The following is a 120,352-nucleotide window of genomic DNA, read 5'->3' on the forward strand; positions in this document are numbered from 1 at the left end:
GAACCATATTGAGAGGAATTGAACTGGAAAATAGGTTATGCGGTGGCAAGTACTACAGAGGGATCTAGAGATGGAGGAGCACCAAGACTTCCTCGTCTAGTTTCCTCGGCCTGAAGTTCCTTGGCTACATTAGAAAGAGATGGAGCAGGATAACGATAGAGAATTTGACTACGAACTCCCTCAAAATCTGGTGAGAGTTGCATCAAGAATTTGTAGAGACGATACTTATTCTGATCTTCAAGCTTTGATGCAACACAAGTAGTGTATCCAGCACACGTGGGACATGCTGGACGAGCCAACACATCAAGTTGAGACCAAAGAGACGTCATATAATTATAAAAATCACGAACATATCGTGTACCCTGGGTGGCATAATGAAGTTCCTACATAAACTGATAAATACGGACAAAACTTGTTTGTGTATACATCTCAGCAATCTGATCCCATAACTGTTTTGCACCAACAATTTGAGAAAATTGGGGGCGAAGATCAGGGCTAATAGAGCCAAATAAAATTGTCCATGCTTTCCGATCAGCAACATGCCAAGACTTAATTTCAGATTGACGTTGATCAATTTGATTAGCACTAGGTCTGGGCTCAGCAGTATCAGACAAAGATGTAGGACAAGGATGAGTACCATCAACATGCTCATATAAATTACGATAAACAAGAGCAGCCATCACAGAGAGTTTCCAAATAATATAATTGTAACAATCCAACTTAACATCAATACGATCATTGCTATCAGCCATGATTCTGAGATTGATAAATCAAAGCGGAAGCAATAAGATATATGAGTGAAGAAGAGAAAACCCGAGGTCGATTGCGAGAACGAGGTGAAAGACAAAGCAGACTAGATCGATCGAGACAAAGTTGAAGGAGAACGGATCACAATGAAGAAGTCGGACGGATCGCGAAGTCAGCACGATGAAGACAACGTCGGACGGCCACAGTGAAGAAAAACCCTAGCTCTGATACCATGTTAGGTTTAGAGAATTGGAATGGATACGTTTTTCATTAGGCACAAGGCCAATATATAGATACAAGGAAGAGTATAAGCGTAAATGCATACAACCCTAAGATATACAATATAATCTAATATATACAACATATCTAACATGGAGAATCCAAAGATTAATTAGCCTACTTTTAAACAGCACTATCATTGATTGAACAGGCATAGAAAGTGACAACAACAAGAACCCCATCTTATGTTCTGCTTCCGCATCCGACCGCCTGTTGAAAGAGCTTTGTGAACATAAATGATGGTAAGAAGGAATGGTATCCTCAATTCGCTTCCGTTCAATCATGTATATGCGCTCTTGTTTTACATGTAAAAACATTTCAAAGCTCGGAGCATATGATTGAGAGTTCGCTAAGACAAAAAGCAAATGCCCTTTGTTTCAATCTAAGGCTGAGTTATGTTTACCTAGACTCATTCTATTGGACCGAAAAGGTACATGCCCCGCTGTATTTCCAACTCCACATTCTTTCTAGCGAAAAAGAAGAAGAGGAAGAAGAAGAAGAATCACATCGTAATTCCACGCATTAACGTATCCCTCAAGGGTAGCTGTGTCTCGATTAGAATAATTCTCTCACGTGGGGCACGCAAGCATCCAGAGTTGTCATCTCTTGTTTAATAGGATATATGCTTAGTCTAGATCACGAGAATTCAGAGCTAATAAAAAGTGCACATGAAGGCCCCTCCCAAATCTTGCCAAACTCCCAGACATGTCCGATTAAACAATGCGGAGTTTTTGAAACCAGGGACAGCAAGAAGTTCTGTGCCATGTGGGGTCGCTCCCACCCAAGCTTAAGGCTCAGCCAAGGTATCATTAAAAGCTTATCGAGCTCCAATAAATCACGCCCTTGTGCATCTTTTCTTGAAATTGATAAAAGAAAGATTTTCTAGACAGAAACTGTTCCATCAATCCCATCCCTTAATTTACTCTCTAGGAGTTTTATGTCGGCAGATTCCTGTTACATTGTTGGAACGAAAAGAATAATAAAAACTTTGGAAATTTGGAATAAGAGCACGAATAGTAATTGGAGGGAGAATTTCTTATTGAGAATGCTTTCTCTTTATGGCTTCGTGTTTTTCTTGATTTACAATTCACGATTTCATCCCTTCACATAGGAATTGAAGTTCACAAATGCCAATGATTATATTTACCAAAGAAAACATAACAACCCATAATTATTAAGAAAAATAATAAAACAGCTTAATCTGTCAAAGAAAATAAAGCCAAGTTGAAGCCTTTATGACTCTTCTTTAATGCTTGCAGCTTAACCGACGTGCACAATCTCACCATAATCAATTTTATGTTATTCCAACGGACATCACCGCCTTCTCCACATGAACTCTCCATCTTGTTCTTTTTAGCTTAGCTAGTTCTGGTTTCAAGGCAACTTAAAAGCCCACCTATAATTAGATGACAAAGCCCCGTTTTTAGTCTCTTTCTGGTCCCGTTTGTTCTCCACATGAAGAGGAGAAGAAGACTTCCTTGCGATTCATCTGTCGCCCTCCATCTCATTCGTGCACCAGTTTAATCAAACCACAAAGCCCTATACACTTTACTTACTTAGCACTACTCGTGTCCCGTTCATGTGTGTACTATCGTTTATCTCCTAAAGAAGGACAGATTCTACTCACAACAACAACTCCCTCGGGGATCACTCACTCACTCCCCTAGCCCACACTGATCTTCAACAACAACAACCACCATGATCACTGGGAGGGACATGTACGACGTGCTTGCGGGGGTGGTGCCGCTCTACGTGGCGATGATCCTGGCCTACGGGTCAGTGCGGTGGTGGAAGATCTTCACCCCGGACCAGTGCTCGGGGATCAACCGGTTCGTGGCGGTGTTCGCCGTGCCGCTTCTCTCCTTCCACTTCATCTCCACCAACAACATATATGCCATGAACTACCACTTCATTGCTGCCGACTCCCTGCAGAAGGTGGTCATTCTCTTCGCGCTCTTCCTCTGGCACGCCTTCACCAAGCACAGCAACCTCGAGTGGATGATCACCCTCTTCTCTCTCTCCACCCTGCCCAACACGCTGGTGATGGGTATTCCTCTTCTCAAGGCCATGTATGGCGACTTCTCGGGCTCTCTCATGGTCCAGATCGTGGTGATGCAGAGCGTCATTTGGTACACCCTCATGCTCTTCATGTTCGAGTACCGAGGCGCCAAGCTGCTCATCAACGAGCAATTCCCCGAGACCGCGGGGTCCATCACCTCGTTCCGGGTCGAGTCCGACGTTGTCTCGCTCAATGGTCGTGAGCCGCTGCAGGCCGACGCCGAGATCGGTGAGGACGGGAAGCTCCACGTGGTTGTCCGCAGGTCCAACGCTTCCTCCATGATCTCATCCTTCAAGTCTCATGGCCTCAATTCCATCACGCCGCGTGCCTCCAATCTGACGGGTGTCGAGATCTACTCAGTGCAGTCATCCCGAGAGCCGACTCCGAGGGCTTCGAGCTTCAACCAAACGGACTTCTACGCCATGTTTGCGAGCAAAACGGCAAGCCCCAAGCACGGCAACAACACCAGCAGCTTTCAGGGAGGATGTCCGGACGTTTACTCGTTGCAGTCGTCCAAGGTGGCGACACCGAGGACATCCAACTTCGACGAGGAGATGATGAAGATGAGCAGCAGCAATATCGTGAACGCCAAAAGACGCGGAGGGAGGAGCATGAGTGGAGAGCTGTTCAACGGGGGTCTTGGTAACAACGTCTTCCCTTCGTATCCGCCTCCAAACCCAATGTTTTCAGGGTCGACGAGTGGCAATACGAAGAAGACGAAGGACAGTGGAAACAACAAGGAGCTGCATATGTTCGTGTGGAGCTCGAGCGCGTCGCCAGTGTCCGAAGGTAACATGAGGCACGCTGTGAATAGAGCCACTTCCACTGAACTCGGGCTCGTCGATGCCGCTAAGGCATCTCTTCAACATGCAGAAACCGCTCCTGCTAATTCCAAAGGTACATAACTTATTACCAATTATTGACTCAGTGTGAACTTTTGCATCTGGCAGGTATTTAGGGAAGCTTCAGGATTTGTCTTCTTTTCCATCACCAGTAAGGCCTTCTTATTTTTTTCTGTCCACATGAAGCGGGAATGCAGGATTTGATAGAGAACATGAGTCCACCACCAGGAAAGAGAATAATGGATAACAATAAGGAAGTGGAACAGAATCAGATAGAGGATGGATCAGGTGCATGCAAGTTCCCGGTAAATGGGTCGCCATACACCAACAGCTGCCAGAAGAACGTGGCCGATGAGGAAGAAGGGATTGGAGAGAAGAAGAAGCAACAGATGCCGCCAGCAAGTGTAATGACAAGGCTCATCCTCATCATGGTTTGGAGGAAGCTCATCCGCAACCCGAACACCTACTCTAGTCTTCTCGGTCTCGCTTGGTCCCTCATCTCTTACAGGTAGCATACTCTTACTAGTAAATGCAAAGTCTTTATAATTGGAGTTCTGTAGAACTAGAATGTTTGATTACCTTTTCATTTCTAGGTTACATCACACTGTTTCCATACTGAACTGAGCTCCTATATAAGCTTATGTTCTCTCTCTCTCTCTCTCTCTCTCTCTCTCTCTCTCTGTGTGTGGCAGGTGGAACATTGAAATGCCCTCGATAGTAAAGGGATCCATCTCGATATTATCCGATGCTGGTCTTGGAATGGCTATGTTCAGTCTAGGTATGTAATAAGGACCGCAATTTCGGCTCATCCTTTTAATCCAGAGCGTTAATTATTAGCAATTCCTACTGATAAAGCATAACATAAGGAGTCTTATGCAACCAGGTCTGTTCATGGCATTGCAACCGAAGATCATAGCATGCGGTAAATCAGTGGCCACATTTTCAATGGCGGTGCGGTTCTTGACCGGCCCTGCTGTGATTGCAGCGACCTCCATAGCCATCGGTCTTCGCGGTGTCCTATTGCACGTCGCCATCGTCCAGGTGACAAATCTCAGACTCTCTTCACAACAACTGTTGATGAATTCACAATGACCCCATTAATCATTTAATACGTACCTCCCTTGTTTTGTTGTTGATTCTCAGGCTGCTCTTCCCCAAGGAATTGTGCCATTTGTGTTTGCAAAGGAGTATAACGTTCATCCGGACATACTTAGCACTGCGTGAGTTTCTCCATTAATTCTTCAACATTTGTCTACCCAATTCGAGCTAACCTAATTACCATGTTTGAATGCTAATACACTTCCTTATGCAGGGTCATTTTCGGAATGCTGATAGCCTTGCCCATAACAATACTCTACTACGTACTTCTCGGGGTCTGACTCTCTGCGAGACGAGATGACGCAGAGTGCCAACCCAAAGCTCTCGTTTCAACTCCGATCCGAGTCAGGCCCGAGCTGGATTGATGAACAGCCGCAGTATTTGAAATGGGCATTGCGTTGGAATCAGTGCACAAAAGCATATGATAACATGTCGCATGCAACGAATGGGGTTAGGTTATAAGGCCTTCTTTGTGGCTCGTTTGTTCAATGTAATCAATTTGTTTAGGCTTGTTTTCTCAGCGACAAGTTAGGCGGATAGAGATAGGGGAGACTTAGAAGTTCGTGCTTGATAGGGGTTGAATCTATATGTAATCTTTTATTTTACTCTTTTTTAATGATTTTTGGTAGTGTGCACACTAATATCAATGTAGCTCTTTTCTTCCATTCAACTCATAACCAGCCAGCCAATATAGGTTAAGCCTCAAGCTGTGGACTTTTTTCGGTGGGGCTGTCGCGTTACACTACCTGTTCCGAGTCAAAATATTCCTAATCTCTGCGGAATCTATTGCATGAGCATCGGAGCATCGCTGTGGTAGCGCAGCAGATGACACGAAAATACTTGACTCTGTGCAATCTGAGAGGAAAGAACCACTTCGTGACAAGTTGTCAAAACCGTCCCATAGAACTATCCTAATCTGATTATTTGCATCAGAATGAACTTGGATCATCTGGACGAGGTGTTCTTAAGTGAGACTGGCTCTCAATCTTACAGATTCGCGATACAGGATCGACTTAGTTTAGCATGGAATGCATCGAGTCAATTTGCAACTTTCAAGGGTCACATGAGAAAGTGGGATCGATTCACTTTGTCCATGCGATTTACTCTGTGTCGGCAGAAAGAACCAAGAAGAAAGGAGGGCAGCTTCAATGAGCGCAACGCTAAGTGCCTATATTATTATGGTTCATGTGCGAAATGTGGCTGATAATACTGTACGTTGGAGCATTGTGAACCTCAGAACACGAACTGACACTCTTAAATCTAATAGCACTGCGGGAGGAGCTAATGTACAAGATTTGGTATTGGGGAGAGGCAGATTACTACTAGTGTCCAAACTGACAGCAAGTACATCCTAAAAAAACATAGCTTGGCCTTATCAGAAACAATCGCATCGAATTCAGATCTAAGGTTGGCTTCCGGGAACCAAATGCTGAGATCCCATCAAATTGACCAGCACAAGACAGAAGGGGCCCTCCTTTGAAAAAAGGATTGAAAAACTGGGGACGAGACAAAGCAGACTGGGCCAATACATGTCCACGACAGGAACAAATAAAAACAAACTCCGGTCTATCAATCAATCACGTTGCAGCGTCACTGTTTTTCCTTTTGTCCACATTAATCTCGTAGTTGTCTTGTAGTAAAGTCCAACATCGAAAAATTTAGTGTGGCACGAAATAGTTAATATGTTCTTATTAATCTATATTTTAGTGATTTAAACTGTAAGGGAACGTGGATTTAACTGCATAAGTTAATGGACTCCGATTTTACGAGACTCTCTGGCGGGTTTCACTTATTTGCTCCACCTGTCTAACTAGATTTAATTACACAGAGCACATGCATGTGCTGTATCTTTTTCCTAGCCACTCTGCCAATCGAGGAGACAAGGGTTTGATAAACAACAAGGGCCCGAAGAAATTCTGTAGACCGTAGAGCCGACACCTACCATCCCCAACTGAACGCCAACCTACATTTATATCTCTCTCTCTCTCTCTCTCTCTCTGAGCACGACTCTTTAATGGGTTTTCACTTTAATCTAGGACGGATATGATGGCACTGATAATGGCGTCTTGATGAGTTCCGAGTTCCAAGGTCGTCCCACTGAATTAAATTTCTTGTAGCAGGAATCTGTCAGGTCCCGGCCGGGGCCGGGGGGGAGAGGGGGCGGGGGGGTGTGGGTTTGGGGGGGTTGGGGAGAGGAGAGAAATAGAACAGTTTGGTCCAGCTTTGCTTTGTGTACAGATATTTGTCATGGGATTTATGTAGGGTGCTTGCTCATTTTGGCGTGTTAGATGAAAAAGAAATTTACGGTACCTGGTTTTTCGACGAGATTCAGGAACCTTATACAAAACTTAATGGGTATACACACTATCTGTTAATAACACTGTATACTGATCGAATCGATGGGGAATTGACCCTGATCGGCCATTGCTTTCTCTTGCTAACTCATATGAATTGAACATTCAAGTGGGTGAGAGAATCTTGTGTGCGGTTTCCGAGTTTGCAAGTGATAACATGAGCAACGGGATTTTAAGAGGGGAGTTTGGTTGGGCTGTTTAGTGTAACTTGTAGGTTACTACTTACTTTTAACTAGGGGTGAGTAAGATGAACTACCCAAATCAGGAATCGCCTGAACTGGACCAGACTGACTGAATGGGGCTGGTTTCCAGGAGTATTAGTTTGTTTCCCGATTCCTAAAAGTGAAATCAGTTTCCTGGCAGTCTGATTCCTAGTTCCAGAGTGGGAGTATTAGTTTGGGAACTAGACTAGAACAAATAAATATATTTTTAATTTTTTTTAACTTTTGAAAAAATAGAAACCCTAATCTAATTAATCTACCTTTCTAGTTTCCTTAAGTCCCTGACAAGGTGCTGTATTGCCCTCGGAAGATGGCTTTTATGACTTTTTGCTGATTACCCTCGAGGTTTGTTTTGGGTTATCCTTTTGAACTTATGAAAGATGAGTTTGAGCTGTATCATCTACACCGTGAGAATATGCCGTGTCTTCCAATACATCAGTAGTTTCATAAGTTAGTGCGGGCATTTTTGGAAGTAACTCGTTCTGGCAAATCTTTGCTTGGAGTTCTCGTAGACCGGGATGAATGTGCGGTGAAGCCCACTTCTTGCTTCTCTGCAAGTGAATGTTCTTCTGATATTGTCATTCTCAAAAGGGGCTTTTGTCATTTATGTGTGGACATTTGTACATTTTCACAATTGTACGAAGAAATTGAAACTAATTAAGACCCTCATTGATTTTCAGTTCAGTTCAATAAGTGATAGGTCTCATTAGAACCAGACTGGACCAACGATCCCCAGTCCCTAGACCAAACGATTCAGTCCTCGGTCTCAAAAACTGGGAATCGGTCCTCTTGGTTTGGTTTCCGATTCTTGGGTGCGATCTCATCAGATCGGAAACCGATCACCTTTGCTTTTGACTCGGGTGCTAGTTTTCCTCCACAATTTAAGAAAGGAAGTTGCGAAGGAACTGCCCTTTTGGAGCTCTCATATGAATCTATACATTCATTTTGGGTTCAAACACAAAACCAGTTGAAAGGCCACTGACCAAAACTCTCCTAGGGCCCAAATACACTACCCCCTCCTCTCAACTCTCCCACATGTCCTCTCATGGCTTTTGTTTTTTATGTTTAAGGTTGCTCACTTCTCCCCCTTAGAGCTTTGGTTGCATTTGAGAACACATTGAAGGAAAGTCTTTGGGAAAATGCAAAGGACTTTGAGTTAAAGGAGTTTTTCAAAATGCAAATTGTGTGATAAGTTGTAACTTAAAAGCCCATTGCAAAGCAATGTTGGGTAAAATAGCGTTTGGAAAAATTATTCTTGCAAAATACTTTTTATTTATTTTTTTTAATAGAGAACAGTTCAAACCCTTTGTCGGCTTCAGCAAAGGGCAAGCGGCTCCGGCGAAGTGCAGGCAGCCGCCAACGACCCAAATTTGGTGCCGGCGACGCGAAACCCAAGCGAGGCAACCCTCGTTGGTGGTTGCCGGGGCTGCCTTAGCTCGTTTGGCCTCAGGCAACGGCCTCGTGACACCAGATCTAGGTCGCTGGCGGTCCTCGCTTGGGTTCTATGACCCTCGTCAGGGGTCGCTCGACCCCAAGCAGCCCTTGTCGATGGTCGCCGGGGGCTGCTTGAAGATGTTCAACCTCAGACAACGGTCGCACGGCTCTAGATCTGGATCGCCGGTGGCTCTCAAGGGTCGTCTAGGTAGAACAACCTCAGCCGGCCCTCGCTTGAATCACGCGGCGCCTCTCTCAGGTCATGCGAGTTCTCGGCAAGGCCGTGATTGCGCAACCTCAGGTGGCCCTCGCCTAGGTCGCATGGCCCATCACGGCGGTCATGCGACCCTAGGCGACGGTCGCTGGGTTGAGCGACCACGCCAGCCCCTCTCCGGCCCATCACCATCCCCTCATCGCCATGCCACCAAGCTAAGCAGAAAAGATGATAAATAGTAATCAACGAGGGCAAAATCGGAAAATCAAAAAATAGATGAAGGTAGATTTGGAAGAAATTTTTTGTACTTATCCGGGAGTTTTGCATGCCGAGAAAGCTGAAAGCCCAAGACAGCCTAGGACTTGCCTTGGACTTTCAGCCTTCACAATTCACAAGGTTGACTTTTGTTGAACAGGGTTTCTAAAAAAATTTTCCAAACACCAAATTTTAGTCCAAAGAGCTTTGGATGCCCAAAGTGACTTGGTAAAGCCATTCCCAAACGCACCCGTTTATACCTCACCAATTTGCCCCGCTTCATTCATCTCCACCAGTCAAACTAAACCATAAGACGCCGGCAATTATAGCATGCCAAATATGCACTGTGACAGTCGTCGAAATCTTTCTCTAAATTCCTACATTGCTAAAATATGCACACCTCAGCTCAAAGAGGGCATCACTATGCAACAAGCAAATCCTCTCAGGAACATATCTTGCTACCCATATGGGTTTTACAAATCAACCATGATTTGGAGAGAGCTATCCTGCAACGTCCTATGAAATTAAATAAATGGAACGAAACAATGTGTGGGGGTCAGTGACACAGCAGTTTTCTTGTCTTCTGAGATGTTGAGTATCAATCTTCCTAGTGTGACTGCTGAGCAGCGGTCTAGACAGCTTCAGACCCGAAATTTCCATCCTGAGTATTGCCATTTTCTCTCTTCAGTTTCGACTTTGGTAAAGAGGCTTGACGGGAAGTTGCTTTGCTGGGTTGTTGTTTCTGGTTCTGTATATTCAGATAAGTGTACAAGGACATGCCACCGATCGCTGCAAATGCCCCTGAAATGCTTGTTCTACCAGGATTGGAACTGAAAATGTAGTAATTTCCTAGAAGAATAACGCATGTCTTGAACTGTCCAAGGACTACGTGTGTTATGGCAGATGTAGCCCTGTGAAAGAATGAAAGAGAGATAGGATGAGATATTACGACCTAGTGAACATAATGCAAATAAACACTGCAACTAGCCATACATTGAACAAAAAAAAAAAAAAACTAGCGCTACTGAAGGCATCTGAAGTTCTGAACAGAGTCCTTAGTTTCACGAAGCTTGCCAACAGCCAATCAATGGGTGCCGCAGCCTTTGTACAAGTTTTTGTTTTCATAATCATACTACTAAAGGGAACGTAGGAAGGAAACTGATCTGAGTGTACAAGAAGAAGATGATTTTGAGTTCCTTGTCCCCTATCGAGTCACCAACGAAATATTCAAAAACCATGGTACTTGGCAAAGTACCCCTTACTCTAGCATTTTCATAAGTCCACTCCTGAGATATCTAGAATTTTGTTTCGTCTAATAAGGGAGCCCACTGGAAAACCACGATGCATCACTATTGACAACAACAATTGCAGATGACAAACCACATCATGTATCAGAGCTAGGCAGAGCCAAACAAAACCCAAAATATAACTCGAGACGAGTGCCAGATTTCACGTACCCCAGTGCCAAAGCACCGGACCACTGAAGCAAGAATCCGAGAAAAGCTGACATGAGAATGGCCGCTGTGTTGTTGAAGGTCCAATCAAAAGAGAAGGCGCCGGGGGGATCAAGCCAAGGAATTAAAAGCACAAGGAAAACCAGGGTGATTGGTGTTGTCTTCCACATTAACCTGCTCAAGAATTTCGGAAGATGGTAAGCTTGAACAAGGTGTAAAACAAAGAACAAGTCTTTGCAGAAGCAAATGACGTACGCCAAAGCTGTCCAATTCTCCTGCTGTTGCAACCTGGACCACAGAATTTTGTTAACTGCACTTGGGACTATCCATGCCAATGCTACGCACGCACCAAAAAAGTCGAATTGCAAATCTGTAACGGTAGCCACAGCAACGCCAATGGAAACAACTGTAAGTGCAAGCACCTGAAAAATTTACAGTAAGATACCAAAACAGACAGGGAGAAGGATATGTAACATTCAGTAATGATAAATGAAAAAATACCGCATATTCTAATGCAATCAATAGCATCACGTAACACTGACGGATAAATAATATATACCTAAGGCCTTAAAAGAAATCGAATCATTGCATGGGTTGAACAGAAGATCCTGTAAAGAGATCTATTAATGAGCACCATACAGTTTCAAACTAAGGCAACTGTGTGCAGCAGGTAATTCCAGAGAGGATAGAAGAAACCAGATTAACTGCAAAGCTCGTCTTATGGAGAAAAGATTCATTGAAAGACTTTTGATTCAATTGAGCTGGAAAGCTGAAAATCCAAAGCAGATATCAAGGGTGAAAGTATGCTTAAAAACTGAATGATTATAATGTTTTAGGTCAATTCCATATAGAGATGGAGGATCGATGGAGATGTTAATCATTGCTGCAACAGAGTGGCATCGATGAAGTGGTAAATGCAAATAGAGTATCCTCCAATGCAGAATAGCACCCAAAAATCAATATATATGAAACTGTAGTAACCCCAGCTGTTATGGCACTCTATCGGCCAACTAATATCAGACCAATGGAAATGTGATACCCTGTCGAGGACTCTTTATATAGGAACATGTTAGCTTTGATGGGAACATGCTTCTATGCTCGAAATGATAATACACAAGAACAACCACAGTAGCGAAGTTCTAGTGCATGACTTTAATATGTATACCCAGATGAGGTTGATCCAACACTCATTTCAGTGATGAATAGACTTCACAGCCTCAACCGCATAGAGATGACTTTCTTGAACAACAATAGAGTTGGCAAAAATAAAATGAGCACAAATAAAAGTGAACTTTTCAGTGTTCTATCATATAAATCTTGCACGACCAGAATACAAACTTTCAAAGGAAATATGCCTCGATATCATTTCACGAAGTCAACTATCAATAAAAATTACATTGCAAAATACACATTTGGTAGATTCTCTTTCAAACCATCTATCCCCTTTCAAAGGGAAGATAGGAATTTTATGTGGTCAGAATTCAGATCTGTCAAGCTTGTTATAAGGAGGAATAAATCAATGAAGCAGCAACAGCGAGATTTTGTTACTGCATTTATCATTTATCCAGCAAATTAACATGTCAGTCTTGAAGTGCACATCCACGAGCTGTAAATCACATCAAACTGGGATTTAGACGATCTCTTCCATATCATAATTAGAAATTATATTCAGGCATATAGTTTGCATAGATAAATGGATGAGACGCTTTTTCTCTAGATGAGACGATTATCATATCAAACTGGGACTTAGACGATCTCTTCCATATCATCATTAGAACTTATATTCAGGCATATAGTTTGCATAGATGCATGGATGAGACGCTTTGTCTTTAGATGAGACGATTACCTTCAAGAAAGATACTCTTTTGTCGTAGAAAATGAATTCAGCCAGAACAATTGATGGTGTTACAGCAATCTTGGACATCTGATAAAAACCCACACTGAAGGGTACACATGAATCACACACTGTGCATCACCAACAGAGATTGTAACAATGAGAATAAAGAAACCATTCTCACCTATTGTACTTCAGGCTAACATTAGCAAGGCCAGTTGACAGAGACATCACGACCCCCAGAGTGAATAAGGAAGTTAAACGGCTTGACTTTGAAGGAGGGGATGCAGGAAGGATGGAGAAAACGTTCAGAATAGCCATTAATACCCAGCTTACTACATAGTGAATGAAAGTGAGAAATATAGGGAACTCGAATCCAACATTCTTAAGCACCTGAAAAGCCAGAAAGTCAAAACATTGTTCATGAACCAGGCCAGACAATGGGCTACATTTGACAATGCTTGTCAAGATAGGTATCGCATGAAAACAGAGGCACAAACCAGTTTATTCGTGAATATAATACCGACAGCAACAACAAAATTGAACGAAAGAGCAACAATTGGTCGACATATGCGTTGCTGCTGACGCTTGGCACCCTCAGACGAGCGAAATTCATTAAACAAAGAGGCTCGCAGGTCTTCCAGAGCTCGTCCTGCGTTTAATAGGAAATTTAAGCAAAACTAAAACATTACAGATAATGAAAATCATCTAAGTTTAAAACTTATTCGAGTAGATCAAAAGTAACCAAGACACATTACACAAAAGAAAATGAAATTAAAAATCTTACAATGAAAGAACCTGAGCCCCAAAACTTATGGCTGCTTAAGAAATCGACTCTGAACAATTGATCAGAGGTGAATTAAGAAGCTTAAATTTGTGATTCAAACTGTGTATGACATCTCAAAGTACCTTTACCATGTAAAATGGATAAAAGAAACATAGAACAAGAAAGGCAAAAACATGAATGTAGTTGCACATCTTTTTCCAGTCTTTTGACGTTCTATAAGTAACACCCAGACACGTCCTTGACAAAGACAAAAAATTCCAAGCGTCGCAATTGTATAGAAAGCATTATTATACTGAAGGAGAAAAACTCTTGAAAAGAGAATAACTTGATCAGAAACACTCGAACAGAGGAAAGTAGAGAGCAAATACTCCTAATTAACACGAGGGTAGCTAGTTAGAATCATCAAACTGAAAGAAAAAGGGAGCCCTTTCCATGGATAATGCACAGTTGCGCCTCCTGTGGAAAATTTGAAAATTGAAGAAATTATAGAGCACTTAACCTCACTCAAGACATGCCAATGTGAGCTTGAAAACGAGAAACCTCTTCCACTGTACAATGCCCCCACCCACCGAAAGGAGGAGAAGGAGAGAATTTAACATTTTAACCTTCATTCCGGCCTAAAATCTAGCCAACACGGAAAATAACAACAACGGCAACCGCATTTCGAATTCAAAAAGAATTCCTTATGTGAAGGAGATGTTTTGCTCCTTATTCTTAGCCCAGAAGATTAACACTTGTCGCGTGAAGACTTCTGTTACCATCTATCCGCGAAAGACTATACAACATAAGATAAATGCAAGGCCAGAGAAGCAAAAAAAAAAAAGAAAAGAAAGAAAAACCATGAACTGTGCATCATCTAACACAGACTAATAAATCGAGATTCCATAGAACTGAAAATTGGTTTCAGGCTCCTGCTTCTCAGATCAACGAAATCAAACATACGCTCCACTCCAACTATTGGGAAACAAACTACATTGCAAAAACTAGGCGAGAACTCAAGAATCAAGTATCCAAGAGTTGATGAGCGAGTACCCAAGTGGTAAAGCAGTTACCTTTTTCACCAACATCGCTGTCCTTGCGCTTCAGAATCTTCCTCACATCTTTCTTTAGCAAGAAGCTAAGCATTTTCATAATCAATGAAGGGGGAGCAGCTTTCACTCCTCTTGCTGCGACCGAGACGACATGATCAAACGAGCAGTTCCAACAGAGCCCTAAACGCCACGAAAACAAAAGAATTCAGTGCAAGGGTGCAGTGGGAATCGTCCCGAAGCAGCGGTTGTCGGGCTTACCCAGTATATAAATCTGCAATACCCTTCTGGGAAACAGTTTTCCCGAAGAAGGAAGATGGTGGTCCGTACTGGGTAGTGGGAGAAGGGAAGAAAGATTGCAGTTTTGAGTTCAAAAGTGCCACCAAAACCGATGACGGGCACAGGGGTCCTGCGAGCAAAACAAAAAGGGGAGGGGGGAGCGGTCGCACGCAAGGATCGAGGACGGACACGTGGGTCATACGCGAGCGTTGATGGCGGAGAACGGGAAGCTGTCGGGGAGGGGTCGCGAGAGAGAGAGAGAGAGCGGAGAAATTGAGGAAATCACGGTCACTCTCTCTCTCGCAATCACAGTCGCAACAGTATCTCCAATTTTCTCTCCCCCTTTTTTTCTTTGGACAGTGACAACGAACAACGAGTCGCCAACAGGCAACAGTGGTCGGGACGACGGCAGTCGGCGATGCAGACCGAAAATTCGGCCGACGTTTCGGTCGAATGTAATGTAATCTAATTGGCGGATTGACCCAATTAATGTCCGGTTTTTGAGGTCCTTATTGTATAATATTTCAAGTGACTAGTGTTCATTATGACACCATGATAATGTTTTCGCCACTAAAATTTAGGAGTGACGTGAGGGTTTTGCAGAAATCATGCGTGAATTAACTTGGAAGAACATCAAGAGGAAAGTTCGTTTTCGCACCGATTTGTGAATCTACTTTTGCCTTCTGCAGCACCCATCCTGTTGCTCGGTGGAGTTAATCATGGATTTAACTATTGAAGGGCATGCCTGGCCCGAAAAGCAAACGGAGGATCTAGACGAGTTACTACGTTTTTTCTTGGGCTCAAGCAATGCAATATCTTACATGTAAATTCAATCGTCAAATAGCCTGCTCAAACCCACCCGATAACGTATGTGTCATCAAACTACGTCTAGTTTCAAAACATCTTGCGAATCCGAAACATTTTAGCCGTTCTAATTATATTCGGCGCATGAAAAAGAACTGCCGCAATTGTATCCATGCTTAATTAACTCTGATTAGTCCTATTCATTTGGAATTGTAGAATTGAAACGCGATCTTCTTTCGCCCTTTAACGTTCTACTACCGAAATCAGATGTCCACCACTCACCATAAGCTTATCGAGTGATGGTGCGAACCCAAGGAAGCATACGTTAACAGGTCTTTTTCGAACTGAAGAAAGTTCGTTTCCGGGTCATATTCGAAGATGGACAGACTAGCCTATGTGAATTGTTCAGATAGCAACAACGACAATTGGCATTTCAAGAACCGACGTGGGCTGCAGGAAAAGAAAAACGCTTATTGAAAACGAAATTTCCCGTTTTTTTTTTTAAATCAATTTTTTTTTCATTTTTCATATATTCTGACAAGCGTGCATCAGAAAATTTGTTGCAACAAACTGTTTAACTTCCACTATAATTCAGTTTATCAGCAGTCCAGTGACTCTGATAACTCGAACCCCAACTTGCTAATTTCTTGGGGCCCATTAAAAGCTTATTCTATAATCAAAGATGGGTCCTCCTGCTTTGTTTCGAATTTCGATACAAAGTATGATAGATTAAGTACCTTCATCATAATAAACAAACAACGTATGTTGAAGATGGTGAAGTTTGTCTGAAATGAACCAATGGAAGATCTACTTCAAGCCTTCGAGGACTCGGGTCAGGTGATGTTCACATGAAGATGAGACCATGGGCAAGGGAAACAGCCATTTTAGTCGATCTCTCGAGATGGTGCTTGAGATTTTTGGATGACAAACAATCCTTGATATCTCAACATAAACTTGAGAAAAAGCTACCTGCTCCACTTTGGCCAAAGTTTTTACAACTTGGTATGGTATGGGTTTGGTGCTCAAACAAAACACCCCGATGTTAGCTTCGCTTTTGTTTGGGAAAATTCCATATAGCCTCCTGCCAATTCTCGAAGCACCCCTTTATTCGAGGATGAAAAAAAGGGGACCGCCGTGTAAATATTCTAGGATCTTCAAGAGAGATGGAGAGAGTATCAATAAATGTTACATTTTTACTTAATTGGCTACCTTTTATATTTTACTGAAGAAGGATATTTATACCCGAACAATATGCATATGACAGGAAATAATCTAACAATGAAATTAACTATCTTAGAAAACGACAAAATATCAAATATATATATATCTCTAATATATAATGATATATCTAATAATATTTTATAATAGGAAATTCTCTAATATCCATACATATACTACAACAAGCCAAGCCGGGGGTGCATGTGTAAATCACATGCACGGCTTAAGGGCATTTGTGTCCGGAAATTTCATTTGCCTCGGGCAGAATTTTGTAAGGAAAAGAAAATCAGAATTAATTAGAGATTGGAAAAGAGAAGAGAGAAGCAGACGGAAGGGGAGGAGGGTGGTGGCAACTCTCAAGCCATAGCTATGTCAACCGTGTCATATTCGGCACGTCGATCTCGACCACCCAACACAATTTGTCGCTAGATTCAATAGCCCCACGCGGGGGGACTTGCAAACAGTGAAGTGGACGGACCTATAAACAGATTGGATGGCCGGTAGAAGATAATTTATGAACAATTTTCTTGATTAGATAGCACCGAGAAATCATCAAATTATCACATGTTTGTCGCGAAATCAAACCAACAAAGACGGCAAATGATAAAAGTTACAGAGGTCCTAGAAAAAATAATAATCCCGAGTTAATTTTAATCTCAACAATTGAAAATAACAACCGGATGGAAAACAAAACATGACAGATTTTTCTTAACTTCGATTTTAAGAAATAGAACTATGTGGGTACTAATCAATATGTCATCAACATTGAAAGAAACCTTATTTATATTTTCAAAATTAGTCAAAGATATGAAATATTTCTAAGCTTATTATTATTCAAAGCAGATTTTATATTTTTCCTTTGCGCAACACGCGGGACAAATTCCAAGTATATGCTCATCTTCCAGCCGCCCCCTTTGGTCGAAAGACAGGCACGATGGATGAATATGTATATCTGCCATGAACTTGGGAGCTGACCAACTCGTTCTTTATTGTGTTTTTTTCCAAAAGACATCGATGTATTCGGTCGTTAAAGCCAACGAAGTCGGAAACACACATGCATTTCAAATGGCGACCATCAAGATCTTTGCACACCAAGCGATTCCGTGGTTTAATCGCTTGAAGTAAATTCGACCTTAAGAAAACAAACTTTGGTTTTGTGATATCCTTGGATTAACTCACGGAGATATTATTCGCTTTGGCCCGATTCATACCGAATCTTATAGTTTTGTCCTTTGTCGTACATGCGGACGTCCATCCCGGTAGTGCTTCCGCTTGAGAACGCTTAACTTTGGAGTTCCAAATTAGTCTACCATTGTTATTATGTTAAAAGGCGTTTTCGTGAGTTAATTCCAGTTTGACACGCACATATATATTTCAGAATCGCTCTTCTCCCTATTCGGTGTACATTCCAGCTCATCGCCTTCCCTTGCCATCCTAGAAGCCTGCCGAGAGCTGCTCCTTCAGGCCGTCTAGCCCCGATGACCACTTTCCGCCCTTATCGGACCAGATTGTTACGGGGTTGGTATCGACTTAGTTCAGTTGGAGACTTGATTATCCGTTGGTTTGTCTTTGCCCCTTAACGTATCAAGGCACACGTTAACGTACGTATTGATCATGAGCAAGTTTCGAAACAGTTAACGTAAGCGTACCTCTCCTAACCGTTACCTAAACCAACAAGCCAGGTGCGAGTTCTAAGTTAATTAAGGGGGCTTTGGACCTGCATACTCCACCTCCATCGTTCTGTTTCCAAGCAACATCAGCTTGTCAATGAAGATACACACATGTACTTTGATCCAAGAAGCCATAAGCTTATAGCTAGCTACCGCGAAGCAGATGATCATTCATTCATTCATTCGACGTTCCGAACGTAGTCGGTGATATGTCCTCGTATTTCCAGATGAATTCGCGCACCATGATGCGCTTGGCCATCTCGCTCGTATGCTTCTTCGTCATCGCCGCCACCTCGACAACCACCGTTGAAGCCTCGGCAGACAAAGCGGAGATGATACGGCAGTTCCTGGACGGCCACAACACAGCGAGGAAGGCGGTGGGAGTGCCGCCACTCGTGTGGGACACGTCGCTCTCCACCTACGCGCGAGTGTACGCGAACAAGAGGCGGGCGGACTGCAAGCTGGTGCACTCGCCGGGGTACGCGTTCGGGGAGAACTTGTTCTGGGGGCAGGGGCGGCAGTGGAGCGCCGCGGACGCCACGGCGGCGTGGGTGGCAGAGAAGCGGTGGTACAACTACGCCAGCAACGCGTGCTCCGGCCAGGAGTGCACGCATTACACGCAGGTGGTGTGGCGGACGACGACCCGCGTGGGCTGCGCCAAGATCATATGCAACTCCGGCGACACTTTCATAGCGTGCGAGTATTATCCTCCGGGCAACTACATCGGCCAGAGGCCTTACATCAATTAAGCATCAGCATGCATAACTTATAAATCCCTTCTTCTTGGTATATATATATATATACACCCACAATAACAGACTGTTGGATTCGCATGGTTCTTTTTCATGTCGTCCTAATGTCTTATAATTCTTTCAAAGTACACCACTTAATAATATGCAATTAACAGCTCCGTACATGACTCATGCCGTATGCCCCCATCAAAGATTATGTCACTTAGATTAGGCCCATCTTTGGTGCGATTGCTATGGTCCGAGAAATAAAAAATGCAGATTCGGAACGAAGTGGCAACTTTGATTGGCTGAGTCGTTATATTTGGTAAATGGGTTTAGAATTGTAAAGCCAAAAATAATCTGAGTGTTAATATGGGTTCATAAATTACTTACACCCAACCCATCTCTATGACTCATTCTCGCCCTCATTCGGTCTCGCTCGCCCATTTCGCTCTCCCACTTCAGTTGGGGAACGAGGTTTCCTAGGCCGGATCAAATGTAGAAGTATTTCAACGTTACGGGTTCGGTCGGTTATAAATCACTAGATTTGCATCGCATGAAAATGGGTCAAAAGGAATTTTTGTGACCCGATCCATCTTTTTGACGGGGTCTAGTGACGAAGTTGGGCTGCAAATTGTTATCTACAAGGCCCAATCCTCTTTAACCTCAGCCCCACAACCTCAAACAAAAGAATTCCCGTTCACTCAGTTCAGCAGTCAGTGCTGATCAGCACCTCAGATCCACCGTTGCCCCTCCTTCCCCTCCAAAAGATGGCCCCGAAGCCGGAGACGCCGAACCCGCCGCACTCCTCCGCCATCGACCCGCCGTCGTCGGCCGCCGCCGCCTCCATCGACCCCCTCTTCCACGTCCTAAAGGTGCTGCCTTTCTCCTTCCTCCGGCCGCCGCGCCTCCGCCTGAAGCTGCCCACCCTCACCCTCCCCTCCCCCATGACCGTCTACGCCCTCGTCCTCCTCACCTACTTCATGGTCGTCTCCGGGATCGTCTACGACGTCATCGTGGAGCCCCCCGGCATCGGCTCCACCCAGGACCCCTTCACCGGGTCCGTCCGCCCCGTCGTCTTCATGCCCGGCCGGGTCAACGGCCAGTACATCATCGAGGGCCTCTCCTCCGGCTTCATGTTCGTCCTCGGCGGGGTCGGCATCGTGCTCATGGATCTCGCCCTGGACAAGAATCGGGCCAAGAGCGTGAAGGCGTCCTTCGCCACGGCCGGGATCTCGTCGGTGGTGCTCGCTTATGTCATGAGTATGCTCTTTATTCGCATCAAGATCCCCGCTTATCTTAGCTAGTGATCCGACTTTTGAGGTTGGCCTGGGGCTTCCTTTATAATCTTTAGCTTCTCAGCTTTTACTTGTTGCGAGATCTCTCTCTCTCTCTCTCTCTCTACATAAGGTTGTGGATTTTGTGCTGCTACTGTTTACTATCATAGATCACAATGACGCTGGGCAATTTGGCATATCTATCGGCTGTTGTCGGTCATCGGTGGCGTTACATTGATGATCCCTGTTGATTCATCTCATCCCCCACTGTGAATTTCACTGTTGAGGTCCTCAACTTTTGCTGAATAGGTAGTCATAACTTAAGCAGCAATATCCACTCTACTTTTGAATTGAAGAGATGGCCGGGGTAAGGTTTGGACACATTGTACCGAGGGAATGAAAGATTGAGCTGGCCGGCTCAAGGGAAAGGGTAGATGAAAATCGCGCAAGGCCTTTATTTTCACGGTTGGGTGACTCAAATTCTCCTCGAAAGTGATAGTCCTGGTTAATCCTCGATTCATGTTAACACCACCCATTGAACAACTAGCGGACATAGCAAATGAAATCTTGCGAGTGCGGGCGTAGCGAGATAGTTTGTTTATGATTTGCGAATATCTCTGCCATTGTCTCACATGGTTTAATTATCTCTAGCATTTCGTAAATTTCTTTCTCAATGTCTGTTTCGAGTTATCGTCTAGACAATATGCCAATGTCGCTTGACAAATTTGCGTATCCCTAGATCAGTTAGGTCCAGTCTGTTGCTAGCTTGACTCATTATGGAAGCAAGAGATATCGCAACAGGGCATGTAGACACTCTGCGCAATGAAAGAATACTGTATGGGCACATATTACGTAATTGTTACTGTAGGAGTTCTCCATTTACTTGTGACTATAACAGATTGTCTCCTTGTGCACGTGACGGATGATTTGGTCGTCTAAAAAAAGGTGCAAATGCTCGAAATTAGTGTTCCCTTTCTTTGATTCACTAAAGATATCTACTTCTCTTGATCTTGCTGTTTATTAGATGAGATTCGCAAGTAGCCATAACTGCTTAACTTCAAGGATATAGGGATCACCTTCTCAAATTGTCCGAAGCTAATTGCCAATATTTTGCACACCCTTTGCCGAAATGTACATTACGTACTGTGTTTTCATTTAAAAAAGAAAAGATATACTGTTTTTCTACGCTTGGGCATGTGCCTTTAAACAATGGCAAGTAGCTTCTAGTTAGTCACTTTCGCCGTGGTTGATTTGAGTCTCTCTCTTATCATCCTGAGAGCATTTTATTGTGCTCTTTTGATTGCCTGCCTAGTTTATTTTCATCCTTATCCTTTCAATCGAATATCAGTGAATCTCTTTCCAGTCTGTCACTTCTTAGCCTTTTCATTTACCCCCTCCGACTTTGTTCAAGGAAGGTGTTCATCCTACCATACAAAGTCAGAGGTGCCTTCATGTCAACCAAACTCAGCAAATTTTTTGAAAGTTGCTTTCACAGATGAGGTTGTAAAGACCAACCAGATGAACCTCATGCTCCTCTGCTGCCTAGATATCCATTTACTTTGATAGCCGTGTCTTCATGTACTCTAGTTGCATGTTATGTATAGCTTATTGTTTCGGGAATTATCCTTTTTTACCACAACCATTGAAAGGTATAACGGCTACCTAGAACTGATTCCTGAAGCATGTCTAAACCATGGGATGGAGGAAACTTATCTTGTTTAATCTTCCTGCCAGCTCTGTCAGTAAGGTGGATATGACATGGTGGACTTCAATAGATACATAGGCTGATTTGTACTCTTACTTCTCATTCAGAGCGTACTCATGCATAATTTTACTTTGAAATCCGTACAAAATGAGTTCAGAGATCATACTTCTTTGCAAATGCCAACATTCAGTGGGTTTATGCCAAGAATCTGTCGAGAAATCTATATCCAGTTTGAATTATACGAGTAGCTTGGACTGAGATGTGTTATTTACTTCTATGGGGTATGGCATTCCTGTCAGCTACTGTCTTAAAAAAGCCAATCTCTCATGCTTCCATATCAGGGTTTGGGTTGTAACTCGTAAGGACTGGTGCACAAGATTCGCATTGTCATTTTGTGTTGGTTATTTAATAAATTGCTGCCCTCACGAAGGCACAGTATTTTTAACTGGTCTTGTTTTGTTGTTCGGACATAATGCTTGTGCCATATCACAAGTCATTATCTGTTGTCTGTTCTTGATAGACGGTTCTGGCTACGGAACTTGCCCATGTGGTCTTGCGCCTTTACTCTGACTAGCTAGAGAGCCAGGGACCTGAGAGTAATAGCACGAAATGACCATTGTTGTATCTGATTGTCTAGCTAAATGTCAATAAGCAACCGCGACTGTGTGAATCAATCCCTCTTGGTGCTCATACAACTGCATCTCATCGGAGACAAGTGCCCACAGTATCTACTGAGGATAGTGCTGTCGGTATTGTTGGAGGTGCAGCTGTAAACTGGAACGCCACTCAGACCAAAGACAGTGTAAAGTATTGCTGTTTGCATTCCTGACAAGTTCTGAACGATTCTTGTTCTGCATTATGTTGCCATGCTCATTGCCTCAACCAACCATCGAAGTCGGGAATGTGAATCGGCAAGTGCTTTAGGACATGGTTAGTTGTTTCATCAAGTTTGCTTCCACCCAGGACAGCGTCCAGGAAGATGACATTATTATTCACGAAGAAGACAGATTTCTGTCTTGCCTTGAAGAACAGCATGAGCTTATACAAGGAGGGTACAGCTAAATGAACCAAAAACACCATAATGCATTTGTATGTGGACTCATCTACCGTCATATGATTTGGGGGGGCGGGTTTCTGTTTTTCTGGTCTAACGGTAACACATACTGCCCTAGTGCTAAAGGACGACCCTTCATTTTGCAACATTCGCACGAAACAACTACTGTAAAAAAACCTTTACAAAACATTAATAAGCATTAATGACTTCATCTCGGAGAGAAGAGGCGGCGCGGTGAGAACCTCCCCATGTATCTCGGCGAGGCAAGTCCAGCAATTCTTTGATAGTCGGATGCCACAAACCCTTCGCTTTCCTCCTGGTTCATCCTACTAACTCGGCTCCCATTGAATGTGCCATACTTGACCAACTTGCCGATCCATGACTTCTTCTTGGCTGGACTTTGATGGCCCGCGTTCATCTTTTCGCTCAAGTACTCCTTCACGGCGGGTAACCCTTGCTCAACGACTTCCACCGGAGGCGAAGTGAGAGGGTTTCCTTCGACGCAGAGCTTCTGGAGCTTCTTGAGACATCCCACGGAGTCTGGCAAGGCCGGGATCTTGTTATAGCTAACGTCCAGCTCGACGAGGGATAACAGTAGGCCTATGGAGTAGGGGAGGGTCTCGAGGCACTGGAAATTTTGGCTAACGTTGAGAACTTCAAGGTTGATTAAGTTCTCCATGTCTTCAGGCAGTGAGCGAAGGCAGTTGAGCCGAGCGTCGAGGATAAGGAGGGAGGTGAGGTGGGAGATGGAGCGAGGGAGGAACACGAGCTTGTTCGAACTGATTAAGAGCTTCTTAAGGTTCAGGAGCTCAAAGCCAATGGTGTCCGGTAGTCTCGTAAGCTGGTTGAAATTGGCATTCAGTTCCTCAAGTGATCTGCGATTACGAGGGGAACAAGTAGTGTTAATTGTTAGTGACCTTACAAGACGTCGAAACATGCAAGAACCTCTCTCTCCCTCTCCACATTTTCAAATCACATCAGTAGTAAGCACGGCATAGTAAGATACTCCACCGAGCCAACTAACCTACCTAAACTGCTTACGCAGGAGACATCCTTCTTTAGAAAACAGACCAAAACATGGTCCCTCCAAAGACGTCAGCGAACGGAGATTTTTGCGTAAAATAAGGTCATCTCTGGCTTTTGTTGCGTTTGATGTAAGGGACAAAAGATCCCAGTTTCACCAGGAGATAACACGAGATTTGTGGAGGCAGCTGTCACTTACATCATCACTCTTTCCGTCTTGTTCCCTCACTCAAATATGACGATCCCGACATCGTCGGCATTTCCATTTTGTTAAGAAACAAGTATGTGTGTGCATCTCCAAGCCACCTCTTCCTCGTACTAACGTCTTATGGCCAAAAGATTTATGTAAACGTCAATCGATGAACTCAGATTATGAGAGAGCTATAGATGTTTGTACAAATTGACTATACACGTCCGCTGCAGGTATGTACATACTCTTTCGAACTAAAGACTCATATGCGGATGCGGTAGTTTTGTTTAATAATTTTTCTTACGTCGCCCATACATGGGCAGACATGATCTTTCTCCATTTCTTGCCACTGAAAATTACGTTCAAATTCCAGATATCTTTCAGCCGATTATCTTATAGCCCATTGATCATCTTGATGTATACATGATCGGTTAAGAATGATTCTTCCCATGTACATGAATTGATTTTTCCCGTTTAGTCAAGAGTTTTGCTAAAGTAATAGCCGATATAGTTATTATAACTGGTTGCATACCCATTTCTTGCACATGCTTATGTATATATTCATCTATTGCTGATAGATCTAAAATGATATTTATACAGTTATTCGAAAGACGTTACCGGTGGTGTAAAAATACCATTACGCACGAAGTGTCTAGAATCTCGACGTGTATACATTTTTTTAAAATTCTAGTTAAATGAACTCATTTCATTAGTAGATGGGATTTCCGTTTTATGACTCTGTAAAAAGTACTTTAAACTATCGGTACAGCCTCTATAAATCAATATTTGCATACTAATAAATTCATACTACTCTATCACTTACTAAATAAAAAGAAAATGATGTATGCCTTAGAATGGACCGAGACATGCTTCGTTGTGTAGTCTATGCTGGCATTTTGGAATGTCTAAAATTCTAATGTCCAGGACAGGTGAAGGAAATAGTGCATTGAAGGGCATTTTTTAACGATTTGTAATTTTATAAAATAGTGCTCTCCAGAAACACATGTAGAAGACTCTTCCTATAAATGATTCATATTAACGAGGGGACTGAAGATTATGGCGATAGCCACGGTAATAATACATGCGAGAATATACAATTATCGTATCAAATAAGTGAAAACAAGCCGATGAGATCATTAAACGTATAGTATCGTTATAGTAACCCAAATAATGCCATGCTGTTTAGTTATGGGCGATTGTGGTATTAATCAATTCTCATCTCTTCTCTCAAACTATAAGTTAAAACTTCAAATAAGCAAAATGAAAAGTCTTACTCCATAGTTGTAACAAATGACAACAGAACATGCTAGCCTTAGCAACTAATTTTAAAAGGGTCAGCTTATGCAATAGGGAAAATGACTTCAATGATTAGAGAAAGCATCCTGTACTCACGGCTTACTTTTTTTCTTTTTTTATCCCCAATTGTCATTAGGGTTCTTATTTTCATACTCCTAAAGTCAAGGCACTTTTCTTTTGCTATGTAACGAAGATAGCAGCTTTTAGCTTTTAATGGTGCTATGTCAATAATTGCATAGCATCATATTGATGAAATTGGAAATTAAAAAAGGAAGTGGAAGAGAAGGAGAGATTAGGATAATAAACCTGCAATTCTCAATAGTCCTGGGGAGGAACTGAAGATAGTTTCCAGCAACATTCAGAACCTTGAGCTTCGAGAGACACCCGATCGAGTTTGGAAGGACCTTCAACTGGTTGGAGTGGACGTCCAGCACCACCACGTTTAGCAATCTTGCCGTCAGCGACTCCGGTATTGTCTGCCATACATTCATTTCCATTTTTCCAGATTTAAGTCTCATTCACCATCAAAAGGACATGAAAATATTAATATACTGGTAATCTTGAAGCTAGCTTTGTGGCATAATGAGAAGGTGTTCGTTCAATATATGCAAATACTACTATCTCTTAAAATTGAATGCTCCTACTTTGTTTCGTCAACTATTGGTTTTTCGAGTCAAGGTTCAAGAAATGGAAGGTTGTTTTTGGTAAGTCATAAGACAATAACCTAATAGTTCTTGAAGGAACTTTCATCTTTCTTCCCGAACCTCATCACACCTTGAGAATTCAGGATTCGAACCTTCATCCTCTTCTCTGACCAAAAAAAAAATAAAAATAGAAAGAACCTTCATCCTCTTCCGTTACTAGAGGAGATAACGCCGAGGCAATTGCCTTTTGTCTGAAATAAAAGGGTGTTACACAAACAGTCAATGAGAGAGAGAGAGAGAGAGAGAGAGAGAGAGAGAGAGAGAGAGAGTCCAAAAGGAGCTATCCCCTAATAAATCTGATCTGAGCGTTCTTCCCCCTTTATCGACGGATGGAAAGAGATGGAAGGAAAGCAAACAAAAAGAAGAGGGCATAGAGAGAGAGAGAGAGAGAGAGAGAGAGAGAGAGAGATGGAGTTGATAAGCATGGAAGATGATAAGTGACCACCAACTTCCTTATAAGAAAATGTGCTGGTATTTATGAGAAGTTGAAAAGCGTATTGAAACTGATCCGGGGACACCGAATTCACTGTCCTTATCTCGGCCAAGTAAAAAAAACCCATCATCAATACTGCAGAGAGAGTATTGAATTGTCTTTGCAGCCGTGCATTTATCACAGCCTCTCACGTGAAGATATGTTAAACAAGCTAGCTTTTTCATGGTGATTTTGACTTAGCGAGACAAGCATTCGTTCAAACCTTCGCCCATCTTGATCCTTCATGTATGCAGTCAATTTTTTTCAGAAGGGCCTTTTCTGGGTGGGAAAGGTAACGAATTGAAACTACTGACATAAACTCAAGAAGAGATAGCCCAAAAAAAACAAAACAATTTCAAGGTGTCGAGAGAGAGAGAGAGAGAGAGAGAGAGAGAGAGTACCTGAAGGTTGTTGTTGGAGATGTCCAACTTGCAAATGAGGGCTAAAGTAAGGGTAGGGTTAGGGAGAGACTCCATGGACAAGCCACTCAGATCCACGACTTCAAGCTTCTCATCTTCCTCAACAATGGCAGTTCCTCTCTTTCTCCGATCCGCTGTCCCTGCCTTCCTCCTCAAATCCAATCTCACTTGCTGCTGCTGCTGCTCGTACATCATCTTCACACCAACCCCAGAAACCCAAACCTCAAAAAAAGAGGAAAAACAAACGCAAACGAGAAAGAAAGCAGAATATTCGAGTGATACGAGCGAAAGAGGAGAGTGGTGGGCTCTGGCGGGATGAGAGAAACAAGCGAAGCCTCACATCACATATATAATATGCCGAGAGACGTACGGATGACGAAGAAAGAAGAGAAGGTTGCCGCACACGTGTGCATGACGTGGTGCTGCTGGAAAGTACAAGGGCCGTATGCAAGGGAGGGCTTGCGTGGCCACGTGTCTTTCCACCATCGAAAGTCAACCCTCGCTTCAGTTCGATACCTTGGCTGCCCGCCTCTCTCGGGGCAGCTCCCTTCGCCCTTTTCCCTTTCCCTTTCTTCTTTGGACCATTTCCTCCCATTTGGTATTTCTTTTTTCCCCATTTTCTTCCCCGTCAAACAAACGAAAAAAAAAATTGACAGATGTGTACACGTTTAGTTTACTAGTGTACTAAAATTATAATAAAGTAATATTATCTAATAAACATCATTGTGTTTGATATATATACTTCTCTCTAATGAATTTGATATCTTACGATCTCATTAGTTGCGATAGTTTTTTTGATTTACTCTTTCATGAATTGGACAAACTCCCTTTGAAGTCGAAACTAATCCTGTCTAGGTCGAGCTAGCATCCGAGTAATCTAGATATTGAAGTCACTAAAATATGGAGAAAATCTCTGAGTTAGATGTCGATGTTCCTCTTGTGTAGAGAAGATAACTAAGAGATGGAAGCGCGAATAACATAATACAAGAAAGGCCCTGTACTTTTATCTCGGTGATCCAAAATTAACAATGTACCAACTACTCTTAAAGGATATGAATTCGAACATACATCACAGTACTATGTACTAAAGATATCGACTTTATGCCACTTCAATCGTGGCATGCTTCCTCAAGTTGGTGTGACGAGGCTGCCCCGGAGAAATATATATAAAATGGAGAGAAACATATGTTAGGATCACTATACAAGATGGAGTGATTGTTTGGTGGGTGGAAGGGGCATCCAGCGCACATATTCGAACTATATGCCCTCGGCCATTGATAGGCATGATGGAACACATGGAGGGTACAGACGGGTCCTGGGATTGACCCGTTCTCCTGCGTGATGACAAGTTGAGGAGGACATCATTACACCTTCTTTTGAAGTTGAAGCCTCATTTTCGGACTATATTATCGGAACCTTGATAAGAGGGTTCGCTTATTAAAACCATATATAAATTATTCTCTTTTGGGCCGCCCTCATTGTAAGATTCTTCATAAACTAAATATCTAGCCATTTATTTATTGACAGATGAACCAACCGCCCATTCGTGAGTTAGCTGGTTGGTGAGATGTCAAATTTTCAGTTCGCCGGATTGTTCTGGCCGACAGTATTAGCTGCCAACCACGACAAGCATGATGACCAGTAGAATTCCTCTGCCTATGCATGATAGTTGATTGATGATGTTTTGCTGCCCAATTGGTTTGCGATTTTTACAGTTGAAATTTAAGGTAGATCAGGCTATTATTTCTCGTGAATATAGTTGATATGTCACATGTAGATCATCAAGGCATTCGATTAGTATTCTTGCCGTTTCGGATTTTTCATATTTTAGTTAAGATAATTATCTGTATTTTGGAAAGTATCTAGTAAAATTGTACTTTGATATATGTATTTATAGATTTCCTTTGGTCCTTCATTGCGGGACATGGAACCTTGAGTTATTGAGTGAAATCATCTCCTTTGAGAATTTGCTTGTCTAGTTATTTTCCCTCGATTTTCTTCCTAAATCTTTGGTGGATTGATGGGGGTCCGAGAAGGATTCAAAGTTGTGATTGATAAGGTGTGATTTGGTGGAGGAAGACCTAAATTATGTAGTCTCTTCCTTTTTGCCATCTTTGGCTCTTCACTTCTAGGATGGACTTCCTAAAAATTCCCAGCTGTATTGCCCAAAATTTATTGGATCGAGCACACATCGATCGGCCGGCACAAAAAGAAATTAAGACACAATTAACAATAGCAAAACATACTTGAAGTCTGTTTCATAAAGTCAACTAATACATAGTCTTGTGTGCGAAATTGGACTTATTTTTCCGTGAGGTAGGGAAAAAAAAAACCATGCATGCGCTTGAATAAGCCTAAATATTGTACTATGGCAATATCATCTTTGGAAGGACAAATTTTATTAGTTGGTTTTTGACATTAGAAAATTAATAGGTGCGATTAAGGAAAAATGAAATAACTGGTCTACGTGATTGTTTCCAACTAATAATCATTATATTGAATATATGTCGATTAATTGTTGTCATGACGACTGCAACATATATAAACTTCATTTGGAGCTTAATATAACTCAAGTAGGCATACAAAAAAGATAAAGATAGCAATTAGGCATAAAATATGTTAAAAGATTCTTTGGATTGATAAAAGCATTAAAAAACGATATTGTTCAAACAAAAGGAATCGATATAGGCACAAACATAATCAGACTTGTCAATGTCTTCAAGGTTAAGAAACCAACCAAAAATAAAAAAAGAACGTGCATCACAAAGCTCTAATATTGACAAATGTGAACTAACCCTGAATTTTGAGGGTAGTACATGTTCGCCCTATCTGTTGAGCTCGATAGATCTGGTTTAACCTCACATCAGCTTTGCCCATCACCTGATCAGATCTGGTCGAGCTCAATGGCGCCAAGACCTTGGAGGCTTTGTCCGTGGCTAACTTGGCGGAAGACAGAGAAACCAGGCTGAGGGATAGATAGAGAGATGTGGCGGTTGGTTGACATGGAGGCGTCGGCATTGTCGTCAAGGCTGCAGCGGCTTCAATCGGGGCCTGCGGTGGCTTCCATTGGTCAGGGATGGAGGCGATCATGGCGACACTAAATAAATAGTAGAGAGAGTCTCAGACCAGTGGGAAGAAAGAAACGGGGAGGGGAGAGATGACATCAAGGTTCAAGCCTTGGAGAAGTCTACCCAATGAAATTCTAAGTAAATTTCCTATATATCACCCTCACTTAGGCATTGCAGATTTCTCTGTCTCAGTCTCATGCTCTAAGTCTAAGCTAGATGTTTTTGGGTCGGTCACCGACATGTTGTTTAAGAGGGTAATTTACTTGAACCCCGTCACCAAATTTTCTCCTGCCAAGATGCAAAACTGCAGTCTATGACAAGCTGTGTCCAGGTTTCTGAGTGAAACTTACTGAAAGTTATTTAGTAGGGAGTTGACTTTTGAGAAGTAGGAGTGATCGAAGCATCAGTTGAAAGGCAAAGGTGGGGCACATGCATGCCAGTCGATTTGCATGCCTCGACCATCTGATAAATGTCAACATAGTATCTTAAGAAAAAGTTTATGGCGACATGTTGCAGTATCTTAATGGAAATTCTTGTACAATTTGGGTGAAAATCGTGATCATTTGGCGTATACACGAGAGCTTAAGTCGTACAAAAGATTGACATATTTAGCATTAATCAGCCACGCAATGTACTGCAGAGATGAAAGATAAGAACAAGCGGGTACTATGAAAATTGAGCACATTACGCAACCGAAACTGAAAGGAAGCCAAGGAACAACAACCAAATTGATGATGACATTAGCGGCATCTATTGTAAACCGATCTCACGGATTTCGTACAAGGACAAAAAAACCTTATCTGAATTATTAATTAGATGGAGATTTCAAAGCTGTTGACAAATGAACACAAACAAATACAAAGACACACACACACGCACACACACACACACACACACACACACACACACACACACACACACACACACACATATATATATATATATATATATATATATATATATATATATATATATATATGTTACTTGTGTATAGGTTTCCGGGTGTTGTAAGGTCCTCTTGCGTTGCGTATGGTCCAACCGGTGATCATGCACCCTTCATTTAGTCAACTTTAATGGAAAGCGAGATGCTCGGAAACATGATGTCCACCAACTGCTTAAATCTTAATATAGCTTTGCTAGGTGGATGAGTACAATTCCTTGTACGATATATATCCGTCGATGACGATTAATGTCGCCCTTATTCTATTGTAATCGGACTCGATCTGCCCATCGATCTTGAGCAATCGCAGGTGCGTATAACCTAGACGAGCCAACGAGTTTGATTTTGCCAGTCTCTAAGCTTTGAACGGTAGCATGATGCGCCAACTTGTGACACCATTTTTCTTCAAATTAAGGAATGAATAGAGAACGATAAGAGGGACCAGGTCAATCGGATCACGATGAAGCGTCGATAGTTCCTTGGAAATGGGCTTGAATTCTGCAGAACACGTGAAGGAATGAAATCGTCCGAAAGCCACCGCAAGCTTGCGAGGGCTGGAGGAGTACAGCCATGTTGGCGTCTGGCATCATGCATTACGTACAATGTGCACCTAGTTTTGCATTACCTACCATTCCTCGGTAACTTCGGTAACAAGGGGGGTACGAAAAGCATTGGCGCTGATGTCAGCCAATCCATTGGAAGCTGGGATTTATACACGCATTAACAAATGCATTTGAATACAAATTCCTGATTATAACATTTTAATATGCTTAGCAAAATGGCGATTGATGCTCGGTTCTTGTTATATTATTCTCGAGCCGACAGACAAAAAAAAAACCTCCAAATTCAATGAATGTTGATTTGTAAAGATGAGGGGTGTTGAACGAAAGAGACTGACAACATGGGCCAAAACTTTCTTATGCTGATGAATGATGATGGGATCTATTTGAATAATTTGACTATGATTACATTGCGTATTCTCGATATAATACCGAGCCTTTTGCTTAGGGTGCGGTAGGCCCAAACGAGCAATTAAGATGGGGCGAATTGGCTTTTCAAGAAAATACAAACTGATTTTGTATAGCCAACTCCAGTAAATATTCTGCTTCTACCAGTTATATGAACTAACACAAGTGCCAAAAGTTTACGCCGGTGATCACTTAAGTGCCAAATCGGAGAAAAAACGATCACTTAAGTGCCAACGACGAGAAATTTTGACCAAATTTAATACGTGGCTTTTATATTTAAATTTTAATGACACATGACATTTCCACGTGTATAATTCAATTTTTTAAATATTTTTTTCTGATTTTTTCTTTCTTTTCTTTTTTATTTTTTTTTTTCTTTCTTTCTTTTTCATTTCTGTCTTCTTCTTCTTCTACCATGGCCGGTGGCCGGAGGCTAGCCACCGGCCATGGCCGCCTCGCGAGCGTAGCCTTCCTCCGGCGAGGCCCGGCGAGGCGCCTCGCCCGGCGGGCGAGCCCCGCGAGGGCTCGCCTCGCGATCCGGCGAGGCCGGCCCTCGTCGAGGCCACGGCTGCCTCGCCGGGCCTTGCCCGGAGGAAGGTGACGCCCGGCGAGGTAGCCGTGGCCTCGGCGAGGGCCGGCCTTGCCGGATCCGGGCGAGGCGAGCCCTCGCCGGGCTTGCCCCGCCGCGACCTCGACCCTCGCCTGGGCAGGGCGAGCCCCGGAGAGGGCTCGCCTCGCCAGATCCGGCGAGGCCGGGCCTCGCCCGGAGGAAGGCAATGCCCGGCGAGGCCGGCCATGGCCGGTGGCCGGACGCAGGCCATCGGAAATAAGAAGAAAGAAAAGAAAATAAAGGAAAAAAGAAAGAAAAGGAAAAAAAAAGAAAAGAAAGGAAAAAAGAAAGAAAAGGAAAAAAAAAATGCCACATTAGCCTCCGACGAGCCACATCAGCTTGAGAAATTAATAAAAAAATGCCACGTCGGATTTCCGACGAAGTGGCACTTAAGTGATCGTTTTTGACAACTTTTAGCACTTAAGTGATCCGATTGAAACTTTTGGCACCAAAGTGGCCTCCGTACACAAGTTTTGGCACCAATGCTGTTCTTCCCCCGAACTAACACTATAAGTAAAGGAAATCAAAGAGTTTAGGAAAGAGAAATTTCAAATCCGATATACAATGGTTCGGCACTTTGTACCCACATCCTCTTTTCCGGCTCTAGCTGTCTAATTTGGGCTAAGTTCCACTGGTTATACTTAGGCTCCGTTCATTTGGCGGAAAATATTCTCCCGGAAAATATTTTTCGGATTTTCCGGTGTTCGGGGGGCGGAAAACGTTTTCCGTGAGAAAATATTTTCCTTCCCCCCTCACAAAATAGCCTAAGTCTATGGAAAATGACTTCCGCTTCTTCAAAAGCGGAAATCATTTTCCGGAGCTTTTTCTTCTTCTTCTTCTTCACTAAGGTCGCCGGCCGCCGCTGGTCGCCGCCGCCACCGCCGCCGGACGCCGGCCGCCGGCCGCCGGACGCCGGACGCCGCCGCCGGTCGCCGGCGAAAAATATTTTTCGAAAGTTTTTCATATTGGTCGCCGAACACCGGAAAATTATGTTCCGGGAAAACGTTTTCCAGGAAAATGACTTCCGGAAAAATATTTTCCAAAATAAGAATATTTTCCGCCAAACGAACGGAGATTATCTCGTTATTGGTGTAGAAGTTTCTGTCATACAGAAATAAACTCATTTTGCAGTTGCCCCTTTATAGACCCGATCACTAATCTATTGGAACATTCCCTACTCTCACACAGCTGCGCCTCACTGCATGTAGACTCATTCCCATAGCTATAAACGATACCTCTCTAATGTTTACAAAGGCTCATTCACGCTCTTGGGACTCTCACTTAGACAAATGTCTTCTTCCTGAGTACAACAACTCTATCGTGTGTTTAGAGATTGGTTTGTCAGTCTTGATAACATAACACCACTCAAATGAGTATTACAAGTTTTAAAAAAAAAGAAAATAGAGCCGAAAACCTCTCAATAAATTACAATTTCTCTTGTTAACACTATGCCAATTTCATTTGAGCTTTCTCTCGTTTATACAGGGGTGAGCACCCAGTTTGGTTCAAGGCAGGTCCTAGGAAGAATCAGTCCGGTTCGTTCTCGTTCTAAGGCCGGAATCGCCGGTTTTGCTTGAGAAACGGTCTAATTCCTAGGTTAAACTGGGTTGGGACCGGATTGAAAAAAAAAAAATACTTTTGTGCACATGGATAATCAAACCATGGTCTTCATGATGAACAAACATAAATATAACCACTTGACCAATATAAGTCTTCATAGTAAAATAGTGCAAAGTTAATATTTTATTATAAAAAATTGATTTTTTTGGACAAAACAAAATTAAACCTGTTACCGGTTCCAACTTTTTGAAATCACGAGTCACTCATCTAGGCGGGGACGGATCACCCCCACGGTTGTAGGACTTCAAGTTCGAATTTTGCAATCGAATCTTGTAGCCGATAAGTCCATCCATTTCCCCATAAAAAATCTCGACAAGTCACCCTTGTATAACACGTGCAGAATCTTGCTTCATACATGATTGCTACGAGTTGAGTCTTCAGTGTAGGATCTCCAGTGGTCGTCAAATTTGTCTTTGGAAAGTCCATGTTGGCACAGTCTGACCGATTGCAGAAATTACACTAAGATCCACATGCTTACTTCCGTAGGTTTGCAGACTTAGCAAAAGCTTAAACTACTAATACAAGTTTCTGCAACACTTAAACCAACCCATTGAATACAAAGAATTATCTGTTATCATTAACATCATATAGTATATTTTCCAACAAAAAGTTGGTTCGATAATCATCGGATCCCAAGCTTATTAATTTATGCTGATGATGAGATGTGTTTGATGTTTTGACCATCAATTCGGTTGTATACGATGACCCTCACAACATCCCAATTGGTGGTGAATGAAGGACGTCAATTCTTACAAATGGAAGAAACATCAAATACTAATTACAAAGATTAAATTTTCCAAACAGTGTTTCGGTTCAGAAATAATAAAGCGGAAGAGAGAATTCTAAAATTTCTGTATATTTTGATGTGTATATTAATAAAAAAAAAATACATCAGCTTATTTATAGATTTTATTAGATAACTATTCTAAGATAATATCTCAATCAAGTTGTACACAATTAAAGGGAGATATATGTGCACTCTTGACTTGTTAGTGCTATTTGTCAAAACTTGTCAACATCCACCTCTTCTTGATTGACCTCTTTCCTCTCTCTCTAATGCAGCTTTATTTATCTGAATGTAGTAGTGTTTGTGTGATTCCTGTGTATGTGGGTGACTCTGTTGTGTTTGTGTTGAGAGAGGGAGAGAAGGATGAGAGGGAGAGGGAGAGGGAGAGAGAGGGAGAGGGAGAGATCTAAGACAAGTAATGCCCGCATTCCTCACGCTGTCAATGTTTGATATGCTATAATCCAGCATGACCACTTCGACACCCTCCAAGTACTATGCTTGTTCTGTGTTTGTGTTGAGTTCCTAGGACATCAAGATATTGCAGCTAGTCAAATCACCTTCCCCTGTCTCTCCCTCTCTCAATGTCAATAAGTTTATTGTTTTATAAGGTTTCACATTTCAAATGAGTGCCACTATATGTAAGTCTCGGGTGTAAATTGGTGGGTGTAGCCGTAGATAAGAGTAAGCGGTTCTAGGTTCTAACAGGTTCCGTATAGATTCCACTTGGAACCTGAAACCTACTCATAGGAACAGGTTCCATATAGGTTACAGGTTTCAGGGTCTACTCAAGTTTCACGTGTATTATTAATTAAATAATTGCAGTGCATTATTACATTTAATTACCACAACTTGCTGTTGTGATCCACTAACCACAACTTATATTTAGATACACGAAAAATATGAAACATTAACAAGTTATAAAATAAAAGCTTAGATTAGTGGTTCCAGGTTATACAATCATTATCTAACGTCATGGAACACCGCAATATTACGCGAAAATATAGATCAAGAAAAAACACAAAAAACTTGCTTAAGGTTTCAGGTTCTAGGTTTCACTACCTACAATTTGGTCTTGGAACGTACCCGTCGAAATATGTTTCGAATTTTTGGAACCTGGAACCTTCAAATTCTCACCGGTCAATTCTCATGTTCTAGATTCTATCCTGAAACTATGCTCACCCCTAGCCGTAGATGCCCTTTGAACCGGTTCCATCTGAAGCTTCTTGTCAGTGATCAGCATCAACTTAGTATTCTCTTTGCATTATGCCGCTCTTCTTGCACTCCCAGTTTCTCGTTTCGCGAGTGTGCGGGGATTGGACCATAGCATCCGAAGACTAGTTCATCATAGAATCACATTCATTTGACAATCTACAGCAAAGAATCAATTACGGACTAAGCTGGAGGAGTTATCTAAGATGGCCATTCCCCAACCAGTAGCCAACCAATTGCCAGATTTTACATTTGTTAAAGCAATTGGCCATCAAATGTTTTTAAAGTTGGGAACTTAGTGGGGCCATGTGTTTCCATTGAAGTTTTCTTATCTTTTACTTGTTGAACTTGCCACACTCAACTCATCTTCATCTTTCTTTTCCTTTTGTTTGTCCTTCAATTAATCTTATCCCTTATTGTTAAAAAATAAATCTGATATTTAAACATCAAATAGAATACATCTAATTATTCATTTGTTCTCAGAAAATCATTATTTGACTTGTTGGAAAGAAGTAGAAAACTTTATCGTAATTAGGGAAATTAAAGATTGAGAGGTAAATGTGGCATCTATCTATGCCTTCCGGTCTAATTTGCTAGTTTGCTAAGGTCAAGTTAAGATTTGTAACATACAAAATAAACTTTTTAAAGTTTCTTTTTTTATTACTTTTGAAACAAATTCGATCAGTACAAATATCTATTTTTAATCGATTCCATGAATATGCACAAATTAAATTCTCATAGCGTCTGATAGGCCTAAAAGATAAAGATAAGTGGCCATCTATACTTGTATCCGCTCTATCGATTGTACAAGAGACAGAGAGATTATTCATGAAAGAAATTACCGTCATTAATAATATAGAGAGCTCGAATTCGATCCCTAATGCTCTTTTCATCCGTTTGTGAAAAAAGATGTGCACAGACTTTAAGATTCGAGAGAAGACACGGCACACAGCTGGGCCTATCAGGATAGATTTTCATTCACTTATAACTTCTGCCATTGAGTTTTACTTTAAACTTTAAAAATGATAAAGATTATTTTTACTTTGAAAGAATTATGAGATTGCTATATATAATGGTACGTGTTACTTGAATATTTTGAAGATTAATACCACGAAAAATCTCAAACTAGTATACCTATGATAAATTTACTTCAAACTAATTTTTTGACAATGAAAAATCCCAAACTAGTACACCTGTGATAAATTTACTTTGTCACAGGTGTATTAGTTTATGGTTTCTTTTTTGTATTAATTCAATTTAACGGAAATTAACGGAGGGTAAATTTATCACAAATATACCGATTTGAGATTTTTAGTGGTCAAATAATTAGTTTTGGGAAAATTTATTACAGGTGTACTAATTTTGGGTTTTTCGTGGTAAAAAAATTATTTTGAGATAAATTTATCGTAAATGTACCAGTTTTGGATTTTTCGTGGTATTAAAAGTTTTAATTGGCTTTTATATTAAACAGAAATTAAAGCACGAAAGGGGAAACTTCTCGTAGTGCCAGTGTGCCTCACACAAAGGAGATATAGATAGCTCACGAGCGTTGGTTAGAAACTGGGGGAGTCAACGGAGTCCGAATTTCCGGCGACCGCACCGGAAGCAAGCCAGCCAAACCATGTCGATGGCGACGGCGATGTTCGTGATCAAACCCGTCTCTCCGCTCATCCGTCAATGTCGCAAGCCTCGACTCAATCATCATCACGCCGCTCACACGCCTCTCAGTCTCAACCGAGTCGCGACTCACCTCCCCACTTCTCTCCCCTCAGCGGCGGCACCTTCTGCTGCCAAGTCGACCGTGGACGACGAGTTCGATCCGGCGCTGCCGATTGAAGAGGCCTCGACTCCGCCGAGCTCGTGGTACACCGACCCTTCTTTCCTCGACCTCGAACTCGATCGCGTCTTCTATCGAGGCTGGCAGGCCGTTGGTTCGTCCTCAAGCTTATTGCTTTCGACTGAATTTGTTCTAAAGGATGTGAATTGGCTTTGTTCCTTCGGTTTCTGTCCGACCCAGTTCGCGACGATGATTTTCATGACCGACCGGATTGAAGTTCTTCAGTTTCCTGATTAAGGATTTTAAGTGTTTTCCTGAGATATTCTATTTTCACTGGTTCTTGACTGTCAGGATGCACCGATCAGGTTAAATCGCCCCAGGACTTCTTCACTGGCAGGTACTGAGGAGCGTCAGTAAGCAATTACTGATACTCTGTGGCACAGAGTTACAACTTGACTTGATCACAGTCTTTAAAAGTTTTCTTCCTTTTTTCCATGGTTTTCCATTCCCGGGACAGTTCTTTATTAATAGGAGTGAGATACTTAGAATCAGCACCTTTCCTAGTTAAAACTACCGTTTTGTTTCTCTGTTTATGCATGACTTCCAAGATCCCAGTTATGGTTAAATGCTGCAGATTGGGAAATGTAGAATTTGTGGTGTGTCGAGATGATAATGGAAAAATCCGTGCCTTTCACAATGTCTGTCGCCATCATGCTTCTCTTCTTGCATCTGGAAGTGGCAGGAAGTCGTGCTTTGTGTGCCCATATCATGTTAGTTCATTTCCACTCTCATGTTAAAGCTACAAAGTCAAGAGTTATATGGTTGTTCTTCCCTTTTCTTGTAATTTTTGTTCCTTGATGACACTTGGTAAAACGGAAATTGAAGCTGATAGTTTGGCAATCTGATTCACTGCATTTTTAAATGGATAAAGCAGAACGCTCATCTCAAGCAAAGCTTTACTCTATCATGTTTGGAATGCATCTCATTGTGCCGCAACTCATGTGATTAATGCTTACGGAGTAGCATGGTTGAAGATTGCTTCGAATTTTTGACATATTAATAGCACATTGGAATACTAAATTTTCCTATTACGATCTCTATTTTGAGATTTAAAAGCAATGTCAAGTCATTTTTCATCCTGACTTGATTATTGATGAATGCGTCACATAGCAGTTGAGTTTGAGAGAAAACGTGCTGGGTGAAGGCAATAGATTATAAGCAGATTCTTGCCATTATCATACTATTAAAACGATTGGAATGTATTTACAACCCAAAAAAGACCAGGAGTCTACCCATGAAAAAGTACTCAAAGCTTTTGTAGATGGTTTATGCAGATGCACTACGGAAATGCTTCTAAGTCTATGTTGGCACTTGCTATTTCTTGTTGAACTTCTCTTTGAAGTGTGAATACCTTGTGTCATTGAGGAGTCTAACAACTAAATACAATCTTTGTGATGGTAAATCTACTTATACCGTGTGATATGCAGATGAACTTATCTCTCTTTGTTCTGCAGGGGTGGACTTACGCACTGAATGGGGCCCTTCTCAGAGCAACTAGAATCAAAGGAATCCGGAACTTTGATGTAAAGGTAGGCAATTTTTACTTAAATTCTCATTCCTCTTGTTGCGCAGCATTTTAAATGATATAACAATGAGGTTTCTTGCGGCTGTGTGATTCAGGAGTTTGGGCTCATTCTGCTAAAAGTAGCTACTTGGGGCCCATTTGTTCTTCTCAATTTCGAGAAAGATGTTTCACCCGATCAGGAAGTTGAAAGTGACACAGCAGCAATGGAATGGACTGGTAGCTGTGTAGATATTCTGGGCAATAACTGCATTGATCCGTCACTAACCTATCTTTGTAGACGTGAATACACCCTTGAGTGTAACTGGAAGGTCAGTATCCTTGGTTCTGGTCTGTATAGTGTAATTTTTACTGCTGTTTCCTGCTCTGATTGTCAAATGCTTCGACGGAGATCATATTATCAGCTTTCAAAGTCATTTGACCTCCTTTTTAAAATTTTTAATTAGATTCAAATTTCAAATCTTGACAAAGAAATTCCCAATCCCATGTCTCCATGACAATTCTCAGGCAGCTGATTGAAATTGTTCATTCTCGTAGGTTTTCTGTGACAATTATTTAGATGGCGGCTATCATGTACCATATGCGCACAAGGGCCTAGCATCTGGTCTCAAGCTTGACTCTTACTCCACCACAGTATGACTGGCCACAAATTGTACATTTTCATAATGCCTATTCCATATATTTGAGCGTTGTTCCCGCAATTTCCTGGGATCATCCTCAGCATGTTTTGGAGAGTAAATCTTATTATATGATGGTTACTTTATATTTGCAACTGTTTATGGTTTTCATTTTAGTAATTTCTTTGTACTAGATACATGAAAAAGTAAGTCTACAAATATGTGAAGGTGGATCAACTGACAGTGCGGATGATTTTGACCGACTTGGAGCGAAGGCTCTTTATGCTTTCATTTATCCCAATTTCATGATAAACAGGTGATAACTCACTCATCAGATTTTGGTATCGATGAAGCAGTTTATCTGGCTTCTCTTCTCTAGCTGAGGGTTTCCTGTTTTTATAGGTACGGACCATGGATGGACACAAATCTTGTAGTGCCCCTAGGACCAAGGAAATGCCGCGTAATATTTGACTATTTTCTGAAAGATTCTCTCAAGGTGATCTGATATCCAGTTAGTCCTTGTAGTATCAAGAATGACTGCAACCACCAATAACTTATTAGCAACTTGCGAATGTTCTTTTAGAATTTTCCATTATTGATACTGGAGAAAAAAGGGAATGGTGTGCACGTAGTAAACCCAGAATATCTACAAAAAGTAGTAACCTCAAAAAGCAAGAACATTAATCTCGTACATGAACTTATATTGCAAGATGCAGGTGTTAGTTTCACCACGGAAGGTTAGTGGCAATAGAGTATGTCATAGTGGAGCATGCCTTTACAAAGTAGAGCTAAGTAGCTAAAGACACGGATTTGTACATGTTCTAGTCTATTCTACTATCATATCCTGTTAAACAACAAATTATCATTGTCCTCCGGAATTTGTTTTCATATTCTAGTTCATCCCTTGTCACTTTTGACACTACTTGCATCCATTAGTTCACTCGTCCTGTGGGATGTGCTTCAAGTCATTGTCCCACACATTTAATGCTTTATCATGATGCTGAATCCTATAATGGTGTTCTAGTTCATAGGGAGTTAATTATGCAAGCTTTCTCAACACGGTCAATTTAGATTTATATAGCTATTCAGGTTCAAGCTTTTTTCTCCTTCAAATTTCGCATCATTTTGAGCAATTCATCTAATGCGCTTACTTTGGTTACAGGATGACAAGATTTTCGTGGAGAGAAGTCTGCAAGATAGTGAAAGAGTACAGGTATAAGAAAGTAAAACATATACCTAATCTGTAGGGCCAAATCTTGGGCATTACGATCCTAACGTATTTGGGGAATTGCAGATGGAAGATATTGTTTTGTGTGAAGGCGTTCAAAAAGGCCTTGAATCTCCAGCCTATTGCCGTGGAAGATATGCGCCGACAGTCGAAAATGCCATGTACCATTTCCATGGTCTGCTCTATCACAATGTTAAAGGATGAATTACAGGTATATATTGTTCGTTGAGGGTGAAAAACCTAGCGGTCCTTTGCTTTTTAACTTTTCATTTCCAGACTATGAGATATAAACCCCCTCCGAGCTTATCGGATCTATATCGTGATTGCCTAACAAAACCCTCCAGGCTTTAGCAGAAGTAACTCTCAACCCATGGCCTTTCGATTTTCCTCTTATGCTGGAACAAATGTAATTCTAATGTGTCTACAAATTGGTTTAGTTTTGCTTAGGGGATAAAAAGGATGCTTTAGATAGCGAGATATCGTCTGGTCCCAAAATGGAAGAAACGCATAGGTGGGGGGGCCTTAGAGACGAAAACAGTGAAAAGCTTTTTGAAGGAAAAAAACCTTAATCATGAGAAAGCCGAATGCAACTACTATGGCTTGTCTGGAATGAGCCTTCACTGATAATATTCGAGAAAGGCACTCAAGTCCTTCGAATGCAACCTTATTGAACAACCCCTATGAAAAGCATTATAACTCGAGCTTTTTAGTCGACAGGCCTTTGTCAAACTGCAAGCACGTAGCAACCTTCATTCACCACATTCAACTTTTGATCTAAATCTTGCATTTACAGAGAAAGATATCAGCGAAACAGACAGAGAAACAAATTCTGTATGAAAAAGAAGTTCCCCTGAAGTCATGTACAATTCACACGAAATGTGAATAGAAATTTTCACTGGAAGCTACGCAAATGCATAGTGTCAGAACTACGTCAGAAGTGTAATGTCTGCCTATCATGTCGTCCTGTAAACTCGACACACACGGTCCCAAGCTTATTCAAGATTCACTCGGTTCACCTGCACGAGGAAAAGGAAAATTAGCGGCAAGGCACCCGAAAAACTTGGGAACTTAGTGCGCACAGAAATGCAGCAAAGACCTCTCACTTCCACGACTTCGTCGACGTCGACAGAATAACCTTGCAATATACACATGCATCGGAGTTCTGGGGACGGGTATTAGCTTTCCGACAACGGCCAGAGGCCAACTGTTTTCAAAGCCGGGAAAACCATACAGGAAAGATCATTAGTAAAGAGTCAACGAATTCAATAAAAAGCAAGTGGTTACTGGGGCTACTGCTCTTTCCATAATGTTTTCTTATTCAATGCACCAACAAAATTTCAAATAAAATAAAATAAAAGGGTAAGAAGAACTAGAACGTCGTAAGAAACTCTCCACAGTCACCATCAATACCGCGAGAGATGTACAAGCTACAGACCTGATAAAAGCAATGATCATGGATATGATCCACTGCTTCCAATTAAGTCTCACTGTTGAAGTAAACTTCCCCAGAAACTCAATGATAATGACCTGAAGAGAAGGCAAGATAAAGGATCGTGAGATATTTTTACATGATATCTTACCTCAATCAAGAAAAAAGCTGAAAGGTTCTCACCTGAATTACAAGAGTCAGACCTACTATCCCCATGAAGAGATTATTCTTCGTGATTCCCTCGAACACATTAAGCTCATCTGGTTTCCGGGCATTAAATTCATTGAATATCTGAAAATTCAACATTCACATGCTTGTCAAAATAATGGGTTAAAAGAAGAAAATGAGAGAATTCTAAATCTCCATAGTAATAGCATCATGAATACAGACAAAGCCCAGATAGAAATGAAAATCCATTATCAATGTGCTCCTCAAGCTGATGCCAAACTATCTGAATCAAAATAAGCGCAACATTTGCACTAGCCAGTTATAGTAAGGTCATTGCAGATGCACTAAGGTATCAACTATTTAATGGTCAGCAAAACAAAAAAACAAGAGTGAATCCAGGCTCTGACTGATATACGGGCTTTCCAAGTGCTCACCCTCTAGAATTTGGAGCTCTGGAGTGGTTGGCTTCCATATATAGGTAGAAAATGTGCTAGTTCGCATACTGCAGGGATCTCTCTCTCTCTCTCTCTCTCTCTCTCTCTCTCTCACTAAGGAGTAGTTTTCTTCAAACAACAAGAGTGCCACAGAGAAACCCACTTACAAGCAATTAAAAATCAATTTCTTTCCTCGCACAAGAAAATAGATTCAATGTTGAAGTACAGTTCGCGGATCGTTCGATCTTCTCAGCCAATGAAATAATTCTATTGCCAAATTCCTAACTAGAGATCCAACCCATTCAATTCAGATAAAAGTAAGCGCCTGAGTAATCTCAACAATAGCAGCCCAGAACTATCAATTATTCTGTCTTCTTTGACTGTAAGGCACCAAACTTACTTGGCAAAAGACGAAAGCATTGAAGATCAGTGTATTCTTCACTTTGTTAGCATGATCGCGGGTATCATGCTCCAAATTCAGTAAGCTTCTACCTCGGAAATCGAGGACAAGCAGGACACTCACTTGATAGGCAGCCTAAAGATCCAAACTCTACATTGTTAGGAGCAAAAAGCCCACAAAAACTCTTTCATATAGAGTGTTAGTGGCCATACCTGTATCAATAAATTCCTCCACATGATATTGGAAATAAGAGGTTCTCTGCAATTGAGAAAATTACCCAGTAAGTGCATAGTCAGAGAGTAAGGATAAACAACAGGTTCCAGCAAGTGAAAAAACGGCAATACAGATCTATAGAAAGAGGGATAAAAAACATGATCTCCAAGCTTGGTACCAAAATCCTTGAAATATATTGCACCCAATAACAATCACTCCCTCTTACCTCCTACCGACTGGAGACCTATGCATAAGGTGGTCAGTTGGAGGCTCAGTAGCCAGTGCTAATGCTCCAAGGGTGTCCATGATAAGATTAACCCAGAGTAGCTGCAAGCAAAGAGAAAAATTCAGAACTAGAGAAAGCAAATATCATGTGGAGGTCTGGACCGCAGCAAGGGAGGGAGGGAGGGAGCGAGAGAGAGAAAGAGAGGGAGAGAGAGAGAGTACCTGCACTGCATTCAGTGGAACATCACCAGAGGAAACAGCAGCAACAACGTTTATGATGAGAGCTGCAACGTTTACTGTTAGCTGAAACTGGATAAATTTTTGAATATTTGCATACACAGATCTTCCCCACCTGACGACCTACATTCCACAGGTAATTTGAGGTCTGTCAACCATCACTGCACTTTTTAAGGATTAATCAACCCCAGATTCAAAATCAAAAACCACAATAGTCAAAATCATTAAGTTGACAATGCGGAATCAAATATTCAACTAAGCATTAAGTAAGAAAAAATTTGCGAGGACCCAATTCCATTGTAGTTTTACATATCAAAAAAATTTCCAAATGTGCAGGAGAAATTTTAGTAGTGACTCGTTTGAGGAATCTAGACTAGGTACCCAAGTCAAGTAAAGTTGCCCAATACCAATCTAAATCCAGTCCAATTATACAAATCTTTCCAGAGAGAAAACTCTCTAGGTAAATAATGTACACAAGCTCTACTATAACTAACTGCCATCAGTTGACACCTCTCTTAAGAAAAGTTCAATCAAATAACAAACTCTGTCGTAGACATGCAGAATTCCTCTTTCAATTAAATTAAGGCAGAATACCATGGAAGACCATCGTCCATTTACCAACCTTAACAACAGAACCAAAATTATCATCCAAAATTATAATGTCCGATCTCTCTTTCGCAACTTCTGTCCCTTGAATACCCATTGCAAGGCCAATATCTGCCTGAACTCCAAGATCAAAAAGACATCCAAGCAACAAAATTATTAGATGAAAAGAGTTCAAAGTCAAGGCACAACATAAGTGCACTGGTATATGTGGACCAAAGAAATGAATGGTCACAAGCCATTCATGACAACAGTCGTATTTCTAAAAGCATGCCAAACTAAGATCCTGCATTTTTCAACAACTTGCAATCTATCAACCTTATAATAGATTCAAGAACAAGCCAACTCCAGACTCGGAGTGACTTCAAGACTACAACCAAATTTACCAACAGACTGCACAGCAAGATACTATGAGACATCTAGGGACTTGAAGACTATAAACCAGTTATGTAATAAGATTTCAAGGCATCTTGGACTGTTGTATCTGCTGAATCTTTGCGTTGCTAGAATGACAAATGTCCTGAATCAATGAAAAAGGTGATAACATCAGTAGGACATCAAAGGAAGCCCCAGAAAAATGGTGTCAACCTCGTGTAGAGCAGGAGCATCATTAGTGCCATCCCCAGTTACAGCTACAACGTGTCCTCGCTTTCTCAATGTTTGAACAAGCAGAAGCTTGTCATTAGGAGATGATCTTCCCATAACCTGGTGCAAAAACAGAAAAATTATTAGCCTACCTTCAAATAGAAGACATGATTGATTACACAAAAGAGAAGCAATGCCATACCGATAGCTTCTCGGCAGCTGCTTCTCTTTGCGGATCAGTTAAGGAACGAAAAGCTTTTCCTTCAATAAGGTTTGGCGCAGTAGCATCTGCTTCTGGATCTAGTATCCCGCATTCCAAAGCAATTGCTTTGGCAGTTTGGAGATTGTCACCAGTAATCATTCGTACCTATCGCCAAATAAGATGCATTGCATGCTGAGGTCACATCTAGATAAGTACCTATCCTCAATCTGTCAGGCTGCAGAAGATTACTATTCGAAATCCAGCATCAATAATTAGCATCCTAAGAAAGAAATGTTCGAAGCACCCTACACTGAAATGACTAAATGACAATGTACTTTGCAATCGTGATCGATAAACTGAATTCAACATTTTAGCCTTCTTGATAACCTCATTATACAAGGATAAATTATGCTGAATCCATTTTCCAATGAAGAGCATCGAACCATCATAAACATCCAATATTACCAACTAAAAAGATGTAAATGATGATTGAGTTACAGAAATAATAATAAAAAAAAAGAAGCAGAGGGGAGGGAGGATCATATCCCCAAATAATTAATCTAAACTAATAATGAAAAATACAAACGTACCTTAACTCCAGCATTTTGGCATAGTTTCACTGCAGCTTTCACTCCAGGACGACAAGGATCCTGCACGGTATTAATATGTAAGAGAATTTGTCTTTCCTACGATTAAACTGCACTCATATCAAGAGTGAGTATAGCAAATGATTATCAATGCATCCGGCCAAATTTAACAAAATATTTTCTGTCTTCACCTGCCAGCCACTTGTACCAAGACAGAGTTCTATGGGATCCAAAAGAATATCATTTAAAAAAATTGGATCAACAAGGCGGTGTCAATGAAATAACACAAACATTAAACTTCTCCTTAGGTCCACGATAAGAACTCTTCAAAGTCATGGAAAAGCACTGGAGCGTGCAAAGCAGAAGATTTTTCGGAATGTCAGAAAACCTCCAACAATTTAAAACATTTCTCAAGTCACATTATCTGGCTGGGGACCTTTCATGACCAGAAATAAGAACAAATAAAAATCAATGTCCTTTTTACTTAATATTATGTGCACTGCTTGACAAGAATTATACCTTCATGCCTACGATAGCCAGTAAAATAAGCTCCTCCTCCAGTAATGCCCATTTGGTTAACTGTTCTTCATCTAGAGGAACGTCTTTTACGTCATAGGGTCTATATGCAATGGCAACACAGCGTAGACTACCAGCAGCCATATCTTCAATAGTCTTTCTGAAGTACATCTTCTGCAAAACAAGAAAAAACTCATTTATAGATCTTCCATCTGTACTATCAATGACTAGTGACAGGCAAGAAAACATGAAGAAAACAATTTACCACCATACCACCTAAGACTATGAAAAAGCCTAATCTCTGTCTTAGAAGATTTAAGAACTTCAACAATAAATAAAAGCATAAGCATGAATATAAAAGTACCAACATAAAATATACATGCAAACCAAGGTATTCAAGAATGGTTGTGTTGGAAAGAGTAGTTCGGAGGCCTCGAGATCTGCCTCCCATGGAATGTAATGACCAAACTTCCAAAACTAAATGGTCAAAATAAGATGGGGAACATGTCAAGGCATAGTATCACGAAGAACATAAGTGCAATACCGGAGTGTGTGCTATGCCATCACAGAAAGAACATTGCAGCAATAAAAATGAAATTTCGTCAAAAAGTATCGCAAACTACAATAGTACTGTGAAAGATGCTGGCAAGAAAAACCATGGCAGCCATTGAATTGCTAGAGATAACAATCGTCATTTATTTTTCAAACCTTATCTTCACCCATTGCTGCCACTTGATCATTTGCATCCATGTACTTTGTACAAGAAGCCAAAACTATTTCAGCAGCTCCTTTCCAGTGTATGCGAACTTCTGAGTCTGGCTGTGCATGAAAGATAAGAAACAATCATCAATAATGGTTTACATTGCATCACCATACAATCGTAGCATAAATCTGCAGGACATTTGACACTGTCACAACTCAACCCAATGAATGTGCACAATTTGGGTATGCATCATAATCAAGTACTACCCAAGACCAAAAGTTAATTCCAGTAAAACAGCAAATTCTTCTTATCTTTAGACCACCAAAGAGTTAGTTAAGAAAAAGAAACAAACGATTCATGAACCCAACGGTTGATGGACTTTACACAACTATCATATAGAAAGTGCATGGCTTTGCCCCATAGTAATGGCAAGTAAAATCTCAAATCTGATACTAGGATCCATCTACTGTTCGATATTAAACTTAAAGACCAATATCCAGATCTTATCATGTTGGCATCTTAAGGGGATTTGCATCCTACGTGACAAAATCAGATGATCTTAGTATCCAATCTTGTCGACTCTATCATTTAATTTTGTTCTATTTAGTCTAGTATAGCTATAAATATAGACTTGAGATATAATCTTTGGAAATTTAAGCTCGGAGACCTATAGTTATTTACTTTAAAATGATAAGTACTTTAAAGTTTCTAGAACTTACTAATCCAGATTCAACTTCAATACAGTCCTTCAGACACCCCCAACTGGGCCATCCCTAAGTGAAATTGTGATTCGAAGTTTTACAGTGCCTTGGAAGTCTTAACTTCATTGTCCTTCAGACCTACTCTAGATGGTACGCACAGAGAAGAGCTCCGCACTAATACTGCCGTAAAAGTAAAGCTGTTCAAGGGCAAACACAACAATCTGCTCACTGTCTATGAGTTATTTTCACGTACACAAGCAATTTTCCCAAAACATCAGTTACTGTTATATCAACTCGGTACAAACTCAAAAGTTGTTCCAATGACACCGATACTGTCTGCATGACTAGATCTTTTTATTCTGGCCAATCTGCATGACAAGATTCACAAGCCAATACAATAACAATAAGCTAGTGTGTGCATGTACATATTTATGTTTATTGAAGCAAACGTCCTCTTCAGCAGCGCACTCATGATCACTGAAGCGAAAAACTGAAAAGTATACCAGCTTTACAGCAACTCCGCCTCGTTTTTTCTCAGAATTGAAAGGGAAAACATGAATTATAGAGGATCTTGACCTAGTAGCTTCAAAATTCATCCCCAGCTGCAGTGAGGCATCATGATTAGTTTAACATGATATTGCACCTAAATCAAAGATATGAACTAAAGATAGGAAAGCGATAGAAAACTTAAGCATGAACCTTGATTCCCCACTGTAAAATGGCCTTTTCAGTTGGTGAACCGAATACCTCTACATCTCCCCCAGTCTAAAGAAGTTCAAACACAGGAAGTTATTATTGGTCACCGCTATTGAACAGCCATTACTGATGCTGCAACCTCACCTCAGGCACATAAACACTGCCATTTGAATTCTGTGCAATGCCTTCAATCAATAGAGAAATCAGAGAAGTCGATAACTGTGAGTTGCTGTCTGGAGGATCGACTTTTCTTCCACAGGCATAAGCCTCGACCACAGTCATCTGTCACAAAATGGACATATTCTTCATGTTATTGAGGATCTCAAAGGTTCTTTCCAAAATCATTACTCCTATAGGGTCATTCATAACACCATCGTATAATATCTGTGCGCAAGCGTGTTTCACTGCTACAACAGCTGTACAGCTCTTAAATAGTTCGAATCTACTTGCACTCAGATAAACGGCAATTTAGGAGTCCTTGACACCATGGTTAGATCAGCAAAAGCACCTGATTTAAAGTCAAGGTTCCAGTTTTATCACTACAGATAGTTGTGGCAGAGCCCATAGTCTCGCATGCAGAAAGCCTTCGCACCTGAAATTTTTACTATAGGTGATTAGGACTTCCCTTTTACTGCCATAAAACATTCAAATGAAGGTCGCCATAAGGAGGAGAAAATCATCTCCATACCAAAGCTTTGTCCGCCATCATTTTTCTCATTGAGTAAGCAAGTCTGTTCATTGCATCAAAGGTAAAATATGAGAGACAAACGAAGATTGTAATTTTTCACATAAATCCATTCAAAGACCACACAGATGATTATGGAAATGATATACTATCCAGCTAAATCAAGTTCTACAAAATTCAATGCGATGAAAAGCAACAGTAAGATGGAAAGGTCAGCACCAATGTCAATGTTGTATTGAGAAGTCTGTTCATTTCAGGGGACAAACTTACGTCAGTGTAACAGCTAAAGGAAGCCCTTCAGGTACTGCAACTACCACAATGGTAACCTGGAAGGTTTAAAAGTTATTGAAGATCTAACTGATATTAATTTGCAAAAACTATTCCATCAGAAATACTTACTGCTACAGTGATTATTATGACCGCTCCATCTACAGCATCGCTAACACTAGTTTTCCCAGCCTTAAACTGAACGGTGCCATCTGGATTTTTCGTATGGCCAGTAAAAAATCTGCACGAAGCTTGAGTTTGTAAGATCTATTACGGTTTCAATTTGTGGAATTAATCAACTGCAATTGCAGTTTTTTTTTAACAACAGTAGTTACCTTGCCAAAAGAATAACCAAAACAGCAACAGCTACAGACAGTCCAACGACACCAATGAAAGTAGCAACCCCATTCAAGCGAACCTAATATAAGAAAGAAGAAATCAGTATGACTAGCAAAATCCATATCTATCAAAAAAATAAAATGGAAATGACAAAACGAATTTAAAGAAACTAACCTGCAGGGGTGTCTCTTCCCCAGTATCTTCCGAAATACTAGCCATGAGCAAACCCCACTCAGTATTAATCCCAACACTCGTCACCTGAGAGGCAAAAGTTAGAAATGTGAGGCAGAAGACAGCTGGAATCAAGCCTTAATTTGTGATAAAGACGGACTTGGAACAGTGTAACCCCCATCTCAGGCAGCAGCGATATTGACAAACTCACATTCTGAAATCAGAGACAAAAGCATATACAGAACACTGCGGCTTGAAATCCATTGAGAGACATGCAGATAGTCATGACAGGCAGAAAGAAGGGTATAAGTGCATGTTCTAAGGGACGGAGCCATTCATTCAGTTAAAATTTGACCCCCCTCCTCCTAATGTGGCTTCAAGAAGAGAACATACCATGTCTTTCTAAATATTCCAGTACTTTCTTAAAATATTTTCTTTCATCACTAAAGTGAGCCTTCTTTCCACATCAACATTTCCACCTCTCTTTTCCTTCAAGTAACTAAAAGATTACAAACAAATAGGGATTTGCTTATTTAAGAACTAGTATTCCATCATTTTGAAGAGTCCACCCCCTATTTCAAAACAGAGTTGAAATTAAAAGAGTCATGCTCCATTACCAAATTAGCTCAAGAACTCTTGCCTATCAATTTTCCAACCCACATTTAGCGAAGAACGAAGTAGAGTAGCAATGTGTTTAAAAAAAATTGGCTATCTCATGAAGTATGGATCTTCTCTGTGATGCTAAGAGCATTGAGAAGTATGCTGTGGGAAGCAAAGTAGAAGAATGGAAAAAATCTTACAAGCATAGTGCCATGGCCATCTGCAACTTTGCAGCCAGACATTAGAAAGGGATCCCTTACATCCTTGTGAACCTGATCAAAGCGTTAAAATGAAATAAGAAAGACCAGCTTGTTAATAGATTGATTTCCTAGTGAGAGCATAATCTCCACGACACATTACAATTTTGCTCTCTCCAGTCATGCTAGATTCATCAATCGCCAGGGAATGACCAGAAATCAAGACTCCATCTGCGGGGACCTGGAGAGAAAAATAAACATCACGTATAAGAACATATCCAGTGTTTACAAGGGCAGGGTACCAAATCCAGAACTGGTTTACGTTACTTACCTGATCACCAATATTAAGGGGCACAACATCACCAACAACGACATCATATATTGAAACTTCCACTCTTCTGCCACCTCTGACAACCTATAAACATGCAACACCTTCATGCATATCCATACAGGAAAGTAAAGAATGTAAGACATACATCTCACAAAAAGTACCCACCTCTAAGTGTATTTTTCTTTTCTCCTCATTTAAATTTTGAAACCGCAGGGACTGTCTGTAATCACTTATTGCTGCAGACGAGAATCCAACCCCAATTAATAGACTACTTATGATGAACAATTCCAAAGTTATTGCATCTCATAGCAGTCAACAGCATCCATAGTGGAAAAATTGAGTTATAGACTGCAGATCAACACATTGATTGCTTTCTCTTATAGAATTATTCTGCAATCTTATCAGAAGAAACTAAAACATGCGGCAGCACAACATATTTTCTGAGCATATCAGTCATGATCTGATCAATCAGAAGGAAATATACAGCATGATGACATGCTCCTGAGTATACAAGTATCATCTGATCAATGAACAAAAACATTGCCTGCGTCACCATGATGGAATAGCTAAAATTGGCAGAGTAAATAAGTACTAAAGCATGTGTTAACAAAATTCCGATGCAAAAGAGTCTTGTAATCAAACTGAATCCTACCTGTGACTACAATGACGAGAAGAACAGCAAAAGTAATGCTTCCACCATTGTACCATCCTTCCTTAATGCCCTAAATAAGCACACAGAATAGATTACATAATCAATCTTTAAAAAAAAAAGTGATTGAAGACTCATGATATCTTGCAAAAAAAACCACGTGCATAAAAAGAAGAAGGAAATCACATGACAGATAAGGCATAAGCACCGCTTTTCTGATAAGAGATACATGTGTTCACTTGTTTTGACAAATAGAAATTAAATTGTTAGATCTAAAAGTGACAAGTGGTACATCTCGATAGGAACTTATTTTGTCCCTGCGCCAATGCATCTTTGTGCTGGGATACACAGGAAAGTAATCTGTGTAAAGACCAGTATATGCACTAAGCAACGTTCTTCAAAATCTTTCAGCAAAGCAATCATATCCTTCTTTTGATGTTAGTTATCGTTCGCTGTCAGTTTGGGCAAGGAATGAGAACATATGAAAATAGCAATCAAGATAAAGCAACTAGAAAGAAACTAAGAAAAATCAAAATATTGCGTCACCATCACTCATATGTGAGCAGGCCAGTCTCACCTCCGTCTTTATTCCAAGTACCAAAGAAGCCACTGCAGCTATTATCAGTATGATCAAAGTAAGATTTTGCCAGGCTTCCCAGAGGAACATCTACATGGTACAAGGGACAAAAGATGAAGTACTGATGAGAATAGTGACAACTAGATGAAAAAAACAGCTAGTCTACACTCTTAATCAACAAACAAAACCTATGTGTTCAAACCGAAAAAAAGAAAGAGAAGACAAAATGAATAAGGGTACATGTCAAAGAGAGTACCCAAAAACTCCTTCCTTTTTTCCGAGGATATGTATTTGATCCATATGTGTTCTTTCGAGCCAATAAATCAGCATCATCTCCATGAATACCCTTATCCAAATCTGTCTTCAACGACTCCGCTAGTCCTTTAACCTAATCATTAAATTGCAAGATGAAATCCCAGAAAATAAAAAGATCTCCCAAATCATTTTTTTTCCTACTCTTTTTAGAAATTCGAACAATTTTAACAATTCTGAGTAGAACAGTGGAGACAAGTTATTTGTTGATTTTCTAGCACCAACCTTGCTGCAGCGCTGCAAAATACATCAGTTCTCGGAAAAAGCCACATTTTTCTCAATAGAAAGGAGATAGAACAACATATAGCAATTGTTGGGATGCAACTCATATAACTTAAAATTCCAAGGCAAGATGCCACATTTTTTTTTATAGAAAGCAAGAAGCATGCTATTTTGGCAAAATTACCCCTCCATACTCCCCCAGAGTAGAAACATCATGGTCTCTGGTCATCACAGCAAGTTTCTCTTGACGGATCCCAAAATCACCACTTGGAATGGGCGTTTTTGATACTCCTGAAAAACCAAAAGGAAAAAAAGAATTTATTTAGGATTTGCGCACTGCATTGTGTGATTATGTCAAACCACAGAACAAACTACATGCACATGAACATTATCATGCCAAAATTTCACAAAGACATGGTACAACTCAGGAACATAGAACATATAAATTTTTCGACAATGAAAGAACGCATTAAGACATGAGGCAATCAATAGGTTATGAGAAGAGAAATTTATACAAAAGAAATAAACGTTAACAAACTAGCACACCAGCAATACTGAAAGGAAACAGTGGAGGAGCTAGAAACTGCTGCAAGGGACGGAAATATCAATATCCTATTTATGGCTAAATTGTAGGAGAGCTGCAATATGAAATTACTCCCGCGAATTAGTAATGGATTATTTTACTCCCCATTTTGGCATGCTAGCACGAGCATGGTACCAGTTCAAAAACATATTTAGGTCAGCAAAGAGAAAAGACACCCTGAATGTATCAAAGCTTGCCCCTAGTATCAATTAAGCACAAGAAGGGGAATTAAGCACCATTAGCTTCTCGACCAGATGCTTGGAAAAGCTGTGCAGCCTGATGCAATGAAAAGCTCAGTTAGATGTGATAGGAACATATAAGAAGTCGCGCCAAAAGATTAAAACTCTGATATAATTTACTTACGCGTATAGCTTGAGCATGAGTTTTAATTCTCTGCAATATTATCTTCTTCTGTTCTTCCTTCTTCAAGTCAAGGGTGTATCTAAATCGACGAGAGGGGTTCAACACAAGCGAAGCTTGCTACAAAAATACATTATTAGGTAAGTAAGGATTAAAAGAATTCACTACAAACAACATATTTTATCAACCATATAAGCAATTTAAGATCATCCGACTTCTATTTCATGATTCAAAAAATCATAGTTTGTCCAAAATAATATAGAGAGATATCCTTGGGAAAGGAAATAAAGTATGAAAAGCTTGTAAATCAGAACGGTAATGTGGCAATATAAGTTTAATGGAGATCTGTGATATATGAGCCACAACTTTTAATGGTACCCCTTTTTCAAGTATAAGATGTGGAAGAGGACATCATATATCAATTGGAAACTCAATTTGGATACTACAACTTACAAACCAAAAAGAGAAAAAAAAAAGTGGTTATAAACAGCAACTCATGAAGAAGAAATCCCTTGTAACATAAGAGCTTCTAAGTTTGACTTTTGAGGTATCTGGACTGACTTTTACTTTTGTAAAAATTTACACAACTCAGTCTCTACCTTTCATTTAGAATGTAATACTTGAAACTTTCCAAAATATTCAAATGTGATCATGCATAATTTCATATAATATTTCCATAGTTTGAAACTTGAATTGTTTCTTTTTATTCTCAAATTCTGCAGGAAAATTCATAAATAGACATCAGAAGTTGTTGATAAGCGCAAGCAAATAGGCCCGGCATCGCACAACTCACATGCACATAATTTCTAGAAACCAAGTCACTTTCCTGAGCATCTTAATAAGGAGAATCCAAACATATTTCACAGACTCTTCTGGTCAAGAATCTAACTCTAAAATCTAGCTCCAAGTAGAGAAATAAGAAAGTCAAACAGAGTAACTCTCATTGGACCTCTAGTGCTGATAAGAATATTATAATCAACCTTGGGGGAAATATCCTGGAGTAATTGCCATCTTAAAGTCCTGTCGATCACTAATCATGTTCCACGGACTCTTCTAATCTTAATCCTGAATCTTTCTCCAAGTTTACAAATAAGGAAGTCAAACAGACTAAATTGCAATAGACCTCTAATACTCATAACAATATCATAAACCAACTTCGGGAATATATCATGGAGTAGCTATGATCTTGCTATGTCCAACAGGGCCTTGATTTGTGTTATAGACCACCGCAACAAAATATTTTCACCAAATGGAGGAAACTAGACCTCGAACGGTCCAGCATTAAATGATTAGATTCACCTAATTTATCCTCATCATCATTGATCATGCGGAGCTTCAAGAATAACAATGTTTCCTTTATTTGAGGAAACTCTCCCATCAAAGTTTCCAATCTGTTCCTGCAACTTGTCCAATAGCACAGAAACGTTTTTCCTTAAAATGACATACATCTTCCTAGACACACTCATTGGTTCATTCTTTGCCTCCCTGCACTGCAAAACATCCTAATTGAACATTAATTTGCCATGTGACCTTATTTTACATATTGGAAGCACAAGTCAGTCATGCTCTTTGTCAAGCTTGAATAGTCGAGCATCTTGATATTCTCCTCACCACCAAGCACGTCACACGGGCCGAGTCATCTATACTCGAGCATGTCTTTCCCGTTACTTTTTAAACACCTCTACAACTTTGCATCGATAAGGAGTGGACAATGCGTAGAATCAAATTCAATACTTAGTCCGATCTCGGTCTTGAGCGACTAGGAAGTTTTAGGACATCTCAAATGTTAAACTGCCTTAGACACCAAAAAACAAAAAAATTAAACTGCCTTTTTCATCTACTCACGGTCCGCAAACCACAAAATCCCAAATCACTCTTTCCTTTTTTGTGTGCGTGAGTTGAGCATAAGTCTGAAATTTGGGAAAGTAACGAAAAGATCATAAACCTATTATATGGGTACCAATTCAGTTATAAAACTTTTCAATTTGATTAATTTAGTCTTCAACATTTTCACATCTTGCCAATTGAGTACATCCGGCCAAGTTTGGCCGGAAATTATTGACGTGGACGCCAACCATCCTACATGGCACAGCCTGTGCTGACATGGATATTTTTTTAATAATAGTTTAATAAAAAAAATTCTTTTCTTTTTTTAATTATTTTTTTTTGTTTTTTTGTTTTTTTTCCCGTTCATTTTGGACGCTGGCGAGGATTGCAGCCCTCATCCAGATTTGGCGGCCAAAATGAATGGAACACAAAAAGAAAGAAAAAAAGAAAAAAAAATATTTCAAATTTCAAATTTTATTTAAAAAATTGTCCACGGAATTGACCGTATGAACTCAATTGGCAAAATGCAAAAAGTTTTAAAGACTAAATTGGTCCAATTGAAATGTTTCGAACAAAATTGGTATTAATGAAATAGGTTTATGATTTTTTTTTTTGGGTACTTTTTTCCGTCTGAAATTTATACATATATATTTAATGAATGGGCGCAGGTATTACTCACGAAAGGGAGACAGACAGGTAGGGAGAGATGATATGGCAAACGGGACAAGTGGCAACCAATCAACTGTAGCCGAAAAATATGCAAAGATTTACCCTCCATTGCCTGAGACGACGGATGGGGACGTGTTTAGTGCTGGTCATGTCAAAAGGACCACCGGAGGACTCATCCTCCTCGGAGCTTCCACCTCCAGCCTCCAAATCATGCCGGCGCTGGTAGGGCGACGAAATTCTGGGCGGCTCATCCATTCCACCACCGTCACAGGAGGAACGACACCAGCGGTCCACCCACTCGAGTCCCTTCTTCTCTGCAAATCGCCCACCAAGAAAAACACTCTTCAGTCTCACTCAAGCACACTCAGGAGAACAAAAACTCTGCAAGTAAAGTGTCTAAAACAGCTGGATTGGTCACTAATTTAGGTGTTCTTTTATTGTGATTAAACATGCATTTCCAAGAAGGAATGGGAAAAAACAAGTTTATGAAACTTTGTCGACTTATGTTCATGTAGGTTGGATGACTTGGTTATGTAATTTTTTTTATTGACTTAAAGTTTACTCGTGAGGAAAATTGAAAAGAATCTTCTACGTTTTATTTGCTGTGGGGGTTCTTTTCCCTTTCAGAGGATAAAATATTACGTGGCCAGAAAGAAAAGGATAAAGATGATGCTATAAAGAAAGGAATAATGACATGAATGGTCTTTGAACTTTGACCCAATATATAATATGATTCATGAACTTTTAATTTATTCAATATGGTCCATAAACTTTTAATTTGTTCAATATGATTCTAGAACTTTCGGTATTCGTTCAATTTAGTCCCTTCACTCTAATTTTGGTAATATTTAAAAAGAGTTGGTAAATTTCAGGTGTTGTTAAAATAGAAAAATAAAAGTTTGTAAACGACAAGAAAAGTTGGCAACAAGAAAAAAGAGAGTAAATTAGCCAGATTTGGTAACCCAATATTTGTTGGCAGTTTAATGGAAAAGATGGTGATTCATGCTAATTAAGGTTGGTAAACTCTAAAAGAGTTGATGCATTAAGAGGTTGATATATCAAAAGCACACAAAAGTTGATAATTCACTCAAAAAGGTAGTATACTTGAAACCAATTAATTGTTTGTAAGTAACTCATAAACTAATTTATAACTCAATCCGACAAAAGTTGGTAAGTCAATTTAATTTTGGTTCGTAATTGCATATAGGAGTTAGTAAATTCAAAACCTTAGTAGATTATGAATATAAAATGTGGAAAGTTAGTACGAAAATTGATGATTTATAAACTATGAAAAAAGGTTGGTGATTTCATAAAAGTATTGATGCCAACGAGGCACTTGGGAAAAAGGTTGTTGATTATTTTTTAACCAACAATTTACCATGAAGGTTCCACATTTTCTATGGAATATTCTATTTGAGGCATAACGACTCTGCATCACTTGCAATTTGAAGGTATGAGATCGGCAAGCTTGTCATTCGAGCGTCGTCAAAATGCTACAATCGAGACATTTCTGCATACAAGGTATATCGCAAATAGACAACATAGTATGAGTTGTTCAAAGGTTGGCTCACGGCATGAAGCAAACTCGTGACCTTGTAAAAGACAAGTAATCCCTTTTCACTAAACTAACCACTTTAACGTATTGTTGTGACCCTCCCAACAGGACTAGAGACAGACAGGTTTAGAGGTAATGTCGAGTTGGGGACCAAAGGTCCTCAATCGGCACGGGTTCTCCCAATCCCTTATCTCGCGCAACGTTTAGGAATATTCATTTCAATTGATTAACTCAAGAAAATTTCATCATGTTAATGAGTCACCACTAGCATATTGGGGCCGGCTAGGAGTCAAGTGAGATACGAAAGTATATTTCATTCCTACGTAACCAGAGATCTAAGTACGAGGACTTGATAACACTAGTTTATCCAAATAATGTCATTTTGGTACCTATACGTGGTCATTTATACAATTATGAGTTCTAAAGTTCTCGTTCACTAAGTGTCCATGTGATGTTTTTTTTAATGATCCTAAGGTGGGCCATGACCATCCAACTAGGTGAAATGAAGGAATTCGGGAAAATTACCAAATAATGTCATTTCGGTACCTATACGTGGTCATTTATACAATTATGAGTTCTAAAGTTCTCGTTCACTAAGTGTCCATGTGATGTTTTTTTTTTTTAATGATCCTAAGATGGGTCATGACTCATGACCATCCAACTAGGTGAAATGAAGGAATTCACATAAAGGAATCAAAACAAGCATATCAAAGGCAGTGATGAAAGGTAAATAAGAAATAAAGTGCAGAAAGTAACCGGAAACGATGTCGGGCAAAAAATATTATATGGCCTTACCATATAGACTTCGACAGCAACCCCATAAGCTAAAATCAAACCCAATCCTTTCTAAAGAGACTAATCTACTTAAACCTAAACAAAAAACAAAGATTGTCAATTTTATTCAAAATAACTATTCTAAGTCCATTATGAAGCCTAATCTAGATTCTAAATTCTAAAATTGACGTAATCCTAATGGAAGCTAATGAAAGTCTCCAAGCTTCTCCAATTCACATCTATGAACATTATCCAAAAAGTGAGAAGCAGTGCAACATCCTATAATTGAAGCTCGCCGAGCGTCGATGTCGTGAGCTAGGTCTTCAGCGAACGTCGAATCCTGGCATTTGGTGATGGTGAAAAGAGATGCAGTTGTTGTTTTGTCGTCAGACGATGGGGGTGATGAAGGTGAAGGTAAGGGCGTGTAGAGCTTGAATCGGAGCTGTACGAGGCCGACGGTGGAGTCGCTCGTTACTCGGTTGGAGAGCATGGGGCCAACGATGGAGGAGGAAGAGAATGAATTGGAGAACGATGAGAGCAGTAATTTGAGACAGAGGAGCAGCAAAGGAGCTAAAGATAGAAGTGGTGGCGGAGGCGGAGGCAGTGGCGATAGAAGTGGGAGTCGTAAGGAGGCGGTGGCAGAGCACGAGTCCCTGCCGCTGTGAGAAGAGACAGACGAGTCGATTTCGAGTCAACTCGGGAAAGAGAAGAACAATTCGGGATAGTGTTTTCACCATTTTAGAATTAGAAATTCGCTTTCCTGATTTTATGTATAAATATTTTCATCGATCGAAAAATGTTTTCGGTTGACTAGTCATTTTTGGCAAAAAAATCCGGAAAACCAACATATCAATGAATTTCGTTCATAAATCTCAGTCTTATTTTCCTCACTACCAAACCGGTTTTTACATACAAACATAGAATCTCATCAAATCTCAGCAGAACATATCAACTACAAATGCTTCTAGGCCAAATCCAAAGCATACCAGCTTTAACGCCGATCAGGAAGGATCCAATTTCTTTCATATGTTTATCGGCCAAGTTCAGCAATATGCAAATTCAAGCTCGTCTCATATAAACATTGAAAATATGTAATGAACTGAGACCTTCGGAAATAAACTTTGGAGTGAGCAATTACCGGATTTGCTTCTAATGAGGACAAACAGAAATCGACTACAGCTTATGCAATAGAAATAGACAAATGAAGCCAGCGAAGACATTAAACTCAATCAAATCTAGACTCGGGACGTTCATTGATGCAACTTGGGAATTTTGTAGAGTCTCTCAGTTAAACATAAATCTGAACTAAAATTGGGGTAACCAAGGCAAATCCAGGCCATCGATCCAAGCAAATTCAGAGAATCACAAATGCAAACAACATCACAAGGTGAAAAATAAATGCTGGAGCAGGAACACTAAACATCAAACAAGATTGAGAACGAGTATGCGCAATAGGTGCTGTCAAGAGCATCGATCATGACCAAGTCATGATTGCAGACAAATCAAGCACAAAAACGCTGAGAATTTGAGCCAGCGAATGAGAAAGGAACAAGTTGAGAACTTGAGAGCACTTGGAGCAAACTAACCGCACGACAAGGCAGAGAACAGAGGAGGCTTCCAAAGTGGTTGTGGAAACGGCGAGTGACTAGCAGCGAAGGCGGTGGTTGCTGGCGGACTGAAGGCGATCCAGAGGAGTAAAGAAGCCACTGGAAATGCGGGGAAAAAGACTGAGAACAACGGTATTGACTTAATCGAAACTTAGCTTTTAATGCTTTTTGTACGCGATCGAATGATACCAAAGCAGAGAAGAATTCAAAATCCATCGTTCTCATTTGTACGTTAAACGTTGCTCAGCCTCGAAGCGCAAGTCTTCAGTTGGCATTGGCATCTTGGATCCAGAGAGATTGACTGAGAATTCATATTTCATCGTTCTCTAAAAAAGTCATTCATATCCCCTCTTGTTTTTACTCAGGAAAATACCAAATACATCGATACTGTATCTGTATCAGTGGAGAATTTTGAATCACATGTGATCATACAAGTGATTGGAGAGCATTGCAGTCGATCCTTTGGAAGAAAATGTTGCCCCCTCTGATGTCATACCCTATATTATAGGACTGTTGTGCCAGCACTCCTATCACGGATAAGTCACTCATATCGGGTAATGACTTACTAATGGCCATGCACAAGACGTCTGCCGCTAACTGGAAAAACATGCTGTTGGTGTCTAAGCTGAGTTGCGTGCCGCGCCAGAATTGCAAGGTGACGACCGGGAATCTCGTCAAATCTCTCTCTACGCTCCCTGAGTAGCACAAGAACTCCGGATGACTCACCCTGTTAAGCTTTCTAGCCATCAAGCTCTCGACCTTATTTTGCAACGAAACGTACCCCTCTTCCTTTAGGAACGTGAACGTGGTTCTCGAGTCTATGATCACTCCTCCTTGACCCATCAGGCCTCTTTTGAATACCAAGGGGTCGATTTGTAGCTTCTTCTCTCCGACGCTAATACCTTGGAGGTCTAAATAGTAGAAACCCCCGTAAGTCTCCAGGCTCGTAGAATCGCCTTCCATGATCGCCCCGGTTCCCAAGCTGAGTTGATTTTATTGATACTAGGGGTCGTGTATGTTGCCGAAGCAGTAGGAAAATTTGGAGCCTAATTGTTTAACCAGATTTGGCAAATAACCATCCCCAAGGCCTAGTCCTAATATCCCGCTTTCTTGCCCATCCACACCGTATTTATTTGAGTGGCCACATCCGAGCACCTCAATCGGCACCTTTATCGTGCCCTCATCAGATGTCTCAAAGGTCGCTTGTTGAGAGGTGAAGTTACCGGCTATGGTGGATTTATCAATATACTTCCTCACGTAAATGCAATACTCATTATTAGGATCGCACTCGCCACCAGATTGTAAACAAGCAAGGGAATTGCAACGAATATTGGAGTAGGTCGACGATTTGGCAGGATCAAAAAGAGGAGGAGATTGTTTGAAGCAAGTAGTGCAATAGACACCGAAATCAAAGGAGGTCGCTTCCGGTGTCAAGTAGCACAAGTTGCGGGACTGGCGGCATACTGATGGATATATTGCCAACGAAACCGTGTAGGCTAACGGTTGGAATGAGAGTGGCACGAACGTCGTCATCATTTGGAGTAGCGCTTATTTTGCTCAATGAGTGGATGCGGGCAAGCGAACCATTAATGGCACGTTCAGCCTGTTCGGATATGGTGACCTTTGGATTATAATATGAAGATTGAATAGAATCATGGTGGATGAGCTCGATGGCTAATCCCCGAGGTTTAACGAGGGTGGTCTTGGACGAAGCGACACTAGCCGGGTATGACGAAATGATAATGATAATGCAGCTTACAATGAAAAAGAAATAAGATGATGTCATTGTAGTAGCCATTAGCATAATCTAATTTTCTCCGAATGAGTTTTTGGTTATGTTTTGGGTTATGGTTGTTTGTTGTGGTATTGTATAGCCACTATGCCGTTTTTTGTATATTTATCCTGATTTGTATTTTATTTGACTGGTGGTGGTTCTTTTCCATAAATCTTTGTATTTATTTGGGCTTACGTTTGGGATCATTGCGTTATTATTCGGTAGTGTCCTTTTTATTTCTTGTGGTGCTTTTGACTTGTTGCTACAGCGCCTTACGTGTGTTTTGGCCTGGGTGGGTGTGACGCCTGTTACCCGATGCTGGGTACTACCCATCCACTTTTACCGATTATTTTGGTGTTGCCCCCCGGACATGCTTGTTGGCTTACCACCGTTTTTGATGGTTTTGCCTTAATTACTGTGGTGTTCGCTTTCGGTATATATGGTAGTTTTTTGCTTTTCTTGTTAATAAATAGGTGCGGCCCCTTGTATCTCACCCTGATTGGATGAATAATGTTTTGTTCATTTTTTTATTGAAATCAACAATAATGGTCCTATTCATTCATGAAGTTCTATGAACCTTTATTTTTCATCAGAAGAGGTCGACACCTCTAACCACATAAAATGCATCTTCTTAGGATGGTTCTACACTCTCAAGTGAATCAAGGCTATTCAAGCAAAATATTGCAAAGTCCATCGCTATACTCCGCAGGTCAAATGGCAGAGCATATTCCTGAATATGGCACTAGCAGAGTAGTAGTTTATTACCTTGATCTGGAGAGAAACGTGAAGGAGCCGGCCAAGACAGAGGCTCGTTTGGCGCCATGGCCGAAAGTTTGATCCGGAGCTGCCAATTGACCTCGACTCCGCCAAGGTCATGGTACACCGACCCTTCTTTCCTCAGTCAAGAATACATCAGCTTATTTATAGATTTCATTAGATAACTATTCTAAGATAATATCTCAATCAAGATATATACAATCAAAGGGAGATATATGTGCAATACACGTGCAACATACGTCCCATATATGTGCATTTTCATAATGCCCATTTCATATATTTAAGTGTTGTTCCCGCATTTTCCTGGGATCATCCTCATCATGTTAAATCTTATTATATGATGGTTACTTTATATTTGCAACTGTTTATGGTTTTCATTTTTACAATTTCTTCATACCAGATACATGAAAAATTAAGTAAGTCTACAAATATGCGAAGGTGATCAACCGACAGTGCCAATGATTTTGACCAACTTGGAGCGAAAGCTCTTTATGCTTTCATTTATCCCAATTTCATGATAAACAGGTGATGGTTCACTCATCAGATTGTAGTATCGAGAAGCGGTTTATCTGACTTCCCTTCTCTAGCTGAGGTTTACTGTTTTTATAGGTACGGACCATGGATGGACACAAATCTTGTACTGCCCCAGGGACCAATGAAATGCCGCGTAATATTTGACTATTTTCTGAAAGATTCTCTTAAGGTGATCTGAATTCCAGTTAGTCCCTGTAGTATCAAAGAATGACTGCAACCACCAATAACTTATGAGCAACATGTGAATGTTTCAGAATTTCCCAGTATTGATGCAGAAGGAAAAAAGGAGTAGTGTGCACATAGTAAACCCAGAATATCTACGAAAAGTAGTAATTTCATAAAACAAGAACATTAATCTAATACATGAACTTATATTACAAGATGCAGTGTTGAATACATATGCCTCCAGTCCTTCGGGTGATAGTTATTACCACAGAAGGTTAGTGGCAATAGAGAATGTCATAGTGGAGCATGCCTTTACAAAGTAGAGCTAAGTAGCTAAAGATACGGATTTGTACATGTTCTCCACTATTCTACTATCATATCCTGTTAAACAACCAATTATCATTGCCCTCCAGGATTTGTTTTCTTATTATAGGTTCATCCCTTGTCACTTTTGACACTACTCGCATCCATTAATTCACTCGTCCTGTGGGATATGCTTCAGAGTCATTGTTCCACACATTTAACGCTTTATCATGATGCTGAATCTTATGATGGTGTTCTGGTTCATGTGAAATTAATTATGCGAGTTTTCTCAACACAGTCGATTTAGATGGCTATAGCTATTCAGGTTCAAGCTATTTTCTCCTTCAAATTTAGCATCATTTTCAGCAGTTCATCTAATCCGCTTCCTTTGGTTACAGGATGACAAGATTTTCCTGGAGAGAAGTATGCAGGATAGTGAAAGAGCACAGGTATAAGAAAGCAAAACATATATCGAATCCGTAGGGCCAACTCTTGGGCATTACGATCCTCACGTCTTTGGGGAATTGCAGATGGAAGATACTGTTTTGTGTAAAGGCGTTCAAAAAGGCCTCGAATATCCAGCCTATTGCAGTGGAAGATATGCGCCGACAGTTGAAAATGCCACGCACCATTTCCATGGTCTGCTCTATCGCAATCTCAAAGGGTGAATTTACAGGTATATCTAGTTCGGAGAGGGTGAATAACCTGGTAGTCCTTTGCTTTTTTACTTTTCATTTCCAGAATATGAGATATAAAAACCCCCTCCAAGCTTATTGAATCTATATCATGTTTGGCTAACAAAACCCTCCAGGCTTTAGCAGAAGTGACTCCCAACCCATGGCCTTTCGATTTTCCTCTTATGCTGCAACAAATGTAATTCTAATGTGTCTATAAATCGGTTTAGCTTTGCTTAGGGGATAACTTAGAGCTTTCTAGTTGACAGGCCTTCGTCAAACTGCAAGCACGTAGCAACCTTCATTTCACCACATTCAACTTTTAATCCAAATCTTGCATTTACACAGAGAGATATCAGTAGCAACCTTCTTTCACCATATTCAACTTTTAATCCAAATCTTGCATTTACACAGATATCAGTAGCAACCTTCATTTCACCACATTCAACTTCTAATCCAAATCTTGCAATTACAGAGAGATATCAGTAGCAACCTTCATTTCACCACATTGAACTTTTGATCCAAATCTTGCATTTACAGAGAAAGATATCAGCGAAACAGACAGAGAAACAAATTCTGTATGAAAAAGAAGTTCCCCCTAAAGTTATGTACAATTCACACGAAATGTGAATAGAAATTTTCACTGGAAGCTACGCAAATGCATAGTGTCAGAACTACGTCAGAAGTGTACTGTCTACCTATCATGCCGTCCTGTAAACTAGACACACACGGTCCCAAGCTTATTCAAGATTCACTCGGTTCACCTGCACGAGGAAAAGGAAAATTAGCGGCAAGGCAACTGAAAAACTTGGGAACTTAGTGCGCACAGAAAAGCAGCAAAGAACTCACTTCCACGACTTCATCGTCGTCGACAGAATAACCTTGCAATATACACATGAATCGGAGTTCTGGGGACAGGTATTAGCTTTCCGACAACGGCCAGAGGCCAACTGTTTTCAAAGCCGGGAAAACCATAAAGGAAAGATCATTAGTAAAGAGTCAACGAATTTAATAGAAAGCAAGTGATCAGTGTTGTTATTGCTCTTTCCATAATGTTTATTTGTTCAATGCACTAACAAAATCTCAAATAAGATAAAAAGGTAATAAGAATTAGAACGTTATAAGAAACTCCCCATAGCCACCATCAATATTAGGGGTGAGCATCGGTCTAGGGTTGGCCCTGGACCGACCCTGGACTGGCCCAACCCGGCCGGTCCTGGTCCGGTTCCTAGGGGGTCTGGGTCAGTCCTTGGTCTTGGGATCCCTGGACCCTGCACTGCGTGAGTTGGTCCTCGGTCCTAAGAGTTTAGGGTTGGCCTAACCCGGACCAACCCTGTATATAATATATATTATACATTATATGCTTTTATCTACTCTAAACCCTAGTGTCTCCTTCTCTATTTTCTTCTTTCTTATGCAGTTCAGTTTACCACGTAAATAGAAAGTATAAAGAAACCTAGCTCTACTTCGACCAAAAAAATAGAAACCCTCTTCACTCGTCTCTACTCGCTCGCCTACCTCGCTTACACGCCTCACCTTCTCGCCTTGCCTGGCTCGCCTATGTTCACTCGCCTCGCCGCTTGCCTCTCTTTGCTTGCCTCACTCGCCTCGCCGCTCACCTTGCTCGCCTTAGAGCATAGCTCAGTTGGACTAATATACTTTGTTAAGTATTAATTATGTGTGTTGTTTATTTTGTTTTTAGGTGTTTGGAAGTTAAAGCGATCATTTAAGAATGAACATGATATGAAGTTATATAATTCATGGTTTATATTATGTATTTTGAACTTCTTATGGTTTAATTGTATGTCACGTGTTCGTTTTCTTGGTTTGTTGCTTTTATCAAGTGTGAATTTTATGTTGTTACATTATCTTATATTTATGTTTGATATGTACTGGCGTTCATAATTTGATTACTCAATGTTGCATTGTTGATGGATATGTAATTTGAAATAGTATGTTTGTCTTTTCTAGGAATACAAAAAATGAAACAAAAAAGTAATCGATTGGTCCCAAGTTGACCTTGGAACCGGACTAGACCCATAGGGTCAGTCCGGTCCCCGATCCTAGGCTCAACAGGGTTGGTCCTCGGTCCCAAAAATTGGGGACCAATACTGTGCAGGTTGGTCCTTGGGTTAGGTGTTGGACCGGCCCAACCCAGACCATGCTCACCCCTAATCAATATCACGAGAGATACACAAGCACCAGACCTGATAAAAGCAATGATAATGGATATGATCCACTGCTTCCAATTAAGTCTCACTGTTGAAGTAAACTTCCCGAGAAACTCTATGATAATGATCTGAAGAGAAGGCAAGATAAAAAGATCGTCAGAAATTCTTACATGATTTCTTAACTCAAACAAGAAAAAATCTGGAAGGTTCTCACCTGAAGTATAAGAGTCAGTCCTACTATCCCCATGAAGAGACGATTCTTCGTAAGTCCCTTAAACACATTAAACTCATCTGGTTTCCGGGCATTAAATTCGTTGAATATCTGAAGATTCAACATTCACATGCTTGTCAAAATTATGGGCTAAAAGAAGAAAAAGAGAGACTTCTGAATCTACTTGGTAATAGCATCATGAATACAGGCAAGCCTTTCGACCAAAATAATAATAATAATAATAATAATAATAATAATAATAATACAGGCAAGCCTAGACAGAAATGGAAATCCATTATCAATGTGCTCCTCAAGCTGATGCCCAGACTATATGAATCAGAATCAGTGCAACATTTGCATTAACCAGTTATGATAAGGGCACTGCAGATGCAGTCAAGGTATAAACTATATAATTGCCAACAAAACCAGAAACAAAAGCGAATCCATTGGCACACTGCATCTCTCTCTCTCTCTCTCTCTCTCTCTCTCTCTCTCTCTCTCTCTCTCTCTCTCTCTCTCTCTCTCTCTCTCTCTCTCTCTCTCTCTCTCTCTCTCTCTCTAAGGAGTAGTTCTCTTCAAACAACAAGAATGCCACAGAAAAACTCACTTCCAAGCAATTAAAATTCAATTTGTTTCCTTGCACAAGAGAATAGAATCAATGCTGAAGTACAGTTCGAAGATCATTCGATCATCTCAGCTGATAAAATAATTCTATTGCCAAATGTCCTAACTAGAGATCCAACCCATTCAATTCCGATAAAAGTAAATGCATAAGTAATCTCAACAATAGTAGCCCAGAACCATCAATTTTTCTGTCTTCTTTGACCATAAGGCACCAAACTTACTTGGCAAAAGACGAAAGCGTTGAAGATCAGTGTATTCTTCACTTTGTTAGCATGATCGCGGGTATCATTCTCCAAATTCAGTAAGCTTCTACCTTGGAAATTGAGGACAAGCAGGACACTCACTTGATAGGCAGCCTAAAGATCCGAACTCTACATTGTTAGGAGCAAAAAGCCAGCAAAAACTCTTTCGTATAAAGTGTTAGTGGCCATACCTGTATCAATAAATTCCTCCACATGATATTTGTAATAAGAGGTTCTCTGCAATTGAGAAAATCACCCAGTCAGTGCATAGTCAGAGAGTAAGGAAAAACAAAAGGTTCCAGCAAGTGAAGAAATCGCGATACAGATCTAAAGAAAGAGGGATAAAAAACATGATCTCCAAGCTTGGGACCGAAATTCTTGAACTATATTAAACATGATCTCCAAGCTTGGGACCGAAATTCTTGAACTATATTGCAACCAATAACAACCACTCACTCTTACCTCCTACCGACTGGAGACCTATGCATTAGGTGGTCAGTCGGAGGCTCGGTAGCCAGTGCTAATGCTCCAAGGGTGTCCATGATAAGATTAACCCAGAGAAGCTGCACGCAAAGAGAAAAATTCAGAACTAGAGAAAGCAAATATCATGTGGACGTCTGCACCACATGATATTGGGAGGGAGGGAGGGAGGGAGAGAGAGAGAGAGAGAGAGTGCCTGCACTGCATTCAGTGGAACATCACCAGAGGAAACAGCAGCAACAACGTTTATGATAAGAGCTGCAACATTAACTGTGAGCTGAAACTGGATAAATTTTTGAATATTTGCATACACAGATCTTCCCCACCTGACGACCTACATTCCACAAGTAATTTGAGGTTTGTCAACCATCACTGCACTTTGTAAGGATTAATAAACCCCCGATTCAAAATCATAAACCACAATAGTCAACATCATTAAGTCGACAATGTGGAATCAAATGTTCAACTAAGCATTAAGTAAGAAAAAATTTGCGAAGACCCAATTTCGTTGTAGTTTTACATATCAGAAAACTTTCCAAATGTGCAGGCAAAATTTTAGTATTGACTCATTTGAGGTATCTAGACTAGATACCCAAGTCAAGAAAAGTTGCACAATACCAATCTAAATCCAGTCAAATTAGTACAAATCTTTCCAAAGAAAAAACTCTCCAGGTAACTAATGTACTCAAGCTCCACTATAACTAATTGCCGTCAATTGACACCTCTTTTCAGAAAAGTTCAATCAAATAATAAACTCCATCATGAACATGCTAAATTCCTCTTTTAATTAAATTCACGGAAATTACTACGGAAGACCATTGTCGATTTACCAACCTTAACAACAGAAGCAAAATTGTCATCCAAAATTATAATGTCCGAACTCTCTTTCGCAACTTCTGTCCCTTGAATACCCATTGCGAGGCCAATATCTGCCTGAAAAAGAAGATCAAATAGACATCCAAGCAACAAAATTATTAGATGGAAAGAGTTCGAAGTCAAGGCACAACATAAGTGCACTGGTAAATGCGGACCAAAGAAATGAATGCTCAAGAGCCATTCATGACAACAAAATTTTTTCCAAAGGCATGGCAAGCTAAGATCCTGCATTTTTTAACAACTTGCAATCTATCCACCTTTTATAGATACAAGAACAAGGCATCTTCCAGACTAGGAGTGACTTCAAGACCACCCAAATTTACCAACAGACTGTGCAAAGCAAGATACCATGAGACATCTAGGGACTTGAAAACTATAAACCAGTTATGTAGAAAGATTTCAAGGCATCTTGGTCTCGTGTTTCTGCTGAATCTTTGAGATGCTAGAATGACAAATGTCATGAATCAATGAAACAAGTGATAAAATCAGTTAGACATGAAAGGAACCCCCAGAAAATGGTGTCAACCTCGTGTAAGGCAGGAGCATCATTAGTGCCATCCCCAGTTACAGCTACAACATGTCCTCGCTTTCTCAACGCTTGAACAAGCAGAAGTTTGTCATTAGGAGATGATCTTCCCATAACCTGGTGCAAAAACAGAAAGATTATGGGCATACCCTCAAATAGAAGACACGATTGATTACACAAAAGAAAAGCAATGCCATACTGATATCTTCTCGGCAGCTTCTTCTCTTTGCGCATCAGTTAAGGAACGAAAAGCTTTTCCTTCAATAAGGTTTGGCGCAGTAGCATCTGCCTTTGGATCTAGTATCCCGCATTCCAAAGCAATTGCTTTGGCAGTTTGGAGATTGTCGCCAGTAACCATTCGTACCTATCACCAAATAAGATGCATTACATACTGAGATCACATCTAGATAAGTTCCTATCCTCAATCTGTCATGCCGCAGAAAATTACTATTTGAAATCCAGCATCAATGATTAGCATCCTAAGAAAGAAATGTTGGAAGCACCCTACACTGAAATGACTAAATGACAATGTACTTCGCAATTGTGATCGATAGACAGAATCTCAACGTCTTAGCCTTCATAATAACCTCATTATACAAGGATAAATTATGCTCAATCCATTTTCCAATGAAAAGCACCAAACCAACTTAAACATCCAATATAACCACCTAAAAGGATGCAAATGATGAGAAATTCAAATTTTGAGTTACAGAAATAATCATTAAAAAAAAAAGCAGAAGGGAAGAGGGATCATATCCCCAAAGAACCGATCTTAAAAAATACTCAAAAATACAAACGTACCTTAACTCCAGCATTTTGGCATAGTTTCACCGCATCTTTCACTCCAGGACGACAAGGATCCTGCACGGTATGAACATGTAAGAGAATTGTCATTCCTACGATTAAACTGCACACGTATTAACAGTGAGTATAGCAAATGATTAGCAACACATCCCGCCAAATTTAAGAAAATATTTTCAGTCGTCACTTGCCAGCCACATGTACCAAGACACAGTTCTATAGGATACCGAAAGAATATTATTTAAAAAAATTGGATCAACAAGCCGGTTCAAGGAAATAACACAAACATTAACTTCTCCTTAGGTCTACAATAAGAACTCTTCAAATTCATGGAAAAGCACTGGAGTGTCCAAAGCAGAAGTTCTCTAAATGTCAGAAAACCTCCTACGATTTTCAACATTCCCAAAGTCACATCATCTGGCAGGGAACCTTTCATGACCAAAAATAAGAACAAATAAAAATCAATGTCCTTTTTACTTAATATTATGTGCACTGCTTGACAAGAATTATACCTTTATGCCTACAATAGCCAGTAAAATAAGCTCCTCCTCAGGTAATGCCCATTTGGTTAACTGTTCTTCATCTAGAGGAATGTCTTTTATGTCATAGGGTCTATAAGCAATGGCAACACAGCGTAGACTACCAGCAGCCATATCTTCAATAGCCTTTCTAAAGTACATCATCTGCAAAACAAGAAAAAACTCATTTAACGATCTTCCATCAATATTGTCAATGACTAGTGACAGGCAACAAAACATGAAGAAAACAATTTAGCACCATACATCTAAGACTAGGAAATAGCCTAATCTCTTTCTTAGAGATTTAAGAACTTCAACAATAAACAAAAGCACGAACATGAATATAAAATTATCAACATGAAATATACATGCAAACCAAGGTATTCAAGAATGGTTGTGTTGGAAAGAGTAGTTCAGAGGACTCAAGATCTGCCTCCTATGGAATGTAATGAGTAATGCACAAAACTTCCAAAACTAAATGGTCAAAATAAGATCTGGAACATGTCAAGGCATAAAATCACAATGAAAATAAGTGCAATACCAGAGTGTGTGCTATGCCATCACAGAAAGAACATTGCAGCAATGAAATAAAATTTCATCAAAAAGTATAGCACAATACAATAGTACTGTGAAAGATGCTGGCAAGAAAAACCATAGCAGCCATTGAATTGCTATAGATTACAATAATCAATTATTTCCCAAACCTTTTCTTCATCCATTGCTACCACTTGATCATTTGGATCCATGAACTTTGTACAAGAAGCCAAAACTATTTCAGCAGCTCCTTTCCAGTGGATGTGAACTTCTGAGTCTGGCTGTGCATGAAAGATAAAAAACAACCATTAATTATGGTTTACATTACATCACTATACAAACGTAGAGTTAATCTGCAGGACATTTAACACTGTCACAACTCAAACCAATAACTATGCGCAATTTGGGTATGCATCATAACCAAGTACAAGCCAAGACCAAAAGTTAATTCCCTTAAAACAGCAAATTTTTCCTTCTTTCAGACCACCAAAGAGTTTGTTAAAGAAAAAGAAATAAAGGGTTCATGAACCCAACAGTTAATGGCCTTTGGACAACAACCATAAAGAAGGGATGCATGGCTTTGCCCCAAAGTAATGGCTAGTAAAATCTCAAATCTGATACTAGGATCCATCTACTGTTCGATCTAAAACTTAAGGACCGATATCCAGATCTTATCATGTTGGCATCTTAAGGGGATTTGCATCCTACGTGACAAAATCAATAATCGTAGTATCCGATCTTGTCAACTCAATATCATTTAAATTTGTTCAACTAGTCAAGTATAGCTACAAATATAGACTTGAGATATAATATTTGGAAATTTAAGCAGGAGACCTGTAATTATTTACTTTAAAATGATAAGTACTTTAAAAGTTTCTAAAACTTACTAATCCAGGTTCAACTACAATATAGTCCTTCAGACACCTCCAACCGGACCATCCCCAAGTGAAATCATGATTCAGAGTTTTACTGTGCCTTGGAAGTGTTAACTTCATTGTTCTTAAGACCTACTTAATATGGGAAGCACAAAAAAAAAAGCACCGCACTAATACTGCCTTAAGTAAAGCTTTTCAAGGGCAAACACAACTGTCTGAGTTATTTTCACGTACACAGGCAATTTTCCCAAAAACTTCAGTTACTATTATATCAACTCAGTACAAACTCAAAGTTGCTCCAATGATAATGATACTGTCTGCATGCCTAGATCTTTTTATTCTGGCCAATCTGCATGACAAGATTCACAATCCAATATAATAACAATAAGCTAGTGTGTGCATGTACATGTTTATGTTTATTGAAGCAAATGTCCTCTTCGGCAGCGCACTCATGATCACTAAAACCAAAGACTGAGAAGTATACCAGCTTTACAGCAACTCCGCCTCGTTTTTTCTCAGAATTGAAAGGGAAAACTTGAATTATAGAGGATCTTGACCTAATAGCTTCAAAATCCATCCCCAGCTGCAATAGAGGCATCATGATTAGTTTAACATGATATTGCACCTGAATCAAATAGATGAACTAAAGATAGGAAAGCAATAGAAAACTTAAGCATGAACCTTGATCCCCCACTGTAAAATGGCCTTTTCAGTTGGTGAACCGGACACCTCTGCATCTCCCCCAGCCTAAAGAAGTTCAAACACAGGAAGTTAATATTGGTCACCATTATTAAACAGCCATTACTGACGCTGCAACCTCACCTCAGGCACATAAACACTGCCATTTGAATTCTGAGCAATGCCTTCAATCAACAGAGAAATCAGACAAGTAGATAACTGTGAGTTGCTGTCTGGAGGATCAACCTTTCTTCCACGAGCATAAGCCACAACCACAGTCATCTGTCACAAAATGGACATATTCTCTACATTATTAAGGGTCGCAAAGTTTACTTCCAAAAACATAACTCCTTAAGTATCATTCATAGTCAAACTATTAACCTAAGAATGATGTTATCAATAACACCCTCATATGATATTTGTGTGTGCATGTGTTTCACTGCTACAACAGCTGTACAGCTCTTAAATAGCTCAAATCTACTTGCACTCAGATAAACAGCAATTTAGGAGTTCGCGATATCATGCTTAGATCAATAAAAGCAACCTGTAACAAAATATACCTGATTTAAAGTCAAGGTTCCAGTTTTATCACTACATATAGTTGTGGCAGAACCCATAGTCTCACATGCAGAAAGCCTTCGCACCTGAAATTTTAATATCAGTGATTAGAAATTCCTTTTTACTGCCATAGAACAATCAAATGAAGGTTGGCATAAGGAGGAGAAAATCATCTCCATACCAAAGCTTTGTCCGCCATCATTTTTCTCATTGAGTAAGCAAGTCTGTCCATTGCATCAAAGGTGAAAAATGAGAAACAAATGAACATTATATACTTTCACAAAAATCCATTCAAAGACCACAGATGATTATGCAAATGAGATACTATCCAGCTAAATCAAATTCCACAAAATCCAATGTGATAAAACGCAGCAATAACATGGAAAGGACAGCACCAATGTCAATGTTGTATTGAGAAGTCTGTTCATTATAGGGAACAAACTTACGTCAGTGTAACAGCTAAAGGGAGCCCTTCAGGTACTGCAACTACCACAATGGTAACCTGTAAGATTTAAAAGTTATTGAAGAGCTAACTGATATTAATTTGCAAAAAATATTCCATCAGATGTACACTTACTGCTACAGTAATTATTTTGACCGCTCCATCTACAGCATCGCTAACACTAGTCTGACCAGCCTTAAACTGAACAGTGCCATTTGAATTTTTCGTATGGCCAGTAAAAAATCTGCACGAAGCTTGAGTTTGTTAGATCTATTACAGTTTCAATTTGTGGGATTAATCAACTACAATTGCAGTTTTTTGTAACAACAGTTACCTTGCCAAAAGAACCACCAAAACAGCAACAGCTACAGACAGTCCAACTACACCAATGAATGTAGCAACCCCATTCAACCGAACCTAATATTAGAGTGAAGAAATCAGTAAAGCTAGCAAAATCTATATCTATAAAATAAATGGAAATGATATAACAAGTTTAAAGAAACTAACCTGCAGGGGTGTCTCTTCCCCAGTATCTTCCGAAATACTGGCCATGAGCAAACCCCACTCTGTATTAATCCCCACACTCGTCACCTGAGAGGCAAAAATTAGAAATGTGAGGCAGAAAACAGCTGGGATCAAAGCCTTGATTTGTAATAAAGACGGAATTGGAACAGAGAAACCCCCATCTCAGGAAGCAGCAACATTGACAAACTAACATTCTGATATCGGAGACAAAAACATATACAGAACTGTGCGGCTTGAAATCCACGTAGATGGTCATGACAGGCAAAGAGAAGTATATAAGTGCATGTTCAAAGGAACAGAGCCGTTCATTCAATTCAAATTTGACTCACCTACTGCTAATGTGGCTTCAAGAAGAGAACGAACCGTATCTTTCTAAATATCTCCAGTACTTACTTAAAATCTTTTCTTTCATCAGTAAAAGTGAGCCTTCTTCTCCACATCAAAATTTTCACCTCTTTTCCTTCAAGTAACTAAAAGATTACAAACAAATAGGGATTTGCTTATCTAAGAACAAGTGACTCCATCATTTTAAGGGTCCACCCTCTATTTCAAAACAGAGAGTTGAAATTAAAGGAGCCGTGCTCCTTTACCAAATTAGCTCAAGAACTCATGACTATCAATTTTCCAACCCACATTTAGCAAAGAACGAGGTAGAGTAGCAATATGTTGCAAGAAAATTAGCTATCTCAAGAAGTATGGATCTTCTCTGTGATGCGAAATAACAGCATTAAGAAGTATACTGTGGAAAGCAAAGTTGAAGAATTGAAAAAATCTTACAAGCATAGTGCCGTGGCCATCTGCAACTTTGCAGCCAGACATCAGAAAGGGATCCCTTGCATCCTTGTGAACCTGATCAAAACGTTAAAATGAAATAAGAAAGACCCGCTTGTGAATAGATTGATTGCCTAGTGAGAGCATAATCTCCACTACAAATTACAATTTTGCTCTCTCCAGTCATGCTAGATTCATCAATCGCCAGGGAGTGACCAGAAATCAAGACTCCATCTGCAGGAACCTGGAGAGAAAAGTAAACATCACGTATAAAAACATAACCAGTATCCACAACGGCAGGGTACCAAATCCAGAACTGGTTTAAGTTACTTGCCTGATCACCAATATTAAGGGGGACAACATCACCAACAACGACATCATATATTGAAACTTCCACTCTTCTGCCACCTCTGACAACCTATAAACATGCAACACCTTCATACATATGCATATGGGAAAGAGAAGAGCATAAGACATACATCTCATAAACAGTACCCACCTCCAAGTGTATATTTCTTTTCTCCTCATTTAAGTTTTGAAACTGCAGAGACTGTCTGTAATCACTTATTGCTGCAGACGAGAATCCAACCCCAATTAAGAGAGTAACTTATGTCGAACAATTCCAAAGTCATTGCATTTCACAGCAGTCAACAGCATCCATAGTGGAAAAACTAAATTATTTACTGCACATCAACACATTGATTGCTTCCTCTTATCGAATTATTCTGCAACCTTATCAGAAGAAACTAAAAATGCAGCAGTATAACATGTCTCCTGGGCATAAAAGTCACGATCTGATCAATCAGAAGGAAAATATGCAGCATGATAACATGCTCCTGAGTATATAAGTTATCGTCTGATCAATCAGCAAAAACATTTCCTGTGTTACCATGATGGAATAGCTAAAATTGTCAAATTGAAAAAGTACTGAATAAAAGATTTAAAATCCTAAAGCATGTGTCAACAAAATTCCAATGCAAACGGATCTTGTAATCAAACTGATCCTACCTGTGACAACAATGACGAGAATAACAGCAAAAGCAATGCTCCCACCATCATACCATCCTTCCTTAATGCCCTAAAAGAAGCACACGGAATAGATTGCATAATCAATCTTTGAATAAAAAGTGATTGAAGACTCATAGTATCATGCAAAAAAACCAAATGCTTCAAAAAAAAAAAAAGGAATTCATATGACAGATGAGGCATAAGCACCGCTTGTCTGACTGGAGATACATGTGTTCACTTATTTTGATAAAAAATAATTAAATGATTAATTTTAAAAGTGATCAGTAATACATCTCGATAGGAACTTATTTTGTCCCTATGCCAATGAATCTTCGTGCTGGGATACACAGGAAAGTAATCCGGGTAAAGACCATTATATGCACCAAGCAATGTTTCAAAATCTTTCAGCAGAGCTTTCATATCCTTTTTTTGATGTTAATTATGTCGGTTCGAGCAAGGAATGAGAACATATGAAAATGCCAATCAATATAAAGCAACTAAGACAAATCACAATATCGCATCACTGTCACTCATATGTGAGCAGGCCAGTCCCACCTCCGACTTTATTCCAAGTACCAAAGAAGCCACTGCAGCTATTATCAGTATGATCAAAGTAAGATCTTGCCAGGCTTCCCAAAGGAACATCTACATGATACAAAGGACAAAAAATGATGTACTGATGAGAATACTAACAACTAGATGAGAAAAGTAGCTAGTCTACACTCTTAATCAACAAATAAAACGTATGTGGCCAAACCGAAAAGAGAAGAGAAAACAAAATGAATGAGTGTAATGTCAAAGAGATTACCCAAAAACTCCTTCCTTTTTTCCGAGGATATGTATTTGATCCATATGTGTTCTGTCGAGCCAAAAAATCAGCATCATCTCCGTGAATACCCTTCTCCAAATTTGTCTTCAAGAGCTCCACTAGTCCTTTGACCTAATCATTCAATTGCCAGATCAAATCACAAAAAACAAAAAGATCGTGCAAATCACTTTTTTCCCTCCTTTTTTTAGATGTTCAAACAATTTTAACTATTCTGACTAGAAAAAAAGGAGACAAGTTATTTGTTGATTTTCTAGCACCAGCCTTGGCTGTAGTGCTGCAAAATACATTAGTCCTTGGAAAAGCCACAATAGAAAGGGGATAGAAAGACAGTGTTAGAAAGTCCAACCCAAAAGCTTAAGCTATAGGTGGAGGGAGACCACATGAATATAAAGAGCATTTAAGAACCGTTGTCAATCGATGTGGGATAATTCTTCAACACTCTCACTCACGTGCAAGCCGGATTACGAGCAGCACGTGAAATTTTGACATCACACATTCACATGGAATTTTTACCACGCACATTTGCGAACGGGATAGCATTGGCTCTGATACCATGTTAGAAAGTCCAACCCAAAAGCTTGAGCTATTAGATGGAGGGAGACCACATGAATATAAAGAGCATTTAGGACCCGTTGTCAATCGATGTGGGATAATTCTTCAACAGACAAATAGCAGTTGTCGGGATGCAACACATATAACTTAAAAATCCAAGGCAAATTGCCACATTTTCGTCAACAGAAAGCAAGAAGCATGCTCTTTTGGTATAATTACCCCTCCATACTCTCCCAGAGTAGAAACATCACGGTCTCTGGTCATCAAAGCAAGTTGCTCCTGACTGATCCCAAAATCACCACTTGGGATGGGCCTTTTTGAGATTCCTGGAAAAAAAGAAGGATAAGAAGAATTTATTTAAGATTTTCCAGGTGCATTGTGTGATCATGTTGAACCAAAGAAGCGAACTACATGTACACAAACATTTTCATGCCAAAATTTCTTTGGCACAAAGACATGGTACAACTCAGGAAATAGACCCTATAAACTTTTCGACGATGAAAGCACACACTAAGACATGAGGCATCAATAGAAGATGAGAACAGAAATTTATAAAAAACAAAAAGAAACATCAACAAACTAGCGCACCAGCAACACTGAAAGGAAACAGTGAAGGAAGAGCTAGAAACCACTGCAAGGGATGGAAATATCAATGTCCCATATATGGCTAAATTGTAGGAGAGCTGCAATATAAAACTACTCCCGCGCATTAGTAATGGATTATTTTACTCCCCATTTTGTCATGCATAGCATGAGCATAGTGCCCATTCAATAACATATTTACGCCGGCAAAGAGAAAGACACCCTGAATGTATCAAAGCTTGCGCCTAGCGTAAATCAAGCGCAAGAAGGGGAAATGAGCACCATTAGCTTGTTGACTTTGTGCTTGGAAAATCTGTGCAGCCTGATGCAATGAAAAGCTCAGTTAGGTATCACAGGCACATATAAGAAGTTGCTCTCACAGATTGAAACTCTGATATAATCTGCTTACGCGCATGGCCTGAGTGATAGCTCTAATTTTCTGCAATGATATCTTCACCTGTTCTTCCTTCTTCAAGTCAAGGGTGTATCTAAATCGACGAGAGGCGTTCAACACAAGTGCAGCTTGCTACAAGCATACATAATTAGGTAAATAAGGATTAAAAGAATTCACAACAATCCAAATAAATTGTCGACCATATAAGCAATTCGACGTCATCCGACTTCTATTTCATGATTCAAAAAATCATGGTTTGTCCAAAATAATATAGAAAGATATCACTGGGAAAGGAAATGAAGTATGAAAAGCTTGTACATCAGAACGGTATTTTGGCAATAGAAGATTAACGGAGATCTGTTAAATGTGAGCCGTGACATATAATGATACCCTGTTTTCAAGTATATGATGTAGAAAAGGACATCCATATATATATTGGAAACTCAATTTGGATACCATTATTTAAAAACCAAAAAGAGACACAAAAAAAAAGTGGTAATAAACAGCAAGTCGTGAAGAAAAAATTCCCTGTAACATAAAGAGCTTCTAAGTTTGACCTTAGAGGCGTCTGGACTAACTTTTACTTTTGTAAATCTACACAATTCACACTTTGCCTTTTATTTAATCCATAATACTTAAAACCTTTCAAATTATTCAAATGTTATCATGAAAAATCTCATACAATATTTCCATAATTTTGGAAACTTGAACAGTTTTTTTATTCTCAAATTTTGGAGGAAAATTCATAAGTAGACGTCAGAAGTTGTTGATAAGTGCCAGCAAACAGCCCTGCATCACAAAACTCACATGCACACAATCCCTAGAAACTAAGTCACTTTCATGAGCATCTAAATAAGGAAATTCCAAGCGTATTTAACCGAATCTTCTAGTTAAGAATCTATAAGTGAAATCTTGCGCCAAGTAGAGAAATAAGAAAGTCAAACAGAGTAATTCCCCATGGACCTCTAGTGCTGATAAGAATAAATCGAACTTGGGAGAAATATTTTACAGTAATTACCCTCTTGAAGTCCTATAGAACACTAATCATTCTCCATAGACTCTTCTAATCTTAATCTAGAATTATGGTCCAAGTTTACAAATAAGGAAGTCAAACAGACTATATTGCAATAGACCTCTGATACTTATAACAATATCATAATCCAACTTGGGGGATATATCATAAAGTAGCTATGATCTTGCAATGTCCAATAGCACAGAAACGTTCTCCTTAAAACTGCATTCATATTCCTAGACACACTCATTGTTTCATTCTTTGCCTCCCTGCGGTACATCCTAATTGAACATCAATCTGCCACGTGACCTTATTTTACATATCGGAAGCACACACCAGTCATGCTCTTTGTCTAGCTTGAACAGTCAAGCATCTTGAGACTCTGCTTGCCACCAAACACGTCACATGGTCCGAATCATCTATACTCGAGCATATCTTTCTTGTTACTTCTTAAACACCCCTACATCTTTGCGTTGATAAGGAGAGGATTAGCGATGGCATTAGTTGAATGCTGTCTAGGACCTCACCAACTTTTGTTTACAGGTGCAATGAAAATCTATACACGTCCTTCCAAGAACCTTACAAGAAACTTCAAACTTTAGGTCAATTCCTCAATCTTTCTGTGAGAGAGAATGAATGATAGGTTTAATTCATCATTAGTTTCATGGGGGAGAAAAAGAACAGACACACCTAGGATCCTTCTGATCAATGTCCCAGTTACATATCAAAGCAAGAATTATTTTTCGGACTTGGGAAAGTATGCAGAGTTTACAGAATAGGCATTCTTTTGGCTACACAGCCATAGCTTAACCCAAGCCTGGATGGTCCAACTCAAACCAACTATACCAAAAGCAAAATATTGGGTTTGATAAGTAAGTTTCACAATTCTGGGTTGATAATAATTGGAGATATCTAAGACCATAATATTTGGTTTACACGGAGTAACTAGAACCTCAAATTCCACCGACACGATATGGACAATGTATATTATCAGATTAAATACTTGGTCCGATCTCGGCCTTGACCAACTGAGAAGTTTTAAGACATTTAAATGTCAAACTGCCTTTTTCATCTACTCAAGATCCGCAGACCGCAAGGATCACAGATCATTCCCTTTCATTTTTGCGCGTGTTAATCAAGCGAGAACAAGAAGTCAAACATATATATATAAAAAATCAAAGATTCGGTCGCAGGTAGTACTTTGAAAAGTAGACGGACAGGTATGGACAATTAATTAACTGGAGAGATGATATCCCAAAGAGGATAAGTAGGGCCATCCAGATGCCAAACAATCAAAACTGCAGCGGAAAGAAGTACGAAAACGAAAAGAAAGACGGAGGATGCAGAATAGAACAGAATAAGATTACCCTCCATCGCCTGAGACGACCGATGGCGGCGTGTTTAGTGCTGGTGATGTCGAACGGATCATCGGAGGACTCGTTCCCCTCGGGGCGTCCACCTCCGGCCTCCAAATCACGCCGGCGCCTGTACGGCGACGAAATCCTGGCCGGCTCATCCATTCCACCACCGTCGCAGGAGGAACGACGCCGACGGTCCACCCACTCGAGAGTCCCTTCTCCTCTGCAAATCGCCCCACCGGAAAACCAAAACACTCTTCAGTCTCAGTCTCAGCCTCAAGCACACTCGAGAGAACAAATAACTGCAAGCAAGAAAGAGTTGCTTGAGCCGGAAGCCGTTGTTCATTTTGGTTAGGTAGTTTGTCAACCTCCGTCACCAACCTCAGGCTCAGTGAAGGGCCACGTTAGGTGCGGTTTTTCCGACAACCTTCACCGGTGGTGCCCCAAGCGGTGGGGTCTCATCAAACTGGTGCCGTCAAATCCCAAAAAATAGAACCGCAAACATGGAACAGTAAAAGGAACACACAAATACACACACACATTCCTGTTCCTCAGAAACACTCTCGAACTCGTTCGAAAATCCTCCCCTTACCTTATCTTCCCTCTCTCTCTCTCTCTCTCTCTCTCTCGCTCGCTCAAGCTCGAGTTGGTCGGCGTTTCGAGACGATGCAGTGCACAGAGAATGCAGAACGAACGGGAGGAAGGAGACGGTTACCGGAGGGGGGAAGAGCAGACCAAGCGGCATGCAATGCAACAGGGAGCAGGAGGCGTCGTACGATTCAGAAAGGAACCGATGATGATGATTTCTCCTTCATCACCTTCTCCGTACGAAATAAAAATACGATTTAATCGGACTCGGGGCTCCAAAAGTGTCGGTTTGTCTGGTTTGCCCTTACCGGAGGCCCGCATGTCGGTTTAGCGCGCAATTAGATCGTCCCATAAGCGGAACCCTTGCTTTATGGAAAAGATCGCCATCTTCAACGCGCGCTAATCACTAATTATAAAAAACGATTAGATACTGCATCGGAAAACGGCAACCATCCCCTTTTCTTTTTCGAAATTACCTTACATACCCTCATTTATTTTAATTATAGCACCGACCATAAGTCTTACTTAAATCGTGATCCGCACGCAATCGATTCGATTTGAAAAGCTTACGTAAAAAATTAGAACGAAAGGGAATCAAATGCCCCTAACAATAGCCCATAAGGCCATTTAGTGCCATGTTATTCTAAGTCGTTGTACGCCGTTGAGCTGGGCAAAGCATGATGTGATCATATTAAAAGTAAAAATAGAATAAGATCGCGAAAATATCCTCCTCCTCCTTGAATGGGTGTATATAACCCAAACTCCTACTGCCTAAGTTCCAATTTGCATCGAAGAGGATTTAGCTTAAAGAGAATTCACAAAGTGAGATTTGCGCGATTCCAAAACGAGATAAAACGTCACGGAAATGCATGTGCTTTTTAAAGGTGGGAGATGGCTTGGGCCTGCAGCAACTTGCGTTCGAACCCATGTGACCACGGCTCCAAAGCAGGGGAACCACGTGGGCTGCATGACTATTTCTGGGCACTGGATCGAACGTGACGCTGGGCTCAACCGCCACGTGACACGTCGCACTCTACTTTTCGGTGATTTCTGCTCACCGCCAGTCCCCTACCGTGGGGCGCTACGATTGGACCCCGACTCCATCTCTTACCGTCCGATACGACAATGTGATTTCGACAGAAAACGACAAGATTCTCAAATAACAATGCAACTTTTGACAAAAACAATACGCAATAAAAAGTTAAAAAAACAAAAAAGGAAGTAGCTAATTTGACCATTGATTGATTACCACCCCCCGCAAATCCCGACAGACACTCATATTGTCCATATTATCAACTTCTTCCGTAATTTCTAAACCGCAAAACTTTGACATTTTCGAAAAGAAAAAACTTCGAGGCACGTTCCCACAAGCCTGCAATAAATCTACCAGGTCCCAAAACCCGAAAGCTTCTACTGATAAAACATGCTATGGATTCCTGGGTTATTAATCCATCTATCAGAAGTGTCATTCGATCCTAACGTTGTTAGAAATTTAACTATAGCGGAATACTGAACATTCTAATTATTTATCGTTCGCAACAAGAGTAATGGAGATTTAAAGTGATCATAAGACCATCCACGGTCTATATAGACCTAGATAGATCTCATTTAGAACGGTCGTGAAAGCAGTGGTATTGGATTTCAAGTCACTCACGCTTTTTCCTCACTTCTCATAAGTGCGGACAAATCAAGAGAGACACCTCACCGTGTGCCCACATGATTATTCTCAAAAGAATACGAGATTGTTTTGCGGATGCTTACCTTGAACGGATGGAGCCCGGGTGGTATCAGGAACTTCGCAGCGCAGGAGCCACGTCCTCCGAAACAATGCCTGTTGCCGCCGCAGGACGAAGAATTATATGATGAGCAAAAGAAGACGAGGAAGGAGATGAAGAGATCCGCTGGCCCTTGGGGACGCGGGATGAGCGAAACACAAGCACAAAGTGATTGGAAGTCAATCCGGGAACGCATGCGCCAGATGGCGTCACATCATTATGCCCACAACTTTGTCCGGGACAGATCAGATCTACACTTCGTTTGCAGGCCCGCCACGTACAAAATGAGTGGACAGCGCACCGGCTGGGCAGAGCAAGATATCTCCAGAAGTTTCAGAGAAGAAGAGAAAAAGGCTTGTGGGAGTTGGAACACGGTCTGTGTCTAAAATTTTATTTAAAAAGCAAAAGGGTTCCATATGTGGAGGGATCTTGAGAGTAGTGGCGTGGGCGAGTCACCGTGATCGATTAAAGAAGTGTTTTTTTTTTTTCCCATGGGATGCCGGGACACGTTGCTCCTTCCCCATCAGACAGCAAGCCATGCTCGCCCGCCAAGGCTTGTCCTCGTCACATGAAAGCATTCGTTTCTGTTCTCTCTTTTACTTCAGGCGTGCAATCATGGCGCATACTCTAATCAAACTCTTTGCATATGCTGTCCCTTTTTTTTTTGGGTCAACTGGGCTCTCTCCAAGTTCATCAAATATGAATAGAAACACCGTGTGTAAACACTTACCCTTTGGAGACTTTTTAGCTTCAGGGAGATTGGAGAACCTTAGGCGTGCCCACGTCGTGGTGTGAGTGTGATCTTTTGACTCGATCGCATCTAATCACTTCCTGCTTCCGACCTGCTTTATAACAGCAAAGACAAACAGACACGCGCTTCACTAATTGGGGTAGTTCTTCATAAAATATCTATGAGGAAGATATGTAGTTAAGATAAGATGTTTTCCAGAGCGGAGAAGGAGAAAAGAAAGGATCGCGTTACTGCTGCTACGCGCAAACGAATTCAAAAATAATGTCGGTAAATAGATCTACGCGGAAGGTTGACCATGGATGGGGTATATATGCTTAGTTCAAAATTATCAGAAAGCATATCTATCTCTTTTGTATACACAACGGTTTAGCTTTAGCTTTCCGTTTTTGTATCTACAATTCTTCCTCAGAGTCGCCTCTTTCAAAGATTGATATCACCGAAAATATCTTTCAGATCCTTAATTAAATACGCATACCAAAATTATAACTAGAAGATCTTTCCACTTATCATGCGTAAAACTTCAAAGATGTGATGTGCCTCGAACTTGACACGCCTAATTTTTAAAAATCTCTTTCAAATTTCAATTGATGCGTTTCATATGTGGAATAGAGAATCCTAGAATATTGATCCTCGATACATCTTTCCATGCTTGAAGATGCTTTTAATTTTGATAATATAGGAGGATATGTATCTATGAAAAGAATTTCGCTTAACAACTATTTATCACCGGTGGGTGGTTACTCTATTTGGGTCACTTGCACTATGCTTGCTACTATGCTTTTAATTTGCTAAAGTGCATAATTTGCAGAATCCGCAACACCTTGAGTCCAATGATAAATGTAAGAGGTATTGTAAAGTGATTCACATAAGTAGGAACCGCTCTCAAAAGAATCATCACCTTGAATACTTCTTTTGAGAGCTTGACCCACGTAAATCAAGCAAGGTCGTTACAATTCTCCCTCTCTATCTTTTACCATTTAATCTTTAAAGTTTAGCTTGTTGTTTTAGCTCAAATGGTCAAAGTTTTTCCTTTTTGTTTGCTTAGTTTTTCCATCTTATTGCATCGATCATCATACAGAAACCCCTGGCTGGAATTTGAAAAACCTCGTAGAAGGGTGCATGCAACTTGCTCCCCTAATCCCAATATCACAGAACAAATAACTATCTTTAAAGCATATCCCATCCTATCACCTCTTGGCCTCTTTTTCCTGTATATTCCCACAAAAAGAAATGCCTCGGCATCAACTGATTCCAACCACTGGGGGTCAGGAGTACGACACCAACTAGAGAAGAATACATAGACGTCGGCAACGCGTTTGAAACGCTATGAAGCTGCTATCCATGCAAGTGTCATAGAGTACTAACTAAACGCACTGATATGGCCTTCGGTTTTCTGTCGGCAGCTGTGGGCCTGTTTGCTAATTTCTCTATTTTTCTGTTCTTTTGTTCTCTAAAATATAATTAGAATAAAAATCCATTTGGTAACGTTAATTATGGTCGGGAAATAGATTTGGAACAGAAGCAAGAAGTAAAATAAAAAACTTACTTTTTTTTCCGAGAACAATTTCTGAAACAAGTCATTTTCTTTTTTTTTTCTTTTTTTTCCTTCTTTCTTCTTCCTCCTCTAACCGGTCGCCAGGCCTCGGCGATGACCGGCGATTGGCCAAAGACAAGGGCCGGCGAGTTGGCTTCACCCGGCAATGGTAAGGCCGACCTCACGGACCTCGCCCAACCACCGGCAAGGCTCAACCTCACGTTGACCGGGCGAGGCTCAATCTCACTAGATCTAAGCGAGTTTGGCTTCACCTAGCCATAGTGAGGCCGACCTACCGCGAGGTAGAGCCTCACCAGCCCTTGTCTCTGGCCAGTCGCCGGCCTTCACAGAGGCCCGTGCGACCGGCTAGAGGAGGAAGAAGAAGGGAGGAAAAAAATTAGAAAAATCTCAAAATTTTATTAAAAAAATAAAAAAAAATTCACGTCACAAGAAAATTTTAGTGTTGTACCAAATGCTTTTCAATTCTTTTTCTATTCCGAAAATTAAAATTTTGTACAGTTACCAAATGCGTTCTTCTGCTCAGAAACTTGTCCAGGAAATAGACAAAAAAATTTATTTCTGACAAAAAAAATTATTTTCGAAAACAGAAATGTTACCAAACACACCCTATGTGGTTTGGCTTTGGCATATTAACACAGCATATATAATTCCACCTTGTCAAACTATCTAATCTGAGCTTTGAATGCAAGTCGTGAAAGGAGGAGAATAAGGGATCTCATTCGTCATGCGATAAGAGTCTTGACTTTTATTTGATTCCTATCATGGACAATTGTTTAAGTACATAAATAAGAAAAGCAAGTGCGCGAATAAAAAGACAAGGTGAAGGATTAAAGTCGGTTCTAGTTATGTTGATATGCATATTTTGGTTTTTCCTTTTCAAAGATTTGTTTAATATATATGTCTGCACCAAAATAATATATTGCTGAATGTACATGTACACGGTATATGGGTATATTATATGCGTGTGTGACGGTAACAAAGAAACTTCATCTAGGCATACTCTCTCTTTACCCATAAATCAATAAAAGATGAGAAATTTAGAGATGACATTTGTTAAAAGTTTATTGGTCTAACAAAACTATGCCATGTGACGACGACAGAGGCAAAGTGAATTACCGTGGCGAGCACAGAATTGAACATTCTCTCACCACCTGCTTTTACTAAATCGAATACATAAATGTATTCCATATAATGTGATTTACCACAAATCTTTTAAATGTCAATTTTCTATAGGGATAATGATATAAACGGTCACGAACTTTGGCCCAATGTGCAATTTGGTCCGAACTTTTAATTTGTTCAATTTAGTCCCGAACTTTAAGCTAATGTTCAATATGGTCCACGAACTTTTAATTTGTTCGATGTCATCCCTGAACTTTTGGTACATGTTCAATTCGGTCCTGAACTATGTGAAAATGTTCAATGTAGTCCCGAACTTGAATTAATGGAAAGGATTGCATTGAACATTTTTATATAGTTTAGGGACTAAATTGAACATGTACCAAAAGTTCGAGGATAACATCGAACAAATTAAAAGTTCAGTGGACCACATTGTACATTAGATTAAAATTTAGGGACTACATTGAACAAATTAAAAGTTCATGGACCAAAATGCACATTGGCCAAAGTTCGAGGACTATTTGTGTCATTTCCCTTTTCTATATAGATGACACGTGTACAATAAACTCTAGTGGTGCCGTGATTTCTAGCACAAGTCCATATGAAAATACACATTAATCGTGATCAAGAGATAATCGCACAAAGAAAGGACTAATCTGATTGTCTAGACAACAATCCGATTGGTTGATTTCCTTTTGTTCTATTCTTTTGTTCCTACAACAATGATATATTATGAGATTATGATGTTATTTTATTTCCTTATATGTTTGATTTTTGGTGTTAACCTTACTATCTTGTGCTTATAGCGACCAACTCCCAAAAATAAAAGTAATATCTTAGATGATTTGATTTTCCTTTATTATTAATAAAGTTTTGGTTTATTTTATTTACGAGTTTAAACTTAGAACCCATTCGAGGCTTACAAACTATATATTCGGGATATTTGTCCAAAAAGTTCAATACTATGGCAGCCAATTCAGTCCCAAACATTCCAATTTAGCCATTTTATGTGGTACAGCCGGAACGGTCAGTGTCGATATGGATAATTTTCGCAATTTTCTTTTAATTTGTGTACTGTTCATCTTCTCGGAAGGGTTGTTAGGGCCTCAGCAATGGCTAGAGACCCTCATCGGCCATTGGATAAGGCCACGAAGCCCTCCCCAGCCACGGGCGAGGGTGGACAAGGGCCACGAAAGCCTTGCTATGCAACCGACGAGGGCTTGTAGGCCATCGCCGAGGCCTCGACTTCACCGACCCTTCCAAAAAAATGAACAGTGGAAAAGAAAAGATAAGAAAATTTCAAATAATTATAAAAAGAATTGTAAAAATTGTTCACGTCAATATCAGCCGTGCCACTTCGAACAGCTGGTGGCCACATCAGTGATTTCCAGCCTAAATTAGTTGGAAGGACTACATTGAAAAATCATTAAAAGGTTCAGGATTAAATTGGCCAAATTAAAAAGTTTAGGACTAAATTAGCCGCCGTACAATAGATTTAAGATCTTTTAGGACTAATTTCCTCTATCATGATGCGGTATTTGTGCCAACAAGGTCTTGGTCTAGATGGCAAGGTAATTTGTTTCTCTGTTTGTGATCTTACATTTAAGCCTTATTGGGAACACTCCAAAACTAAAATCCTAAATGCACAACACAAAATTTGGGGTGCGCGCCCTTCAGATCAGGTGGATTAGTTAAGATGCTAGGACAACACCACTTGATCCGTTTTACCAAGAAAAATTATGTAATTTGTGTAATGCTGTTTTTTTACTCTTTGGACTATCCATTTAATTAGTTTGTCATATCATGTATGAAATTAACGATATCCACTATCCATTTCCAGTAACTTCGAGCTTAACTTTACCTAAATTCACTTTCCTCTACTATATAGAAAGCAAACTCATCTTTAAGTTCAGTTTCAGACTATTCTTTAGACATTCCATTGAAACTCATATGAAATTGAAACACTATATTTAATTCAGTTAGTAAAAGTATAAATTCACAAGATAAGTGATTCATGAGATATATCCAATAAAAGATGCTCTCCTATTCATAAAATTAGAAAACAAAATCTTCGGCTTTGTCTCCGATATATGCAACTTCCTGTTTATTTCTTCACACACCTAGAGTTTTTGCTTCTTCGGAAAAACTAAACCATAATATCTACATGTCCATACCAGTATAGAACTGGCTTCCAAATTTTGGTGTCGACTTCCTAAATTGATGAACTTTGAATGATAAATTTTATTAGTTTCTTACCAAACACGAGGGCAAATATTATTGAGAAGAGGGAGGTGGAGAGTTCGATTCCGTACCTTCTCAGGGAAGGCTAGGGGGTGAGGACTTGTAATTTCAGATGTTGATTTCGACTTTTACGCCCTGCAAGAGGCAAGACAAAAGTTTGACAGTGAATTGAAAATTAGAGTATGACAGATAAAAAAAAATGCTTCCTTAATGATTTGCAACTTAAAACGATTAATTACGATGTGTTGCTAGAGTTTATCAAACGCACTTAATGACATCAAGTGTTCGAAATTTATGTCTTGGACTATTAATTCTCATTAATTAGAGAATAAACCCGATGTTTCCACTCCCACGACAACGCTAATTATCCATCTTGCACCGCTTGTTTCCTATTTATAATTAGTTCCATTCAAATCCATAATTACTTCAACTTTCTCAAATGACATCACCGCCGTTTGACTTTCTTTTCACACAGGGAAGTTGATATCATATTCTCTCGACGTTATATAACAATTCTAAGTACAATAACTTTACAGACGAGTCTCAGCACATACATAACCCTACCCACTGTCCCCACAATTCTAAGTGAGATGGAAAGTAGATAGTAGGAAGTCAGATCGAGGGCGGCGGCAGCAGTAGTAAGTACAATTTGTCTGTCGGGGCCTTTTCATGCTTTATGGCCTCGTCATAATTCACAAGTGTCGGGCGGAGCGGAAAGACAAATTAGAAAAGAAGAGTAACAGCAGTAGCATCTTCGAGGAGGAAGAGAATGCAGCAAAGGGAAAGCAGATGAAGATGTTGATCCATTCATCTGATGACCTCTGAAGCATTCTTTGCACAAGTAATGGCTGTATATCTGGAAACTAATCTATCGCTCAGAATCTTTGTAACTCAATCGCTCAAGCATGGAAAGTAGAATCAGAAGCTTACCAAGTACAGTACAGTCCCCGTACGCGCCTCTCCAAAAGAAACCGAAGCTTGTTCACCAGTATCCAGAGCTCAATCCCCACCACCACATAGCCCAAATCAATCAGCTGAGCTTAGCCCTCGAAATGGAAAGAAGGTGAGGTGCCTTTTATATAATTTGCTACAGACCTAAGAATCTCTCACTCAAGTCCCACCTCCAACCTTCCAGTCAGTCCCAACACATGTAGCTGACTGTTTTTTTCTAAGTATTCCCTTCACTTTCAGACTCTGTATGACCTTGCTTTTCGGTTTTATCTCCTATTTTTCCCCGAGCCTTGCTTTATCATCAAGAAGGAAGGTATATTCATGCAAGGGGGTGATTAACTTCTTCTGGAAAGTTTGAACTCATTTCTTTTAATTATACCAAAATTTATAATTTTGATTACGCTCGCGCTTTTTTCCATGCGTTATTGACCTTGAATTGACTCGTACTCTTAATTTTAGATTATTTCTTATCTCTTTCTTTCTTCTTTTTCTTTGATTTTAATTTTACTAGAAGACGAGACTACCCATGCTCCTCTCAAAAAATATTTATAAAGGTAAAAAAGTTGAGCCCGCTTTTGATTAAATTATTGATTTTTTTCTTCTTTTCTGGTTTCTTCTTCTTATTTTTTTTCTCCAACTAGGAAGAAATTTGGTGTCCATGTTTTTCAAAAAAAAAAATTAGTAGATAACTAACTAGTTATTGTGGTAATGAGTTGTATATTTTTTTTGTACCAAAAAACCATTATTCTAAATATAACCTAAGCACAAGCAAAAGTGAAAAAAATCATTTACTAGTTTTAGTATGCATTTCGTTCAATTAAAGCTTTGACGTGTGTCGTTATGTTATAGTCTATGTATTTTAACTGCTCAACTTTCATTTTATCCGGTAAATCCATTGTCTAATTTTATTTATTTATCATGCCAACGCTGCATGATTTTTTGGAAAAAAATTAAAAATATCACAAAGTTAAGTACATTAAACATTCTAAACAGCCATCGCCATCAAGCAAATGCTAAAGAAAATGCTCCCTAAAACAGTACTGTTCATGCTTCGTATACATCCATCGTTTGACGGGGTTGAGGGTAGTTTTATCTTTTATTAAAATTGAAGCCAAAGAAAATGAGAAAAAAAAAGTGAGAAATGATATGCGAGGGATAATGTAGTCAATTCAAGGCGGTAGAGAGGTGCCAAGATTCAATATGCGGGTAGAAAAAGCAAAGCGGGAGCCTCTAATTATACTAAGGCTCCGTTCGTTTTGCGGAAAATGTGATGTTTCTGGAAAATATTTCCGGGAAGTCATTTTTCAGGAAAATAACAATATTTTCCGGTCTTGGGCTGAGACCTGAAGATGAGCCGAGAAATATTTTAATTTCTAGGAAAAATTACCAAAAAATTCGAATTTTTTAATTTTTTTTCTTCGTGGCCTGCAATTGGCCGAGGAAGAAGCAAAAAAAAGGGAAAGAAAAGGAAAAAATTAAAAAAAAATTAAAAAATCACTTAAAAAAAGAAAATAAAAAAAGGAAAATATGTTATTTGAAAGAAAGTGAGGTGAAAGTGGGGGCCCTGGCGGTGGGATGTTGGGCTAGTCTCCCCCGAGATATAGGCGCCCCGATTATCTGTGCGGGCTCGTCCCCGGGGAATGGTGACGGATCCTCGGTTACCAAAAAAAAAAAGTGAGATGAAAGAAGATATGAAAAATGTTTTCCGCTTTCTTAAAAGTGGAAAGTATTATTTCCCTTTTTGAAGGTGTTTTTTTTCCATTAGTGGAAACTATTTTTCATGATTAGTTTATTTTCCGTGAAACTAACGCCCGAAAATCCGAAAAACGTTTTTCAGAGGTTATTTTTCGTGAAACGAATGAAACCTAAAAGTTTTGCAAATGGCAAGTCCAGCCGCCCATACCCTTCTGGGATACTACTTTCAACCCTTTATTGATCGACAGGGAAAGATGGTTGCACCCAGATCTCTCTGTACATAATGTTGAAAAATAAGCTATGCGCGTGGAAAAAAGGTCATAAGCTACTTCTCTGTGAAGTCTTGTGACGCAAGTTGCATGATTGACTTAAGCTCGAAGTTTCTGACGTGTCATCTGCAAATCGATCAGAAGCCACGCACAAAGGCTTTGGTATCTATTCCAGCATACGGGGGCATCTATCCAAACTCTTCCGAAACTCTTTAACATCGAATTAAAGTCGTACTCATCGTGCAGTGAACCACTCTCTCTACCTTATAGTAAATTTGTGCAGCATATCATTCTTTATGGTGATGCTTGTGTGTACACTGGAAAAAAACAAAGACATTTGCATAGCAAGTGACGCAATAAACTACTCTTTCTGGTTGTCTTTTATGGTTTTTTATTTGGGATAAGCGCGTTGCCTGGTAGACTTTCGCTGTTCTAAAAAATTTCTCTACAGAGCCGAAAGCTATGTTGTGAAGATTCCCAGGAAAATGACTCACCTTTGCGAAATATACCCTCTCGGTTGTGGCCAAAGCTAGAGCTCTGTCGACCGACCGACCGACCGAACCTGTGAATCAGCGGCAAAGCTCGATGAGGACCTTCGAAAAAGCCCCGAAAACCGGCATATGTCACGGCGCAGCTTTCTCGGAGAAGCATATGTGAGCACACATGTATGGAAGGAATTCAAATGGGTGGAAACAGAATGGAAACGGGGAGGGGTTTGCCTTCAAATGCACAGAAGCAGTGGAGATGGTTCTTCTTTACTTGGGCACAGCTATGGCTTTAATGGGGGAGCTCGCGTCACCAAAAGCACTTAAGCTTGGAAGTGATGAGACAGCCCACTAAACCATCGGCCGAGTTGTTGATATTTCTCTGACAAGCGGTGACCCCCGGTTGTCACAACAAAACCGTCAGCCGCGAAATTTCCTGGAAGTTTACCCTAGACGTCTCCAACACGTTGATTTCTCTTTTATCTTCTCCTGTTTAGTCCTTTTCCCTGGGCTCTCTCGCTACCCGAGTGCATCCATTAACTTACTTCCAAGGCAAAAGTGAGCACGATTATATAATGATTACAAAGATGGGCAGAGCCGTGAAGATATAAGTAAATATTATCAGATACGAAACCAAGCTTTGAAATGGCTGGGATGGAGGTCTGGATAGCTTCTTGTGGGAAGCGCTCCAAGGTTCTACTCCGTTCCTGGCGAGAAGATTCAACAGCTACTTCTTAATTAATACGGGTGGTGGGGCCCTTGTCCACCTTCTTTTCAACCAATGACACGCAGGATGGACCCATCTCGGGGCCCTTGCTGGAAAATATCGCATAATACCTCCAACATCTTCATCAAAGTGATTCGCCAACTTTCACCTCGCGGTTGTACCTAATCAAACTCCTATTTAACTTCCAGACATTTCCACGTAGAACTCTTCTCTCCATTCCCAACTCACACGCTATCTTGAGGAAGAGTTGACCTATCACCTATCTGTTGACCTATCTGTTGGGGGCGTGGTTTATACTCCCCTCCGACAGGAAGGCGCGGGGTTTCGCTATTATAGTTTAGGCCCGTATTTTATTAATAGTTTGGGTTTGAGCTCATGAATAGCTACTAAGTATACATAATTTCTTTCTCGTAAAATTGATAGATGAAACAGAAAGGTGCGATGTGCTACTTTTAGTGGAATCATTTAATAGACGTAGCCCTAATTTAAGGGTGAATCAGGATAAAAACATAGTGCCTTGATTTCTTTTTCTCGCTTTTACTCTCTTTTTCCTTGTGATCGCGGTGAATCCTAACACTATCTATGCAAAATGGTGGTATCAAAAGAAATCTTTAAGACACCGTTTGTTTCGCGGAAAACATTTTTTAAAAAAACTCTTTTCTCATTGTAAGAGGTTTGGTTCGTTTAGGAAAATGATTCAACTGGAAAACCTATGTTTAAATTTAAGAAAATAATTTCCTCTTAAAAAATTAGAAATCATTTTTCAAAATATGATTAGACATCGACGCTTAAACCCAACACTCTATATTTAAGCATAGAAACCCCAACGTTGATTCTCAGGTCCTAGGCATCTAGAACTAGGTCTCTAGTGCCCAAGCCCAGGTCCATTGAGGCCGAGCCTAGGAACTTGATGCCCGTGCTCGGGTCCATTGAGGCCAAGCCAGATGTCCCGACACTCGGGCTCGGGTCCACAAAGGCTAGGCGTGGGATCCTGTTACCTGAGCTCGGATCCTCAACACCCGGGCCCGGATCCTTAAAGGTCGTGCCCGGGTCCATTGAGGCTAGCCCAGACAGTGGTGCCCATGCTCAAATCCATCGAGGCCACACGTGAGACCCCGGTGCATGTGCTCCCATCCTTGGTGATCAAGTCGGGGACCATCAAGGCCGAATCTGGAACTCTAGTGCCAATACGTAGTTCCCCGGATGTCTATGCGCAAGTTATTAGCTCCTGAATAGTGTATATCTATTTTGAAAACTCAAATAAAATTTTTTATATCAAATGACGGAAAATATGTTCTAGTTCAGCCAAATAGCAGAAAATATTGTTTTTATTTTTGTAAAATATTTTTCAGAAATGTCACATTTTTCGCGAAATAAACGGAGCCTAGGCTCCGTTCGTTTAGCGGAAAATGTTTTCCAGGAAAATATTTTCTAGATTTTTCAGTGTTCAGGGGGCGGAAAATAACTTCCCATGGAAAACATTTTCCCTCCTATGAGGAAATCATTTTCCCCCAAAGTGAAGGCAAAATTGCCCATGGGAGGGAAAATGTTTTCCGTGGGAGAGGAAGTTGATCGCCGGTCACCGCCGTTGGCCGCCGGTCGCCGCCGCCGCCGCCGGCGTTCGACAGTCGCCGCCACCGATCGACAGCCGCCGGTCGCTGTCGCCGATCTTCGCCACCGGTCGTCGGTCGCCGGTCACCGTCGATCGTTGGCCGGCTAGCCAGCCGTCGGTCTCCGGCCGCCACCGTGTCGCCGCCGACCGCCGGCCGATCCGTCGTCGGCCGATCGATCACCGGCTGTTGTCGCCGATCACCGCCGCCGATCGCGCCGCCGCCGGTCGTCGGTCGCCGGTCGCCGTTGATCGTCGGCCGCCGTCGGTCGCCGGTCATCGCCGATCGCGCCCGTCGCTGCCCGCCGCCGCCCGGTTGCCGATCGCCGCCGCCGACCGCCGCCGGTTGCCGATCGCTATCGCCGGCCGCCGCCGCGCCGAATCGGCGGTCGCCGAACACCGGAAAATATTTTCTGAAACTTTTTCAGATTTTAGCCGAACACCAGAAAATTGTGTTCCAAGAAAATGACTTTCGGGAAAATATTTTTCAAAAGGAGAATATTTTCTGCCAAACGAACGGAGCCTAAGATAGAAAATAAATTTTTCAATCGCTTATCGTAAGAAGACTTCCTGCCAACATTTTAAGGGAGACTAAGACGTAAATTTAAGACCCTTACAATGAAATAAAAGGTCACAAATTCAAGTTTAACGAAACAAAAAGAACTAACAATTCTAGAAGAATTACCAATGGGGTGATTGGTCGAGTGGTTGAGAGTTCCGAGTCTCAGACAGTTAAACTAACGAGGTCCCAGGTTCAACTCCCGTCGATCACTGTTGGAAAATGTGCTCCTCTAAATTGTAGAAGAAAAGAAACTTTAACTTCAAATGGGATGAACAATGAAGTCAAATTTCCTCCAGGATACAACAAAGTCTCGATTGAGAATACCGAATAGCAATTTCGGTATATCTCCAGGGTCTCTCTAGGAAAACAATTAGAAAAGATGGCTATATATCTCTTGAAAGAAATGGAAAAAAATGGTTGTTCTCTTCTTAATGAACAAAAACGTTGAAATATTTATACGTTGAACAAACACAACCTTTCGAATGTAAAGAAATTATGTCCGAACAGACACAACCTTCCAAAGGTTGTAAGAGAGCCTAATTACCATTAGGTAGAAAATAAAAAATTCGAAATTAAATTATTAGAAAAAATAACCGCTACTTTTTTGCGAACGGTCACATTGTTTCAATATGACAAAATAGTTATTTTATAATAATAAATTCGAAATTTAATAAATAAATAAAAATGATCGTTGATTAGTGCCAAATCTCGTCCACGTGCGCACTCACATCCTTTCGATGTGGGACAAGGCACCTCATTGTTTGTTTTACAAACAAACTACTAACAATCCCCCACCAATCCCCCACTTTGTTTGTAAAACAAAATTGAAATAAAATGTTAAAAATATACAGCCAAAATTTCCGTGAGATTAATATACATACATAAAGGTCTCTTTCGAGTTAAACCTTTACTTAGTGCAAGTATCTCAAAACTCTACCAAAGTGACAAGTAGCTCGGCTTTAAATTTGTACTTTTAAATAATAGAATCGGATATACCACACATATAATAGCCTCTTGTTTCATCGAGAAGTTCTATATTACTCAGCACTATTATGGCCCTGTGCTAGTACCTGTTTCATGAGCTCTCTAGAAAGAAACCCTAACTTTCATAAGAAGCAACACCACTTCTAAGCTCATATAAGTGAAGTATCTTTCATGTGTTTCTATTACTAATAACACATTTGAACCATACTTCATTAAGAATTTAATTCAACCTACAAATGTAACAGACGATATTGACTTCTCATGTCAGGGCTCATGTCAGTATCAAACAATCACTGCAGTAACTTGTTTTTACCCATTAAACCTTATAACTAGTGATGTTCTAGAAAAAAGTCGAGTTACCATTATTGGTGATTTTAATTAGAGGGTTTCAGCCCCGTTTCTTGTAAGGTCATATTTACCATATCTTGGTAAAGCCTTTGTCAAGGAATCAGCTAAATTATTGCTTGACCTCACGTAGACAATTGTTACAGTACCATATTTAATCAATTGTCTCACGTACTCGTGTCTAACTATCACAATGGATAGAAATATGAGGCATAGGACTAGGTTATAATTTGATATCCAACAACAAATTCCTAATCCATTCAGCCTCCTTCTCAGTTGTTGCTAAAGTAATGATTCAAATTCCATAATTGAGTGAGTTATACACATTGGTTTCTTGCTCGTCCAAGAAACAACACGGCCATCAAATGTGAAAATCCATCTAATAATGGATTGTTTATCACCCACACTTGTAATCCAATTAGTATCGGTGTATCCTCCTAATACAACCAAATAATTTTTATAGAACAGTCCCAAATTTTTTGTTCTTTATAATAACAAAAAATTCGGGTAATAGCTTCCCAATGTTCTATACTTATATTTACTCAACTTGCACACGGAATAAGCAATATCAGGTCTAATACAATGCATTGCATACATTAAAAACCCTATAGTACTCACATTAAAGACCCTCTATCAGGAATTAAATAGAGTACTCATTTCTTTGAAACCAAGATGTTCGAATTTATTCAACATTTTTTTTCAATGTAATCACATTGGTTCAAAGAATAACCCCCACTATGTTTTTAACTTTAATACCCAAGATAGTATCCACTTCACCCAAATCTTTCACTTTAAAAATGAAATTCAAATACTTGTTAATCTCAGTGACTCCAGTTATATTGGTTCCAAATATAAGCATATCATTAACGTATAAGCACACTAAAATATCATGAAAAGAAGAAAAGTAACTTGCACATGCATTCCTTCTATTCCAAGGCCCTAGTGTCCTTTGAATTAATAGTGCAAAAACATTTTGAAAATAGTCAGCAGAATAGAATCCGATGTCTTGATGATGAAAGTCATGCATACATGTCTTGGAAGCTCAAGCACAACTATGGTTTGCTTTGCACCGGGAGACATCCAGAGACGAGTAAGCCATCATAAGTACCTGCAATCACCATCGTCTTCCACTCTATTACAGAATGAAGAGTCTCAGATGACTAAGGCTAACATCAAATATAGCCATATGACCACCTGCAGCACAAGCTGGGTAGTCTTAGGCACAAGATCAGCTAGACATCATCATCATGGCCCTCCAAATGACCAAACGGCTCATGTGAATAAATAAGCCAAATGGATTTTCTATCTTTTCATGAAGCATAGTGAAACGAATTTATGGCTTACCTCGTTTCTTTATGATATTAAATTTCTGGAAGCTCTCATATCATCCTTCTCAGGACCCCACTGTCAGTACCATTTTGTTACAAATGCAACTGGAACATTCTGAGTTGAGCACCTTCAAGTGGCTACCGTTGGCTAACAGCCCTGGGATTGACTATGGAAAGATCAAAGCCAAGGCTCTTAGGCTGTCTGTATTCTTGGCAAAGGGCACATTCCTCGCAGCAACAATGGACGCAGCAATTGGTGCACGGCCTCTCTTGCAAGAAGTATTGCCTTCTCAACGGTAGAAGCACAAATACAAGCACGAACACCCCATCAAGCACATTATCAGCGCATACAGTGTGCTGCTCACCCAGCACAAACCCCCGATCGACCATTTCTGCGATTCGCCCAAATGTAATGCAAGGACACCAACATGTTAAGCAACAACTGCTGAAGTCGTCACAACAGTTCCAAAGACCAGTAGACCAGGGGGCTGGAGATGATGAAGGATTAGCCGAAAACCGCCCCCGCCACCGCCGTTCAACAAAATTTGTGGAATCATCAGAACACTTTGTGAAGTAATTGAGTCCATTGATCATTGCCACGTATCCGGGGGTCCATTCTTCTTCTTTTTTCATTGTGAACTTCCAAGCCCACAATTTTCCCTTGTATTGCCTCTGCTCATGAATTGTATTTCTCTTTTCCTTGGGGCCAACTTCTCACGATTTCTCTTCTCTGTCTCCTTCCTCTCTTTCTTGGCCAGATTGCCCTTCCACCACTCCTCATACAAGCCCACAATCTCCGCTGACCAGACCAACGCCGATTCGAAGAGAACCAATTATCCTGCAGTGCCCACACCATCGGCAACAGATCGTCCGCCGACTATGCCCCGTGAGCGACCGAGACGCACAGCCGGACAACATAGGCCAAGAACTGAAGCCTCTCCAGGAACTTCTACTTTTGGCGATCGACTCTGACTCCATTGTTACACAAATAATTCCTTAAAATTGTTGGAAAATGTGCTCCTCTAAATTGTAGAAGAAAAGAAACTTTAACTTCAAATGGGATGAACAATGAAGTCAGGCTTTGAGGCGTGATATCACTTTCTTTAAGGAATTATTTGCCCCACGAAGTTGCTAATAGTAACCGGCAAATTTCCCCCAGGATACAACAAAGTCTCGATTGAGAATACCGAATAGCAATTTCGGTATATCTCTAGGGTCTCTCTAGGAAAATAATTAGAAAAGATGGCTGTATATCTCTTGGAAGAAATGGAAAAAATGGTTGTTCTCTTCTTAATGAACAAAAACGTTGAAATATTTATACGTTGAACAAACACAACCTTTCGAATGTAAAGAAATTATGTCCGAACAGACACAACCTTCCAAAGGTTGTAAGAGAGCCTAATTACCATTAGGTAGAAAATAAAAATTCGAAATTAAATTATTAAAAAAAATAGCCGCCACTCTTTTGCAAACGGTCACATTGTTTCAATATGACAAAATAGTTCTTTTATAATAATAAATTCGAAATTTAATAAATAAATAAAAATGATCGTTGATTAGTGCCAAATCTCGTCCACGTGCGCACTCACACTACAAAAAAATCGGGTTTTTCCGACGAAAATTTCCGACGAAAAAATTTTCGTTGGAAATTTGCAACGAAAATTCCAACGAAAAATAAATTCGTCGGAAATTTCCGACGAAAATTGCTTCGTCGGAAATTTCCGACGAAATTTTCCGACGGAGTACTTTTCGTCGGAAATCTCCGACGAAATTTTCCGACGAAAAAATTTTCGTCAGAAATTTCCGACGATTTTATTTTTCGTGGAACTTTTCGTTGCAAATTTCCAACGAAAATTTTTTCGTCGCAAATTTCCAACGAATTTTTGCGACGAAAAAATTTTCGTCGGAAATTTCCGACGAATTTTATTCGTGGCAAATTTGCAATACGAAATATGATGTATTTGATATCTGTCCCGACCCCTAATTTCTCTCTGTCGACTGATTCCTCTTATCCTCTCGCTGTTCTCTCTCCGTCTCTCTCTTTAATTTCTCTCGAATTACTTATCGGTGCACGCGCAAATCAATCTCGGTAAAGCTTTTTCGCCGGTAAGTGTCGTGGCTAATTTCATGAATAATTGGCGACGAAAACGGTTCGTCGCAAAATTATGCTTCGCTGGATTTGTATTTGTTGGTGTTATTAAAAAAAAAATTTTCCTTTCCTCACTGGTTTGGCCGATCGCCGGCCATGGGGCGAGGTCCGGTGGCCTGGCCATGGCCGTCGGTCAACCTCGCCGACGCACAGGCGGGCTAGCCTCGCCGGCCAAGCTCGCCGAGCCATGGCGAGCTCGGCCCCGGCCAATGGGCGAGGCGGCCCTCGCCGGCCCGGGCGAGCTCGGCCGGCCACGGCGGCGGGCGGCCCTCGCGGTGACCGGCGAGCTCGAGCTCGCCCGGATGTGGGCGAGATCCGGGCCTCGCCCGGCCATGGCGAGCTCGAGCTCGCCGGCGCTAGGCTGGCCTCGCCAGACCGGGCGAGGCCGAGCTAGCGGGCGGCTTGGCGGGCTCCTCGCCAGACCGGCGAGAGGCCGAGCTCGCCATGGCCGGCGAGCTCAAGGTTGCCCGGATCCGGGCGAGATCCGGGCGAGCTCGCCGGCGGCGAGGCGGAGCTCGCCATGGCCGGCGAGCTCCGGCCTGCCGCCCGACACCTCGGCGAGATCCGGGCGAGCTCGAGCTCGCCGGCGGCTTGGCCGGCCATCGCCGCACCGGCGAGGGCCGAGCTTGCCATGGCCGGCGAGCTCCGGCTCGCCTGCACCTCGGCGAGATCCGGGCGACCTCGAGCTCGCCGGCGGCTTGGCCGGCCCTCGCCGGCATCGGCGAGGGCCGAGCTCGCCATGGCCGGCGAGCTCGAGCTCGCCCGCGGCTTGGCTGGCCCTCGCCGGCACTGGCGAGGGCCGAGCTCGCCATGGCCGGCGAGCTCGAGCTCGCCCAGATCTGGGCGAGTTCTGGGCGAGCTCGCCGGCCATGGCGAGCTCGGCCCTCGCCGGTTCCGGCCAGGGCCAGCCTCGCCGCCGGCGAGCTCGATGTCGCCCAGAACTTGCCCAGGCGAGCTCGCCGGTCGCCGGACCGGCGACCGGCCAAGAAGAAAGGACAAAAAAAAAGAAAAAGAAAAAAAAAGAGAAAATATAAAAGATAATTAAAAAATTAATTTTAAGTCATTTGTTTTTATTTCAGGTACGTGTCTATTTGAAGGTCTCGCAATCCAAGTGAACGTTGCAATTCTCATCAAATAGACCACTTTCTACTACAAAAGTTTCAGTCAAATACTTGGTAAGTTTTCTTGACATGGTAATTTTTTCATTTTTTTCAAGTTGAAAGTAATTATTTCGTAAAAAAGAAAATTGTAATTGTTAGAATTTTATGGTTTTAATTAACAATATTAAACAATAGATATGATATTTTTAATATTGTACGAGAATTTTTTTATTTTTATACAGACACAATGCAAAGAGACAGGGGTTGGATGTATAATAAGAACCTACCTGGACGTCAAGGATTGACCGATGAGTTTCGAATCGGGGTGGAACTATTTTTGGACTTTGCTAGTAATAAATATGAGTTCATGGATGGAAATAAGTTAAGGTGTCCATGTAGAAAGTGCAGTAATGGAAAATTTCAAGACATTGACATAGTTAGAGAACATCTTTGTAGATTTGGGTTTACTCCGAACTATTATAATTGGACTTACCACGGTGAACCATTTATATCTGATGACGGATATCGAAGAAGCGACCAAATGTTTGTTAGGGAAGAATGTAGCTATTATGACCAATTGAATCCATATCAGGGGATGGTGTTTGATGAAGCAGGCCATAATTTTTTTCCAGAATCGAATCATGCAAGTACTAGTTTAACTCCTCCACTTGAACAAGTGGGAACTAGTCATGCATCATAATTGGAAGAGGCAGGAGTTACAGGTTTTGATGAGAATGTGTGTGATGAAACTTTTCAATCTAATCGGTTATGGGAAGAGTTGAAAACAGCAGATGAACCTTTATGGGCAAGTTGTGACAACCACACGAAAGTATCGATGATGCAAGAAGATCGTTAAATATCAAGGCGCATCATAATGTGTTCGTGGATTGCTTCAACTCTTTTGTTGAAGTAATGCGGGAAACAATGCCTCGTGATAACATCATGCCAAGTGACTTTTACGATATGAAAAAGCTAGTGGAAAATTTAGGTCTTCCAGTTGTAAGGATTGATGTATGTAGTATGGGTTGTATGTTATATTGGAGAGATGATGAAAATGCAGAATCTTGCAAATTCTGCAGCCAACCTAGGTACAAGATTAACAGGCGGCAAGGTCGTAATCAGAAGCGTAGACCATGTAAACAAATGTTCTACTTGCCCTTAATCCCTAGGTTGCAAAGGCTTTATGCGTCTCAAGCTACTGCTGAACACATGACTTGGCATGCAAATCATGAAACAGAAGAGGATCTAATATGTCATCCTTCAGATGCAGAGGCATGGAAACATTTTGATAGAACATATCCCGAGTTTGCGATAGAGCCTCGAAACATCAGGTTAGGTCTGTGTGCTGATGGTTTTGCCCCATTTGGGAAATCAGGAAAAAGTTATTCATGTTGGCCAGTTATCTTAACTCCGTACAATCTTCCACCCGGTATGTGCATGAAGACACCTTATATGTTTTTGACATTGATCGTGACTGGCCCGCAAAATCCGAAAAAGTTGATAGATGTTTATATGCAACCATTGATTGAAGAGTTACAACGGCTATGGGATGAAGGTGTCCCTACGTATGACGTTTCTACCGATCAAACATTTGTAATGAAGGCTGCTCTTCTTTGGACGATAAATGACTTTCCAACTTATGGAATGTTATCTGGATGGAGTACAGCTGGGATCTTAGGATGTCCGATATGTATGGAGATATCGAAGTCATTCAGATTAAAGCACGGTAAGAAGGCCAGCTATTTTGACTGTCATAGGCAATTTTTGCCGCTAAAGCATACATTCAGAAGGAATAAAAAAGAGTTTATCAAGAATAGGATCGAAAGAACACATCAACCATTGAGGTTGACCGGTGATCAAATTTGGGAGCGAGTGCAGGAGTTTCCAACGGTTGTTGAAAACCCTCACGGCACAACTATTGGGTACAGAAGTACACATAAATGGACTAAGCGCAGTATATTTTGGGATCTACCATATTGGAAGGCCCATCTTATTCATCATAATCTTGACGTCATGCACATAGAGAAGAACGTTTTCGATAATGTCATAAATACGTGATGGATGTCACCTGGAAAAACAAAAGACAACTTGAACGCAAGAAAAGATATGAGGGATATTTGCGATCGGCCAACACTAGATGTGGATGCAAGCAGCAGGGGACCAAAACCAAAAGCAGTTTATACATTGGACAAGGAGCAGAGACGGGTCGTTTGTCAATGGTTGAAATCGGTGCGATTTCCTGATGGATATGCTTCGAATCTAGGGAGATGCGTTGATTTGAATGAATGCAAGTTGATAGGTCTGAAGAGTCATGATTGTCACGTATTTATGGAAAGACTAATTCCAATAACCTTCAAGGAACTTTTACCAAACTTTGTTTGGGGCGCCATTACAGAGTTAAGTAATTTCCTGCACGATATTTGCTCAACAGCGTTGAAAGCATCACATATGGAGAAACTAGAGAGAGATATTCCAATTATTCTTTGCAACTTAGAAAGGATATTTCCTCCATCGTTCTTTGATTCAATGGAGCATCTCTTAGTTCACTTGCCTTATGAGGCCAAAGTTGCAGGTCCCGTCCAATTTCGATGGATGTATCCATTTGAGAGGTAAGTTTTTTGTTAAATAAATTTTAAAGTACTTCATTATATATTATGTTCCGATAAATTTTTTTGTATTGCAACTAGGTTCTTATATCATTTGAAGAAAAAAGTGAAGAATAAGGCATGTGTCGAAGCTTCAATTTGTAATGCATATATTGTGGAAGAAGTGACAACATTTGCATCATACTATTTTGAGCCGCACGTGCAGTGCAAGAGGCGGAGAGCGAGGGAAGAAATGATGAGGGCCCCATTGATCCCAATTGCAAATCATTCTCTATTTTCAATTATTTGGGTCGACCAAGCGGCGCAAGTAAGTTTCGGCACTTAACAGGTGAAGAAAAGCAGGCAGCCCATACATATATTTTACTGAACTGTCCAGAAGTTGAGCCATACTTCAAGTAAGTGTACATTTGTAAGTATATGTATTGTGTGTCAAACATTTGCTAATATATAAATGGTATTTGTTAATAGGATTTTCCAAAATTCAATGTTTGGACTACCACCGAATGAGTTCGACCGTTTGTGCCAGGAATAATTTGCAACATGGTTCACAACATATGTAAGTTGTATGTGGAAGAAATGCAAGTTATTCGAATTTTTTATACATCATATATTAAAATATATATTATTGACATTACGTATGTGACCTTAGATTCACAGTAATCATGATCATGCGACGGAGCAAGGATTGCTATATCATCTGGCGTGGGGTCCAAAGTCCAGAGTACGAACTTGGCCAGCATATTTCATAAACGGGTACAATTTTCACACTCGAACATATGGAATGGGAAAAGCCACAATGAATAGTGGTGTGTGTGTTCAGTCATCCAATGGTGGCAGTTCGAAAGATGATTTTTATGGGTTGTTGGATGAAATCGTAGAGATAGAGTACCATGGACCATTAATTTTGCGGGTTGTGTTATTTAAGTGCATATGGTTCGACCCCGTCAAAGGAATGAATGTGCATACGAAGTTTAATTTGGTTGAAGTAAATCACAAGAAAAGATATATGAAATATGAACCATTTGTCTTAGCACAACAAGCAATTCAAGTATATTATGCATCATATCCTAGTTTGAAACGTGACAAAGCCGATTAGTGGGCTGTATGTAAAACCAAAGCACGGAAAAAAATCGAGGAACACTAGAAGGACACAGCATATCAACAAGAGAAAGTTTGTCACACGATTGAAACTGATGAATATACCATTCCAACTTTATGGGATCCATGTGGAGCGATGATCGATGTGGATCCAACTGAAATTCGCGAATCAAATTTTGAAGTTGGTATAGAACTTGATTATGAGACAGATGATGAAGATGATGCGCATGAAGTAGATGAAGACGAAGATGAAGACGAAGACGAAGCTGCAGATGAAGATGAAGATGAAGATGAAGATGAAGATGAAGAATATGATTTTTGATACTTTTCACTATTTATGTGCAATTATTATTATTATTGCGACATGTTTTTTTTTTTCTCATAAATTTTTGTTATTGTTGTTGTCGTCGTTGTTGTTATAATTAGAATCATGACTAATTCGCCACAGAATTAAAATAGTAGGGAAAAATATTAGAATTTTGCAACGAATTAGCATTTCGTTGGAAAAATTTCCAACGAATTATCATTTCGTTGGAAAAAATTCCAACGAAATCAAAATTCGTTGGAAACATTTCCAACGAAATCAAAATTCGTTGGAAAAATTTCCAACGAATTTACATTTCGGTGGAAACATTTCCAACGAATTTACATTTCGTTGGAAACATTTCCAACGAATTTACATTTCGTTGGAAACATTTCCAACGAATTTTCATTCGTTGGAAAAAATTTCCAACGAAATACAAATTCGTTGGAAATTTTTCCAACGAAATCAAAATTCGTTGGAAACATTTCCAACGAAATCCAAATTCGTTGGAAACATTTCCAACGAATTTGGATTTCGTTGGAAATTTTTTCCAACGACATAGTATTTCGTTGGAAAAATTGCCAACGACTTTGTATTTCATTGGAAAAATTTCCAACGAATTTTCATTCGTTGGAACCGTTTCCAACGAAATCGAAATTGGTTGGAATAATTTCCAACGAATTATATTTTCGTTGGAAAAGTTTCCAACGACATCCCAATTCGTTGGAAACATTTCCAACGAATTTGCATTTTGTTGGAAAGATTTCCAACCAATTTCCATTTTGTTGGAAAAATTTCCAACGAACTATAAATTCGTTGGAAATCTCAAAATAATTTTCCCGCAAAAAAATATATAAGCAAATATTTTGCCACGAATATGAAATTTGTGGGAGAAACCGTAGGAAATTTCCAACGACGTCCAAAGTCGTTGGAAATTTCCCACAAAATTGAAATTCGTGGGAAATTTTCCAGCAATTTTCTCACGAATTTCAAATTTTCGGAAATTTCCCACTAACTTCAATTTCGTTGGAAATTTCGTGGGACATTTCCAACGAATTAAAAATCGTTGGAAATTTGCCTTGAATTACATCGAAATATTTTAAATCGTACGAATTTCCAACGAATTGAAAAAATTCGTTGGAAATTTTGCACTTAGTCTATTTTCGCCGACACTCCATTTTGTTGCAAGAACAATATCGCCACGAATCTCCTAAGAGCCGTCCTCGTCGCCGTCCTCCTCGCCGTCGCCGCCTTCGTCGTCCACGTCGCCGTCGACTTCGCCCAGCCCGGTAGGTAACTCTAAACTATATATTGTGTGAATAAAATGGTGACGCGGCCGTGAGGGGGTGGCGGGTGTCGCGGCGGACTTGGCCGGGGGAGGGGCTCGCGGCGGAGTTGGCTGGTGGGGGGTGGCCGTCTAGATGGCCGGAGGCCGTGGGTCGTAGCCGAGGGGGGCCGGAGGGGGTTGTCGTCGGCGAGCTGGCCGTGTGGGGAGGGGTTGCGGGCGAGTGGCCATGGGGGTGGGGTCGCGGGCGAGCTGGCCGTGTGTGGGGGGTCGCGGGCGACCGGCCGTGGGGGGGGTCGCCGGCGAGCTGACCGTGAGGGGGTTCGCCGCCCAGTGGCCGTGGGGGTAGCCATGAGCCGACCGTGAGGGGGCTCGCCGGCCAGCTGGTCAGTGGGGTGGGTCGCCGGCCAGCTGGCTGGGAGGGGGTCGCCGACCAGCTCGCCGGAGGGGGGTCGCCGGCCGTGCGGGGCCTGGGTCGCCGGTGAGCTCGCCGAGGAGGGGTCGCCGGCCAGCCGCCGCCGGAGGGGGGAGGGTCGCCGGAGGGTGGTGTCGGGCGACCTCGCCGGAGGGGGACTTGCGGCTATGATTTCGACACGGTTGTCGTTTTTTTAATGATTTTTGTGTTAACATATAAAATTTGGTAAAACGATGCTTATAGAGGGAACAAATTAATGTGTTGCATTTGTGGCAAATTTACTTATTGAACGTAATTTGTGATCTTTTTTTTAGGTCTGTACTAGAACTGTGCGAAATAACATATTTGGGGCATAAATTTGCATAAATGTGGCATCAGAGTTGATACTTGTTCTAATTCGTTCTGCACATTTAATATGCTTCATTTTATTTTTCGTGGAATCTGATGTGGTCCAAATTTTAATAGGTTGTTTCAACGTGGACCAAAGATTGCTATTTATCAGAGGCGATAGTCGGTTTGTTTCATTTTGTCGAGTTTATTTATTGCTCTATTAAACAAAATGGTAAGCAAAATGGCTAATGTCATTTTCAGTCCCTAATATATGTTCATATTTTTAAATATATTTGTCTAACCTTCCTACTTGTCAGTTTAAACGTGGAGGTCTCCTGCGTGGTTCGGGTTCGCAAAGAAGATTAGCCCCTTCCGCTGGCTCGTCCTCGTCCCCAACCCTGTCCTCTTCCCCTGCCCATTTATGTAACCCTCAACCACAACATGTTCATGGACAACACGAACACATTGGCCCATCCTTCGACCCTCAACAACATATTAGGGTAGAACCTCGGGACATGCGAACTGAATTTACTTCAGTTCCATCTCCGATTCGATCTCCTTCGGTTCCACTTTCTTCTTCAGCGCAACACTCGAATGATGAAGAAGATACCCGATTCATTATATGCCCATGTGGAGATTCGTAAGTACTTCATTTTTTTACGTATATATAAATTATCGATGTAAATAAAATTGTTCGTGTTGCGAATTATCCATATGCTTCATTGTCTCATTGTCCGTATTGTTATAACATGTTTTCAGATTCACGGATTCTACGCATGTTGTGAGGGAACTGAATAAAATAGTCAATAACTGTTGGATGGGCCAGTTTATTACTTTTAGCAGCGCTCCCCATGGAACTAAAGACTTTGTGGTGGAATGAGTTTAAGGTTAGTGTTGTCTTCCTTCACAAACTAAGTTCGGTGTAGCATATTGATGGTCAATAATGAATTTTGTCACGAATTGTCTGGTACATTGTAATGGATATGTGACATGTGACCCTAGTGGATAATTTTCAGTTGTTTTTCTATTAATTGTAGCGTAAGTTCACGTGGGATGAAATGGAAGAGGATGAGGTTAAAAGAATTTTCAAGAAGAAAATCGGTGATCACATGCGATATGTGATAAATAGAGCAAAGAGAAAAAATGAAAAGCCGACCTTTTTTACAACTAACAATTGGACGGAAATTACAAGAACTTGGGAAACTGAGAAGTATAAGCTAAGGTGTGAACAGAACAAGAAGAATCGAGCTTCTAGTTCTAGTGACGGGTCTGCGTCTGCCACATATGCTGGGGGCTCTATCAGCATCGGGGAGCATAAAAGAAGAATGGTAAGTCTGTTTATACATGTCAGTGCATTTAATGTAATGATTAGTCATTTATGTTTATATTTTGTAGGCAGATGAATTGGGGACGGAACCCACTTTTACAGCTACATTTGAACGCACATTCCAAAAAAAAAGATAAGACATGGACTGGCGCTCGAGCAAAAGCTACTAAGGTATGTAAGGTTATAGTTCGGACTTATAGGAAACTAGAATGAAAATCATGAATGTTTTAATATTTATGGTAATATATATGAATTTATTTTATTTCCATCTATAATGTTAATATAGGAAAAATATGATGAACTTTTAATGAGCATTGCTGGTGGTGATGGTGGTGATGGTGGTGGTGGTGGTGGTGGTGATGGTGGTGATGGTGGTGGTGATGGTGGTGATGGTCGTGCTGTGTCTGAGCCATCGGTTGACAGTATGGCATTATGGGTGGAGGCAGCGGGTGGGATGAAAGGAGGAAAAATATTTGGGATGGGATCCTTGTCAAGGATGTACAAATCGAAGGTCGGTGCAACTTCGTCCTCCAATGCAATTGTTTCAAGGAGGACAGAACGTGAGGAGCAGATAACCCAAGAATTGAGCCAATCGAAGCGCTTGCTTGTACGAAGGACGAAGAAACGAAGTATTTACTTGGACGGAAGGACGAACAAATAAGGGTGATGCAACAACAACGCAAATTGTCATGCGACATCTCGACATCGATCGCAATGAGGTTCCTCCTCTACCTCATATTAATCCAATTGATGATGGGCATAATCTTGAGCCACAAAATGATGCGGCGAATGGTGATGGTGATGATGATGATGCTGATGATTTTATTGTCGGTCCTTCCTAGTTCATTCTCGAGTACCAAACCGCCAACGTTTTTATGGTTGTCCCGCGTTCTTTCAATGTTTTGAATGTATTACCTTATGTTCATTAGTGCTTAGTCGCTCTCTTCGTATTATGAGATTGAAAATCGAATATCATCATATGAGACTTTGCAACTTATGCATTGTAGAAATTACTATTGCTTTCTTACCAAAAAAAAATTAATATTGATAATAATTAGATTTAAAATCGAAATTATCGCTAAATAAAATTCGTCGCAAACTTAGCGACGAATTTTGTCACGAATAGCTTTCGTTGCAAATTACCAACGAAAATTGAATTTTTTTGATGGAAAAAAATCGAATTTCCAACGATTTTTGCATCGAATAATTAGCGTCAAATTTTGCAACGTATTTTCCCACAAATGTTGTTTTCGTTGGAAATTACCAACGAAAATTTTAACTTTTTGGATGAAAATTTCGCGGATTTTCCACGATTTTTTTGCAACGAATAAGGATGAATTTATATATTATTTTTCGTTGGAAAAAAAAACAATTTATATATTATTTTTCCAACGAATTAAATTTTCGTCGGAAATTACCAACGAAACTTGCAATTTTTTGTCGGAAAAAATTGCGATTTCCAACGAATTTTTTTTTCGTTGGAAATTAACAAGGAAAAATTTTTGTCGGAAAAATCCCACATTTCCAACGAATTTTTTTTTTTCGTCGGAAATTAACAACGAAAATTGTAATTTATTGTGGGAAATATTCGGGATTTCCAACGAATTTTATTTTTGTCGGAAATTACCAACGAAAATTCGTTTGTCGGAAAAATTCGAGATTTCCAACGAATTTTTTTTTCGTTGGAAATTAACACGAAAATTGTTTGTGAGAAAAATTCCCGATTTCCAACGAATTTTTTTTTTCGTCGGAAATTACCAACGAAAATTATTTGTCGGAAAAGTTCGCAATTTCCAACGAATTTTTTTTTCGTTGGAAATTAAAAACGAAAATTGTAATTTCGTGTGGGAAATATTCGACATTTCCAACGAATTTTTTTTTCGTTGGAAATTAACAAGGAAAAATTTTTGTCGGAAAAATCCCACATTTCCAACGAATTTTTTTTTCGTCCGAAATTAACAACGAAAATTGTAATTTATTGTGGGAAATATTCGGGATTTCCAACGAATTTTATTTTTGTCGGAAATTACCAACGAAAATTCGTTTGTCGGAAAAATTCGAGATTTCCAACGAATTTTTTTTTTCGTTGGAAATTAACACGAAAATTGTTTGTGAGAAAAATTCCCGATTTCCAACGAATTTTTTTTTCGTCGGAAATTACCAACGAAAATTATTTGTCGGAAAAGTTCGCAATTTCCAACGAATTTTTTTTTTCGTTGGAAATTAAAAACGAAAATTGTAATTTCGTGTGGGAAATATTCGAAATTTCCAACGAATTTTTTTTTTGTTGGAAATTAACAACGAAAAATTTTTGTCGGAAAAATCCCACATTTCCAACGAATTTTTTTTTCGTCGGAAATTAACAACGAAAATTGTAATTTATTGTGGGAAATATTCGGGATTTCCAACGAATTTTATTTTTGTCGGAAATTACCAACGAAAATTCGTTTGTCGGAAAAATTCGAGATTTCCAACGAATTTTTTTTTCGTTGGAAATTAACACGAAAATTGTTTGTGAGAAAAATTCCCGATTTCCAACGAATTTTTTTTTCGTCGGAAATTACCAACGAAAATTGTTTTTCGGAAAAGTTCGCAATTTCCAACGAATTTTTTTTTCGTTGGAAATTCAAAACGAAAATTGTAATTTCGTGTGGGAAATATTAGCGATTTCCAACGAATTTTATTTTTGTCGGAAATTACCAACGAAAATTCGTTTGTCGGAAAAATTCGAGATTTCCAACGAATTTTTTTTTCGTTGGAAATTAACACGAAAATTGTTTTTGAGAAAAATTCCCGATTTCCAACGAATTTTTTTTTCGTCGGAAATTACCAACGAAAATTGTTTGTCGGAAAAGTTCGCAATTTCCAACGAATTTGTTTTTCGTTGGAAATTCAAAACGAAAATTGTAATTTCGTGTGGGAAATATTCGGGATTTCCAACGAATTTTATTTTTGTCGGAAATTACCAACAAAAATTCGTTTGTCGGAAAAATACGAGATTTCCAACGAATTTTTTTTTCGTTGGAAATTAACACGAAAATTGTTTGTGAGAAAAATTCCCGATTTCCAACGAATTTTTTTTTCGTCGGAAATTACCAACGAAAATTGTTTGTCGGAAAAGTTCGCAATTTCCAACGAATTTTTTTTTCGTTGGAAATTCAAAACGAAAATTGTAATTTCGTGTGGGAAATATTCGGGATTTCCAACGAATTTTATTTTTGTCGGAAATTACCAATGAAAATTCGTTTGTCGGAAAAATTCGAGATTTCCAACGATTTTTTTTTTCGTCGGAAATTACCAACGAAAATTTTTTTTGTCGGAAAAATTCGGGTTTTCCAACGAAGTTTTTTTTTCGTTGGAAATTAAAAACGAAAATTGTAATTTCTTGGCCGAAATATGAGGGATTTCCAACGAATTTTTTTTCGTCGGAAATTACCAACGAAATTTTTTTGTCGGAAAAATGCAGGATTTCCAACGAATTTTTTTTTTCGTTGGAAATTATCACCGAAAATTATTTTTCGCAAAAATTCGCGATTTCCAACGAATCTTTTTTTCGTTGGAAAGTAAAAAAAAAAAATTGTTTTCCGAAAAATTCGGGATTTCCAACTAACTTGTTTTTCGTCGGAAATTACCAACGAGAATTGTATTTTTTTGTCGGAAAATTTAGCGGATTTCCGACGATTTTTGCAACGAATATTTTGCAACGAATTTTTCCAACGATATTTAGCGACGAAATTTGCCACGAATTAATTTTCGTCGGAAATTACCAACGAAAATTGAAATTTTTTTTCGTCACTATTTTCGTTGGAAATTACCAACGAATTTTCCAACGAATTTTTCCCACGAATTTTTCCAACGAATTTTTCCAACGAAATTTTTCCAACGAAAGAATTTCGTTGGAAATTACCAACGAAAATTTAAATTTTTTGTCGGAAAATTTTGCGACGACTAATTACCAACGAATTTTTTTTCGTCGCAAAATTCGTTGGAAATTCGTTTTCCAACGAATTTTGACGAATTTTTCGTTGGAAATTTCGTTGAAAAACTCTTGTTTTTTTGTAGTGTCACATCCTTTCGATGTGGGACAAGGCACCTCATTGTTTGTTTTACAAACAAACTACTAACAATCACATCTTGAGGGCTTATCCGGTGGCATTGGTCTTGTACCTCACCACCCCGAGGAATAGACCATTGCACGTGGGATACCTCGGTTATCAAAAAAAAAAAATAATTCTAGAAGAATCGGATTGAGGCAACGCATTTCTGAAAGCTATCGTCGTTTCCTGAGTAAGAATGGTTTCAGCCAAAAAATTACTACCTTTAGGATACAATATCTCAGAAAAGAAACAATCGTGTTGATAAGGAAGCATTGGCGACTCTTTAATTGAACCGGGTGAAGAAATGAACCGGTTCGGAAGCATCAACAATTCATGCATCGCCGCTTGAAAAAGCAACGGTGAGAAACCGCAATCCTTATCCACTGTTTCAACTTCTTTGACGTAGTCAAGGTCGGTCAACCTTGACCAACGTCAAAGCATTATTGTTCCCATCTCTTTTTTTTACTTCTCCAACAGGATCATATTTCTAAATGACCATTAAATAAACTAAAAATAAATAAAGCACAAGAAATATTATAAGTAACTATATAATGTATTTTCTATATATTGCACTCCCCCACTTAATCAGTAAATATATAATGCTTAACTTAATAATTTGCATCCATATACAATAAGATGGGTTTCTTATATAATGTATGAATGAAGGTGGATTTTCCCTCGAACCTTCAGGTTGAATATAAAGCTAGTAGAATTCTATCCACACCATATATGAGTTCAACGTACTCTCAATTGCAGCACTTTAATCCGCCTTGTGTGTGATCGGAACTTTACCTCACTTTTTCACTTACAAAGGCAGCCTCATCAAGAGACTTCACAATCGCTCTAGCACTCCGCTTTAAAACTTATGAGAATTGTTAATGATAAAGATTCAACCTATTTCGTTGTGAAATAAAAGTGCATCACCCGGAAATAGAATATAAATAATGAAGTATGTTTCTCCTACTATTCCTCTATAGCACAATGCACTTGAAATATAATTCATACACTACGCTTTTTGGATAGTTCATTATAGTGAAAATGACATGAATGGTCCCTAAATTTTGATCAAATATACAATATGGTTCCTGAACTTTTAATTTATTTGATATAGCCCCTAAACTAATGGTAAATGTTCAATTCAGTCCCTAGACTGTATGAAAAAGTTCAATTTCATCATTCTGTAAATTCCAATTAACGAATTGTGCTAATGTGGCTCCATTCCGTTAAGTTATAACAATTGACAAAAAAAATAGTTACACGTGGATTATCCACAAAAGATAGTCATATCAAATTAGGATATACTAATCCATGTCATCAAATAATGATGGACATGGTAATGCCCTAATTTTATTTTTCCTTTTCCAAGATAAATGGATAAAAGATGGACATTTTTAACATCCAACCCAGCATATAATAATCTACATCATTAAATAAAGTTTAATTTTTCATTGGAGCAAAATGAATGACTACATTGAATATTTAACAATGGTTTAGAGACCCCATTGAACATACTAAAGTTTGGGGACAATATTGTACATTTGCTTATCTAGTTTAAATTATGATACTAAGTGTAATTGGACTTCAAGAATGACATGTTGAGTTATTGTGATTTCTTGAAAGTTTTCTACATGCCTAGAATATTTTTGAATGATTATCAAAAGGTTTGGTTGCATCTTGGTCGAGAAAAATGCGAAAATGACAAAACTAGGCCAAATAGGGCATTTTCGTAATTTCCAGCAAATTTAGGTCTATCCAAGATGTCGGCTGTCCAAGACATCAATGTCGACCGTCCAAGTTGTCAACTGCCAAGATATCGATGTCAATTGTCACTTGTAGATGATAATTAAAAGTTGGTCATTTTTTGCATCAAGAGTAATGTAAATTCAATATTCAAATGTCTTAGAAATGAAGATTATAGGAAGTTACTTAAATCATAAAAGAATTGATCATCTAAGGAAAATTATCCCAATGATCCATGAATGTAAAAACACTTCCTATCGGATGATGATGGTATGGTAAAAATTAGATGAAAGATCATGTATTGAAATGAATGTAATTTGATTGCAATGTAAGAGATTGGTGCGTTATTATTTACAATTGTAGTTACAGAAATATACGCGACATTTATGGTGTTATAACAAAATGTGTGTGTAAAACCCTTGCCACTGCCTATTCGCCAGAGGGTGAAATCATTTGCATGAGTATGTGTATAAAGAAAAATCCGTTACCTTCTAAGGTGGGTCTCTAGAAGGTTGAGATGAGATGAAATCCTATGATTCAAATACAAAATAATATGGCTTGTATAGTGTGTATTGTAATATCATAAAATAGCCATCATCATGTAGTTATACAGTAGTGTATTATCCTCACTAATATAGAGGAGACCCATAATGAATGGGCTAAGTGGTCTGGTAAAGCTGTGTTTATGGTTCTGTCCGCCATAAGTTGGTGGTGACGATACCTCTAAGTCAAGATGTCTCATTAGTCGAGATGAGTCCTGACCAGCGACATGTAGGGAATTGATACTCACGTGTATACCGATGATCTACTATATGATATTTGCACATCACGAGATTTTTTTTTTTTGTCAGACACATCACAAGATTAATATGTCCATGTTTCGTCGAAATTGGGGAAAATTACCAAAACAGTCTTAAACCTATTGCAATTGTGCCAATTTAGTCATAAATCTTTTTTTTTGTGCCAATTCAATCCTAAACATTTTGCATTTGTGCCAATTCAGTCCATCCGACCAATTTTGGCCAGCCGGTATTGACGTGGATGCCGGCTGGCGCCGACCGTCCGACCAACGCTGACATGGCAAATTTTTTTTTTCGAATTTTTTATTAATTTTTTTCTTTTCTTTCTTTTTTTTTTCTCTTTCATCTTCTTCAACCTCTAGCTAGTCGCCGGCTAGAGGATGGGCCCGGCGAGGTCGACCTCGCCGTTGCTAGGCGAGGCCGACCTCGCCAGATTTAGCAAGGTCTCATCGTCGCCAGTCGCTTCGAGCGAGGCCGACCTCACCAGTTGTCGGCGAGGACGGCCTTGCCCGACCTAGCTGGCGACAAGAAGGACGAGACCTCGCTGTGATCCTGGGCGAGGTCGTCCGCTCGCGGCCTCAGCCTTCGCCGGGATCACGGTCCGGCGATCGGCTAGAGGTTGAAGAAGATGAAAGAGAAAAAAAATAAAAAGAAAAGAAAAAAATTAAGAATTAATAAAAAAATCGAAAAAAAGTTAAATGGGACGGCCGGCGTCCACGTCAGATTGGCCTGGCCAAAATTGGCAGATGGACCGAGTATTGCACAAATGCAAAAGGTTTAGGAATGAATTGGTATAAAAAAAAAGGTTTATGATTGAATTGGCACAATTGCAATAGGTTTAGGACCGTTTTGGTAATTTTCCCGTCGAAATTGTATCATTGATGGAATACATTTCATTGAGATTCATTCTTCAATTTTTACTGAGAGGAGATATGTGATATCCTGAAAATTCGACCAAATTTGGTGATTTATGAAATGGTGATTTCATCGACGCCTATTAGTTAATTCTCGCTCCGTCCGATCACCCAGGGAATACTAACCAAAGGGGAAAGGCTATCGAAGAATTTATTTCTAGCAAATACTGCTATTTCGAGATAAACTATAGTTGCGATTGATCGATTTCGGCCACGAATTATGATCCGATTTTGCGTGTCGAGTGCTCAAGGATATCACACCCGAACTATAGGACGTCGCCTCATAATTTTTACGAATTGGCCATCGAAAATTATTTGCTAACTTGCCCTTCTAGAAACCTGTTTGTTAGATTAAATTTTGGCCGTTGGATGGAACTTGGAGGGCAAGGCTTGATCTTGGCCGTTGGATTAAACTTGGGCATCAAGAACACATCCTAGCCTCGATCTTTGCTTGGGCATCGAACTAATCTCAACCATTGATCTTGATTTAAATTTAAACCCTCTTTCTCTCTCTCCTCACTTTCTCTCTTATTCTCTCTCTCTCCCTCTCTCACGGCCGAATCACCCCACCACCGCCATGCACCCACTAGCCCCTCACGCCACCATCCTTGAGCCCCGTAGATCGCTGTGTGCTGTTCACTGCCGTTTGCCGCTTGCCGTGTCAAGCCGAGGCCGCCACGGACAACTCGTGTCGTTGCCGTCGTCCTCGCGTTGTCGTCGTTTTTAGATGAGTAAGTTAACATCTAATCCCTTGTTTAGGATGTTTAACTTGCATTGGGTAGTTTAGCTAGTTAATGTTTTAGTGCGTTTGAACTTCTAGAATGAGCGTTGGCGAGTCTTGATTGCTAGATTAAGTTGAAATAGATGTTGGATGTCGTTTTGAACTCTTGGCGTGGTATTTTCATGGCTGAGAAGTGATGGATCTCAAAGTTGAAGGTGTTTCTTGGAGTTTTTATCTTGATTTCAGAACTGATTTTACTGTACGTCCCTGGTTTTCCATTTTTATAAAGCATTTTGTGGTTAGAATCTTGAAAAGTGTTCTTCATCAAAGTTGTTCACAAGATCTTGATCTATAACATACTTAAATTTCAGATTTTTCTGAGTTCAAATGGGTTACACGAAGGTCCAATTTCTTACCGAATCAGAATTGTTTTATACTGTGGATTCCGTGACCTTCGTGCCTATTCGGATTTTTATAAATATTTCCAGTTCGATTTCGACCATACTTCCTTCACAATATTTGTAAACGAAATCCATGTCTACAAAGTGTAAAAATTTCAAAGTGTTTTGAAAGGATTTGATTTGTAAAACGAGTATTTCTTGTGGTTCAGTTCCCCTGTTCCAGCGGACCAGTTCTGGGTTGTTTTCGAGCCATCAAAAGTGATCTTTCTATAAGGATTTTGGGATTGTGTTCTTCATGGAAAATATTTTTGAAGGTCTTGTTTATAACATATTCGAATTTTATAATTTTTGGAAACCATTTGCTATGCTTTTGAAGTTGATTTCCCAAATCATGCAAATCTGTCCAGTTTTACTAGAATTCCATAATCTGCCGGTCTTTACTTGAAATCTTTGGCTTTCGATTTCTGGCCTAATAGAGACAGTAACCGCAATTACTTAGCTTTTCAATAATGTTTATTTGGCTGTGATCCGATGTTGAATTCATGTTTTAAAATGAGGTTCACAAAATCGATTGACCATTTGCATGTGTGACCACTTGTTATTGTTGTGTGGCATTGATGTGAGCACGATTCACGGATGTATTGGCTAAATGAAAAGATAAGAATTGGCCTAAATGCTTGTGTGCTCGTGTGGTCACACGTCGGAGCCGTCTTGCTGTAGATCGCTTGACGATGCCTGATTTATCGGATGCCTAGAGATTATCTGGATTGCCGATACTCCGGATGCCTTGTCGCGGCCCGAGGCCGGACTCGATGCTCCTTACGGGATACCATATTATCGTAGATCGTTTGATGTTGCCGTATTGGAATGCCGTCTTACCGTAGATCGTTTGACGTAGCCGTGCCCGATGGGGCGGGACGGAGCTCGGTTATGCCGGAAGACTGCCATCTCGCTCCAGATCGCTTGATGTGTAGTGGCCCGAGGGGGCGTAATAACTAGAATACGTGTGATGCATAGTGCTTGATTATAGGGTAGAAATTGCTAGGCATAGTATGGGACGTGCCCAAGTGGATTCTGTCTTATAATCGAGACACGCGCGCCTGTGATGCATTGATGCATGGAAAATCTATTTAAATGCTTCAAGTATGTGACATGTTCATTTCATCAACGAGTGTACCAAGGCGAGGTAAGGATGCCTGTGGTTGTTTAATAATGTTGCTGTTGATGCTGTATTGCCTGGTTAGGGACCCCGAGGTGAGTTGACCTTCTAAACGGGGCTTAGGCGTTAACTTATTGAGATTTTTATCTCATTTGTGGTTATTAAACATTTTTCAGGCCCTTAGCATGTTGATGCACCTAGTATGGTTCGGGGCGCCTGGAAGCTGACTTTTGGTGAAGTAGATTGACCCCAGCCTGACATCTTTTTGTAGACTGTTTTTGGAAATGCCTGAAGTGGGCTTGTAAAAAAATGTTCCCAGGGGTTAATCAAGTAAATGTTAAAATGGTGTTTTGATTTTAATGTTGTAAACCGTTTTCCTATCTATCCTTGTTTACTGTTATTGTCTGGGTGAATCTTTGTTTAGCTTCCGCATGCGTAACCAAAAGATAAAATGTTGGGTCGACGACACGTCATGGGACGTCGCATCATAATGACCATTGCAGGATGTTGCGCGCTCGCGGGGTTCGGGGCGTGACAAGTTGGATTTTGTGATGATTCCTGACAAGAGTCTCTATGAATCACAAGGAACAGATATGCTTCATCGAAATTTAATCAATGATGAAATACAAAACATTTGTCGGAATATAATCGGCGACAAAGTGAGATGATATAGAGATACAATGTTGGAATTTAATTGACGAAGAACAGCTAAAAACTACAAATAAGATACACGCCGGAATTTAATTGATGACGAGGTATCTGAAACTACGATTAAAGTATGGGAATTGAAGATTTTTAAATTACGAAAAAGTTAAAGTAAAGATAAATTTGCGAGAACATTGAATTTTAT

General features: G+C 40.1%; 9 protein-coding genes and 2 long non-coding RNA genes across 19 annotated transcripts; 5 read left to right on the forward strand and 6 right to left on the reverse strand.

The window, feature by feature from the left end:
- Window positions 1–2,475: 2,475 nt before the first annotated feature.
- On the forward strand, window positions 2,476–5,683 carry LOC115677462 (auxin efflux carrier component 2). Its single transcript, XM_030600638.2, has 6 exons — window positions 2,476–3,982; window positions 4,114–4,435; window positions 4,620–4,705; window positions 4,811–4,968; window positions 5,071–5,147; window positions 5,240–5,683. Exons 1-6 carry the CDS (start codon window positions 2,725–2,727, stop codon window positions 5,304–5,306), a joined length of 1,968 nt encoding a protein of 655 aa, XP_030456498.1. The 5' UTR covers window positions 2,476–2,724; the 3' UTR covers window positions 5,307–5,683.
- Window positions 5,684–9,904: 4,221 nt separating this feature from the next.
- On the reverse strand, window positions 9,905–15,156 carry LOC115677377 (nucleotide-sugar uncharacterized transporter 1). 2 transcript variants are annotated; one of them, XM_056320721.1, is made up of 8 exons: window positions 14,868–15,156; window positions 14,631–14,744; window positions 13,292–13,443; window positions 12,976–13,184; window positions 12,804–12,897; window positions 11,213–11,379; window positions 10,961–11,131; window positions 9,905–10,414 (listed from the first exon to the last, which is right to left on the reverse strand). In XM_056320721.1, exons 2-8 carry the CDS (start codon window positions 14,707–14,709, stop codon window positions 10,135–10,137), a joined length of 1,152 nt encoding a protein of 383 aa, XP_056176696.1. In that variant the 5' UTR covers window positions 14,710–14,744; window positions 14,868–15,156; the 3' UTR covers window positions 9,905–10,134. The 2 variants fall into 2 exon arrangements, with proteins under 2 accessions (XP_056176696.1, XP_030456393.1); XM_030600533.2 differs by having other exon boundaries at window positions 14,631–14,789; window positions 14,868–15,152.
- A 3,630-nt stretch (window positions 15,157–18,786) lies between these two features.
- On the forward strand, window positions 18,787–19,326 carry LOC115677379 (pathogenesis-related protein PRB1-2-like). The gene has a single exon (XM_030600536.2). It carries the CDS (start codon window positions 18,787–18,789, stop codon window positions 19,324–19,326), a length of 540 nt encoding a protein of 179 aa, XP_030456396.2.
- A 704-nt stretch (window positions 19,327–20,030) lies between these two features.
- LOC115677380 (uncharacterized) lies at window positions 20,031–20,801 on the forward strand. The gene has a single exon (XM_030600537.2). It carries the CDS (start codon window positions 20,079–20,081, stop codon window positions 20,613–20,615), a length of 537 nt encoding a protein of 178 aa, XP_030456397.1. The 5' UTR covers window positions 20,031–20,078; the 3' UTR covers window positions 20,616–20,801.
- Window positions 20,802–23,489: 2,688 nt separating this feature from the next.
- LOC115677378 (plant intracellular Ras-group-related LRR protein 6-like) lies at window positions 23,490–27,749 on the reverse strand. Its single transcript, XM_030600534.2, has 3 exons — window positions 27,431–27,749; window positions 26,160–26,329; window positions 23,490–24,219 (listed from the first exon to the last, which is right to left on the reverse strand). Exons 1-3 carry the CDS (start codon window positions 27,641–27,643, stop codon window positions 23,553–23,555), a joined length of 1,050 nt encoding a protein of 349 aa, XP_030456394.1. The 5' UTR covers window positions 27,644–27,749; the 3' UTR covers window positions 23,490–23,552.
- Window positions 27,750–30,089: 2,340 nt separating this feature from the next.
- LOC130140771 (uncharacterized) lies at window positions 30,090–31,078 on the reverse strand. Its single transcript, XR_008818755.1, has 2 exons — window positions 30,867–31,078; window positions 30,090–30,545 (listed from the first exon to the last, which is right to left on the reverse strand). It is a non-coding gene; the product is annotated as an uncharacterized LOC130140771 (long non-coding RNA).
- A 7,086-nt stretch (window positions 31,079–38,164) lies between these two features.
- Window positions 38,165–42,300, forward strand: LOC115677374 (choline monooxygenase, chloroplastic). Of its 2 annotated transcripts, XM_056321117.1 has the most exons (11): window positions 38,165–38,581; window positions 38,779–38,824; window positions 38,945–38,988; window positions 39,073–39,197; window positions 39,942–40,016; window positions 40,108–40,320; window positions 40,547–40,642; window positions 40,821–40,942; window positions 41,029–41,122; window positions 41,789–41,839; window positions 41,921–42,300. In XM_056321117.1, exons 1-11 carry the CDS (start codon window positions 38,272–38,274, stop codon window positions 42,056–42,058), a joined length of 1,314 nt encoding a protein of 437 aa, XP_056177092.1. In that variant the 5' UTR covers window positions 38,165–38,271; the 3' UTR covers window positions 42,059–42,300. The 2 variants fall into 2 exon arrangements, with proteins under 2 accessions (XP_056177092.1, XP_030456390.2); XM_030600530.2 differs by lacking the exon at window positions 38,945–38,988 and having other exon boundaries at window positions 38,166–38,581; window positions 39,062–39,197.
- Window positions 42,301–42,743: 443 nt separating this feature from the next.
- Window positions 42,744–84,554, reverse strand: LOC115677371 (calcium-transporting ATPase 8, plasma membrane-type-like). 2 transcript variants are annotated; one of them, XM_056321032.1, is made up of 35 exons: window positions 84,422–84,554; window positions 57,445–57,656; window positions 54,850–54,966; window positions 54,723–54,762; window positions 54,088–54,194; window positions 53,626–53,757; window positions 53,370–53,459; window positions 52,796–52,865; window positions 52,309–52,379; window positions 52,144–52,227; window positions 51,976–52,053; window positions 51,816–51,887; window positions 51,019–51,102; window positions 50,841–50,923; window positions 50,638–50,746; window positions 50,509–50,564; window positions 50,242–50,284; window positions 50,062–50,145; window positions 49,698–49,835; window positions 49,557–49,622; window positions 49,361–49,459; window positions 48,162–48,272; window positions 47,457–47,627; window positions 46,941–47,000; window positions 46,351–46,515; window positions 46,152–46,268; window positions 45,583–45,681; window positions 44,946–45,083; window positions 44,725–44,825; window positions 44,498–44,543; window positions 44,286–44,420; window positions 43,467–43,574; window positions 43,290–43,381; window positions 42,958–43,058; window positions 42,744–42,870 (listed from the first exon to the last, which is right to left on the reverse strand). In XM_056321032.1, exons 2-35 carry the CDS (start codon window positions 57,595–57,597, stop codon window positions 42,851–42,853), a joined length of 3,240 nt encoding a protein of 1,079 aa, XP_056177007.1. In that variant the 5' UTR covers window positions 57,598–57,656; window positions 84,422–84,554; the 3' UTR covers window positions 42,744–42,850. The 2 variants fall into 2 exon arrangements, with proteins under 2 accessions (XP_056177007.1, XP_056177008.1); XM_056321033.1 differs by lacking the exon at window positions 84,422–84,554 and adding an exon at window positions 82,788–82,899.
- On the reverse strand, window positions 61,705–63,064 carry LOC115677293 (aspartic proteinase CDR1-like). Its single transcript, XM_056321026.1, has 3 exons — window positions 62,690–63,064; window positions 62,301–62,526; window positions 61,705–62,189 (listed from the first exon to the last, which is right to left on the reverse strand). The coding sequence occupies exons 1-3, from the start codon at window positions 63,062–63,064 to the stop codon at window positions 61,705–61,707; spliced, it is 1,086 nt and encodes a 361-aa protein (XP_056177001.1).
- On the forward strand, window positions 64,950–65,744 carry LOC130140742 (uncharacterized). The gene is made up of 2 exons (XR_008818741.1): window positions 64,950–65,280; window positions 65,362–65,744. It is a non-coding gene; the product is annotated as an uncharacterized LOC130140742 (long non-coding RNA).
- On the reverse strand, window positions 65,861–91,129 carry LOC115677373 (calcium-transporting ATPase 8, plasma membrane-type-like). 6 transcript variants are annotated; one of them, XR_008818740.1, is made up of 36 exons: window positions 82,788–82,996; window positions 82,082–82,295; window positions 79,718–79,834; window positions 79,591–79,630; window positions 78,946–79,052; window positions 78,154–78,285; window positions 77,901–77,990; window positions 77,346–77,415; window positions 76,837–76,907; window positions 76,672–76,755; window positions 76,504–76,581; window positions 76,344–76,415; window positions 75,549–75,632; window positions 75,376–75,458; window positions 75,177–75,285; window positions 75,046–75,101; window positions 74,781–74,823; window positions 74,602–74,685; window positions 74,186–74,323; window positions 74,045–74,110; window positions 73,848–73,946; window positions 72,659–72,769; window positions 71,949–72,119; window positions 71,437–71,496; window positions 70,835–70,999; window positions 70,636–70,752; window positions 70,068–70,166; window positions 69,430–69,567; window positions 69,216–69,316; window positions 68,945–68,990; window positions 68,733–68,867; window positions 67,891–67,998; window positions 67,713–67,804; window positions 66,355–66,455; window positions 66,204–66,269; window positions 65,861–66,032 (listed from the first exon to the last, which is right to left on the reverse strand). XR_008818740.1 is itself a non-coding variant. In XM_056321031.1 (36 exons), exons 3-35 carry the CDS (start codon window positions 82,232–82,234, stop codon window positions 66,365–66,367), a joined length of 3,210 nt encoding a protein of 1,069 aa, XP_056177006.1. In that variant the 5' UTR covers window positions 82,235–82,295; window positions 85,166–85,277; window positions 91,032–91,129; the 3' UTR covers window positions 66,055–66,269; window positions 66,355–66,364. The 6 variants fall into 6 exon arrangements, 5 of the variants coding, with proteins under 5 accessions (XP_056177006.1, XP_056177003.1, XP_056177005.1 ...); XM_056321031.1 differs by lacking the exons at window positions 65,861–66,032; window positions 82,788–82,996 and adding exons at window positions 85,166–85,277; window positions 91,032–91,129 and having other exon boundaries at window positions 66,055–66,269; XM_056321028.1 differs by lacking the exons at window positions 65,861–66,032; window positions 82,788–82,996 and adding an exon at window positions 84,422–84,560 and having other exon boundaries at window positions 66,055–66,269; window positions 82,082–82,374.
- Window positions 91,130–120,352: the final 29,223 nt, after the last annotated feature.

This window comes from Syzygium oleosum, unplaced genomic scaffold (genome assembly GCF_021117445.2).
Source record: "Syzygium oleosum isolate NSW1041296 unplaced genomic scaffold, Sole_v2.1 Sole_v2.21, whole genome shotgun sequence".
Classification (NCBI taxonomy): Eukaryota; Viridiplantae; Streptophyta; class Magnoliopsida; order Myrtales; family Myrtaceae; genus Syzygium; species Syzygium oleosum.

Bases quoted from the DNA above. Each gene is read 5' to 3' on its own strand.
- LOC115677462 (XM_030600638.2), top strand. From the start codon at position 2,725: ATGATCACTGGGAGGGACATGTACGACGTGCTTGCGGGGGTGGTGCCG. The intron at 4,436-4,619 runs GTAGCATACTCT...TGTGTGTGGCAG, and splicing joins TGGTCCCTCATCTCTTACAG to GTGGAACATTGAAATGCCCT. The intron at 4,706-4,810 runs GTATGTAATAAG...TTATGCAACCAG, and splicing joins AATGGCTATGTTCAGTCTAG to GTCTGTTCATGGCATTGCAA.
- LOC115677380 (XM_030600537.2), top strand. From the start codon at position 20,079: ATGGCCCCGAAGCCGGAGACGCCGAACCCGCCGCACTCCTCCGCCATC.
- LOC115677377 (XM_056320721.1), bottom strand. From the start codon at position 14,709: ATGAAAATGCTTAGCTTCTTGCTAAAGAAAGATGTGAGGAAGATTCTG. The intron at 13,185-13,291 runs GTTTGTGCCTCT...CTGGCTTTTCAG, and splicing joins TTATATTCACGAATAAACTG to GTGCTTAAGAATGTTGGATT. The intron at 11,380-12,803 runs GTAATCGTCTCA...TAAATTTTTCAG, and splicing joins AAAGAGTATCTTTCTTGAAG to GTGCTTGCACTTACAGTTGT.
- LOC115677378 (XM_030600534.2), bottom strand. From the start codon at position 27,643: ATGATGTACGAGCAGCAGCAGCAGCAAGTGAGATTGGATTTGAGGAGG. The intron at 26,330-27,430 runs GTACTCTCTCTC...AATGTATGGCAG, and splicing joins TCTCCAACAACAACCTTCAG to ACAATACCGGAGTCGCTGAC. The intron at 24,220-26,159 runs GTTTATTATCCT...TCGTAATCGCAG, and splicing joins AGGACTATTGAGAATTGCAG to ATCACTTGAGGAACTGAATG.
- LOC115677293 (XM_056321026.1), bottom strand. From the start codon at position 63,064: ATGACATCATCTTATTTCTTTTTCATTGTAAGCTGCATTATCATTATC. The intron at 62,527-62,689 runs TGATTTCGGTGT...TACGTGAGGAAG, and splicing joins ACACCGGAAGCGACCTCCTT to TATATTGATAAATCCACCAT. The intron at 62,190-62,300 runs GCAACATACACG...TCTACTATTTAG, and splicing joins CAAATTTTCCTACTGCTTCG to ACCTCCAAGGTATTAGCGTC.
- LOC115677379 (XM_030600536.2), top strand. From the start codon at position 18,787: ATGTCCTCGTATTTCCAGATGAATTCGCGCACCATGATGCGCTTGGCC.
- LOC115677373 (XM_056321027.1), bottom strand. From the start codon at position 82,981: ATGCGGGCCTCCGGTAAGGGCAAACCAGACAAACCGACACTTTTGGAG. The intron at 76,416-76,503 runs GTAATTTGTAGT...CGTTTTGATCAG, and splicing joins TGACTGGAGAGAGCAAAATT to GTTCACAAGGATGCAAGGGA. The intron at 67,805-67,890 runs GTGAGAACCTTC...CCTTCTCTTCAG, and splicing joins GACTGACTCTTATACTTCAG to ATCATTATCATAGAGTTTCT.
- LOC115677374 (XM_056321117.1), top strand. From the start codon at position 38,272: ATGTCGATGGCGACGGCGATGTTCGTGATCAAACCCGTCTCTCCGCTC. The intron at 38,825-38,944 runs GTACTGAGGAGC...TTCCCGGGACAG, and splicing joins CAGGACTTCTTCACTGGCAG to TTCTTTATTAATAGGAGTGA. The intron at 40,017-40,107 runs GTAGGCAATTTT...TGTGTGATTCAG, and splicing joins TCCGGAACTTTGATGTAAAG to GAGTTTGGGCTCATTCTGCT.
- LOC115677371 (XM_056321032.1), bottom strand. From the start codon at position 57,597: ATGGATGAGCCGCCCAGAATTTCGTCGCCCTACCAGCGCCGGCATGAT. The intron at 52,228-52,308 runs GTGGGTACTTTT...GCATGTTTATAG, and splicing joins AAAGAAAAATACACTTAGAG to GTTGTCAGAGGTGGCAGAAG. The intron at 47,001-47,456 runs GTATAATTCTTG...AATACCGTGCAG, and splicing joins TGGCTATCGTAGGCATGAAG to GATCCTTGTCGTCCTGGAGT.